Source organism: Vulpes vulpes, chromosome 13 (genome assembly GCF_048418805.1).
Source record: "Vulpes vulpes isolate BD-2025 chromosome 13, VulVul3, whole genome shotgun sequence".
Classification (NCBI taxonomy): Eukaryota; Metazoa; Chordata; class Mammalia; order Carnivora; family Canidae; genus Vulpes; species Vulpes vulpes.
In genome coordinates this window covers 98,360,366-98,504,544 of record NC_132792.1, presented here as the reverse complement: position 1 = coordinate 98,504,544, position 144,179 = coordinate 98,360,366, and the positions used below count along the sequence as shown (strand labels likewise).

The following is a 144,179-nucleotide window of genomic DNA, read 5'->3' as shown; positions in this document are numbered from 1 at the left end:
GACTGAATGAGACCCCCAAAATCCATATGCTCAAATCCTAATCCCCAGTGTGATATTTGGAAGTGGGGCCTTTGGAAGGTAGTTAGATTAGGTCATGAAGGGAGGGTTCTCATGAAGGGTTTAATGCTCTTGTAAAAATGGGAAAAGACATGAGAACTACTTCTCTGCCATGTAAGGATACATCAAGAAGATGGCCACCTATGCACCAGGACGAGAGCCCTCCCCAGACTTACTAGAATCTACTGCCACTTTGATCTTGGATCTTCTCCAGAACTATGAGAAATAAATGCTGTTGTTTAAGCTTTTCACCCTATGATAATTCTGTTACAGTGACCCAAAGTAAGATACCATATTAGAAATTAAAACTGAGAAATTTTTAAAGTATTTATTAATGCACCTAAGATAGTAATAAACCTACCACACAGAACACATATTTTTATGAAAAATCTATCTTCTAACCCTAAAAGAATAAGCAAGAAGAGTGGCATTATTTGTATTTTTCCAAATCTATTTACTGTTTGGCCTAATGGAAGGCAACTGGATTCTTATATACATTATATACACTTCTCCATACAATCTCTTGTGACATATTATTTTGGTTTAAAGTACAGGGAAAAAAAATCCAGCCTCATACAGATATGGAGTTGGAAAAAGAAGAAGTATTTTAATAGTCTTTTTAGGTAGTTATAGGTATTCTTCTCTGATACTATGCCAAAACTTGACAATTAATATTTTCTTAAATGTTACCTGCAATATGGAATCTGAAACCATATAAATGAACATTCATCCATACTGTTACATTAGAGTCCATTTATTTATTTTGAATTCTGAATGTATCTTTTGCCCATGTATTATTTTAAACATCATGTATTGATCTTTTGGTGATTATTAGTTCACGGACTTACATAGATTTTCCAAATGTTGATATATTTTATTATATAATGTCAAAAATTACATCAGTTACCATCATCGCAAATCTTATTCAGAAAAACCTGTAAATATTGGGAAACTGTCAAGCTCACGGTGGTTGATACAAATTTTCCAAACTTCTACTTTTTGGTTAAAAACTCAAATATTATTACTGGCAACAAATACTTTCAATGTAATGAAATAGTAGTCTTACCTCATTTGTTTTTGAGAAAATGTCCACCAAAAATTCAAAGTCTGACTAATCACAGTTGTCTGTTTGTTACACCTTATCACAGTATCATAGTTTACCAGTTGTTCTTTCAAGTAAAAAAAAATGGTGTTCCATGGGAAAAACTGCTAATTCAGTTCACAATCAAATAATTGCATACGTGCTTTTCTTCAAAACAACTGTCATATTTCAGTATAAATCAGAAGTACTTTATTTGTACTTCCTAGTTAGCCACACAAAGTATCGAGTTGAGATTCATTGTTTTTTTGCTTTATCAAAGACTTTCTTATATGAAATTAGCATGTTATTTTTGTTTGAAGTTTTTCTCTTTCTCTTCAAGTGTGTGTGAGAGTGTGTGTGTTTACTGTATAGTGTCACCAATACAATGACTATTAATAGAATTCAGAGCTCCTGTCTTGATCAGTGCTAAGGAGCCAACAGTTTTACCTATATTGCTTTTGCATCTTCAGTGCAAGTGTCAGAATGAAAAGGGGAAATAATTTCTCAATATTCTTATGAAAGTTGTTTTGATCTAATGGACCCCCTGAAAATGTCTCAGGGACTCCAGAGATCTGTGAGTTACATTCTGAGAATTCGTGACATAGAGAAATTATGCCTACCCTTTCTTGCCCAAGGGTAAGACAAGAGGAGATAGAGGTAAAAGAAGCTAGAAGTAAGTCACCTGGACCCGGAAATGTCTGGAGAAGACTGTGATATGGTGACCTGGGCAAACCAAGAGGAGGCCATAGGGCTCCTGGCAATGCCCTCCTTGTAGCAATTTTCCAAGAAGGCATGAGTGACTCTGGGGTCAGGCAACACTGGAAGGTAGGTACTTAGGTGAGTCTGGGGGAGCACATCTGGTTCCCTGCAGCAGTGCCTGGAGGAAATCCAGAGGTTTCCATGAGCCCATTGAGAGGCCACAAAGGTGCTGGGGGTATGCAAGGCCTGCAAGGTTTGAGACGAAGAGACCATTAAGAGATACAGACTTAAGTGGCAAGGACCAGGGGCTTCAGCAGTGTGTACCAGTACATCTCAAGAGACCGCAGGGAGAGGACTCTTGCACACACCAGTTAGGAGCAGATCAGAGTAGTCCTTCTGTTGCAGAGTTCAGGTGCCTTGCTGGAACGGCATGTAACTTGCTTTATATACACTCACTTGTCACCTTGGAGAAAAGGAGGGGAAGGAGCAGAAATCTGGAAGACGGAGCACTGAAATCCAGAGTCTAGTTCAACGGAAAGGAGCTATTTAAACTAGCCTTGATAGGAACTTCAACTCTGCAAAGATTGAATTTTGAAACTGTAAGAGGAGACTTTTTGAAAGCCAGTCAGTCCTTTTAAGATTGAGATATTGTTCATTATTGAGCAAACTTTCCCTGTCAGGCTTTAGGATTGGACCTCCTAAGGAGCCATAGAATCCCCTAGAAAGCAGTCATTGTTTGAGTAAATTTGTATGACAAAAGAGAACCATATTCAGTGTTACCAGTAGTTATTTCTGGGTAGAATTATGGATGGTTTCTATTATCTTTTCAGGCTAATCTGAATACCATTAATTTTTTATAGTAAAGAATCATTAGTTTAATAATCAGAAAATATGTGGTCATATGACTTGAAAGATAATGTTCACATTTCTGAACGTGGAAGAAAATGCCCCTCCTCCTGACCTCCTCTCATCCACCCATCTGCCCCACCACCACCAAGTGGCTCCTTGTACCCCACAGGTCAAGCTTGCTCAGGGTTTTGAAAAATTCGACCAAGATATGTGCACAGTCTTAAATGGAGAAAGCTCAAACATTAGTATTGCCCCAAATATCTCTACATTAAAAAGCTATAATCTCTACATAAAAAAGGTAAAATTGGCCACTTCCAAAAACTCACTAATATTGAAACAAACAAAACCACTGCAGCATAATAAAAAACAAAAAGAAACGTTTAACAACATTTTAGAGCTGTCCTGGTTAATACAGTAGGCACTTAGCCACATGTTGCCAATTGAGTACCTGAAATGGAGCAAGTAAAACTAAGAAATTGAATTTTCAATTTTATTTAATTTTAATTAGTTTAAAATTAAAAACTGTCACTCCATTCAGTTCTCAGATGTTATTACAGTATATTTGTGAATCCACTCTTTCAACCATAAGTTTTATGACCTCTGAAGACCAATCAAGTATTTTTTAATGAAAATTTACCATCCAAATGGAGAGCCTGTAAGTATGGAATACTTACAAAATTCAAATACTTGGTAAGAAAAAATTGTGAAGTGCTTTATTACTAATTTTTATATCAATTTCAAAGTGAAGTGATCATATTTTACGTATATCAGAGTAAATAAAATATAGTATTAAAATTAAGTTCACCTGTTTGCTTTTACTTTTTTAATGTAGCTACTACAAAATTTTAATCATCCATGTGGCTTGCATTATATTTCTATTGAAGTGCTGCCTTCAATCTTGCTGTAGTAGCATTAGACCTAAAATCATTTGGATTGCTACTACACTGTTTTTCTACTTTTGACTGTTACTATAAATCTACTTAAAATCCTTCCAAACTGCAACTGGAAATAGTATTATTCTTTTTCTAGAAGATCGTCTTTCATGAGTACTGTAATCTCCCAGCTACCTAACCGGGTATCTGCAGTGTCTGAGAGATTAAATGCTTATGATGACTATGCACTTATGAGGGGCATCATTATGTTACTGCAATGCTGTTGCTACTACATCTCTTTAAACCTAGAAAGTTCTGTCTTTATTTCAGAGCCAGGCTAGTGAAAAGTGGTTCCAGACTTTGGGCTCCAGACATTGGGTACTTTTGTATGAAAGCGAACAGTACTTTTCTTTTCTATTTGCCATTATGACTCCATCTCCTTTGTCTCAGCATTGTGGCAAAGAATTGAACAATTAAAATTTCCCAGAGGTCCCTTTTCTTAACTCTTAACAAAGCCCTAGCAAGTCTTCTGTCCCTTATTCACAGCAATGGTTTTTGCCTTTAATGAAAAAGTAAAACTGGGAATAGTTTCCAGAGCTTTCAGAACTTTTTCCATTGAAATGCAAACACTTCTCCTCTGGCACCTCTGAGAATCCTGAGAAATTGTTGGGCTTTGGCAATGTTTCCAGAAAACCTGGCATTCTTCTCCTCTTCATGGCTGGTTTAAGTTCTTCTCTTTCCAAGGACATTCAAGTAAAGTCAGCAGTTGACGCTTTCTTACAGGGCAAACCCCCAACTTGAACACTGAACAGAAGAGTAACTTTTTCATCCCAAATTTGGGATTATAACCAATAAACCTCAGAACCCTACCTTGACACACGTCTTCTTCAAATGTGACTTAGCTTCCTAACATACACTCTTCTCCTTAACCCTGTCCATGAACCACCACAGCTTAGTAGGCAGCTCTTGCCATAACTAGGCACACATCCCCACAAAGATCACTTGTATGTTGTAAAGATAATGACATTTTCTTGGATTCTCTAATGCAGCCATTCTAATTGGTCTTAAAAATGTCTATCCACAATTTTTATTATGCCACATAACCTATGGTCTCTCTTTCAGAGTATCAGCATAAAATGAAGTCACTAATCTTTTCAATCTTCATTTCTCAACAGGATTAGTCCAAATGGGTAAACCAAGAAAGCAATCGCCATGTGTTCAATCAACACAAACCAAATTCTGATCTCAGATAGAAGCAACTCAAATATGTCCTTCTTATTTATTATCCATAATAGTTAACCTGGCTTTCATTATGCCATCGTATAATAATAATTTGAAAGATGTATTATTCACTGTCTCACCTGGATTCATCTCATCTCATGAGTAGGAATCATGTCTGGTTTTTCTTTTGTGGTTCACAGACTAAGCTCAGTAGATACTTATTTAATGATCTTGGCTTAAGACAAAAACTTATCTAACAGCTCCAAGGATGTTGGAGGAACAAATAGAGCAAATTCAAGCTCAGGTAGGTGACTAAAGATCCCATCTGAAGTGGAGCTAAAAGTAGCACATGGAAGCAAAGCAGGAAAAAAACAGGAAGAAATAAGCTTTTTGCAATATATAAGGTGCTATGCAATCTTTTGATCTAATAAACCATCCTCAAACTCCATACTGTAAGTATAAGATACTTATATCATAACAAAGCCCAAATTAATTTTTTATGAAAAATTCTTATATAAGACTATAATTAAAAGTACAAGTCTCGGGCAGCCCAGGTGGCTCAGCGGTTTAGCGCGGCCTTCAGTCCGGAGCGTGATCCTCACTGGCTCCAGTCCCACGTCAGGCTCCCTACATGGGGCCTGCTTCTCCCTCTGCCTGTGTCTCTGTGCCTCTCTCTCTCTCTCTCTCTCTCTCTTTCTCCTCTCTCTCTCCCTCTCCCTCTCTCTCTCTGTCTCTCATCAATCAATAAATAAATCTTAAAAAAAAAAAAAGTACAAGTCTCTAACTGATGAGTTCCATTTGATTTCACTCATATATGGAATTTGAAGACAAAATAAATAGGACACGTGGGTAGCTCAGTGACTGAGTGTCTGCCTTTGGCTCAGGGCATGGTCCCGGGGTCCTGAGATCAAGTCCTGCATCAGGCTCCTCACAGGGAGCCTGCTTCTCTCTCTGCCTGTGTCTCTGCCTCTCTCTCTGTCTCTCATGAGTAAATAAATAATTTTTAAAAAAGAAAAGACAAAATAAATGAACAAAGAAAAAGAGAAAAAAAAAAACCAAACTTTTAAATACAAAACAAAACGGTGCTTGCCAGAAACAAGATGGGAGATGGAATGGGGGAAACATATGAAGGAAATTAAGAGGACACTTCTTTTTTTTTTTTTTAAGTAGTCTCCCTACACAGCATGGAGCCCAAGACAGGGCTTGAATTTAGGATCCTGAGATCGATGCTTGAGTTGAGATTGAATCAGATGCTCAACTGACTGAGCCATCTTGAACACTGAGAAATGTATAGAATTGTTGAATCACTATACTGTACACCTATAACTAATATAACACTGAACGTTAATTATACTTGAATTTTAAAATTTAATAAATAAAAACCCAACACTCTATATTTACCAATAAATCTCTCTAGGATTCTGGTTCATCTCCTGAAAGTGAGGAAATAGGAGTAGATGATATTTAAATTCCAGTGATTCTATAAATCTGAGCCCTGATCCCCTAAGTACTACAGTCCTAAATAGAGCTTTTCAAGCCTGGAGCCCAAAATAAAATTACAAAATCAGTACTAATTTTCAACAACAAAATTGGTATATACAGGTGATAGTAATGCTTTTGAAAATGCAAACAGGGATCCCTGGGTGGCGCAGCGGTTTGGCGCCTGCCTTTGGCCCAGGGCGCGATCCTGGAGACCCGGGATCGAATCCCACGTCGGGCTCCCGGTGCATGGAGCCTGCTTCTCCCTCTGCCTGTGTCTCTGGCTCTGGCTCTGGCTCTGCCTGTGTCTTTGGCTCTGTCTCTCCTTCTATCTCTCAAGAATAAATAAATAAAATCTTAAAAAAAAAAAAAGAAAATGCAAACATTTTGGGATCCCTATTTTTTTAAAAAACCAAATGGTAAAAAAATATCAAAACACAAAACAACTGCGCAACTAGGTGGCTCAGTCGGTTAAGTGTCTGCTTTGAGCTCAGGTCCTGATCCCAGAGTCCTGGGATTGAGTCTCACATTAGGCTCCCTGCACAGTGGGGAGTCGGCCTCTCCGCGCCCCCCGCAACCCTTCCCCTGGCTTGTAGCTTGTGCCTTCTCTCACTCACTTTCTCTCTCAAACAAATAAATAAAATCTTTAAAAAATAAAAATAAAAATAAAATACAAAACCACTTTTAGCCATTAGTCTATCACTATAGTTCACCTATGAGGTCTCAGGCACAGTGCCTCGCACATAGAATATGTTCAAGAAATTTGTCTCAAGGGACACTCTCTGAGAACCAGGATAACAGTTTTGGAGAATTGCTGATCAGTCAGCCCATCTCCTGGATATTATAAAAACAAGGAAGAAGAGGCATCATCTACATGAGGCCTGTGGTCAGGGAGGCACTCTTTCTGGACCTCTCCTCTCAACTACCCCTTCCCCACCAACTTTCCACTCTACTCCATGCTGGCCATGAAATACCTTTCTGAGCATTTTCATATTTGTTTGTGGGCTCCAGGAGGTGGTTTCAATAGGGTTCAAATTTGAGGCTATAACTGAAGTTCCAGGATTAACAGCAAAGTTATAAAATACGAACTGCAAATAGTAATGAATTTAGGATTCCAAAGTACTGTAAGACTATCAGTTGCATGGCACAATTTGTTGTTTGAAGACTAGCCACACAGCAAAATGGACTTACTTTTTATTTCAAACACACACACACACTCGTTTCTTATAAGCTAATATCCCAGCCAGGGGAGCTGGGGAGATGAATAGAAGCTATCAGTGATGAATGCTTTGTTCCCAGAAATGCAGTGAACTTACTATTTGTCACCAGGAGGAAAAACATATTTTGCTTACAGTTGAGAGATTAGATACAACGTATTAGTTAGAAAATGATTTAAATGGGAAAATAAGATTTTGAATAGGTGACCTATATATGTAGAAAACGAAAATTCTTTAAAACCCATTTGCTTAATCTTACAATATTCCAAGCAACCCAAATGACAAAGGAATCAGAACAATCAAGTCAGTACCAATATTGGATAAAGACTCTCTGCAGTTAAATTATAGATTCACTCAGTTTTTATCACTCTGCTGCACATCCCCTATTTAGAAAGCCATCTCAAGTTCCTACCATGTGGTGCAGAACAGTACAGAGGATCACGGGATCTAGGGTGGAAGAGGCAGAGAGGGCTAGCCAGAGTAGCAAAGAGCTTTAAATCAGCTGTTCTGTTACAAAGCAAACAGCGATATGTCAGTTTGCAAAGAAATAAAATGAAAAATTGCTTTCAAAAGCCTCAGAATGGTCCCCGCTTTGAGGCATTGGAAAAAATTGATTTCAGTAATTGAAAGTGAGTTTTGCTGTGCATGAACAATCAGCGTCACAGAAGATTCTGCTTACATGGCCCACTGACTTTCATGATATCTGAATGAAGATTGTCCTACACCCACAAACAGGCAACCAGCCAGGTGGGCTAAAATCTGTGTCTCCTTTTCTGGATGCCCCTAACCATAAGTCTAAAAGTTAGTTATTACAAATGCCAATTAAGATCTTCTGGGCATGACTGCAAATTGTTTTCCTCATATAGCTCTCTTACCAAATTTTAACCAAATGAAAGGTGAACCCAATCTGGATTTGAGGGTTTTTTTCACCTAATAAGGGAAACCCTGTCACAGACAGCTACAATTCCCAACCATAGCACAGGCAGCCAAATTACTGTGTCTGAAGCTCTATCTCCTCAATTCAAAATAATGAGATTATTGATCCCAGGATCAAGTCCCACATCGGGCTCCTGTGAGGAGCCTGTTTCTCCCTCTGCCTATGTCTCTGCCTTTCTCACTCTGTGTGTGTGTATGTGTGTGTGTGTGTGTCTCTCATAAATAAATAAATAAGCTTTTTTAAAAAATAAAATAAAATACTCCAAAACAGCCTAAATGATACAACCACTTGTAATGACCTTCAGGAAAAATCACAATACTCTGTCTCAGGTGTTCTTTCTGTAATTGTCAAATCTTTAAAATTAAATTCTTCATACTGAAATTCCATCCACCTCCAGTATAAGCTGAAGCAACTGAACACAAATTTCTGGAGACTTCACCAAGCCCCAGAATGACCCTGCCCATCCATCTTCTCCAACCTGCTAACCCTCTCCTCTGGTGGTCATGTGACTGGTGCCTAGGCCAGAGATCATGTATTTAAAGACTCAAGAACAGAAACTGGCAAACTCAAGAACAGAAACTGGTAAGAACCCTCCTAAAAAAGAAAAAAGTTAGTGATGATCATAATAACAATTGGCCCAGGTGCCATGGCCAAGTCACTTCAATGTTGCTCTCACCAAACACGATTTTTTTAAGTGACCACTGTGCCAAGCTTGATGTAATCCCTTCCATTCATTTTTCCTATTCCTCCTCCTGACTGCAGAGTGTTGCTAAACAAGATTATAGAATTTTGCCGATCTCCCTACGAATTTATGCTAAGTTCAAATGTACTCCTAGCTGATCAAAACCTTATCATGTATCTCATGTGCCCTCCCTAAATACACTTCCTTAATGAATTACTCCCAATCTTCTCTATCTTAATTCTTTTCCACCTCAAATTTCTTCTACCAACTGATCTCGTCAGAAATGGATTTTCATGCAATTTTACATACACCAGTACCTTGCATAATACCTGAAAGACAGAGTTTGTTCAATACATATGTATCTTATCGAAACCAAAACAACAGTACTCAAGGTGGTTTCTTCACAAACCTCCATTTCTTTTTTTCTAATAAATTGAGGAAGATCTTAGCCAAATGCAGGTAAGAAAGTATTTCTGTATTCATCCCATTCAGGCCTCTTTTTGTCATCTTGTTTACACTCCTTTAACCGTTCTTCTGTATCCTGCCCTGTTACAACTGGGTCTGTATCACAGTGGTCACAATGGTGACATCTAGAATCTTGGCTTCAGGGCAGCCCGGAAGCCTCAGCGGTTTAGCGCCACCTTCAGCCCAGAGCCTGATCCTGGAGACGGGGATCGAGTCCCATGTCGGGTTCCCAGCATGGAGCCTGCTTCTCCCCCTGCCTGTGTCTCTGCCTCTCTCTCTCTGTTGTGTGTCTCTCATGAATAAATAAATAAAATAAAATAAAAAAAGAATCTTGGCTTCAGTACTAGTTGCACACTGCAGTCCCTCTCTTGGTCCATAATCGTTCAAGTTTCTTGCTTTAAATAATCTTCTTCATCATACTTGGACAGCTCCAGCTGATTCTATTCCTACTAGGAACTGACAAATAATGTGCAAATGATGGCACTTGCTGCACATGCTCCCTTTGAACTGATGCTTCTGTTTGATGAGAATCACTTCTCCCTTCTGTCCAGTTCTCTGACTCTGGGGTAATCAGGCCCACTCCTGGGATTTGCATGACTGGGCACTCCCCTTCTCTTCCCAATCACAGCTTCATGCTACACCATGCAGAGCCCTGCATGCAAGACTGTGGACACCTCAGTCCAAGCTCTGTACATATGCATCCGCTAACAGCTCTTTGTTGGCCACCTCCAAGTCTGCACATGTCAGCTGGGCAGTCCAGGTGGGGAGAGGGATGCAACAGAAGAGGCTGGCCCAAGCCCGGAGAGCAAATAACTCCAGAGTCTAAGTGTGGGTGTGGTATGTGATCTAGAGGGGTTCTCATGTGCCTGAGGAGGCGGACAGTGCACCCAGAGCTGGGGCAGAGCCTTTCAAAGCAGGGACCCCAGCAGGACCCCAGTGCCTGGGTCTGAGGACAGCACTGCTGCCATTTTCATCGCCCTCTGATCTACATAACATGTACCCATGGACCACAAAACTCTAAACTTGCAGTTGAAAAATGCAAATCCCCTTATTCCAAAGTAATTAATTCTGTAATGATTTCTGTACTGCTCCATCAAATATTCCTTGATCTGTGTAGCCTAAAGGACTAACCATTTTTTTTACCCTTCAAATGAGGCACACACAAATCTTCGTTTTCCTCCCTTTTTTTCATTCCCTCTTGATATAAGGCACATCCTCTTGATATAAGGCATTTCCTCTCTTCCTTTTTTCCTTTCTCAGAAAAAGTGACGTTCCTCATCATGGAACCAGCATATACTCACTGATGGTATGTAAGGTATATACAGAATGGACTTTTCTTTTTTTAAGATTTTATTTATTTATTTATTTGAGAGAGAGAGAGAGAGAGAGAGAGAGAGACGAGCATGAACAATGGGGAAGAGGCAGAGGGAGAGGGAAAAGCAGACTCCCCGCTGAGCAGGGAGCAAGACTCAGGGCTCGATCCCAGAACACTGTGATCATGACCCGAGCCAAAGGCAGACACTTAACCGACTGAGCCTCCCAGCTGCCCCCAGAGTGGACTGCTCTGAAATTATTTACTAAATTTAATATGCATTATAGAAATCTAGCATGTCAAGCCAGTTATATTGTTTCATACATTGATGCTATGTAAAAATCTGAATTAATCTTAAATATATACATAAATATATATAAAAATATGAATACATGTTATGATAATCTGAATTTATCTTAAATATATAAATATGTAGATACATATTTATATATTTATTTATATTTAAGATAGAAGCAAGGAGTTGACTTAGATACAGCAAAAATGATGAAGGTGGAACAGAAATTATAGAAATTTGGGAAACCTATGTATAGGAGAACTCATTAGAAAAATATACACAGTTCTTATTCTGGGTCTTTTACTCCTCAGCTGTACAAATCTGACCCCCACAAAACTGAGCTTCCTCATCTACCCATCTCACAGAGACATTCAGAAGATCAATAAAGAAAAACATGGACAAGTTATAATGTGCTTCTCTCCAAAGCTGACCTTCCCTCTAGAATCTCAGTCCTTACATTTTTCAGATTCTGGCTTCTTGATTGTGCCTTTCATTTAGTAATTTCAGGTTTTTCCTAGCCGTTGTTATTTATTGGTTCATTCCCCACCTCTCACTTGGTTGGATTTCCAGTATCTAGAAATAAAGTTCTCTACCTTATATATTAGTCAGCTAGGGTTGCCATTACAGAATAACCACATACTGGGTGTCTTAAACAGCAGACATTTATTTTCTGGAAGCTAGAAGCCCAAGATTGAAGTGTTGATTGAGTTGGCTTCCACCTTGCACATGCTACCTTCTCATTGTGTTGTCACTTTACCTTTCTTCTGTACCATGTACAGAAAGAGAGAAAGAGAGAGAGAGAGAGATCTCCAGTGTCTCTTCCTCTTCTTATAAGGACACTAGTCTTATTGAATTTGGTCCCCAACCTTATTACCTCATTTAAGTTGAATTACTTCTTTAAAGGTCTTATCTGCAAATACAGTCATTTGGGGGGCTTAGGGCTTCAACATACATACTTTGGGGAGGATACAATTTAGTCCATAATACTTAACTGTTTTCTTCTTCTTCCTGCATGAGCCAGATGAGTAAAGTAATGGATATATATTAACGATCCCCAAGCAGAGGTTGAGTCACCCATAATGCTTTTTAAAATTAGAGAAGTCCCAGCCCTATTCAAGATCTACTGAACCAGTAAAGTTTGAGAATGGTACCCAGAGCTGTCATTTTTACATCTATATACACAATTCTGAAGTCATACCTGTAGAACCACTGATCTACACCTCCTGCCTTCATTCTCAACATTCACTTCTTCACTGTCCACTTCCTCCCCATTCTCTGATTTTTATCCTTATTATTCAATTGAAACAATATTTGTCAACAGCTCCAAAGTGATTTCATAATTGCAAAATTGCACAGCATTTCTTCAGTCTTTATTCTCATTAGTGATTCTGCAACAGTTATATGCTAGGGTAACTCTATTTCATGAAATTCTTTCCTTTTTTGTTTTTCATGGCTTTGGTTTCACATGTATTATATCTCTAAATCATCTACCAGAGTGTCCTCCACTGACTCATCTATCTGTACTCCCCAAAGCACTGTCCTCAGCACTTTTTTCTTCTTTCTCTGATAGTTTCTAATCCTTTCTAAGAACTTCAAGCACTATTCATCCCAAATAATTATAAAATCTGTAGATCACTCTCATGAGCACCTTTCCCCATTAACCACTTCCAGATATACATATCCTCAGGGGTGCCCCATTAGTTTCCCAAACCCAGCATAGGAATTTATTCACCTATACTGATAGACAACCAGGTGCTGGGCCCTGTGCTAGATTCTAGGGATGCAAGATGAGAAGCAGACATAGTCTCACTTTGCCAGAACTGGTAGTTCAGTAGAAGAAATATAAACCATCCACTGCAAAGTACCATAAAAATCACCATGAGTGGGGAAGCTCAGAGCACTGAGAGGCACAGCCAACCCAGATTTGGAAGTCAGGAAGGCTTCCTGGAAGGAGTAGTATAAAAGTTGAGTTCTGAAATACGAGTAGGAGTCAGTGAGAAGAAGAGGGAAAAGAAGAACTGATCGTAGTTACGTCAATCAGTTCAAGGCAGCCCAGAATCCAACTCCTATTCCTATTTTCCCTGGCCTGACTTGAGAGCACCCTTGGGCACAAGCTGAAGGGCATCTTCTTTTGTCTTCCAGACAAAGGGCACAGTTCTCCCATTCTCCAGCATGGCAAAGCTGGGGAGTGAGAGGGCACAGGACTTCAGTGTGCCCAGTTCAGCGAGCTCTTCTGGGACTCTGAATCTTGAGCAAAGCAAGATCATGGGAAAAGCTTTTTTTTCCACACACAAAGAAGACTGAGAGAAAGCTGCCAGAGAGGTAGGAAAACAAACTTGATGTCATGCAAAAGGGAAGAGGTATTTCAAGAAGGAGGTATATGATGATGCTTAAGACCTCTGGCTTTGGGGTCATGAAGGCCCCATTTAGGATTCTGCACTTCTCCTTATATGCTGTCTGACCCTTGGTAGTTCTCCAGAGCTTCTTAATTGTGAGATGCACTAATAATCATAGCTGCATCATCAGCTTGCCAGATAGATTAAATGAGCTATCTTGTGTAAAGCACTTAGCATGATGCCCAGCATATATATTAGATGCACAAGTGGTCAGTGGGGTCAGGTGTTGCAGAGAGTCAAGAAAGGTAAGGATTGGAGCACATACCAAGATAGACCCTGGGAACTTGAAGATGGCAATTTATAGGAAGAGTTAGGGAGAGAAACTAGATTGCAATGAGTGCCAGAGGATGGAACATGAAAAAAGCAGATAATAAATGGTAATAATTCTTTTTTAAAAAAAGATTTTATTTATTTATTCATGAGAGACACACAGAAAGAGAGAGGCAGAGACACAGGCAGAGAGAGAAGCAGGCTCCCCGCAAACAGTCTGTTGTGGGACTTGATCCCAGGACCCAGGATCATGCCCTGAGCCAAAGGCAGACGCTCAACCACTGAACCACTCAGGCATCCCAAATGGTAATGATTCTTTATGGGTATTTGGCTCTAAAGGGGATTTGATGGTCTTTAGTGATAATTTGGGGTTTGGGGAAAATTTATTTTGACGTTTCTTTTTCCAATATGGGTGATTCATAAGCATGCTTAAAACTAATAGAAAAAGGGGCTCCTGGGGGCACCTGGTTGGCATAGTCGATTAAGCAGCTGACCCTTGGTTTTGGCTCAGATAGCAATCTCAGGTTGTCAGATCAAGCCCCCCATCAGGCTCTGCACTGAGCAGGGGGTTTACTTGAGTTTTTCTTTAGCTCTCACTCTGCCTCTTCCTCTTGCTCTCTCTCTCTCTAATAAATAAATCTTTAAAAAAAAATAAAGAATGGGGCACGAGGGTGGCTCAGTCAGTTAAGTGTCCAACTCTTGATTTCATCTCAGGTCATGATCTCAGGGTTGTGAGATCAAGCCCCATATTGGGCTGCATGCTGGACATGGAGCCTGCTTATGATTCTCTCCCTCTCTCTCTCTCTGCCCCTCTTGCCACCCATGTGTTCTCTCTAAAAAAAAGAAAAGAAAAGAAACAAAAACCTAAAAGAAAGAGACAATATTGAAATTGAATAGAGAATTAAAATAAGAAAAGGTAAAGAATTAATTCTGTCTACAGGTCTCAGAATGAGACTTTGTCAGGGAGCCTGGGCGAGCACAATTGTTTTCATAAATAGTATAAGATGTTGCTTGCCTTTCACTGTATGGCTTCCATTTTGTCAGTGCAAAAGCAATGGTTGATAAAAGTGCTGGCTCTTTGGTGTTAATGAAGACATCAAACTGTAATGGTGGTGGTTCTCTTCTTCACCATTACACCCAGTAAAATCAGTACCAGTTCAACTTAAGAATGTCCTTCTTCATAATTACCAGTTTTACTATATCATGATCCTTGAGTGCACATCTTTGTAATAATCCATATGACAAAATGGGAAGCACACAGAAAACACTGTAGACTTTATAGACTCAATGTGATGGTTGTCTTCAGGGTTGACTCTGTTGGTAGTTGAACTAGACTTTTGTCATGGAATACCATTTTTACTTTTAAAAATGGTCTACAAACTATGGCTTTTCAAATGAGTGTTCGGGGGACATTTTCTTGGAAATGAGCAAAATAAGCCTGTCACTTCAAGAAAAACTGACAATATTTGTTGGCAGTAATATTTGAGCTTTCAAAGTGAAAATTATAACTTTGGAAAATTTGTGTCTGCCACTGTGAATTCAACAGCTCTCAATACTTTAATATTTTTCTGATGTGATTAGTGGTGATGTTAATGAAAATGACATCTTTTATATTATAAAATAAAATGTGCTAACATTTAGAAGATCTGCATAACTCAGTGAACCAATAGTTTCCAAATGACTATGCATAATGTTTAAAATCATGCCTTATTAGTAAAAGGTTTGTTCAAAGTGCAAAATAGATTAATGGATTTTTGAAGTAACAGGATATGAAAAAATTAATTAATATGACTTCAGAACCCACATTGCAGCTAATCTTTAGAAAAATATTATTTGTTGAGCTTTGGTATAATATCAAGTAAAAATATCCACAATTATCTGAGGAAGTTGATAAAATAGTCCTCCCTTTTTCAGCTACATATTTCTGTAAGGCAGGATTCTCTTCCTGTACTTCAACCAAATAATCATTTCACAATTGTATGCAAAAGCAGAACCGAGGATCTGTCTTCTGTTAAACCAGACATTAAAGAAATTTGTAAAAATGGAAAATAATATTACTCTGCTCATTATTTTTTTGTGTTTTGGAAAATATATTTGTGATTTAAAATGCAATTTAATTAGCATGTACTGGGCTTATTTTTTAAAGTTAATTTATAATTTTTTAAAATTCTGTTTCAGTTCCTAATATGGTAAGTGTCAATACGTACACATAGGTCACAGAAACAAGAAGTTCATTGGGGTGTTCAATAATTTTCAACTGTAAAGGGCTCCTGTGATCAAAAAGTTTGACCAGAAAGCTGGAAAAAGAATGGCACTAGAGTATGCAAGAGAGGGTGTCATCCAGAGCAAAAGTGGAAGAAGCCATCTGAGACAAAGGGAAAGTGATTTCTCCCATAAGAAACAAAGGAAGAGGGGGAACCCTGGGTGGCTCAGCGGTTTGGCACCTGCCTTTGGCCCAGGGCGTGATCCTGGAGCCCCGGGATCCAGTCCCACATCTGGCTCCCTGCATGGAGCCTGCTTCTCCTTCTGCCTGTGTCTCTGCCTCTCTCTCTCTCTCTCTCTCTCTGTCTCTCATGAATAAATGAAATCTTAAAAAAAAATAAAAGGAGGAAAGGATTCGACAGGTGCCAAGACATTTGGGGTTTGGTGGCAAGAATTTGAAGGATTTCCCATCTGAAGTCTTGTTTTTCACCATATATAGATGTTGAGCTCATCTGTGGAAAGTGAGGGGATAGGGTGAGGGAGGTCAGGAGTTTGAGGGAACCATGAGCAGCTCTGGAGAACAGGAGAACCACCTGGCCAGAGCCGTACAGAGGGATGGCCACGCAGCATAGGGACAGGGGTTGGGGAGAACATTCTTGACCCAGGGACAATATTCTCTGTACCTAACCAAAGCAGCTGGGATGGAGTGTTCCACCAACTGGTTTTAGCATAGTTATTAAATTTCTTACCCATTTAATATTATAACCACACAAAAATAGAAAGAACAGTATCTCGAACAGCTGTCTGTCCACCAGCCCCATTTTAACAATGCTAATGTTTTGCCAGAGGCAATCCAGACTGAATATTTAAACTAATTTATTTCTAGATACTATAAAATGTCTTAAAATACTTTATTAGTAGTTTAGTCCACTCTTTACATTCTGATTTTATAAATATGCAGTTTTTAATTCTACTTCCAATATTGGTTTTGAAATGTAAATCTAGAAGATTGGGCCATTGACAATCTTGTTGTTTTACTTTAGCTTCATAGAGCAAACAATTTTACTGGGGAATACGGCTAAATGGATTTGTTTTCACTTTCTCTTTTAAAAGATATAATATGGCCTGTTGACTCAAGGCATTACATAGTGAAGATCTGATGCCAAAAAAAAAAAAAAAAAAAAAAAAATCAAAGCTCAGCTTCCTAGTCCGAAGTGAACAAATTCCAAGATTAAAGTGAAATCTTCAGAACCCAAACTCTAGATTGGTTCATGACCTTAACTGGGCAATTCTGACCACTTTTAGAAGTTCAGACTGCCTCGCAATGGAAGCACTTGCTCTCCTTTGGTCACAGCTAAAATCTCAGAGGATTACACAATACTCTGAAGTGTTTGAGAAGCAATATCCCCATGTTGGGCTGCGGTCAAGCTGAGGTCATCTCAGCTAAAGTCAGGGTCAACAGCTTTGACAAGTTCTGATACTAACAATCTCTTTCTGCCTCTCTAAACATCCAATGAGCACAGGCCATTCGGTGAAGCAGTCTCTCCACTAAAAATGTGGTGCAGAACGAGAAGAGCAGTATGTCTGCATACTTCTTCTGTGTGATCTGTCATGTAATAGGCTGTCGAAGGGTGTAAGGTTGCTAGCACCAAGACACCGTAGAGTTCTTTCATTTATTCCACACAACAATTTCTCGTTTTGAAAATGGAAATATTAGCAATAATAATAAATAATAATTATATTGCTCTTGATTTTCATATGTCCCTTTGGGCGATTATAAAGACTAGTCCACAGAAAACTATTACAACAAAATTATAAACTGTATACTGAGTACATCTATAAAACTGCTTACATCTTGTTACAATGCTCTGTTGTATAGCCACTGTCAGATGTCAACGGGACTCCTAGTTCATTACTGATTCAGTACATTACTGATTCACTGCACTTTTTTTTTTAAAGTTCTCTCCCAATGGAAATGAAAAGGCTAATTAAAAAAAAAAAAAGATAATCTAACCAGTTAACAAGAATAGGATTGTCTTTGTTAAAAGACTGAATCAAATGACCCCAAATTAGCCAATTTCTCTACAAACTACACTTCTATTTTTCAAAAGAAAATCAAAACATAAACTTCCTCTTCAGTCTCTCAAATAAGTGGGGCAATATATGAAAAGGTACATTTGTACCCTGAAAGTATTAATGTACTTAAAAAGCAGCCAACAGCCCCATAGTAGATAGGAAATGTATTTATATAACATATATAATATATGACAAATCTGGTCTAACTTCTGACCTTCCAGATCACTTAAACTCTCCATTAACTCAGATCTAAACCAGGGAAATAAGACTGTTTATCTCATAAACGTATAAAAAACATGTGAAACCACTTTGGTAAACTCCTCACCCATTCATTTATTCATCCAACCAACCAAAATGTTGACCACCTTCTTTTTTCCAGGGTTGCATAAAAAAATAACACACATTAGAGACTTTTAACTGTAGAGAACAAACTGTGGGTTGCTGGAGGGGAAGCATATCGGAGGATGGCTAGGTAGGGGATGGGCATTAAGGAGGGCACATGTTATAATGAGCCCTGGGTGCTGTATTTAAGTAATGAATCACTAAATTCTACTCCTGAAACCAATATTACACTATACGTGAACTAACTAGAATTTAAATAAAAATTTGAAGCAAATATTAATTAATTAATTAATTAATTAAATTTATATTAATGAAAACAAAATAAACAACAAAAAAAAGATAAAACTGGAACATTCACAAAACTTCCAATATAGTTTTATTTTACATTCGAAACAAAACAAAAAAAACTAACACATAGTCTCTGCCTTAAGAAATTTTTTCTTGAGTTAGAGGCAGAGACATAAAACCATTAATTACCAAGCAATGTATTTATAACTAATGCAACCCTATTTGGAAACCCCATGCATGATTCCTAGCATTTATTGTCAAGTACTGGTTTTAAGGCCTTTGATTTTTGTATCTCCTTACTGAGGCATCCCAAGTCTTTTGCAGAGCGCGGCAGGGTAGGTATGAAGGGAATTTGGGATTTACATGCTTGAAAACTGGAAAGGTACAAAGCTCTTTTATTCTATCTTATTTTTAAAGGCTTTATTTATTTATTCATGAGAGACAGAGAAAGAGGCAGAGACATAGGCAGAGGGAGAAGCAGACCCCCAAGGGAGCCTGATGCAGGACTCGATCCCAGGACCCTGGGATCACGACCTGAGCCAAAGGTAGACACTCAACCACTGAGCCACCCAGGTGCCCAGTACAAAGTTATTTCAGAAGCTGCTATGGAAGAAATGAGAAATGGCACCTAAATAAAATCAGAGGAACACGGAAATTTTTACAGAGAAAATGAAACTTAAATTGTATTTTGAAGACCAAAATACGAGTTATCTAGGCAGGGACTTCTTGCCTTCTGGTGTTTAAGTCACCCAATCTGTGGTGTTTTGTCATGGCAGCCCCTGCTAACTAACACAGCCCCATATGACTAGAAAGAGAGGGCCTCAGGAATGATGGGAGGTGAGGACTGAGTTTGTATAATAGAGTTAGCTGCCATCAATATCACCTTTCACCCACTGAGTGTGGCCTCGGTGGCAGGATAACTCCTGGTGACTCTCCCCAAGCAAGCCATTTTTCCCCCTGATAGAAGATCAAGTGCTCACTCCTGGGACTTTTCATCTCAAAGCCATGATACGAGAAGAGGAATTCTTGATGGCCATCCATCCCAGAAACCAAGATGCAAGTCCTGCCTCTACTTCTGGAGCTGCCTCGGGTGTGGCCACTTGCAAGCTGGTTCCCCAGCCTCCCTTCAATTTTTTGAGTCTCAATATGCTTTCAATAGTCTCCTCTGCTTAGGAAAAGCCAGTCATTTTCTATTTCAGCTAAGGTCCCTGCTTGCCAATAATTTTCATCTCCTTCCTGACTGGAGAATGAGAGAGATTGCTGGGTGATGTTGAGGAGCAAGTGCACTTTAGAAATGATTGATTTGTAAAATTATCAGTCCTCACTGGTGTTATTTTTCCTAGCTGTACTCAGTGGCGTGCATGGAAATGTGAAAGTCATAAATGTCATACACTATCATCCCCAAAGAGTTATTAAGACAATGAGGAGATGATGTATGAGTCAGTTTCTTGTTTTTGAATAAAATTTGCCAAGTCATTTTAGATTAATCCGTAAAGCAAAGTTTTAAAAACATTACTTCTTGGGGCACCTGGGTGGCTCAGTTGGTTAAGCATCTGACCCTTGATTTCGGCTCAGGTCATGATCTCAGGATCATGATCCCAGGCTCGTGAGACTGAGCCCCATTTCAGGATCTGCACTCAGCAGGGAGTGTCTCCTTGTCCCTCCCTCTCCCCTTCCCAGATCTCAATCTCTCTCTCTCAAATAAATAAATAAATCTTTTTTTTTTAAATAAATTTTTTTAAAAAGTACATTATTTCTGCCTTAATCTCTGAAGTGTGGCTTGGAATTATCTATGCCTATTTGTAGTTTATAAAATTTTATTATTAATGTTAATACTTATTAATGTTAATGCTGTTACCTAGCTCTTTATTTCAAAGAACTATACATGAGCTAATGACTTACTATTTCTAAATTCTTACCTGTGCTAGAAAAACTTCCATTCTATAAATGGGAAATGAGATTAAGAATACATGACTTTTTCAAGGATGATTGGCCTGGATAAGTTTCTTGACTTTTTTTTCTCAAAAACAACAGCATCGTCATACTTCTCATTGGCTAATTTGGTTTGTAAAGCACATCTGCTAATATGACCTTACTGGAGCCCCATTCACCTGCTTATGTATCCCACAATGTTTTTTGAAATGTGTCTTGGATTCACGCTAGGTGTTGGGGATACAACAATTAATTACTAAGGTTAACTAGCCATTGAGACAACTAAGAGAGTATTCCCTGCTCTCACTCTGACTCCAGACTAATGATGGAGGTAGACAATAAACAGGTGATTCCAGCACGCTGGGACTAATTCTGTGATGGAATCTGGGGAAGCAAAATACTATAGAGGCACACCATGGTAGAGGTGGTCCAAAACCAATATAGGGTGAGAAAGGCATCTGGATTTACCATACTATTGCCAAAAGACAGGACAGAGAAACGCTCCATTCCTTTTTAGAGATGAACAAGCAGTTCAGGGACATTGAGTGGCCCAGAGCCAAGAACAGTGAAGTGATAAGAGTCCAAACTGCCAACTCTTATTCCTTCCCCTCTTCCTGCACAATCACCAAATCACACCAAAATCGTTGCTGTCACTTCATGATCATCATCATCACCATCATTATCATCACCATCATTACAGTAAGGAATTAAACAGAACATATATATGCCACAACTTCAGTTTAGACCCAAAAAGAAAGAAACAAACAGTAAACTACCACCAAAACACCAGTAAACGAGACAAAGACATTACCTAGTCATGACTGTAGATCATCACAGAGGTTTACAGTGCTCTGGGCTCTGTCAAGTGACTAGAGCTCAGCAAGTCTGCAATAGGCATGTTTCAGGGAGTAGATAAATGTTGAGGAGGGTTTTAAAAAGAATCAGAGGGTTGTGTGGCAAGGGCAGAAATAAAGGGGGTTGGACATGCATGAAGCACCTGAGCTGGCTCCTTAGAGGTAGGAGCTGGCAAACTGTGGCCACAGTGTAGCCTCCCATGGCAGGCACACAGACTGAGCTGTAGCTCGAGAGAACATTGGGGGAAGGTGAAACCATGAGGAGACTTGCCACCTCTAAGAGGCCCTGGGATTTTCTTCAGATGTACATTTCTTCTGGTTGTCGAAGGTTAAAAAAGAGAATTAAGGAGTTCAAAGAGAGAGACCTATGATGATTTAGGAAAGTAGCAAGAGCAAGTTTTTAGTAAAAATCTCATCCAAGGGTAGTTCTAGGAGAGCCAGTCACCTTTTTTGTGGTCACAGATGATGATCATTTCTGCTCCTTTGTTAGAAAATGTTCTGTTTCTAGCATTACTCCAAAGTATTTTTTAAGTGCCTAGTTTTTTGGTCTACTTCCCCCCATTACAGCTCCTTTGTGCACAGAATTTTAAACATCTTGCTCTTTGTTTGAAACTTGGAATATCTTGGTTAATCTATTAAAAACATGAGGATTCTGAGCTTTCCTGTATGATAACAAGTGATAATAATCACCAAAACATTGGTTTACCTCCTCATCTGTTCACGTTTAATTTAAATGTTGGAACAATTATTTGTACAGACTGCACTTCAATGATTGATCATTTAAAACATTTTGCTATGACCCATTAGATCCCAAAGTCCTTTGCTTCCCCGGAGAGCTGATTTTCCACTGTGGATGTCCAAGTGGCCTTTAAAATGCCCAACCAAACTCCAAACTGTCACAATAGCTGGGCAAGAGATAAGGGGTAAGAAAAGTATCCAGTCATCCAACCACATTTCTGCTTTTTTGTGCAAGCTTCAGATGAAATACAGTCACTCAATAAAGTCCTTCTGTTTCTCTTTGCCTCCCTCCCCATTCGTCTAGAGAGGGGAACCCTAAACCCTTTGGAGCCCTGCCAGCAGCACCAAAAGAATCTCTTGACTATTTTCCCAGGGAATTCCTGCCTTAAATGTCAGCAGAGTACAACTCCCCAGCCAAAGCAGAGTCTGCCTGGATCTGAATCAAGGAAAATGTGCCTGCTGTACCAAACGGGAAAACCTGGATCCGTGGGGGCACAAGGGCAGGGCCAGAGATGATCTCTGAAAGTTTCCACTTCCAATGGAAAGACCTCAGTCCTCTCAGATTCACCTAACTGAGAAATGGGAGACAAAGGCGAGCATTTTGGCTCCTTGCTGGTTTTTTTATTATTTTTACTTCACTCTTTTGGTGGTGAACTATATTTCTGGAAACCACTCTGAATTCTAACAGTAAGGCAACATCTCTTTGAAAAGGGAACAAAGCTCTATTAAAGCCCTTTGTTGTGGGGGTTGTGGTTGTGGCTGCCGCTGTTATTCTGTTTATTTGTTTGTTTTTAATGAACATACTGATATATAAGTGCTCTGGGGGATTTCATGATGCTGAGATTCATGAAAAGCAAAGTAAGATTTATGACTTGCGATTGAATCTGCCCCTATCAGCCTGGAGACACTTCCCGTCTGGTACTGAGGCACTGCTGGCATTTTTAGTGCTTTTGTGTTAGTCTTCAATCTCTGAATACGTGAAGAAATATTAAAAGTTCCAAGGGCAAGGGTGAGAGAAAGAGTCCACAAACCCCAAAGATATACATCAGCACCAAAAGAAAACAGTGTGGTGTGCTACATTAAAAATTTGGAAGCAAAGTGTGTCAATCAGCTGAGTTTTGCTGAGTACCCTTGAATTTTTCATTTACTCTTCTCTCATTTTTCTCCTAGAACACTGATCTTAAATCAATGTGCCACGTTACCATAACCCCAAAGATCATAGCACTATACAATATGAAAGTCAAGAAGAGGGGCACCTGGGTGGCTCAGTGGTTGAGCATCTGCCTTCGACTCAGGTTGTGATCCCAGTGATCGAGTCTCACATGGGGCTCCCTGCAGGGAGCCTGCTTCTCCCTCTGCCTATGTCTCTACCTCTCTCTGTATGTCTTTTATGAATAAATAAATAGAATCTTTAAAAGAAAAAGTCAAGAAGATTTAATCAGTAAATTGGTGTTCCATTGTTAAATGAATTAGGCCATTTTCAAGTTACCAATGGGGGGAAAATTTAAGATTCCAAATCTCATTTGGCCCTGGGCCCATGCCGGCTCAAAACTGATCAACTTGGAAGCTGTTACTTATATTCACCATTGCTCCCCACCCCATATTGCCCACACCATCCTCACAAACGCATTGAAGCTGCTTTCTTCCATCTTTATCCTGCATGCATCACCCCAGACAATTCTATCGGAAACTCTGTCCTTAGTCCAAAGAAAAGTCAAGCAAGCAGCTAATTATAGGGCAAGGTTGAAAGTGTTTCAGGAGAATCGATAATACTTCCTCAAATATAAAAAAAAGACAATAATTAATACCTAATAAGAAAAACTACCGCCAGTAGGTGAAGGGTTAATCCTTGGTCAATTGTAAACCACTCTGCCCAGAGTACTAATAAGTGTGCCAATTGGTGCCAATTAGGGTGGCCCTTCCCTTGATGGGAATAGCCATCCCTTAGGAACTGTCAACATATGCTACCAGGGTAGTGATCAGCCAGCCAGAAGAAAGAGAAAGAGTCTGAGAAACCCTGGTAACCAAGTTTTGCTGGCACTTTGTAAAATGGTGACGGGAACTTGCCAGGGCCAGAGAGTGAATGCTAATGAGCCTAGGGCAACCTGCAAAGAGAGGACCTGAAAAATGTCCTCTCAACAACCAGCAGCCCTGAGGGAGCACCACTCATTGTGGGTTCCTGTGGAAAAGATCAGAGGTTTCATTCACAAGGAAGGACCTCAGCACTGCAGGAAGGACTCATCCTTCCTTGGGTTCATAGACCTCACAGTACCTTCTGACTCAACGGTCTTGGGGTCAGAGCAATCAGCACATCTGTCTAGAAAATCAAAGTTTTCAAATTTTTAAAAACTTTTTGTGATTCATTTGTTTAAATCACACTCTAAAATCTGAGTGGTAAACAGCTTTAAGAATCCACACTAAAAGGTTTGAGTGTTCTTTGTAGATTCACCTAAATGCCCTCTTCCCCCATCTCATCAGAATTTATTCCTACCTTCAGGGAGCACATTTTACGAAGGCCAAACCCTCTGATAGACAACCATTAGTGTGCAACCACATTCTTAAAGATGTAAATTTAATCTTCGTTGTTTGAGAATGCTTGAGACAATAATAAAATGCTCCTCTGAAATTCACACTCAAAATTTTAAGTCCTCTTTCTAAGAGCTTTTCAGCCATTCCCAAATCCCACGTCTCTAAACAAGATAAGAAAGCAAAAAATTGGGATCCCTGGGTGGCGCAGCGGTTTGGCGCCTGCCTTTGGCCCAGGGCACGATCCTGGAGACCCGGGATCAGGTCCCACGTCGGGCTCCCGGTGCGTGGAGCCTGCTTCTCCCTCTGCCTGTGTCTCTGCCTCTCTCTCTCTCTCTCTCCCTGTGTGACTATCATAAATATATAAATAAAAATTAAAAAAAAAAGAAAGAAAGCAAAAAATTGTAATTGTGATGCATTCATTCCACACTGGGCCCCACAAATGATGTACTCAATCTTGTCCCTAGGTTTGCAGATATTAAATTTACCTACGATTTCCAAAAATTTTGTCCCCACCCAAACTCCACATTTTTAGATTTGCTACTTCTTACTCAATAATTGTCACTAATGTAACAGTCAGTGGAGCACCCTGGAGTAGTCTTATTTGCTATTTTTCATATTTTCCTATTATTCAAATCAGTGCTGCCCAGGCTACAAATGGACTTACCCATTGTACTTAAAATGCCATTTCTCAGGTCAAAAACTTCAAATAGAACCCACTGAATATTCAGCCTCCCAAAAGCAAATGCACTACAGCCCAGATCTCAATTTATCTCAACTGCTGGATAACACAGATCTGCTTTCTCATGGGTGCCCAATTTCAACCCCAACACATAACCGAACAAGACAGACTCTCAGCAATTCTTTGTGGTGGGAAGAATTCAAATAAAATTTGAGGAAATCCTCATTTTCAAAGATTACCAGCTAAAGAAATACAATGTAAGCAAACAGTTTGTGTTCCTGAAATGCCCTGTGTCTACCACGATCAGGTGGAGAAAAGTTATTTCAAGTTCAAATAGAACTTGACGATTGCCACATGGTGCAGAGTCTTTCCACCCCTTCACTCCAAAAACCCAATCAGACAAGTGGCCGTAATCTGACTCCCAGAGCTTGGGGGCAGGCAATGAGAGCTGCACTCTGGCCGGGGAAGGCATGAGTGGCAGACCCGCAGCAAGGCAGTGGGGGTAAGTCCTTCTTTGCCCTCAGGGGACAAAGAACGGGGCCAAAAGATGAAATTTTGACTCCTTTGTTATAGATAGATGTGCCGTCTCAGAATCTAGAAGGAAACTAGAGGGTAGGTAGGTGATTCTCTTAGATCTGGGTACTGGGCATATTCATAAGAGAAGCATAGAGAAAGTAGCAGGAAAAGAAGGATGCTTTGTTGCCAAATCCTCCAAATACTGGAGACCTGCACCTGCACAGGGAAATTACCCTACGGAGGTGAATCTATCTGCAGTATTTTTCATCAGAAAAATTACTCACCCGGAGGTTCAGCTGCCCAGAAGTGGATCAGGCTGTGTGTTCAGCTAGAAAGTAATGTGGCCGGTTCAGTACAACCCGGGCACATCAACAAACCCCCTTTGTTCTGGGGCGAAAGAAGCAAAACAAATAGTGTTGATCCGTTTTCAGTGAGTGTGAACGCATAAGGGAACACTGCCGATAATAACAGGAGCTATGACAGCCTGTGCCTGCCCAGGTGAGCACTTGTAAGACCAGGGGTATGTATGTGCTGCCTGGGAACTTTGGGGTTCGCAGCTAACTGAGGCTGTTCAGCTCTGCCCTGGACGGAGATTAGATTCTGTAGGCTTTCCAAAAAAGCTAAATGCACTGTTACGGAGCATATTTTTCTATTTGGGGTTTTGGGGGTTGGTTTGGTTGTTTGTTTTTTATGATGATGATGCTGTTTTAATTTCTCTGGCTGATACAAATTTGAAGTTGAAAGAGCAACTGAGTTTCTTAAATTAGGTCTCTGGAGAGGCATGAGCGAATAGGCAGGGAGATAGAACTTGGGGGGACTGGGAAAAGTGAGGGAGACCTGTATGGCCAGGAGGCGGCCTTTTGCCAGGGCCCGCCTCTCCTGGTGATCTGTGCTGCTGAAAAGGAACCTAAGGCTTCCTGCCCACCAGCCTCCTTCCCTTCCTGCTTTGTCCTTTTTCTTTTTCCCACTGTCCCCAGCCACAGACCACCAGCACCTCTGGTAGCCCCTTTGCCCTGCCGTCCGCAGGTGGAGGCGGGGCGCTGCTGGTGAGCACGAAAGCCCCCTTCCTAACTTCTTTTCCAATCTGTTGAGTTCTTTGAGTTTCGCCCCCTTTGGGACATTTTTAGTATCTCTCCCAGGGCATCCTCCCTGCCCCATTCCAAGTGCTGTTTTGTCTCTTTATTTTCTCTTCCTCTGGGGAATATGATGTCATTGTCCGCCCAGCTGGGCTTTCTTGTAATTACATGATTCACTTAGAGGAGTTCAGGAGCAGAGGACACCTAGGTCGGGGCTGGCTGTCCCCCTTCTGGAGCCACCCCAGATTGGGCAGAAAGTGGGTTTCTCCTGCCAACTGTGAAGCAAAGTCCCTTATCAAAGCAGAGGCTGACCTGAGATCCTAAAGGTCAGGGGAGCATTCCCCTAGCCCTTTTTGGCACAGCATTTCCCCACTGCTCATGCAGAACCCAGGCTCCTGAGAACAGCAAGGCGTGGGGGTGGGGGTGGGGGTTCTCTTCCTTATATACCAAGGGGAAAGCTATAAACACTCTAATCTGTTCAAATACCCTTTTCATAGTCCTCTGGTGATCAGGGCCTCTCCACAGCTCTCCGCTCTCACGACTGTAACAGGCAACGGAGAGGGGCAAGTGCCTGGAATAATCGAGTAACTAGAGTAATTGCCCTCCATGTGGGGAATTCTAGCCACTTCTTGCCCAAACGAGCAGCTGGCATTAAATCCCTCAAGCCGCATCCCTTCTCAGCTCCGAAGAGGAGAACAGACTGGAGGAAGGAGGTGCCTCCTCGCAAAGGCTGTCTTGCTGCCCCCACCCTCCTGCGCTTCCCAACACACTCATGCAAGGGCCCCCAGAAGAGGCGCGCCCGCCGTCCTTCTGGGCCCCGCAGGAGGAGGAGGAGGCCGCCAAGAAGACGCTGGAGAACAGCGTGGAGGCCTCTGCTCCCAGGACCACGGTCCCCTGCCCACCGCCCCGCGCCGCGGGTCCCCGCACTGGGCGGGGTGCCTGGGGCGCGACCCCGGCCTCCAGGATCCCTTTGGGGAGGCGTGTCTGAGGGGTAGCTTCGCGGGTGGACGGAGGGTGAGGTACCCGAAGGGGCTGCCCCCAGCCCTGCAAAAGCCTGACGGAGGCCAGGATGCAGCCTTGCCCCGCCCGGCTGTCGCGGAGTCCTGGGACTCGGGGGGCGTGGCCTGGGCGGGGAGGGCGGGGTCTGGGCGGGGCCTGGGCGGGGGCGGGGCGGGGCCTGGGCGGGGGCGGGGCCGGCGCTGCGAGGCTGCTGTTTGCCCACCTGGCACCCGCCCGGGAGGCTGACACGGCCAAGCGCCGCGCGTCCAGGTCCGCCCGAGAGAAGGAGGGAGTGTCCCTGTCCAGGCCCCGCCGGTTGCCACCACCCCTGCCGGTCACCCTGAGCTCCCCTCCCCCGAACGACTTTACCTGCTCCAAAGACGGCCTTCAGGGCTCCTCCTCGCTGGCCTCCCGCCTAAATCCGCAGTCTCTGCTGGGGGAGAGGAGAATCACGCCCCACAAACCCATTTGCAGAATGCCCAGAATGCGAATTTTGGAGCATCGAAGTGCAAAACTGCAAAAGATCTCCCTATTTTTTTTAATTGCTTTACGTTCAAAATATAAATGGCATGTTAAAAGTACATGGAAACTTAAAAACTTAAAAAAAAAAAGAAAGAAAAAGAAAGAAAGAAAGAGAGAAAGAGAGAAAGAAAGAAAGAGAAAAAGAAAGAAAGAAAGAAAGAAAGAAAGAAAGAGAAAGAAAGAAAGAAAGAAGAAAGAAAGAAAGAAAGAAAAAAAAGAAAGAAAGAAAGAAAGAAAGAAAGAAAGAAAGAAAGAAAGAAAGAAAAAAGAAAGAAAAAAAGAAAGAAAACTTAAAAACTTGCTCTGAGGGGATTAACTCTTGCTCTGAGGTCAATATATTTCCCTCTTAATTCTTCAAGAAACTCGACTTAGGGCAGCCTGTGTGGCTCAGCGGTTTGCCGCCTTCTGCCCAGGGCCTGACCCTGGAGACCCGGGATCGAGTCCCATGTCGGGCTCCCTGCGTGGAGCCTGCTTCTCCCTCTGCCTGTGTCTCTGCCTCTCTCTCTCTCTCTCTCTCTCTCTCTCTCTCTCTGAGTCTCTCATTAATAAATAAAATCTTTAGAAAAAAAAGAGAAAGAAATTCTATTTAGACATTTTCCTTTCTAAATCAGTGCAACTGGATGATCTTCGAATATTTAATAAAAGGAGGCTAGCATCACCATTTTACTATTAAGGAGACAATTAATTAAGAAGGTTTTCTGGAAGGATTCTTTCTTGATATGCAAATAACCTTTGAGGGGGCCCTTCCCCACAGTCCGGCTAGGCTACAGTCCTCGAGTCTTCACCCAAATTCTTGAACCCTGCTTTGGTAGACTGATACAATTTGTTTTCATTTCAGCAAGTGTGGACCTTTGTGTAAGAGAGAGAGCATCATGGTGGCCTTCCGAGGGGTCTGGACTCAAGCTTTCTGGAAGGCAGTCACAGCAGAATTTCTGGCTATGCTCATCTTTGTGCTCCTCAGCCTCGGATCCACCATCAACTGGGGTGGAACAGAAAAGCCACTACCTGTCGACATGGTTCTCATCTCTCTTTGCTTTGGACTCAGCATTGCGACCATGGTGCAGTGCTTTGGCCACATCAGTGGCGGCCACATCAACCCTGCTGTGACCGTGGCCATGGTGTGCACCAGGAAGATTAGCATCGCCAAGTCTGTCTTCTACGTCACAGCACAGTGCCTGGGAGCCATCATTGGAGCTGGGATTCTCTACCTCGTCACACCTCCCAGTGTGGTGGGGGGCTTGGGGGTCACCACGGTAGCATCTTTAGCTCTTCTTTTCCTTTTTTTTTTTAAAGATTTTATTTATTTATTCATGAGAGACACAGAGAGAAAGGCAGAGACACCGGCAGAGAGAGGAGAAGCACGCTCCATGCAGGGAGCCCGATGTGGGACTCGATCCCAGGACTCCAGGATCATGCCCTGAGCCAAAGGCAGATGCTCAACCACTGAGCCACCCAGGCGTCCCTAGCTCTTATTTTCAAACTGGGACTCCAGGCTTCTTGCAGACTCTGCTAAGTAATACCCCGGTGGCCTGAGAGACTTTCCTAAAATCGCTAACTTATTCCCAAAGAATTTCTGATGATTCTTGATAGAGGTGAAAACTGATCCCAGCAACATTGAATGTATCCATACATAATCATTGTTTGCTATCAAGTGACTTGAATATTATTAAGTCTTGGTGGCACAAAAATTGTGTTCTTTTTTGCTCTCGCTCTTATCCCAGTGACTATACTAGACTATATATTTAGGTTAAGGCATTTTTATTGCAACTATTTGTTAGCTCACTAGCAGAAGAAACAATTTTGTTTCTTGTCATGTTCATGAGATTTAAAATGATCTATACCTAGGATTACACTTAAAAAAATAAATTGGCATTTGATCCTACTTTTGTTCTTAACTGATTTGGAATATCAGATGTTAGCTCAACACCAGGATTGATTTAAAAACTACACACAGTTTAAATTTTAATTGAAATATATATTAATTAATTTAAACCTAATTAAAGGATTTAATCATTGCCTTATAAAATTACAAGACTCTCCAGAAACTCCTTTGTAAGTTAAATGCAGCATTAGCACATTTTGCTTCCTTTGTAGAAAAGGACATTCAGCACAAATTCCCGCTTGGTCATTGTAGGAGTAATTAATTATCTGTGATGGCCCAAAATGAGTGGAAATTTATTCCTCCTTTTTTGGATGCAGGGGGAGTGTCTCACTTGTGGGGTGGAACAGATGACTCCAATTAGCCATTGTCTTTTCCAGCGATGAAATATGCTTTTCACAATGATATGTTATCACAGAAAATGTACTTGTGCTTCAATTCAGATGGAGCATTTTTCTCTTTTTAGGTTCATGGAAATCTTACCGCTGGTCACGGTCTCCTGGTGGAGTTGATAATCACATTTCAGTTGGTGTTTACTATTTTTGCCAGCTGTGACTCCAAACGGACTGATGTCACCGGTTCAGTAGCTTTAGCAATTGGATTTTCTGTTGCGATTGGACATTTATTTGCAGTAAGTTTGCAAGTCCATTTAAATAACTGATTCATTTCATTTATCCCCACCCTAGAACTGGCCTAAAGATGTTGTGTTTTACAGATGTAGTTCTTTAGTATCCAGCCACATCTGTCCATTTTAGGTGATTATTTTGCTAACTTTATGATGAGCATCTTGATATGGCTGCTAACATCTAGACCGTTCCTCTAACTTGACTTACCATTTGACTTGGCAAATGGTAGCAAATTGCAGTGAATGCTTCCTGCTACTAGTCCTGTTCCAGCAATGTCTGAAGTTGTTTTCTTTTTCCCTACAGATCAATTACACTGGTGCCAGCATGAACCCCGCCAGATCCTTTGGACCTGCAGTTATCATGGGAAATTGGGAAAACCACTGGGTAACCATTGTGTTGACAGTTTCTGTCCTCTTACAGTTGAGGACAATTACCCATGGAGCTCTTTCTTTTTCTTTCCTCGAGAGGTGTCTTACTTCCTCCCAACCTTGACTCCCCACTTTACTACACCTTTCATAAAGACCAAGGAGAGACTAGCACAAATCTACTTTAAAATGTCTCATCTTATATCTGTTTGGGGCCTTTAGTAACAGTCTTTCTTTTTTAATAAGCACTGCTCTGGGCACTATATCTGATAGACTGCTGCAGAATATATTTTACATGGAGGTTGTCTGTGTGGACCAAGTGATAATCAGGGAGGTATGGTGAATATGGTGTTTAAATAATTGAAAGTAAAGCCTTCCTGGCAATAACAAAATATATACAAAAAAAGAAAAAGACAAAGAAGAAAGAAATGCTTACAAGCACTGCCCATAGCAAAAATATTTATCTTTTTTGTTTACAAAAGCATGAACCCAATTAATAGTATGTAAGTTGGAAGCATTTGAACTGCAGATGGAGAAGAATAAATGGTACAGATGTTTATGCTGTTATCACCATAGCTAGAGCTGGAAACATAAGTGACTTTCAGAAGAGGCACACTTTCCAGCCTCATGGCTAACCTCCTTATTAATGTGGTGGCAGTGCTTCCAGAGAGTAGTGATATCCATTTTTAAATATTGCTATCCATTTTATTTCAAGTGTTTCTTACAACAAAGGAATTTAAATCCCTTAAATGAATAATGTGACAGTTTTAAGGCCACTCATATACTAACTTATAATAACCAATGAAAATATGAGACTTATGTAAGCCAGCCTCAAGTAGGGCTACCTCTTATAATCATTTACATGCTGTGAATGCTATTTTACAGCTTTTATTTTTAATTCATGAATATAACAACATGTCACTTATGTTTTAATCTCATTCACACACTGGTTATTGACCCAGTTACATCCACTCAGCCATAGTGTACATTACAAATGAGAACAAATTATAAGAATACTATAGACATTCACTGCTAAGAAAAGAGTAGTGAGTCTTTAAAAGTAATCTCTATCATTAAAAAATGAGACTCAGTGTTCAAAAGCAAGATTTTAGACTGAGCCATGAAAAGAATGTCAATATATAGCATCCACGAGATTGGTCATTTTGCCACTGATATATCCATTTATATCTCAACACATTTGACACATTAACAGGAATGGAAATTTTTAATGGGCAGTACATAGTTGCTTATGGTAAAACTAGAACTGTAAGTTCAACTTTATTAAATTCAAACTACTTTTGTAATCAAAATTTAGAAAACTAACAATTTTTTAATTTTAGTTATGAGGACTTTAAAATGTGTATAAAATATATGTTTTTATTAATTACCTACTAGTTGCAGTAGGCTAGCTAGAATTTAATTAGTAGGAAACTTTTTAGCTTGTTGACTGAATTAAATTCCCCTTTTTGGCTGTTTTATAACAAACTTAATCTTATTGAACACAAATGTCCATTCTGTAGTAATGGTTGTATAGATTTTAAAACTAATTTACAACAGATTTGCAGATGGAGATTGACAGACTAGAATAACATCTAAATATTAATGGTGCATTTTCTAAGTATGACATTATTTTAATTTTCATCTTCATAATCTCTATCTGTATTTTTAGCAATTAAAACTATTTACTTTTACAAATTTTGAGAGTCATTTTAAAGTACATTATGACTTTGTTTTGGTAGAGTAAAAAGATTTGATCTTTTTGGGGAGCGTGTAGCCAGATGTCTTCTTCGTACGTGTTTTAGGAATGCATTATAATTACTTAGCAGTCCCTTGTCTCCCTTTTGGGAGTTTTACCATGGGGAATAGAATCTATCTAATGAACTCTTATCAAAGGAACAGAATGCAAAGACATTTAGAGGAGGGCTCTCGTTTCTCCTTTGAAAGGGCATGGAGAAGGTCATCTCCACACAGTTTCTTTCCATTCAAGATAAGGAGCTTGGTTCTTGCAGCCACTCTACAAGTAGTTTCCATGTTAAGTATATGTGCTCAGCTACAGTTCACATTTTGAATTTTCTTTAGACTTTGCGATGAAGATGCTATGTGAAATTAATTTCCCAAGAGTGTCTTAAGCCAGAAGCATGCCTCGTATTTTTTTCAAATGAGAAAAGTGAAGTATCATGGAAAGCAGTGTAGTAGTTCAAAAGGGAGGTTTGAAATCACACAGACCTGAAATCCCAGTTCAGGCACTTGCTAAGAGTGACGTCTTAAGCAAGCTTCTTACTCTCTCAGGGTGTCAGTTTTCTCACCCTTAAAATAAGAATAAGAATCATATCTACCTCAAAGTTTGCTGTTGGAATTATGTGAGTTAATACAAGTCTAAGTACAGCTGGCTCAATAAGCAAGGTTTCTGTTGCTCCACTGAATCTGTCTAATATTCTGCTGCATATATGTGCTCCAAGCAAGTGTTGAAGTTTCCTGAAACTGAAGATTTAGTTTATTCTAGACACAATAACAATATGATAAGAAGCTTCCATTTGTTGAATTAAAAATCCTATGGAGTTGCTAATCCTCAACTAACCATCATTTCATAAACTCAGTACTGGTTTATTTTCCACCAAGTGACCATGGTTAGAACTGTTAGGATGAAAGTGCTCTGCCAGAAGAGTAATGAACAAACCATGACATTTTCAATTAAATCAAATCGCCAGATTTTAAGGAAGAAAAGCGTGTAACATACAGAAAATGACTGATGGCCAGCCTACTCGCATACAATTTTAAATTGTCTAGGAAACATGGAATGAGCTGACCACTATGAAATTAGAACTAATAAATACTTCTCAAGTATTATTTCAACTTAATTTTTACAACCCATGAGATATGTGTTACTATAATCCCCACTTTGCAGATGAGGAAATTAAGGTTTAAGAAGTTAAGTAACTGGGGCGCCTGGGTGGCTCAGTTGGTTAAGTGTCTGCCTTCAGCTCAGGTCATGATCCCAGGAGTCCTGGAATGGAGTCCCCCATCAGGCTTCCTGCTCAGTGGGGAGTCTGCTTGTCCTTCTGCCCACCGCACCCCCACGCTCGTACGCTCTCTCTCTCAAGTGAATAAATAAAATATTAAAAAAATAATAAAAGAAGTTAAGTAACTGATATAAGAACTCACCAAATTGCTCAGTGGTGGAGCTAAGATTCCATTTTTCGTGCTCTGCTGAATAACTAAGGCTCAACTGAAAAAAATCTGGATGTTGATCACGATTATGTAGAAAACCAACATAAGATGGCAATATTAAGAAAATAAGATAAGTGGTCACCAGAAAATTTTTTTCTATTTTAGTTGAAGAATTCTCAGAGTGCACTTAATGTGCAGTACCATCAACGAGGAGCTCACTTGACTTTAAGGATTATCAGAAAATGGAAAGAAAATAATTAATAGTAGCAAGAAAAGAGAAAATTGTCTTTCCCTGTTTTCTGTTCAAATGTTATTTAGCAATTTATGGATCTCTGACATGCATATGGTATATGTTCTTTTATTCTTTTCAATCCTGCTATCTTCTGCACAACATATTTGCTCTCTTAATGTAAACCAGCTAAGCTCTATATTCATGAATTGGTCAAAGGTATAGTTCTCCTCCACTTTCACTCTATAATTCTCCCATCTTTTCTCCCAGATATATTGGGTTGGACCGATCATAGGAGCTGTCCTCGCTGGTGGCCTTTACGAGTATGTCTTCTGTCCAGATGTTGAACTCAAACGTCGTTTGAAAGAAGCCTTCAGCAAAGCTACCCAGCAAACAAAGCGGAGCTACATGGAAGTGGAGGACAACAGGAGTCAGGTGGAGACTGAGGACTTGATCCTAAAACCTGGAGTGGTGCATGTGATTGACATTGACCGGGGCGAGGAGAAGAAAGGGAAGGACCCATCAGGCGAGGTGTTGTCGTCGGTATGACTAGAAGGTGGCACTGAAAACAGACAGGAGCCCTCAGAACTGTCCTCAGATTTCCTTCCACCCATTAAGGAAACAGATTTGTTATAAATTAGACACTCGCAGGGTTGTTTTTTCATGTCTTATTATTCAGTCTAGACAAGAACTATTTCTTTGTTCTACCAGGGAGGAATGGAAGAAACCTATTTTGAATTCCAAATCTAAAAAAGAAGTCTTCTTAAAGTGTCCCCAAAGCAAATTGGAATCTAGTTCATTGTCACCATTTATGAATAATCGATTTAAAAATGTGTATCAGGATTTGGTTAAGTCTTGCCTGACAGAACTTAATAGACATACCTATCAGCTTATTCCTCCTCGGCCAGGACTCTGGGATTGCCATTTCTCGTTTTATTTATTCCACTGAGTCAAGTTTTTCAATGGCAAGGGACAGTATGTCCCAGAGTCATGCACATTCAAGAGAGAACTATAACCAGCTCTTTTATGGGCAGTCCCTTATTATAAACTACCTCGGCAAGAGAATATTGACAAGGGTCAATATTGTGAACGGTTTCCATTTATATTTCAAATACCCAACTTTCAACCGGAACTCCAATTCATAATATTCCTTCCTCTTCCTCAGTGCCCAAGGTATTGTGGACCTAAAGCCCAGAAATTTGAAGAATGTTCAGAAACCCTGTATATTTATTGGTTCCATCTAATAAAACAGCCAAATCCTAAGAAACACGCATTATGACAAAACAGGACAAACAGTCTCATAAGGTCTTACTGGAATGGAAGAAAAATTACCATTATAACAAATCATAGGGAAAGAGGAAATCTATATTCTGGAATCAAACCATTGATCTGTTTTCAGTGCACATCCTCAAATACACCCCATGAGGTTAACAGTCTAAGCTTTTAACCACTTAACCATTTTGCTTATATTTTTAATTTATTGGCAAAACTGGGGGGGTGTTTGTTTGTGACTCGGTTATCTATATTTAAAACATTAGCTGAGATTTCTTTTTGACAAGAACATGACTAGCCGAATCCTCACTATTTGTTATGAAGCTCCGCTCACTCTGGAAGGTGTGAAGTGGCCCTGTCCAGTCCCCATTTCTGTTGCTCTCTCACTTCTCATGAGATTTGTTGATAATCTTCAGTGTAATGTATGATGATACTTTAGTGAATTAAAATGCATGAGAGACAAGGAAGGCCATGGTTACAGGGTAAAAGGGTGAGGACATCAGAACACTCAGAATTCAATGCTGATTGGATAACCAATCTTTGATTTGCAGAGATAATCTACACAGTAGCCCAACGCAGCTTTTAAGTACTTTCATTACTGACTCATTTATTTGTCAAGATATTTTGTACTTCCTGTACTGCTGTGCCTTAGGTTGGTAGAATGGTCTCTGGAAACCAGTCTCTATCATATTAACCATCTAGGCTAGACTTTATCTTAGACAAGGAGCTGCAAATGTCAATTTGACTGAACAAAAGCTGGTAGTGAAGCAAAAACCCATCACTGCAAAGAATGGCTTGAAAATAAGCTGATAATCAAGGGCTTTCTTCTCCCATGCATGGTTCCAACTGTGTGCCACCTTTTAGTGTTAGTGGTAGGTGTGTGTCTGTGGCAGTGAGATAATGGACCACTGTTAAACCTGATTCTCTTCGGTGCTAGGAAAGTGATGCGCACGGTTCCCAGGGAGTCATCACACCAGGGCAGCGCCTGGGAGTGTCACTGATGGTTTTTATGGCAGATTTCTAAATTCCAGGCCCCTTGCTCAGATGCGTGGTGAGCCACATTCTCCACCAGTGAGACCCATCATTTCCTGTTTGGGGCAGCATCTATAGGAAGTAGGGTGAGATTCTATTGATGGTTTATGCCTGTGTTTTCAAACATTTGCACAATATACCACTAAAGGCTTAACATGGTGGGGGGGGAGGGTCAGCCTAAAAGATAATGTTATCAACCAGCAGCAAACAAGTCAGCTCAAATGCTAGGTTAACGAGGAAAAGTTAAACAGATTTTTCAAATACACTTACAATTTACTGGCTTACAATCTCTTTTATTCAGCCATATGGTTTACTTCTTACATGCTCACTTTCATACTCACTTTGAGTTAAAGTATTTAATATGTTAATGCTTAAAAAAAAGCATGAATTATGTTTTTATAATTTGTTTTCCAGCAACTAGGAGAGTGCCTGACACTTAGTAGGTATGTGTTAGTTACTAAAAATATGAATTTCATTTAGGATTTAAGAATGTAAATAATTTCCTTTTTAATCTTGATTTTGCTCAGTGTTTAATAAAAGCTTGACTTCAAGGACTACTAAGGGAAAGCAATATAAATGTAAAAACCATAAAATATATTTTTGCATTCTACTATTTTAGAAGCATGAAGTGAATGAAAGCTTTAGCACTTTTTTCCCCTGCATATGAGACAACATATTTTGTATTTCACTCAAGGCTCTGCCAGTAAAAAGTAATGAAATTGTACCTTTCTAATGACATCTATGCAGCAGGGGTCTATTGCCTTGTGGATGGCACCAAATTATCCAAGTGTATTAGGAGACGAGGGCTTTTTCCTTTAATCCCTTCTTATTAATGAAGTGCATCGTGCTGCTCCCAGGAGAGTGCTGCTGACAGATATACAGAAAAGAGATCAGAGAGAAAAAACTGGAAGGACATAAATGAATTATACCCAGCAAGGAAGCAATGCCAACCATCTCTTCCCTATGGAAAAATACAAGCGCCCCAAAACTTAAGATGGTCCCTACAATGAAAATGTATATAGTTTGTCAAAAGAAGTGCAAAGAGTAAGAGTCATTTTTAGGTTTGGGGGCTTTCTGAAACTTTGGGGGACCAGAATTTGAATATTTTTTTTTCATTGTTGCAACTGGCATTTTTTTCAGAGTCCTAAACTTTTACACTGGAAGGAAATATTTTCTGGTACCCAAATTGTTGCCTAAATGTAAGATCCCTATACTTTGTTTCTACCATTTAATGCTTTTCATAAATTCTTACCCTTTCTGACTCTTCTAATGCAGTTAATAGGTACTAGCTGTCACTCAGTCTCGAAAATGTCACAAAGAGATTATAAATATTAGAATAACATATATATTGGCATTAAACTATCTGATTATTAGAGGTCTGATTCCAAATAGGACAAAATATTCTTCTTAGGCCAAGAAGCCAGGCAACTTACTTACTGGTTTAAATTCAATAAAGAGCAGAAAAATTCTAAAATCGAATAGCAAATTCAAACACTAAAATTAATCCTGGTGAGGCCCTTTGTTGCAGCATGTTGCTACTATCCCCACGTGTCATGAACGTTTGACAAATTGCCTTCGTGACAGTAGGAGCTCAAAAAAAGAGCCTTATCAGACAATATAAGGCTGATATAACTTCTCATTATAAGCCCTATAGAATGTGCAAATGCAGAATATCTTATACCTGAAAGTAATTCTGTCTTTCTTAATATGTGTATGGCACCAAAATTATTAGGAAGATGTGACTACTATTTGGAAAGTGTAATGAACTAAACTCACTTTCTTTACCACCAATTTTGTGTGTTTGCTTTGGTAGTGTAATACTTTATAGATCACCCCAAAATAACAGTTAACTTTTGAAATTCATAGTTCTCTGAAATACATAGAAGACATTTAATTCAGTGCTCAAAACCTGGGGCCACTCACTTTTGCAAATGACCATATCCTATGAAAGCAGTTATAGTGTTACCCATGCATGGTAAAATCCAAGAGCTAAAAAATACATCTAATTTATATAACCCATGAGAATATATTTTTAGATTCTCTTCAGGATTAATTAAATAAACAGGCAGTTTATGAAAATATAATTGTTTATCACTTTTATGACCCAAATCACAATTGTAATTCATGATAAACTGGTGAGAATAAACTGAACATATGGTCATATTCACAATTATTTATTAACTGAAAATGTTACTTCAAAGTCAGAGCTAATGTTGAGACTTAAACTGTAATGTCTAATATTTGGAATAATCTATTAAGTATCAGCATTGTGGTTGATTTCCATGAATTATGTTGTATCTCATATTACTAAATCTGTGCAAATAAACTTTTACTGTTTAAAAGGTAGGCATTGCATTTGATAATGTTTGAAAATTCATTCACAGCTTTTCCAAGTTAGATCTTAAGAGCATCCTTTAGAATGACCCAAAGACTTAGCTATTTGAGTATAATGAACACCAAATGAAACGGTGGTGGGATCTATATAATGAAAGGCATGTTTCAAAAGGCTGCAGAGTATACACTATAGTGGGCCCTGATGTACACAGTGAAAATTGTGTTTAGTGGGCTTACTTCTAAATGTTCACATCCATGCAGAATAGGCCATTGAAGATCAGCTGTCATTCCAGGGAGTCTAAAAGTGAAGACCTTAACAACTGTGACTCAGGTGAGGCTGGTATTGCTAAATAGATGATCCATCCTCAGGGCATTTGGCAGATTCTAGCAACCCAGATGGATAATGTAGACACCATGAGTACTGGGACACTCCCTTGGGTTCTTAGTTTGAGGGGCTCCTCAATTTTGAGAGGTTATAGGCTCCCTAGGGGAGAATTGAGGGTCATTTTTGTAGTGTGTAGTGTGTACATCGGATGAGTAGTGAATGGTGCCTTCAGAACCCAATGGATATGTACCTCTCTTACAGCATGTGTCAGGATTCGCCAATATAGCAATAGTAGTATTTCACATTGTAGTGAAATAGTTTGCATAGGTATCTGTCTCCCCTACTAGGTTCTAAACTCCTTAAGGGCTAAGATGGTATTTCGTTTATTCCGTATCCGCCCCCCCTCCCCTCTTCCTCAGCATTGAGCACCAAGGCTTGACATCTTGCTCAATATGTGCTCATTGCACGAATGAATAAAGAACTTAAGGAATACTTCACAATCTTTAGGAAATACTACAAAGCACAATACCTCAATCCAGTTGGTTTTTGCTATTGTGTAGATGTGTGCTAAATATGTGAATTCTTATAGTTCCATTTAGGAGACTGAAATTAGCTCAAACCAAACATTAAAGAAAAATCAAAGAAAACATGCACAGAAAGTATAAAACACTAATTGGATTTCTAAAATTTATACCTAATGAGTAGGCAACAAGACATGTTTTCATTGCTATATTTATACAATGGCCAGATGTTAGATGAAATTTAGCTCAATGAGTATTTCAGCAAGAAAAGTATTTTAACAAGCATGGGAAGCTAGAGATATAAATGTCAACCTGATTTTAGATAATTATCCTGCTTGGAAAATGTCCAAAACAATATGTCACCTGAATAACTCTTACTATTTTTTTTTCATTTTTCTACCTCTTCATTCCTCAGGTTTAAGGAGACATTGAGAACTCTAGAAAGCTGAGTTGAGCTTACCCTGTACATAGAAACCTCTGAGAAACCATGGCACTGATTTTTGAAAGCTTTATGCATAGCATAGTTATAGCACATGGCTAGTATTCAGTAAAAGCATTGATGGATGGATGGATGGATGGATGGAGTGAATAGATGAGTAAATGCAAGAAACACTCCAATCTGGAGATACGAAGTTCATCTGTGAACAGATGGCAATCATAGCCTGTATTCCTTCTTCCCTTATGAACCATGGCCATGGGTCAGAAAGGTAGAGGAGAAATGCATGGATTAGAATAATTTTCAACTATGAGTACATATATGGGGCTTTATAATTTCTAAATCTTACTTTCAATCACTTAATCTTTATTAAACGGGGTAACCATTACCATCGTTTTCATTTCCAAAGATGAAAAAAACCAAGTGTCAATGTGATTTAGTAAATTACCCAAGATTATATCCAAGAGTAAAGTAAAAACTAAGGGCACCTAGATGGCTCAGTCTGTTAAACATCCAACTCTTGATTTTTGCCTCAGGTCATGATCTCAGAGTCGTGGGATCGAGCCCTGCATTGGCTCTGTGCTGAGTGTGGAGCCTGCTTGCAATTCTGGCTTTCCTTCTCCCTCTGCCCCTCCCCACTCATGCTCAGTAGAGCAAAAATTGGATCTCACATTCCAGTTAATCCCATTTCCCTAAATTATTTGCCTAAATCACAAAAAATTCTTCCATTTCTCCCATTAATCTCTCAGTTTAATTTCCCATCACCCATGTTTCCTTAAATGGCAAGAAATATATTCTATCCATGCAAGAGGAAATCCTTCTGTACAATGCCAACAAAGGGCAGTATATTAAGTACTTACAGACCTGGAGTATCACAGACCTTAGAAAAGAGTGTTGGGGCATCTGGCTGGCTTAGTCAGTGGAACATGTAACCCTTGATCTCAGGGCTGTGAGTTTGTACCCCACATTGGGTGTAGAGATTACTTAAAATCTTGGGGAAAGAAATAAAAGAAAGAAAAAGAAAATGGGGATACTTTGGATAATTTCAGACTTTTTTTTTCATTGATATCTTTCCTTTAAAAAAAAAGATTTTATTTATTTATTTATTTATTTATTTATTTATTTATTTGACAGCGGGAGAGAGAACACAAGCAGAGGGAGCAGCAGGCAGAGGGAGAGGGAGAAGCAGATTCCCCACTGAGCAGGGAGCCCAATGCAGAGGCTCGATGCCAGGACCCTGGGATCATGACCTGAGCCAAAGGCAGATGCTTAATCCACTGAACCACCCAGGCACCCCTGATATTTTTCCTTTTGAAAATATTATAAAGATCACTATTTGAGGTATTTTTCACTTGATCCAGGAAAGAGAATCAGAGATTAATTGTGAAGTCACTGATAAGGTCTTCTACATTTCAATAATAATAACAATAATAGCTTTTTCAATGATTGAACACTTACTGTGCACCAGACATGCACTTCACACTCGTGTATGTATTCCTCATAGAAACCTTACGAAGAAGGTATTGCCATTATCCCCATTTTACTGGTGAAGAAACAGAGGTCTAAGGAATGCAAGTAGCTTGTTCAAAGCCGAATAGTTACAAAGTGGTAAATGTGGGATTTGAACCCTGGCAGTCTGTCTAGACTATTCTGAGCACTGCCCTGTGTTGTATCTTCCCTGTGGTACTGTAGGCTTCCAATTACTCCAACATTCATATCTGCTTTTTCCAAGCCTTTGACTTTTCATATCCAATAGAGATTGCAGTGTGTTTAAACTTCTCATTTGTTCCCGACCTCACCTCTCATTATCATTTTGACCACCTTTGAAACAATTATGTAAATATTCAAGTACAAATGCTACAAAGATAAATCAGCTAAACTTACAAAATGTTCTTGAAAGGGACTTCGAAGGACCAAGAAAACTCTTTCTTTACTGAGCAGGGCTCATGACAGACATCCCTTACACAATATACCTTCCACTATTTAGCTTCAATTTCCTGGCTATTAAAATAATAAAATAAAATAAATTGTAATAAGGGAATCAATAAAATGGTGTTTGGAAATAGTCTGAGCTTACCCTAGATCAGACTATAAGGTTTATATTTCTGGGTTTTCTGCTGTTTTTGTTTTTTAAGATTTTATTTTTTTATTCACGAGAGACAGAGAGAGAGGCAGAGACACAGGCAGAGGGAAAAGCAGGCTCCCTGCCAGGAGCCCGATGTGGGACTCGATCCCAAGACCCTGAGATCATGCCCTGAGCCGAAGGCAGACGCTCAACCACTGAGCCACCCAGGAGTCCCATGTTTACAGTTTTGGTTCTTCTGTGTGTTTTGTTTTTATTTTAGGCAGGGGGTGGGGGACAGGGGGTGGTATAGGCAGAGATAGAGAAAAACCCTGAGATCATGACCTGAGCAGAAATCAAAAGTCAGACACTTAACCGACTGAGCCACCAGGCACCCTTACAGACTGCATTTTTTTTAAATAAGATAAAATAAAAGTTATTTTGAGCGGGCTAAGTTGTAACATCGTTACAACGGCAACAGCTCTGGGAAGTAATTGAATAGAATAACCGCGGCCAGTACTTTCCCTTTCCTGCAAAGACAGAGGAGAAAGATTTTCGTGCACAAAATAGAACTGAACACACACCGCGTACCTCCGTGTTTGCAGAAGACAGGATTGCAGGTTGGGTCCCTAAATATTTTGACTCAGACTCTCAGAAGACAACAGTCTTTTGAAATATAATGATGTATACCCAGCGACTATGAGAAACCATTTGATTCAATTTCAGGCTCCCATAGGGGAAAGCGGAAAAACAGGGCAGGGGGAGGGAGGGTGGGCAGGAATCCCACGTCACAGCCAAGTAAGGGTGGGGGGGCCTGCTAGTACTCCTGCCCACCCCCGGCCCAGCACAGAAGCTGCTAGCATAGCAGTTGCCCCCTGCACAGAAAGTCCCTGTGCTAAGTCAGCACATTCCTGTCATCCTATATTGAATCAGTGCCCCAAAGAGAACTGGACTATGCTTTGTCCTCCATAGACTTGAGCCCCCATCTCAATTTTAATTGTCAAATGTCAGGCCAAAGGGAAACAGGCTCCTCCCATGGAATAAAAGTGCATCTTGATTTTTAGCAAGGAACGCAGGATGAAAGCAGGATCTCCCCATTTCCCTCAAGAAATCTAGCCTCCAAAATGTATTTCTTTGAAAACAAAAACTTAGAAGCCTAAATCTCAGGACATGGCTTCTAGAAATGATTCACCACATTAACCTACTCCAGGATTTCAATGTCAAAACTTATCACAAAGGATGTAAGCTTTATCTTGTTGTTTTAAAAGCCAATCTCATGGAAGCAGTTGCAGAAACAAGGAAGAATGACAGCAGCTGAGATTTCTCTGGTGACCCGCAGTAAGAAAGAGTGGAGAAAAACTGATACAGATTATTCAGCCCTGTGGTGTTGGTACATTGTGGTTAAATCATTCATATTCTTTGAACTCTAATAAAAAATTCTCATCAAACAATGATGACATTTTCATCTCATCAAAATTTAATCACAAGAGTATTGTAATTCTGATTTTCTTCACCTCGGTTCAAATTGAAAGTAATTGTCAGACGTCATTTTAATTCTAACCATTACATCCCTTCTTACATGTTCCCCCTCACATTATCATGGCCCATTTTGTTCTCTAAGAAGCATGTCATTTTTTTTCTATTATTCAAGCAGTTAAAAAGAACTTTGTCACCTACTTACAAATAGTACACTTAAGGCTCATTTTAAAAAGCATTTGAGATAACAAATTAACATGAATGGAAAATGTTTCCTTGAAACACTGAGAGACACAAGGGGTAATAAATTCTGACTACAGAATTGTTTGATGTTGGAAAAATACTTAATTGCCTGAATTCTTGAGCTTTTCAAAAACTGATTTTTTTTTTTTCCTTAGCAACCCTCCGAACGACGGGCTTAAAATGCACAAAAAGCAGAGAGGTAAATACAAGCTTGCTTAATTTTCTTCCATTGACACTTTGGAAAAATAACTCTGCTTCACCCCAGTTGAGACAGAGAGGCGGCTCCCTCCTGGAAGCAGCAAAGGAGTCCTGCTGGCTACATCCAGGTATATATGGAAATCTAGCAACAAAACCCAAGAGGACTGTAAGATTTGGGATACCAGGTGTGTTGTATTTTCTGTTTCCCATAAGAAACATGTATCACTGTCAGAATCAGGAAGGGAAAAAAATGAATGACATATTTAGAAAGACAAAAGAGGGTCTGACTGGAATGTATGGGTCAGAGGGCCGCACAGAAGATACATAATGTGGAGCTTATGGGAATCATTCTCATAGCTGCATCTATGTCAAAAAGCAGAAAGGTCCAACCAAGGCAAGGATTCTACACTCAAATTCTTATGGGGTAAGCAGGCCAGCGATCGGATGGAATCCAGAAGGCCTTTGGGGAGACTGGGGCCAATTGGGACAAACTCAGCTCAGCAGATTTTTGTCATCTGGCAACTTGGGTCCCATATGTTCTGATCGTCTAATATTTTAGACAAACTTAATATTTTAAATTATGCATATGAAGTCTCAAAATCTGAAATGTTGGCCAATGTGTTGGGGGTTTATTGTTTTGTTTTGTTTTGTTTTTTACTATAGAGACAAAGAACATAAGTATAAGATTGGACCAGGCTCAAGTATCACCAATTTGAGACTCTTACTCTAAGGCCTCTTCCTCACACACCTCAAACTGAATGTGTCCCAAACTGAACTAATTGTCTCTTTTTCTCCTAGTCTGTCTCTCCTCTTATATGTCCGAACCACAGAGTGTCTAGACCAGAACCTGTCAGCCACATGTTCATTCCCCATCATTTGCCAAATTGAAGATCTCATTCCTTCTTGCCTCCATCCTTACTGCTTCTACCTTGGTTCAGCTCAATGCAATAGTCACCTAAATCATTGCACTACCCTCCAAGCCCAGTGGTTCTCGACCAGGGGTAACTTTGTCCCCCAGATGATAATTAACAGTGTCTGTAGACATTTTGGTTGTTAGAGCTGGAGGTAAACTTCTGGCATCCAGAGGGAAGATGCCAGGGATACTTCAAAACATCCTACAATGCATAAGATAGGCCTCTACCCCCACCAAGGAATTATTTGGCTCAGTATGTCATAGTGCTAAAGTTGAGAAACCCTGCAACTGGTCTACCTATCTTCCATCTTGCTTCCCTCCAAGCAAGAGGAATAATTCTCTCTTAAAAAAAAAAAAAAAAAATATATATATATATATATATATATATATATATATATATATTCATAAGAGACACAGAGGAAGAGAGAGGTGCAGAGACACAGGCAGAGAGAGAAGCCCTCGATCCGGGTCCCCAGGATCACACCTGGGGCCAAAGGCGGTGCTAAACCGCTGAGCCACCTAGGCTGCCTGGAATAATTCTCTCTTAAAAATGAAATCACATTTCAGAATTATCTTTTAAAAGTTATCTTTAAATGAAATCATTGTCTTTTAAAGGTTATCTTTTAAAAATGAAATCACATACCTCTAGAAAAATCTAGGAGGTTTATTTTTCTATTCAAATTCCCACCCATATGTTTTTGCAACAAGAATCCTTTTGCTCCAGAGAAGGATGGGTCCTCAGCTCCAGGGAGTCAACTTGTATTATGCTTATCCAACCAGAGTGATTTGATTGCCCTCCCTATGATTGATTTAGGAAAGGGCCTGAGAATAATTTGTGTGACATCATCTGAGAAAATATTCTCTACTCTTCAAAGGAGGCAGTGATAGATTTATTTCCCAGATGGCCAAAATAACTCCTGCCATTCTTGTTTATGTGTACCTTTGCAATATGACTTCACTGTTCTTCAAATCCTTTTCTTATCCCTTGGATTTGAGCTGCTCCTGTAACCCACTTTCACCAATAGAATGTTGCTGGGTGGTTTTGTGGGCTTTTGGAGGCTAGGCTTTAAGGTGCCTTGTAGCAGCTCTCACTTCTTCAGAACACAGCCTCAGGACTGCCGTGTGAAGGAGCCCAGTCTAGTCAACTGGGAGAGACCACTTGGAACGGGGAGGCCAGCTATCCCAGTCATCCCAGCTGAGGCCCCAGACAGGTAAGGGAGCTTATCTTACACAGTCCAGCCCCCATTAAGCCACCAATTGACTGCAGGAGAATGAGTGAGTCTAGGACAGAACAGCAGAAGTTCCCAGCTAAGCCCAACCCAAACTACTGACTCACAGACTCATTAGCACCTAACATGGTGATTGTTACAGGCCATTAATTTTGGATGTGGTTTGTTCTGTCTCAATAAATAACTGATCCAAAGACATGAGGAAGGAACGTGGCCTTTCCCTCCTTCTACCCTTTGGATGCTATTGTGTGAGGAAGCAATATCTGGCTTTTTTAACCATTCTGAGAGACATACCTAGCACATCAAGGAAAGCAGAATAGAAGGAGAAGAGTCTGATGCTGCCAGATATCACTGAGCTGCTGAATTAACCTCCCTACCTCTAGACCTCTTGTTATGGGATAGGACATAATAAATTTCCCTTATTATTTAAGCTATTTTCATTTAATCTTTCTCTTACTTGCAGGGAAAAGTGTCCTTCCTTGGAATTGCATTATCCTGAGGATAAAACTAAAGTCTATTCATTATCTGGTCTCTGCTCATCCTCTAGATTCATCTCTTGATTCTCCCCACCTTGTCCCTCTCTCTGACTGGCACATTCACCTTGAATTTCTTCAGTTCCTCAAAGGAGCTTCACTTTCCCTATCTTGCTTGGGGCCTTCACATATCTTATGTCCTCTGACTGGAGCTCTGTGAGCCCCAGAAACACATACCATCACTCTACCTTTCACTTCAAAATAATTTAGTGGTGTTTTGTAACATCTATATTAATAGTTCTACAAAGTTTGCCTACCTACAACATCGGTCTGGCCCCTCTGTCCAGTTCCCCTCTCCTCCTAAAGGCAATTACTTTAATTTCTTTTAACTAAATATTTTGGCAATTGCTTCTATGTCTCTAAATAATATATTTGTACTGCTACTTGCTTATTTTTTTTTTAGTTTGAGGTTTTAGACATTGGTCTATGGACTTGCCACTATTAAAGCCGATTCATCATCTTCCCTTCTGTTTCTAACACACAAATACATATACAGTCATGCTCTTTACAGTTGAGTCATGAATTGCTATACTTTCTTTGCTTTTCTTCCATTTTTGTTGTTTCGCCTGAGGTTGATAATAATCTTTCAGGGTTCATTTCTTCATTTTGTATGTATTTATCGGTTTAACTCCAAACCCTTCATCAGTTTTCCAAATCTCCTCTTAAGATGTTGAGACATAGCAGGCATTCTCTCAATGGCACCTTTATGAAAAACCCTTTTCTATAGCCTTCTGTGGGATCCAGCCTGGACTGCTGGACCTCCTTAACCTGTAAGTTTCTGCCACCCCAGGACCTCCCTACACCATCACCTTGGGAATTCTCTCTGCCTCTCTCCCGTGTCTCTCCTATTCTCTACCTTCCTCTTTGTCATTGTTGTCATTGCCGTTTATTTATTTATCCTGACAATTGATTATAGTCTGGGAATAGAAATTTTGAAGGCTTCTGGAAGGTGAGAAATATGATGCTATTTGTTATACTGATTCTCTCTCTCTCTCTCTTTCTCCTTCTCTCCCTGCTCCCCTCATCTCCCACGCATCCCTGCCTTTTTCCTCAGTTTATGGGCACATCAATTTTCTCCAGCACATTGATATTTTGTAAGGATATGTCTTGCACCGATTTTAATCCACTTTATTTTGTTTCCAGGCATACAATGAGCTTTTTCCATCTCAAACTCAGATCCTTCAAGTCCAGTATATTTACTTGAATTGTCCCTTACATCCACTTTTCCTTTTCGTCTTTTTGAATCTCCTATGATTCAGATATTGCACTTCCTGTACTACCACATCAGATGCCTAGTTATCCTTGACTATCACTCACATTTAAGTCTGGGGACCAAATCCTCCAAACACAAGTGTGGCTCCTGAGCTGTGAACTTCACTGTAAGGTGACTTGACTTGGCAGCTTAGGTGAGGAACCCTGGATATCCCCATCTTTGGCTCTCTGTGCCAAGGCTGGCCAGATTATCCAAAGTATGTTCTTCAGTCTCCTGCATGGAAGTTGAAGGCCTGGCTGGTCAACGTCTGCAGGCTGAATGCAAAAGGGCTGGGAGATGGTCTCAACATCCGGTATTGTACACATTCATTAATGCTATTTCAGTATGGTAGCTCCATCCTCAACTTACCTCAGTCTCTCTCTCTCTAGAAAAAGTACACCATCCTTCTCTTGCCAGGGCTATTGATTTTTGAGATCTAGGAAGCTGACAACTTCAAAAACCAACTTTCAACCAACCCCCCTCATTTGAGCCTTTCTGATGCTCCCTCTCCTACAAATTCCAGGCAGTACCCATCTCTGAGCTGTGGGTCCCACGTACATTGAGTGGGATTCAATCTCCCACTTCTGCTGAACCATCATTCTCTCATCCATCTGCTTTCCAGGTTACAAAATTTTGTAGTTATTGCTTACTTTTCTCTTCTTCCTTTCCTTTGGGGCTTAAGACTTTTAAAAATCACTTTAGAATTGTTTTATGGGGAACTTGGCAGGGAGTTAAAGCGTTTAATCTTCCATCTTTGCACAGAAATCCTCAAATCCCTTCTGTTCTTTAACAACGTTATTTCCCCTGAACCCCCTTAAGCCCATGTTAGGTGCCTCTGCTGAGTCTCCCCCTTAAAGCCCTGTGCTTCTCCCATCAGGCATGTGGATGTGGGTGTGGATGGGACCAAACCACAAATTTATTTTTGTCTCTCTCTGTCCCCTTAAGCTTTTATTCAGTGGAGATAATCTTCCCCATCCCTGGAAGGAAAGTTGGCAGATCCCCACGATTTCCTACTTGTTCACATGAAAGAGTCAGCTCTGTGATTGCTTTAATTCACAAAACTAGATTGACTAACTAGAATGTTTTCTGCCCAAGATATTAGGCAATCCCTCAACCTTCAAAGTTAAGAATGCTCTCTCTTTCCCTTGCTGAGTTCTACAGTTGGCAGCTGCCAGACTTCCATGAAGGGGGTGTAACCAGCTTCTGCCCTGTGTGTTCCTGATGCCCCTTTTCTCTTTTGACAGCAGCTCATGTGGCTGTGGGTAGAGGGCAAAAGTAAGCAGAATTGCCAGATTTAACAGAGAAAAATACTGGTTAGGTAACTTTGAGCTCTCTGGTCTGGCAAATGATCATTGCTGACTTTTTCCTCATAGGTCATGGTTTTGTCTTGTTTTGATTTTTAATTCTTTGGGATTTCCATCCCCAGGGACTCCTCACCTGCAAATCTCAAGCTGAGCTAAAGGGGATGTGTTCTGTTTGGCAGGCCTGCAGTCAGCTCTCCACTTCTGGTTAGCAGCAGAAACAGATGGTTCCAGCCTGGCTCTTTTTCCCATGGGAAGCATTCCTACATCTTCTATTCTGGCAAACTCCAGGCTGACCCCTGCACCGCATGAAAGCAACTTTCATCACCACTCTGTCACCTCTAGATTCCTATGTCAGAGCTAGACCCCAGTCTAAGGTGGCCCCCATTCTCATAACACACAGCAAACTCTCTGAGTGATCATAGTAAAGGCTTGAGGTGAAGAAAGTAGTATTCTCTTCCCACCCTACCCCTAGGGGCAAAAATTGGGTGCTTGTAACACCAACTCCTCCAAGGAAATCCCTCTTTCTGCTCAACAGACTTGCATCTCTCACAGCCTTTAATCAGACAAGGGATCCAAAATTTAAGGAATGAATTCCAGTGTATTTATTAATAAATTATGTGTCAAGGAGAACCTGTTTCAGGTTGACTTTGCTTTCTTATGCTTATTATATCAATGTCTTAGTCAAAACAGAAGCAGAGAGAGTTCATATTCAAAATTCTTTTTATTTGGTTACTTGTCTATCTCTAACCCCTGGTTCATAGAACTCAGGATAAGGAGTCCTCAGAGCATCCATCCCTAGAACCTAGCACATATGTGGCATACAGATATCAATCTGTAAGTATTTTTGGTTGATGAATGAATGAATGAATGAATGAATTGGTTATTACTGGTTTTCAACAAGGGGCTATAACACAACAAATGGTTATTATTTCTCCCCTCTCTATCCAGCAGAGGTACCAGTTTTTACTTCAATTTGCAGTTGTAAATTAAACAGAAAAATCAGAAATGTTAAGTCTTCAGACAAGTTACCAATGAAAGTCTTTAAAAGTTCTTTTTAAAAGATTTTGACATGAGCTCAATAATCTACTTTCAGTGGTTCAGAGGTTGTCCTTGATAAGGAGTCAAATGAAATACTCAACTGGGGAATATTCCAACACCATTTTTCTGTGAAAATACAATAGCTTTGTCTCATTTTTATGGAGAAATTGAAACTAGATTAACAGAAAATTAACTTGGTCAGGCCTCTTATTTATTTGTTCCAGCCAAGTGAAACATGAAAAGTAAACAAATTATATCCTATTCTAAAATTCTATGATTCTATGATATGAATAGTGGAAAAGAAGCTGGACTTTTCAAATACTTCCAGCAATAATTTTGCAATTTCTAGTTATAAGCATTTGGAACATATTACATTCAAATTTCTGTATTGAATCATTCCCACATTAATACCAAATTTAATTTTTGTTATTCAAAAAGAAGCGTAGAAGTTTACAGAGAATTACAGAGAAAATTTTGGGTCACATAAAATTTACCTGATGTAAATATCACCTAAAATGCGTTTTTTTCCCCTAACCTATTATTATGGAACTTATGAGTATCATACATATGCCCACTTGCTTCCTAAAAGGATTTGAGGTGGAATTCAATAGATATCCAGTTACACAGGGGAAATATAAGAAATAACAAAGGATGTAGACAGAGTGATGCTTGTATATTTTGAGCCCAAGATGAGGTTTTGCTATACTTAAACACGAAATTTACCTCTAAAATTTCTGATATCAAGTCAAAAGAAGAAATGTACTGGCCTTTATTAAATCTGCCATGATGTAAAAGGAAAAATACCAGCTCGTTGAGGGTCACTATTTTAGTTTTTGTACTAAAATCCAGGAAAATTTATCCTATGAGTCTTTATGAAATAATAGCTAACATAGATTGAATGTCTATTATATGCCAAGCATTATCCTAAACTCGTTATATGTATTAATAATTTAATCATCACAACAGCACCGCAAGGTAGATTATTATCCCTGCTTTCCAGGTGAGAAAAGCAAAGTTACAGAGAGATAAGTCACCCATGGTAACAGTTGAGAAAAAGCAGCCCTAACCTGGACCCTCAAAGCTCCTGCCCCTGACTGCCACACTGCAGAAAATCTTCATCGATGGTTCCACAGATGACTCTGAAGGTCTCCATTTCGTAAATCAACACTCAGTAGAAGCCAGGGGCATAATATTGAACTTAATGAAAGCATTTGCACCATTAAAACTTAGCTAATGGAACTATTGGAACTTTGCCGAAGACACACAAATTATTCATTACTCAGTGTACTATAGGAGTAGAGAACAGCAAACCTACAGGAATAAGGATAATGATTATAACTCACATGTACTAAGTGCTTACTACTGAGCAGGCACTGTGCCAAGTGGCTTAACTGTGTTATATAACGTATCCTCGATCAATCTTATAAAAGGAGGTTAACTATTTACCTATTCACTCAAAACTGTTGATCATATACTTTCTATGTGATGGATACCCTAAACAATGAGTCACGATGGTAAACCAAAGAGTATAGAGGAGGCTAACACGAATTAAATCATGAAAAATATACACATAAGCACAAAGAGAAATGTGGTGAAGAAAAGATCACACATTGTGACATCATTTACAAGGAGATTGGTCATAGTCTTGGAGGGCTTCATCATGGAAGTGGCATTTGAAATGATAACTAAAGGTTGTGTTGGAGTTCATTAGGTGAAGGGGAAGGAGGAATAGGCTCTGGAACATGAGGACACATGAGAAAACCCAGATGGAGCAAGAGCAAGAGAGAGAGATTAATTTGAGCAACTGCCCAACGTCAAGAACAATTAAGGGAGAGAGCCGGGATTCAAATCCAGGCATCTGTCCCATTTGAGATCATGCTGTTAGCCCTTGTAGGGGTTATGCTTCTACCCCTGGAAGGTGTTTCTCTTAGGCATTCTTTGAGAGCTAAAACAGCAGTCAGCTCAAAACGGAGTCCTTCAAGGGTATCTAGCATGCAAACTGTAGGTGTCCTAGAAGTATTTGAAGTTGCTTTGTTTTTACATTTAATTTTCACAAATTCAATGATACACATTGGCACTAAAATAAAGAAACAAATGTACATTTAAGCCTATGAACAACTATATCCTGCATTCCCCACTGAGAACATGTCCTGGAAGGCAGGTGGAACGGGTGACAGGAGCCAACTCTCTCTGTCACCTCTACTCTGTGAACCTCTCCAGTGAGTGAGAGCCTCTAATGGTGAGAACCGGGCTCTGGGGTTTCTGCACGCTTTTCCTAAGCATAAGCCACATTTCCTAAACATGTATGGTCCTTCCCATCTCCATGGCCAAGTGCAGACCTTCCTGCCCTCAGTCTGTCCCTCTACTACCCTTCAGCCAAGCAGATTCCTTGGGGCTCTACTCCAAAGCTCACTTCTCAGCACTGTCCACACTGCATCCACCTCAGGCTGCACAGAGTTGCTGGGCTATATATCAGTTCCCCGGCCAGATCTTGAGTTCCTCGAAGGCATCATCAAGGCTTTAGTTTCAGATGTGTATCTTCCTAATGTCCAGCAGATAGTAAGTCTTCAGTACATTTCTGTGAATTGCTGAATGAAAATTTAGTTAAGCTGATAAACTGTTTCTCCAGGGGACTCGTCCTCACACAGACCAGTGAGATAGTATTTGACTGCAGTAGGCACATTGACATTGAGCTTTCTGTTCCCATTCAGAAAAGATTTCAATGTTTAAAGGAATTGTCCATTTATTAACGAGGCTCTGGGTCAGAAGGCTCACCAGCCAAACCCCAGGCTCTGATCAGATCCTGAGAGACCACATGTACCAAAGTATTCCCCACATTGTGGGCTGGGCAGACCCTAGACTCCATCCCCACCCCACCCCAGGTGGCAGTATGTGAGGGGCAAGCATTAGAAATGACAAAGAAATGCCTAGGAGCCAGGGGTGGAGATTTTGGAGTTTGTGACAAGAATGGACACTTTGCGATGAATTGCATCCTTAGGAGATCCCCATCCTAATCCTCCAGAAGCTGAGGTTTAAAGAAACACACCAAAGGTCAAGCTGTCCGGTCTCAAAGACAGAGAGAGAGAGAGCTGGGAAATGACCTTACTGAGCATCTTAATTCCCCTCACACTTTGCCGAGGGGAGGGTGCCATCCTCCCCCAGCTACTAGAAGCTGAGATGGTGAGGGAGTGGATCCTCAAGGTGGAGAAAGTGTGGCAGAAAATCGAGGCTGAGAATCTTGTCTTTTATTTACCCCAAAACCCTGATGCTGCTGAGTTAGAATCCAAGAATTTGACTAGTCCTCAAGCCCCAAAATCCTTTGTAATTTACCCTAATTCAGAGATACTCTCAATCTAGCCTGGCTAGGGTAGGGAATGCATAACAGAAGGGGAGGGAAACCAAAAGGGGGGCTGGCACAGAGAGCTTCCTGTACAAGGTCCAGGAAGGAAGACGCAACCAGAGACCTGCAGACTAGGTCTGTCTCTCCCACATGGTATGTTGACCAATAAAATATTGGCTTGCAAGTTTAAAAAAAAAAAGTTGCCAACACTGGAACTAAAGAAACATTTGTAAGCTTCTCCTTAAAAAATTGAAAATAAAACACCCCTAAATCCCATCCTCACTGGCAGTCAAGGGCTGGAGTTAAGTAGCTTATGCTCCCTCTGGATGAACTATGTCTCTGGACACAGAGGTACGCTTTCTCCACTCCATACCGTCTCCTTCACCAGGTCCCCTTGACTTCCGAATGTCACCTCCCAGATTCCTGGAGGCATATGAGATTGCATTTCCCATGGCTAGGGAGCAGTGAGGCAAGGCTTCGGGCAGTGAGTCAGAGCAAGCTCTAGTGCTACTAAAGAAATACATTAATTAGTGTTGGGTTTTGTCTTTATCCCCTATGTGGGAGAGCACTTGTGGAATTGATTTGCAGGTGCTACACATAAATCTAAGGGCAAAATGAAACCAAGAAAACAGAATTCCTTTCAGGGATTGCTGTCCTAAATGAGACAAGAAGAAATTATTAAATGTGCCAGGGGGAGAGGTAAAAGGAAGAGAGGAAGAAAGCAGGATGAGAGCTGGTAGGTAGGTGGAGGAAGCCCGTTCCCTAGGATATGAGTCCTCTCAGTGACCCAGCACATCTGCCAAGACCCCACCCACTACCAGTAAGGCATGAGTAAAAGAGACAGAGAGGGAGTGAAGAAAGGAGGGAGGAAGAGAGCAGGGGGGCAAGAAGGTGAGCTAGCTAGATATGGGTTTTTTCCTGAAACTGGTGCAGTCACTGTATTCTAAATTAAGGGTTTCACTAAACCCAGCAGGAGCAGCATCAACACTAGAGGGGTCCAGAGATAGAAAGACCCCCAAAAAACTGCTGTGGGGGTTTGCAGAAATTACAGTAAGAGTTCTGGACTCTGAAGACCTGGGAGGTAGTGTTTCAAGCCAAGGTAAGTAGGTTTCAAAGATATGGAGCATCCATCCCAACTGACATACAGGTCACACTAACCAATGTATCACCCCAAAGGAAGACTATCTACTCCCCTCTCAGCCTCAAGGTGGGTCACAAGGTGGGCTGCAGGGATGATAAAATCAGTAGGCAATTATTAAACATTAAAACACAGTCTCTAAACAACTAGTTCCCAACATTTTATGAAAAAAAATTAGTAATATTAGAAACCTTTAAGGTATAATCCCCCCACTGACACACACATGTGCATGCACATACACACATGCATACACACACACATTCCTTCTCTAAAAACAAACAGTGGTACCAACAACCACATGTATCTTGATATTGTGACAAATTTATCCACATATATTCTAGAAGGATTATAATGACTGTGGGGAAATAAAAAAAGGAAAAGAAAAAAGAAAAAGAAATCAGATGTAGGATAATTGCACTACTGGTGATCTTGTGGGATTTACATTCTAATTTTTTCACTTTTCAACTCTTTTGAGAAGACATTCCCCAGAGGCCAGGTGTTAAGGATCAGAATGTGACTAACTGACAGTCAAAATGATGTTGATGACAATAAGCAGCAATAGTAATCAGAAGAAATAACTGTGCTGATAGTAATAATCCTGGAGGTGCCATCAGAGCAAAACGTTGCCATGGCAACAGTAAAAATGAGGGTGGGGGAGACATAGGAAATCTTTTACAATAGAATGCTGGGTTCTTGCAACTTCTAAGAATGAGCTCATATATTGTAGTATCCTAAACAAGATTCAGATAAACAGGAATCTTTTACGATTATACACAACAGAGTTACGGACAAAATGGCTTGCCAAGATCAGAAAGGATGTGCTGGGGTTGATGGGCTGGGATATTTGCCCTCAGGTTCTGCCTCAGAGCTGCACAGCTGCACAACATCTTTTTAGAGAGAATTCAGACCAGCTGCACAATAAGGAATATACACAACAAAATGAAAATGTTCCAAGTGTGGTGTTTCTTTTCCATCTCCACAGCTGTCCGGACAGTTCAAGTTTAAGTGTAACACACACTGCTCTTTAAGGCATAAGAGAGGAACTTCTCCAGTCCTATGATGGAAATGCAAATGCTTATAAAAGTCACTCCAGCTACTTCCAAAAACATAAACAAAATCTTGATGCAGAAAGAAGTGAGAACAACTATCTAGATCGCTTTTGAGCTTGGCCATGCTACCTTCGGGGTATCTGTTGTTTAAAAACATTCATCACAATGTCATACAATTATATATGAAATCATTCTGCATGTTAGGCCACACCCTGGCCAATACTTGCAAAAGACAATTGCTCTCATTTCTTGAGATAGCCAGCCCATCTTAAAGTGAGCTGTGAGCACAGCCAAAGTAATGCTGAAAAAGAAAATTAACCCTGAAGACACCATAATTTCAGGCTTCAAGCTATATTATAAAGCTGTAATCACCAAGACAGTACAGTACTGGCACAAAACTGACATGTAGATCAATGGAACAGAATATGTAACCGAGAAATGGACCCTCAACTCTTTGGTCAATAAAGCAGGAGAGAATATCCAATGAAAGTGAACTTTAGATGCTTTAGAAAGCAAGCCCATGGAGGGAGGTGTGTCAGTCTCTGCCAGCCATGGAGCCCATTGTAAGGACACCTAGGAGAACCCCTCCCGGTATGATGGCCTCACCAAGCATGCTTCACCATTAATGGTTCATTCAGAGCCCGACAACCATAATGGCCAGGGAAATGCAGGTGCTTCCCAGGCAAGAACAGTCTTCCTTACTTGGCTTTGTATTTCACATGATTATAGAACAAATCATGTTCTATATTTGTTCTCCATTCTCTTTCCTACCTGTGACATCATACTACTAATTTCTCTTTTTCCCTCCTTATGCTGAATAAATCTCATATGATAATAGAGATATGCTCTCATATCAGCAGCATGGAAGTTAATCTAAGAATATAATAATTTAAAGTATTCACCTCTTCATTTTGCTCTTCTTTCCAATACTTTAAGGGGTTAGATGGAATATTGTGTGCTCACTTTTCTCTAACTCGAAGTAAATAATACTGAATAAATCTTCACAATGATATACTGAGAGAGCCACAAAATGTCTTCTAGTTGAAGCCACAGTTTTTGAAGCCAGATAGAACTGCATTCAAGTCCCAGTTTCACTGTTTTCCTGGAACCTTTATCTTTCTGAACTTCATTTCCCTCCTTCATAGAGGGAAAATGACGAAATCACCAAAGATAGTGGGAGGATTGAAGAAAATATATGTATGACATGCCTTGTCCATAGTGAGTGCCCATTGTTTTTATCGGAGGTGACCAATGGACATCTGGTAACTTTCACTACTGTAAGTCACTGTAAGACATTTGTTCACTCAAATGGAAAGATTATGGTAAGGCAGCATCATTCTATAGTTTTGTTCTGCAGATTCCTTTTCTAACAAGGAAGAGGCATGTCCACTAGAGCCAGATTGGTTCCACAGGGCTTGCTGATGGAAGAAGTAGGTCTCACACCTTCAGTACCAGCCCAGTGTGGAGGGCCAGGGTCTTTGAGTAGAGTAACCTAGAGTAACCCTGCAAATCTCCCCAAAGTCACTTTAAGGGCTGTCCCAAAAGTTAGTAATGATGAAACCTTGTGAGGACCAGCAGTCACTCTCATGGCTGCAGCCCTGAGGCACCCAACAAAAAAAAGCAAAGCAAAACAAAAAAAAAGAATACCCATTACCCCAATTTGAAAATATTCTTGAATCACAGACCTGGCTCCAGGCTTCTTCTGAAGTCTCACAGAACACCCTCTTCCTCTGAGTGCCTTGCTGGTGCTAATTTAGAGTTCTGCAGACAATCTAGAACACAGGCCTCAGCCCCCTCAATCCCTAATGATTCACTTTTCACATTTGTCCCAAGTTGCAAAAGGAGTCCCTGAAGTAATATAAAATACATATTCAGTCATCAAAGTTTCTGCATCTCAAGTCACTTTGATTTCACTAACAGCGATCATTCAAAGGACATTTTGCAAGCTGGTATCCCAAACAAACAGACTAGCATGAAGCAGGAACGATTTGAATTCTAAGAGATTTTTCCCTTGAAATAAGCTTTGTAGTAAAGGTTGTGATGCTGAGAATAGATGAAAGAAAGCCAAGTTGCACATAGAGTTCCAAAAGACTTAAAATCAAATTTAATCATCAATGTTAGGAGTTTAGTCAGATGAGCACACAGAAACATCTCAGTCCTCCCTTCTTTAAGATTACTATTTTGTATATTCTGAAGGTTGATGTCATGGGGTGAACAAGCACTGGGGGCCCCTGGGGAAGGGTCAGAGGGCTCCCAGTCAGGGTTGGCCCTATCATTAGGCAGAACAGGCGGTTGCCCAGAGCTGTGAAATATTAGGAGCAACAAAAATATGTAGTGACTGGGTCTTCTCTGACTGCAGGCTTGAAGGCACCAACATTTTCGAGTCCACCTGGGGCAACAAAACTCTTTGTCTCTACCTTTCAATTCAACCAGGAATGTACAATATTGATTCCTAACATTAAATTACAGAGGGTTTTTTTAAATGTTTATTGTTGAATATAGATATTCTCCATCATTTATAATGCAAATGTCTTTTAGGGGAAAAAAAAGAAAGAAAAAACTAGAAGGAATTTGAGAACCCCTCCAATCAGAAGTATTCTAATATACAGAATTCATTATTACACATTCCTATTACCTGAATAAAGATTCCCTGACTCCCTAAGACTAGATTTTAAAGTACTATATGTTGCAAATGTCTAAATAGGCATTATCTAACGACTACCATTCTGCATGCTGATACGATAAAATATGGAAGAGCTGCTCATTGATCTACAAAGACCTATGTGCCTGAAAATAATGATCCAAAACCCCTCACTTAAGCAGCCTCCGTCCAACTGGGAAATATTAACTGAGGTTCTCATTGCCCTCTATAAAACATACAGGTTGGTGCCCATGGAATGCCAAATCCACACAACCAGTAGACCACTCATGACTACCCTCATACAATTCCGCCCAGGCCCCTTGAGTTAGATGCTTAGCAAAAGAAGAAGGTTCTTTTTCCTAAATCCAGTGATGCTAGTTATGCTTGTTACTGTAATTATGTTATTTAATTAAGCATTATTAAAAAGAATTAATATGAATATAAGGATCAAAAGATCTATTTCTATAAGAACCACATTAAATGTGTTGGTAAAAGACAATAAAAATAGGCTGCTTTAAAAATGCTTTCGTATTAAGTGTAAAACAACTAGAAAGAACTGAGGGAGAAAATTATAAAAATTTAGATGAATACTCATCCTAGGTTACCTATTAAGTCTCTATAAATTCTCCTTTCACTTAAGAAACTGAAGCTGAACACTGTAAATGATGCTGAATGAGTGTCACCTGTGCATGAGAACCAATGAACAACATGAATCAGCAGGTCCCCACTCAAGGATGAGGTCTTGACCTACATCCCAAGGCTGGTGAATTAGGCTATAATTATGGTTTCAAGTTTAAATAAAGCCCCATAAGATTTATGCTAGTTCTTTTTTTATGATTCCATTCTTTAACTGACTTTTTTGATTGAGCAATCAACTAAGTATTCTATTTTGGTCAAAGAAGAATAATGTTATTATATTGCACACAAAAATGGTATTTTGAGGTTGTATCAAGGTAATTTCTCTTCTATTGTCAGGAATATCCTCACGTTGAAGTATACAGAAATATTGTGTATGTCCTTGGTAGTGATCTTGCCAATATGTTGACATTAGTATTTCCAGCTCACATGGCATACAATTCCCCCTTCTCTACTAAGAGTTACTATCTTTGTGCCTCTCCTAAAGATATAATAAAAATAACATGGAATATAGCCTTTTAATCTTGGAGTCGTAAAGGAAATGTTGAGGGATAGGGGCTCAAACCACTCCCAGATGAGACATCACAAGTTGAGAAGTGATAGGGGCTACGGTTTTCTACGTGAGGCTTCCCTCTTGCAGAGCCATAAAGGTGAATCACAGACTGGACCAAAGACACTGATTATTGCTTTGGTTCAATCTATTTTATCTTTGGTTCTGGGAAACAAATCATGGCAACATGCTTCACTCTCTATCTTGATCCAGAGAAGCCATGACTATTTCTATGTCGAAGATCATAGAGACCTTCGGGATGATGATTCTGAGGCAGTCTGGCCATCACAGTGAAAATGCCCCAGTTGCAAACTGATTGCCAAATAACCAATCCTTACAGGTATCTTTTATTATTAGACAACTGAACCAAATCTTGCTAGTTGATAATTATGGTGACTGGAGTACATGAACCAAAAATGATCTGATCAACTTACTCATCAAAGGAAAAGTTGATTTGTTTGTCCTAACATAAGTTGCCTGTGTCACACTAGTGACACATGTGACACATGGGGGAAAACAACGTTGTTAGATAGTTAATCATTTTGTAACTGTTCCCCATGAATAGAATAAAATCCTGTTATGACACGGTTCAATATATCCAGATTAGGAAATATCCAGGCTAAAATTCTATAATACCTTTCTTTTCCTTGTCTCCATCTCAGGACTCATCTTTTTTTTTTTTTTTTTTTTTTTATACCTACTATACCTCAATGAAACTAGAGGAGTTCAATGGTTTCATTGAACCAGGGACAATTACTGCCACATTTCTTGGCTTTACAGTCTTGGTCAAACTACTCTCCTGATAAATTCTAAGAAAGATCCACCTCAAGAGGTGAGCCACCTTGAAACCACACCATCCAGGTGGTGATTCCCAGGATCCCCATGGCCCCCTGTCACCCCACACAGTCATCTTTGTCTTGATAGAGTGCCAGGAGGCAATCTTGAACAGTGTTTATAGGACAGCTCTCTGCTGAGAGCTGGTAACTCCGTAGGCCTCTACCTATCCTTGTTTTCCAGGAAGGAGAAAGCAGAGAAATCAAATATTGGCCACCTGCTTATTTTTCTTTTAAACTCAGAATTTCCTTGGAAAACATATAGTTCCACTGAAAACATTCCAAAGGGAAACTTGACAGATAAGTTGTGCTCTCAGAATAGAAGAAAGAAGAAATAGGTGGAAGGGAGAGAAGAAATTTTTTTTTTTAAAAGGGGAAGGCATGGAAAGAAAAGAAAAAATGGCATGTTTTCTACAAGGAAATTAACTACTGGGGTACCTGGGTGACTGAGTCATGTGGGTTTCTGACTCTCAGTTTCAGCTCAGGTCATGATCTCATGGGTCATGATGTTGAGCCCCCCATTGGACTCCCGCTCAATAGGAGTCTGCTTGGATATTCTCTCCCTCTGCCCCTTCCCCCTCATACTCTTTCTCACCATCTCTCTTTCTCTCTCTCTCTCTCTCACTATCTCTCTCTCTCTCTCTCTCTCTCTCACACACACACACACACACACAAATAAATAAAATTTGTTAAAGATAAATATGAAGAAAAGGGGTAGGGGGGGCAATGATTAAATAGGTATAACTTTCTTGAGACAATGACTATTATTAACACACTCAGAGACACCTTCAGGAATGCAGAATGTAAAATAGTGCACAGGTACGGACTAGCCCCAGCACCACCACACATCATTGACCGGAGGTATTAATATATATATTCAGCTGGAGCCTAGGGCAGGGACACCTCCAAAGTGCCAGAAGGATGAATCATTCTCCAATCCCCATACAAAACCACAGAGAGTGATCTACAATGTAATACTGACCCTATGCTATTTTCCAGATGCGTAGCACACCCAATTTAAAAGTTCTGAGACAGCAAAGATATCTGCATTTGTAGGTTCATTGCAGCAACAGTTATAACAGCAGAAGAAGGTAATACTACAAGGAAATAAGCATCAATTAAAAAATGGTGAAATCAATTGGAACACATCTATCCAATAGGATACTATGCTGCCATTTGGGGTTTAAAAAAGAAAATAAAATTGGTGTGCGTGTGTGTGTATCTGTATATGTGTGTGTTACAAATGCAGAGGAAACAAGACAAAGATTTCTAGAGCCACAGGAAATGAAACAATATAGAAAAGAATTGGAAGGGATACACACCATGCATAACAAGGATTACCTCTGATAGAGAATTAAATCAGAAGAACTAACAAGGCATATTTTTAATTCATATTTATATAACTCAGAGTTTATTTAATTATGTACATCTCCTATTTTTAGAATGTAGATGTTTGGTTTCAATAGTCCTAGGCTCACTCTGGGAAGGAACCACAAATCCCAGCATCCCAAGAGTTTTTAGGGTGGAATTTGAAGAACCCTAGACACAAGAGGGGTTCCCTGTGTGGAGTCAGCAAGCCCCAGAGAAGGCAATACAAGAATTTGTGGGTTCACCTAAACTCCCAGGGTCTCCAAGAGAAGAAGCTATCTAATACAATTCCTGGAGTTTATGGCCACGACAGGCCAAAATGCTTCACATGTGAACCCCAGAATTGAGAGCTGGAATATGAAAGTTTACATTTCCTTCCCAAGAACATGGAGGAGCTATAGGAGCTGGTTGCAAAATATCTTGAAAAGTCTCATTGCTTATTTAAATTAAAATTTGTTGATTTCATGGGTAAGAAAAATAGTCTCCAAAATAGTAAGAACAACCATACATCCTGCTTTTAATATCTTTACCCTGCTTGCACCCAAATCCATTCATGATTGAAAAGTAGTTCGTCCTACGTAGCAGTCTGTAATGAAGAACAACATCTTTACTCTTCAGTGAAGAACCGATTTGGAAACAAGGGGCCAAGTTGAGAGTACATTTTTAATATAAACTGTTGTTGCTGTTGCTATTTCTGTTTCATTTTTCTGCCCACAAGGTAACTTCTATAAGCCCCTGCAATACAGTCAGTAGAGTATGTGTCATATTTCTCAAACCTTGCCTATGTTGTCCTATAGGAACATCCACCTCTTTTCATAAACTAACTTTGATGTGATTTCTACATGAACAAAAGCCAATGTAGAATTTGTTCTTTTTTTCTCTCCATCCAATGCTTCATTTATTCATTCAACAACCTTTGGAGCATTTACCTCCTATATTCCAGGAACTCTGATGTGTGAAAATTCTTTGTAAAGTGGAAAGTGCTATTCAAATATCAATGTTCTTTACAGTACGAGCAGCCACTTCCCAGCCACCGCTTGCATAGAGCAGTTACTGGCTACTTTCGATGAAAAAAGAATAAGAATTGGATAAGTTTCAGAGAGGTGATAGATAAATCTCAGCCACTTCCATCTTTTTTTTTTTTTTTTTAGATTATCATATTACATTAAACCCATAGCAAAAGCAAAAGGACACAGCAGGGTGGCAAGACTAAGTGGGAAATGTTGGTTAGGCAGCACCACCTAATGGCTGCTGGACAGAACCTGTCTCCTCTACCTTGGGAACCCAGGCTGCTCCATCACTTTCTCCTAGACAGGTTTTAGGTATAAGCATAGACGCTATTATTGGTGCCTGGTGGCAAAAGAGGGCTGCTTCCTGGGCCCCTTGTTGGTGGAAATATGACTAGACACTGTCACACTTGTTCAGATTCAATGGTAACCACTCAGCCTACCCACAGCCCATACATTCAGGGTGCCACATCTAAAAAAACATCTAATAAGACCATGGGTTCTGTTTAAAGGTTCCATTTTGGGGAACCCCTGGGTGGCTCAGTGGTTTAGCACCTGCCTTTGGCCCAGGACGCCATCCTGGAGTCCCGGGATTGAGTCCCACATCAGGCTCCCTGCATGGAGCCTGCTTCTCCCTCTACCTGTGTCTCCGCCCCTCTCTCTCTCTCTCTCTCTCTCTCTCTCTCTCTCTGTACTCTCATGAATAAATAAATAAAATTTTTTAAATAAATAAATAAATAAAGGTTCCATTTTCAATTCCCTCTCTGGCCAATGAAAGGGAAGTAGGAGCCTCATAGAATAAACCCTGGTATCATTTAGCACATGTCTGAAAAAAGAATGTCAGGGGAAATTCCAGCTGATATTCTATTTCCAGAGTGTGCCATCAAAGAACATAATGATTAAGATGAGGGATAATGTCCCCTCCTTGTCATTGTGCAACAGAGATCTAGAAGAAATGCTCCCATCAGCTCTTTCTACTCTAACCCTCAATTGCGATCCATCCACAAACAGCGATATATACCTACCCACCTGAAAGTAGAAAGGGGTGTTGTTTATTGGATGTCTATGAAAGCTGCCAACTTCATTACTTTCACATGTTTCCTATGGGGGAAAAAATTAAGAATGGCAAAATCCAATGAATGCAGTAAGCTTTCCACCCTTCCCATCCTCTCTCGCTGCTGCTGGACCTGGTCTTTTGTCTTCAAGGCTTTTCATACCTTCATCTTTACCTCAATCCCCTACTACCCTTGCTCCATTTTCCCAGACATACTTTCAAGACGCTGGTTTTCTGGAACCCATTCATCCATTCCACACCCTCTTTTGTAACTTTTAGTCTCACATAATTCCAGTCAGCTGTTTTTCTTTTGGTCCCCATTTTGAACCACAGACCATTGTTGCAGGGCAGGGTGGGGAGATGCACATAACTGAATAGATTGGATCTGCAACATGTCGGTGCCATCTAATTCCACTGCACTGAGTCCACTGAACAAAGACTGTCTTTACTGATCCCTACTGACTCTTTACAGCTCTTCCAGTTCTCTTCCACCTTCTCAAGCCCCCACCAAGCCACATACCTTGTTACCAACTTCATCGAGATAACAGATGACCTCAATTTGGTCTCTCTCAAACATCTTTCCTAAGCCTCAAATTTCCCTACTTCTTATAGATTTCCCCTTTTCTCCTCATCCAACCAGAAGTGTCCTCCAATGCTAACATTTGTCCCTGGGGTTTTATCCCACTCCTTCTCCCCTCAGGTACTAAATCTGTGGATCACTGTCTTTCTCACATCTTTTCCTCTAACCTGGCAGTCATAACTACCCAGCTGTCACCTCCAGTCTTACCTAAGCCAATCTCTCTGATCTTACTTGACCTCCACATGTCCTGCCCGGCTTCCCTGGATCAGTCTCTGCTCTGAAGCAAGCCATGCTCTCTTCAGCCTCTGTGCATATGTCCAGGCCATTCTCTCCTCCTCAAATGCCCTTCCCCTAGTCTGTTCCTGCTATGGTTCTATACCTCCCCCTCCAAGGCCAGAGTCAAGACCCTTCATCCCTCAGATGTCTTCCTGGTTGGGGACGTTCCCTCTTTCCTTTGTTTCTCTTAATGAAATCCATTTATACTTTTATTATAACATGTTTCAGAGTCTTTCTCATGTTAGAATCACCACCGTCTGTCTGCCCTGTGGGAGTCAGAGCCTCAGGAGATCTCAGATTCTATCTAACTCATCTCTGTAGTCTCCATAGTATTCAGCCCAGTGATGGCTGATTGGCTTGGGAGTAAAATATTTTGTCTATAATAAAATTAGCATAGCATGGTGCTAATGAGGAATGACTGAGGTTAAAACTGATTTTTAAAGGAGGAAATAAAAAAACCATTAGGTTCTTCCCCTTATCATGAACTGTGTCCCAATCCAGTCCTCCAGCACATATACCATCTTACCGGGAAGTCCCTGTAATTTCTCCCACATGTAAAGCCATATTCACAGGGAAGACTGGTGAGAGAGTTTCACTAACTCAAGCTTAATTCATCATCACTATGATAAATTCAGCTCCCCGTACATTCCCCACTGACAGTAGGTCAATAGCATCAACACTCATATGAGGGATGACTCCAACAAAGGACAAACTAGGCTTGAAAAAAATACAAGAACAAACTTTTCACTTGTCCAATGCTAGTTTCTGAACTATCCCCAAATCCAGCCTCTTGACTGCTGGAAGGCATTGGGACAAGGGTAGGAAGACAGGAACTGCAACTTCTGGGGGATTCAAACAAAAGAGAGGACTCATTACCATCTGCTGGTCCCCAGCCAGTGACTTTCCACGTTCTGCAACCTGATATCTGTTTCCTGGATGCTGCTGAGGCCCCTTCATCCTCCTGACTTGATCTGCAACTTCTCCATCTCAACCTTGGCCACACACTGCTGGTCAGCCTGCTCCTTTCTCACACAACTCCATGCATTACTTTGCTAGGACTAGCAAGACAAAGTTGCCACAGTGGCAAAACAATAGAAATGTATTTTCTCACAGTCTGGAGGCTCTAAGTCCAAGGTCAAGATGTCAGCAGCATTGTTTCTACTGCAGTCTCTCTTCTTGGCTTGTAGATGACCATCTTCTTTCTTTGTCTTTATATCATCTTCCCACTGTACTTGCCTGTACTTCTCTCTTCTTCTTATAAAAACAGCAGGCATATTAGGTTAAGAACTACTCTAATGTCCTCACTTTGATTTATTACCTCTTTAAAGATCCTATCTCCAAATATGATGACATTCTTATGTACTGGGGGTGAGAACCTCAACATATGAATTGGCAGGTGGGCACAACTCAGCCCACAACACTCCATGAGGTATTGGGTCTCTCTCTAATCTCTGACTTTGGCTAGTAAGCACATCTCTGAGGATTAAAAGAATGAATTACCCTGATCCCAAATCTCTGAATTCTTAAGACCTTATCAGACCGGTGGTGAAAAGAAATGAGAAAAGATAAACCTGTAGAAAAGAACACCAAGACAATATGTATTTGCCTTATATGTTCCCTCTGTGTCAGCCTCTCTACATAACTAACCGGAGCTGGCTATTGTCACAGGATACAGGAAAATCTAGTAATGCTGGGCCATCCTTCTACAAAAGAAACAGGATAAGAATGAACCATAACTTCTACTTGTCAGATACATTGGCATCAACATCCAGCCAGCTCATTCCTCAGATTCACAGTCACCAGTACAGCACGGGTCATTCCTAAGACTTTACACAATCAAACTGGACCCCCAGTTGAACCTCATCGCTGAAACTCTTAATGCCAACTAACATCAAGGTCCTTTTATACCAGGTTTCTTTCACACCCATCTCCAGTCTTGCCCCACATTAATCATTTTACTGCACACCGATGCCAGAATGAAGAGGGTTTATTTAAAAATATAACATTTTTCTTAACCAGAATCCAGTTGATCAAGATTTTGACCAAACTTTTTGCACAAACCATTTTTTAAAGAAAAACTCAAAGGACAACAAAAACTGGTAGATACTGGAGATTTTAAAAAATAAACTTTTAGAGAATGTCCCAGGATCAATCCATACTTAGCCCAATTTCCTTCAACTTCTCCATGTAAAATATTATACAATGAGAATTTATACTTTGCCTCATAACCCTGAGGCACTGTAAAATTCTTAATCATCAAAAATGCAATTATGCTCACCATACTGTAATTACTAAGGAAAGAAAGTGCACTCATACATTTTACAAAGATTTTCTAAAGAGAGGAAATGGTGGGTTATGTGTGTTGGAGGGGAGAGTTTCTAATTAATTTTCAATTAATCAGAAATTCAAGTAACCAGAAAACCCCATTTCTTAAACATTCCATGAACACTTGCCATGTGGCAAACATTGAATTACTTCACTTTAGAAAAGTGAAAGAAAGGCCATTTCCTAATTGGTAGATAGAATGCCTTTCTGGAAATACAATTTAACAAAGGACTCCATTCTGGATTTGTGTATCAAGAGAGGTCATGTGTAAATATACAAAGCTCTGAATTTTTAGACATTTGAGGCATCTCAATACAAATGAGATGGCAAAAAACCACTTTCAAGTGTGATCTTATAAAACCATGAGGTGTTTCACTGCCATAGGAATGTTGACTGTGACAGAGAATTTCAGTAGGGACAGATCTTTTATTGTGCAAGTGGCCAAAAACTAGACTCAGATTGATTTAATAAAGGAAATTGGATGAGTTGTAGCTGAACAAGCCAGAGGAAACTGTGGTGAAGTTGAATCCAGAGACTGGAAAGATGTTGCCAATGGCCCAGTTCTCTCTGTGGGGCTGATTTCCTCCTAACATTACCAAATTCCAGACCTCACATCTTCACATCCTCATGCTCACCACTGGGAAGGTCTTTTTCTATAGTATTTGGGAACAAGTGTTGCTTTTCTCTTTCTCAGAAACCCCAGCAAATGTTTCCACAGGTCTCTTTGGTCCTCTTTGATTTAGAGGTCCTTCACAGAACCAATTACAGCAGCCAAAGGAGATGGGGTAGTCTGATGGCATAGTACAATCAGGTGCTACCCTGGAAGCCGGGGTAGGTTTAATCTTACTCAATCCCACACAGCTGAGAATGAAACAAAGTGGTTTCCCAGAGGAAATTCAGGACACTCTTAGGAATGAGAAAGTGAGAATGATGGCTAACACATAAATACATGAATGTCTAACTAGACCCACAAATACAAATCAAACTCTGAGGATTTTGCTTCTACTTCCTAGTCTTGGCACCGAATCAATAGTACTTTTTCTATCAGTAGTCTTTTAACATGTTTATTTCAAGAAGCTTTCATGGGAGGGTAGAAACAGCTACTTAAAGGTGCGCGCAATCCTTTAAAATTCTGGTAGCCTGGGTCAAAACATCAAACATCCTGGGGCGTCTGGGTTGCTCAGTCAGTTAAGTGCTGGACTCTTGATTTTGGCTCAGGGCATGATCTCAGGGTCCTGCGATCGAGCCCCACATTGGGCTCTGCACTTAGCACAGAGTCTACTTGAGAATTCTCTCTCTCCCTCTCCTCATTCAAGCATTCTGTCTCTCAATCTCGAAAATAAATAAATCTTAAAAAAAAAATCAGACAACCTGAAAGTAAGTCTCAACTGGCCATTTGGAAAAAGAGGAACCAGGAGTTGTGCTGGAATATAAAGATGAAAATTTTCTCATCCTAATAGTAGCTAACATTGGGTGTGTGCTTATTGTGAGCCAGGCTTTGTTCTAAGCCCATTGCAGGCTCTGAATCATTCAATCCTCACAACGGCTACAGGAAGGTGATCCTGTGATTATCTACAAGGAGACTGAGACAGAGAGAAGTTAGGCAACTCACCCAAGATGGCATGCCAGGAGGCAGAAAGGCCATGATCTGAAGTCAGACCATACAGCTAGAGGAAGAAGAGGCCATGGCACATGACTCAAAGGGCTAAGGTTTGATTCTAGAATATGGCATGCCTGCTGGTGGCAAGGAATACTTGCAGGTTTAATTATTGGTGCTGCCCCTGAAATCAGCTCCAGTGCAGCTTCAGGGGAATGCATTCCAAGTCCCCAGGGTAAGCACAGTAAAAATCCAGAAAGCCCAGGCTTAGCATTGTGGGAACCATGGGAGCACCTCCTGAGATATGAGCAATAGATGGACAAAGTGACAACGGGAGTGGCACATCACTGCGGGCAGCAGAGACATCCATCTCTTCCCCAAGTGAGAAAGTGGAGTGCCAGGTGAAAAGAAACCATACCGGCCTCCCAGGAGAAGTGTCTGCACCGTGAGAAGCTGCCAGGTGTAGGGCAGGCAATTCCGGGGCTTTGGGGCCTAAGATTCTCCTGGGTGGAGGACCTGGAGCCAAAGGTGATGACGGCCACCTTATTATTGCTGACTGCACTTTGGCATTCGTCCTCGTAGCCAGTGTGACCCGGGAAAGCAAAGGTCACGCGTTATAGGACATGATTAAAGGAAAAGTGTTACATTAGCAGATGCTGAGAGTCCCAGTAATTACCATGATTTCATTTCTCGACTATTCTTTTCTACGTTTGCCCAATGTTGAAAGGCAGGGATAGGATTCTCGAATAGCAATTGCCACAAAACACAGCATCCCATTAGACTCACTCTCTTGACCCACTGCAAATGTAGCAAATACAAAAAAGAGAGAGACTTCAGTCCAAATTGGGTGCAGGTTTTGACATGTAGGGTGTAGCTGCCAATGAAAATCTTGTTGCTGAAAGGAAGAGCTAAAGCAGCAGGGGGCAGGCGGCTCAGAAACCACAGGGGGGCAAGGAAGATCTGAATGAGCAGCCGATGCAGCTAAAGACCAAATGTTAAAACAAAGAGTGTCAGAGGCACAGAAAAACTCCTGCTGCTGGTTTGCCTGAATGCTGTCTTCTGCAATCTTAAATTTGGGGTTAAAAGAAAGGTCGAGGAAAGGGCCCAGGTATTCCTGCCTTAGTGGCACAGCTTGCTTCCACCCAGCCTAAGTGATCGGTGGCTGCAGTGTGCCACCTAATGGTGACACCAGTTGCTTCTGATTTAAGAGGGTGGTTGCACTTTTTAAAAATCTGAAGCTTCCCTTCTCACTCTAAGTGAAATGATAAGAGCATAGTTCTGTGACAGTTACAAACAGTAGCCCTGCTTTACATTTCAGTCTTTATGACTCCAATGAAGATGTTGAGTATGCTTGCTTCTAAGTATTAAGATTCGGATTAAATATCAACTAGATGTGATGACAGCTAAAAAAAAAAAATGTATAAGTACATTGTTAGGCTTAATGAATTCAAAAAACAAAAAGGGCTGGGCTTCCTTACTGCATTTCTGCAAATCCAGGGGTTTTAGGCTACATTTCCCCACATCTTTATTTTCTCCATCAGTTCTACATTTTAACTAAGTGGCAGTCGTACACAAAGTTTTAAAGCCAAACTTGTTAAAGCTAAGAGTCTTTCCCTAAGAAACACATTTTCTGCATCATTATTTTCTCTGGTCATTTCTTTCTTCTTTACATTTTATGCACATGCCTTATCAAGATCCATTCTTTGAGGACTCCTTCTTTGAGCACGCTGTCCCCATTGCGTTCCTCTATCACGGGGTGACTTGTACAGGGATTTACATCATATTTATCACCAGAGTAAAATTAACAGGAAAGAAAAGGGCTATGAACCCAATACTAAATACAGAAAAAGTATAAAAGCCTGAAGCTTGAATCTCAGATAAACGCAGTACGAACAGGATGGAAAATGCAGGACCACCAGTGGTCTGCGAGTCTGCAGCTCCACCCCTTGGCAGGTGTTGAAAGTAAATGATTTCTGAATCAGCCACCCTGATTTTTTTTAATATTCATTAGCCGTGTGTGTGTGTGTGTGTGTGTGTGTGTATGTGTGTGTAAAAATTTAAGTTTTGGGAAATAGAATATGATTAAAGAGATGGTGGCCCTGCTTCCTGGCAAAGGAATCACCATAGCAAAACCACAAAAGGAGACAATTATTTTTCCTTTCCTTTTAGGATTTTCTGTACAATTGCTTTTTTTTTTTTTTTTTTTTAGAATTTATTTATTTATTCATGAGAGACACAGGAAGAGAGGCAGAGACACAGGCAGAGGGAGGAGAAGCAGGCTCCATGCAAGGAGCCTGACGCGGGACTCTATCCCAGGAATCCAGGATCATGCCCTGGGTCAAAGGCAGAAGCTCAACCACTGAGCCACCCAGGCATCCCTGTAAAATTGCTTTAACAGCAACTGCAATGACTTGAAGTTTGGTGCCTCAGTGTGTTGAAGCAATGAGGTCATAAGACACTTAAAAAGCAAGCGACTCAACAATAAGTTGGGTTTCCATCCTTGCAATTTCATCTATGCCTTGTCACACTGGTACATGCTAACTGCTCAAATCACTGCCAGTCATTTTGTAGATTCTGGGTGTCTTGTAAGCTAAGCAAATGATCCAACATGTGCGAGATTTACAATGACATCACACAACAGTCTCATTAAAAAATTTGTATGCAATATCCCTAGAGGCAAGAGAAATGTTTTTTAAGGAAAACAGAGCCTTGGTTGAAAATTATGATGAATCCAGTAAGTAAGGAAACTAAGGCCAGTAGGGGGCGGGGAGGGGCGTGGGGAGAAGGGAAAGGAATGCTGTGTGACTTTCTGCGGCCAGGTGCACAGATTGAATTTGTCATCCAACTTCCAGAAACAGCGCTAGGCTGCAAGGGTCCGTGCTGAACCCCAGAGGCTTTGGCGAGGAGATGCTGCAAATGGCCAGCTGCCGCACCACCGGGTGTTGCTCCAAGTTACAGCTTATTTTCCTGCCCTTCCAGATATGAAAAGCAGACTGTCAGAGCCTAAGATGGTCATCCATAAGCTCAAGAAGCCTTTGTCTGTGGCCCTGGACCTCATGGTGATCAAGCTGCAATCTGGACTTACTTGGGACTTTATCCCATGAAGACATTTTTGAGAATTTTAAGAATTATCAATTGCCTCAAAGGTTGCTCTTGCGATCTAGCTTGGAAATATTTGCCTTTTTAAAAAAGATTTTATTTATTTTATTTGACAGAGAAAGAGCACAAGCAGGGGGAGTAGGAAAGGAAGAAGTAGACTCCCGTTAAGCAGGGAGCCCGATGTGGGGCTTGATCCCAGGACCCAGAGATCATGACCTGAGCTGAAGCCAGATGCCTAACCAAACTGAGCCACCCAGGTGCCCTCATATTTGCCTTTTCAGCCCTTTATTGCTTTTCCTTAGATTTTGGGCCTTTTTGGTCCTTGGTACATTCATTATGATGTGATAATTATCATCAGTAAAAGGCTTTTTTATTGGAAAAGAGCTAATGACAACACAAGGCAGATTGTCTAGCAGAACCTCTGAAACCTAGACAAGGAGGTCAGCAGTTCAGAGGAGCCTCCCCAAAGTCTCATACACATTTTCAACAGAGACACTCACACCTTCTTCCTCATAGTTTGCATTGCCCTTGGATTGCAGATCCTAGCTCTTTAAGTTTTTTAACATATAAATTTTAAAATCCATAGTCCCCAGTAACATGGGGAGTTGTTGTCACTCGTTGGCCTCCCATCCCCTTCTCCTATTGAACCCCCTCTTGCCCACTCCTCTATTCACCCTCGGAAGATGCTCACTGAACTTCAATAAGAGGACTTCAACTTAGTTTCTCAATTAAGTGCCCCTGGAGCTCCTACAAACTATCAATGCTTGCTCTCATCCCAAGAAATTCTGATTTAATTGTCAAAGATGGCATCCAAACATCAATATTTTTCTTAATCTTCCCAGATGTATCTATTGTGTAGTCACGGCTGAGACATCTAATTTTAAATGACTGGGTCATGACTAATTCACATATGCACTTGACGTCTTTTGAGCCCAACCTGAGGTTTCAGTAGCTGTTATTAATGGTGAAGAGAGACCTGTTCTCCCCTCAAGTGAATCTCTGAGTGGCCACAAGTCTCTGCTGAGGCTTACACATGGCATGGCTAGCAGAAGAGGCAGCGTCTCTTAGAACATTAGAGACTTCATTACGTTAACCTGTTTCCATATCATTTTATAACATTTTGCTCTATTTTCCATTAAGGCAAAATTTTAAAAGAAGTTTTGACTGTTTGCTACATCCATGTTCCTCTCATCCTGAAAGCAGAAGAACAGCTAGCTGGTGTCACAATCATTCCCAAAGGGTTTTTAGGGTGCCAACTACAGCTTCTACTGACATAATAAAAACCTTACTGTGTTAAAAATATAAAGTCAAGTCCCTTGAAACTCTTAATAATAGGAAATTGGCCCCACAACTAACATTATCAGCTTTCCATGCTGCTTAAATTTATTTTTGAAGGAATGCCTTGAGAAGTGGGAGCCAATGCAAGAGGGTCTCCAGGCTTTTGCGTGTGTTCTGGAGACAAACAAGCCAGATGAGGCTTCAGATCCTGGGGTTGAACTTTGATGTCACAAGCTGAGTTTCCTTTCCTCGGTTGTAGTATGGGGAAAATAAAATTGGCCTACTGCCCTTACAGGGCGGTTGTGAGAACCGAACTCAGCTAATGATATAAGAGGGTGTTATCAGATGTGAAGCCCCTTACACAGGGAATATTTTACTATAGGGCAATGGATAAGGTCCCCTGGGAACAGATTCTGGTAACTTATCAGAGGCCACACAAGGGATCCTCTGGCTCCCGCACATGTATTACAAACTATTACTCCTACATCATATAAAACAGTTGATAGGACAGGCATTAGAAGTCAAGTTCATTCCCAATACTCAAATAATCCATAATAAGTCATTTTTAGGAATATCAATAATCAAAGATGTGCAGAAAGATTTATGTCTCCTCACTTAGTCATCAATACTCATTGTGTACCTACTATGTGACAGGGTCTCTTTAAATCCCAATGTTGGTTACAAAATTATTTATGATGCCAGAAGTATGGGAACAATCAAGATGTCAAACATTATAGGAATGTTTAGATAAATTTGTAGATGTACTCAATTTATAATTTATCATTATTCTACTATTCTATAATTATTCTATGTATAATTTATAACTATTCTATAATTTATTCAATTATGGAATATTATACAGTAAGTAGAAGTAATGTTTTGAAAAATATTAAAGATATGGAGAAATGTTTATAAGATAATGTAAATTTAAAAATCAACATACTAAATGAAAATACATAAGCAGTCCCAATTTTGTTTAATACACATACAATTTTAAAAGATATATACATATATATGTCTCTTCATTGTCAAGGGTGCAATTAAAAACACGAGTATTTTTCTTAATCTCCCCAGATATATCTGTTGTGTAGCCAAGGCTGAGACATTCAATTTTAAATGGGTCTAATTCTCATATTCTACCTCTTTCAAGCCTATATTTCAAATGTGTATACACACTAAAAATGTTTTTTAAATTACTTTACTCTGGGTGGTAGAGTTATTTTTTTATTGTATTATTTTTTCTTGTATTTTCTGCATTTTCCAATTTTTCTATGCTAAGCGTGCATTGCCATTATAATCCGCAAATGAACAATAACTTGTTTTTTCTAAAATAAAAAAAATGAGTGCTTAACAATGAATATAAATTATTGTTCTTATTAAACATTATGATGAAGCTTCACTAATGCTCTCATTTGGTATTTTCCCACATAACAGTGCTTCCAAATTATATTCACTCAGAAAAAGTTTAAAGAGATTCTCTTGTATTTAAATGACATCTTTATAAAATTAGCCATTTCTTTATGTGTATTTAAGCTCCTAGAAACACCTTTCAGTTGAAGTACAGTCATTCCAACTGAGGTCTTCTGGTTGCTATGACAATTTATTTCTTATCTCTGCTACCCTGTGATCCCATCACTTTAGCATTTGGCAGCATTTTACTTGAATTGTTTGTGTAGTGATGCAGAGAAGCTTTGAACATTCTTGCCTTTATATAATATTCTTTAGTAAAAACTAGTCCTTTGGTATGTGCCATTTGAAGAAAGTTCAGAGGGGAGAAAATAAATAATTCATAAGAAATAACAAGAGAACCATCATGCCTAGGTAGTTCTGAGCATAGACACACACATATGCCACAGCTGACTGGTAAATAGGATTTGAGTAGTGTAGTTGGCATGTATTGCAGTTAAGCAGCAAACCTAGGTTTACCTTTTGAAATACACAGAAAAATAATGCTACCATCATTCATGTATTCATTCTTTCACAAAATATTTAAAGAGCACCTCTTCTGCACAAGTCCTATGTTACGCGAATAATGGGAGATACACAGGACAATGGTCCCTGCCCTGAAGAAGCTGACATTTGGGGTGAGTGGGGGTACAGAGTGTTGTCACTGGGAAGTGGCTGCCCAATCAGAGACTACACTTCCCAGCCACACCTTGGATTCAGGGTGGCCACCTGTGATACTTATCATTGAATGAGAATGGACGCCATCTGTGTCCTTTTCAGATCATGTTTTTATGAAATTGGTGCACCTTCTCCATGCTCTCAGCTTCCATCTGTTAGAAGCTAAAGAATCTAGGCCCTAGTTGATGGCAGAGCCCCCACAACATGGAAAAAGTATGGGTCTCATGCCGTGGTGGTTCTTAAATAGGTCCACAAATTCTTTGATATTCTTCCCTCAGAAGTTGGAGCTTCCTTTCATTATGAGCTAGACTTGGTGACTCACTTCTATCTAACACATAGAATGTAGAAATAATGACAGAGAGTGGCTTCTGAGTATAAGTCATAAAAGACAGTCTCCATCTTGCTCCTTCTTGGATCTCTTGCTCTGGGGAAAGCCAGCTGCTCTGCCACAGGGACACTCAATGGACAGGTGAAGAGGCACTGTGAGTGAGTCATCTTGCAAGTGAGTCTGCCAGCCCCAGCCAAGCCTTCAGGTAACCCTGGCCAACAGCTTAACTGCAACTTCATGAGAAATCCTAAAGTCAGAACCACCTAGCTGAAACTCTCTCAAATCTCTGACCCACATAAATTGTGACATAGTAATTGTTTTTAAGTAAGTAAGTTTTGGGCTAATTTGTTATGCAGCAATATATAACTAATAGATAAAATATATGGGTAAAATTAATAAAGTCCTTGAATCAATATGTGGAGATCAGCCTCTAACCAAACAGGAATCCCATGTTTGACTACCATGTTAAACTACCAAAAGTTGTGGGTTTTCTTTCTTAGCACAGCTAGCATAATCTTACCTAATTTAAGGAGGTTATGTATGTTCATATTCAATCTCCCATGTGCCACAATGTTTAGCACTTTAAGGTACTTAGTATTTGTTGAAGGAATAAATGACTATATGAAAAAGCCACACACGCCCTAAAAGAGATACATACTAAGTACAGGAGACACTCAGAGGATGGAGGGCATTTTCATTGTGAGAACAGAACATTTTTCATAGAACTGATGACATTTGAACAGTGCCTTGAAATCAAAGAATTCTGAGAGACAGACGTAGGGGAAATGTATTCCAGCTAGAAGTAACATCAGAAGAACACATACAGAGATTTTTAAAAAAAGAAAAGAATTTGAGGGCTAATAGATTATCCAGTTTGACTGAAACATTGAGTGATATGGAAGATTAGGAGTCAAAATTACAAGGAATATCTGTGATCAAACCCAGAAGACTGGAGATAAAAAGAATTGGTTTCAATTTCAGGCCCATTGATAAAATGTGAATGAGGAGAGCTATACCTGGCCTCAGTGTGCAAGACTCTTTAAAGGCTGGGAAGACAAAAACACTGAGAATCGTAGGCCACTGATGTAAGCTGTGACAAGTCCCAGGGGCCTTTCCTCCCAAAATGGAGTGAAGAGATGGCTCTGAGAAGCAAGGAAGAGCTTAGGCCCCGCCGTGTCCTCCCAGTGCTGATGATGGCTCATTCTTGGTCAGTCAGTTCTATTCCTCTTCATGAGTAAATTCTGTAAGCATGGAAGAGATTTTCTGTAAGCATGGAAGAGATTTTCTCCCATGTAAAGTTGAACAATGAGATATCAAAAATATTTGCTTCAAAAAAAAACATTTGCTTTGGCCTCATTAGCATCACGTTCTAAGCAACTGAGCCAACTAGGGTTTGAGAAAGATCACACCTGAATCTCGGGCTGGTCTAACAAAAGGGAAGCCAAATATTCCCTAGCCGGGGCTGCTCATTGCCCAGCCTCCAAACATCAGCTATTCTCTAGAAGCAGAGCAATGGGCCCCATGGAGGGCAAACTTGATAGGTAAAATACACCATATTGTGCCAAGAAATTCAAGCTTACATTTGGCCCAGCTAACAGAGGCGATCTGTTCCCAAATAAGCAAGCTGTTAAGCCCTGTAGGACAATGGGAGAGCAGCAGACAAGACAGAGGGGGGAAAAAGTCATCTCAGGGTTCACGAAATTCTCGTAAGTCTTCAAAGACCCTTTCGCAAACATTCCCACATCCATCTCTGGTGTCCCTTCCCTGGTCCTGCTCTCACGGGTGCTGCGTTTGCTTACCCTTTGACTGACATTTGTGACCATTTCCTGTGCTGCAACTCTTAATACCGCTTTGGTCTTCCTAGAAGATGGGCTAATTTCATCCAGCGAAGCTTCCTTCTCTCCTTGTCTCTGTCAGAAAGAATGACTCACTGTGCCTCTTTCATCTCTCTTCTGGGGGCCAGCACCACACTTGGGGATCCTCTGCAGCATGAAGGAGGAGATGAGAAAGTTGCTGGTATATTTCAGCTGGCTTCGTTAAAAACAACTCTAGGCACTACAAAGCGTGTGTTATTAATATGCATATGTGATATCTTTGAGGCAGAGCTGCCTTTAAGGTGTATTTTCAGCAGGACAACATTTTCCCACGTGAGAGGAGAACAACAGTGAATCATATGTGTGGGAGGGAAAAGCCTGTGGGCTATGTACAATACTTACTCCCTTTGTGTCTCGCTTCCCTCTCCCCCTCGTCCCCTCCCTCCCATTTTATTAATGGTTTCTGCAATTACTGGTAACAGTACATTGCCAGCAAAGAAAAATCGTGAGCATCTGACAGATCATTGGAAAGAGGGGCAAGAGAAAGGTCGCATGTGAAAAGAAGGGAGGGGATTCATGGCCAAATGGAGTTTCCAAAGCGGGGGTACTCAAGGATACGGGGAGGTCAATGATCCAACTGGGGATAGGAGTGTCTGCATGATAGCACCTGATATTTTATAAATAAAAAGAGAGAATTAGGAACAGGAGAGGTCACCCTGAGAACACATCCAACATCACTGAAGACGATGCTCCTCAAGGGATTCTAAGTGGAAGGCCTCAAGAAACTTGGTGGAGCCTATTTTCATATATCCATTACAGGTTAAAAGAGACATTTTAAGTGAGATACAGTGGTTAAAATATCCAAGAAATTGATTTGGGTGGTTTTTTTTCCCTCTTTTATTTATTACTCAATGTACAAAAGGATTTTGTATTAAAGCCAGAAATGAAAAATATAGCCGCTGAAAGATATGTCACATTAAATAAGTAAACAAATATATTTTTATATATTTATATAAAAATATATATTTATATATTTTATATATATATATGCATATATATATATATATATATATACAGTCCCTAAGAGGAGTATCAAAAAATGCTGTTACAACTTGGCTTTGGTTACTGGTTTGACAATGGAAATATCAGCCCGGCTAAATACAACTGGGTTCTTATTCATATGGTATAGCAGAATTCCAAAATTGCACACAAGGTTAGAATCATTTTGCCTATCAGAGTGACTATAGAACACCTGAACCCAAAAGCTAATATTGAGATTCAGTAGAAGGAGAATATTACTATTTACTTGTATTTATTAGTTTGCAAACTAATATTTGCACATCAATGTTTGTACACCACATGTTCAGTGGATACTATGGTTTTTATTTTTAAAAAAATGTTATGAATGGGAACTGTGGGGCTGAGAAGGTATGTGTACTTGAAAAGGCAAATCTGCAACATATTTTGTGCTTGCAATGTTATACCTTATCCTTTATTCAATTTAAGCAAAATTACCGGTAATTGATCATCTTAATAGTTGGTATTTTTTTAAACTACAATGCTTAGAGTCTTTAGAATATATGTGAATATAGACACTAAAATTTTATAGGCTCCATTGGTTCCATTACAAAGTTTGGTCAAGTTAAGGAAAACATGTCTGTGTCAACCACCTGAGGCAGGCACACAGGAGTGTTGGAACACATATTCAGTGTCAGGTCCTGAACTAAGCCCAGAGATGAATGAGATAAAACCCCTTTATTGAACTATAAGGAGATATCACCTCACATCAGTCAGAATAGCTAAAATCAACAAGACAAAAGACAACAGGTGTTGGTGAGGACGTGGAGAAAAAGGAACCCTTGTACACTGTTGATAGGAATGCAAACCGGTACAGTTGCTTTGGAAAATAGCATAGCGTTTCCTCAAAAGTTAAAAATAGAACTACCCCACAATCCAGGAATCACACTACTGGATATTTACCCAAAGAATAATATTTACACTCATTCAAAGGGATCCATGCACCCCTATGTTTATAGCAGCATTATTTATAATAGCCAAATTACGGAAGCAGCCCAAGTGTCCATAATAGATGAGTAGATAAAGAAGATGTGGTACATATATACAGCAGAATATTGCTGAGCCATAAAAAAAAAAAAAAAGAATGAAATCTTGTCATTTGCAACAACAGGGTTGGAGCTAGAGCTAAGAGATGTAAGTCAGTCAGAGAAAGACAAATACCATATCATTTCACTCATATGTGGAATTTTAGAAAACAAAATGAGCAAAGGGAAAAGAGAGAGACAAAGCAAGAAACAGACTCTTCTTTTCTTTACAGAATCTCAAGCAGACTGCACACTGAGTGTGGAGCCCGATGTAGGGCTCAATCTCATGACCCTGAGATCGTGACCTGAGCCAAAACAAGAGTCAAACACCCAACCAACTGAGCCACCCAGGTGCCCCAAACAGACCTAACTCAAGAGAAAAAACTGATGTTCACCAAAGGGAAGGGGAGTGGGAGGATAGGTGAAATAGGTGATGGGGATTAAGGAATGCACTTGTCATGATGAGCACCAGGTGATGTATGGAAATGTTGAATCACTGTATTGTCTCACCTGAAACTGATATAACACTGTAACCATACTAGAAGTAAAGTGTTTTTTAATTTTTTAAAAACCTTTATTGAAGGACTCCAAAGATCAGTGTGTTTGAAATAAAAGAGAAGAGAAAATATCACCCACTACATCTAGGAGCCTTCACCCAGAGAATATTGTCAGAGTCATCAGACATGCAAGATGCCCCTCAGAATTCTGACCTATTTTCCTGGTTACCCTGAGCTGGCCTCATCCTCCAGGCCTTCCGCTCCTTACCCCAGCACTTTGAGGTTAAATGTTTGCTGATGACCCGACAGAGTCCGCTTCTTCGTCAGTGCCTAGCTGTGCCCGAGAGCACTGAGGATTCTAAGAAGACATCCACAGAAAAATGCCCTGGTGGGGTTTCACTGCCATCCCCTCCACCAAAAAAGGCAGCTTCCACACATCATGACACGGGGCCAGCTTCTTCCCTCAGGTGGCCTCTAGAGTGGAGCTCCAGCCCTTGAAATGTAAGAGGCTTTCAAAGCCTGCCTGCTTTCTCTCTCACCCTTTCAATTCCAGTCTTTCCAGCTCCACCGCACATTTGGAGAGGACCCTCTGCATTCTTGCAGCAGGAGACACACAGTTGACCAAAGGCAGCCCCACCCTCAGGAAGTGCAGAGTTCAGCAAGGGACATGAGGAACAAATTTTGAGGCAAAAACGAGGCACTGAATGCTCTAGGAGATCCATGGAGAAAGAGAGTCCATCTTTGGGGGAATCAGAGAACACCTTGTGGAAAAATGACATTGGAAATAGGCCTTGAAAGATGGCCTTTGGCTCTCACCAAAACCCATCGGAATTGACATGTGAAGATTCAAGAACATCTGGATCCTACAAGATGTTACATCCCACCAGAGGCAAGAAGTATCCCCCACAAAATCTGACAGAGAGAAAAAACACCTAAATTTATCTAAAAACGTCAGATTGCTTTCCAAACCTATCTCTTTTCCTCTTACACAATGAAAACTTCCAGACATCTTCTGTTTAAACTACTTGCTCACTATTTTTGCAATCTTTCCTTATGTTCACCCCTCCAGATACCCTGGCATCTGGATGACTACTAGGTCTACTGAGCTGTCCTTTCATTAAAATGGTAGGAAAAGTTGTGCCTCAAAAGAATAGTTAAGGAGAACAAGAGAGGTGCTTTGCCATTGGCTTTGTTTCCAAGGATTGGCCTTCCAGTAAAATTAACAGCCCTCCAATTTACAGAGGAAGCACTAAAGTAGCCACTAAATGCCAATCCAACACTTAAAAAATATGTCAAATTTTATTTGTACATAAAACCCTCTACTGTTAATGTACATAAATGCCTACTAAACAGGCCAAGAGGAACAATCATTAAGTAGATTGACAGACTGGTTACAGAGAATGGACAGAGAGGGACTTACCAATGCATTGGGTACCCAGGGACCCAAGTATAATTCATGAATCCACACCAGCCAAGCGGCACTAGCATGAACTGCCTGTCAGGGTGGAAGTAATTGAGCTGGATATGATAAGGGCATTTGATGAAATGAAGCAAACAGTGTTTCCTTTAAATTTGGTGTCATCTCAAGTCACACTATATTCAAACTTATGTAAGAAAAATCAGGAAAAATACCCTGAATAACTATGCCTGGACAAAAATAGTTTAACAGATTTGCATTATTTCTTAGTCATTGGAGACAAAAAATAAATAAATAAGTAACAACATTAATTCCCTGATGAAGGAATGTAACTGAAAACCATCATCACATCAAGGTATCCTAAAGACTCCAAAGCACCCAGATAAAAAAGGTAAGCATTTTGGATATTGGAGATATTGGACTGTAGGGATTTCTGCTTCCCTGTAGAACACTCTAACACAGATTCCTGCTCCAATCTGCCTACTGATTAGCTGATTATACTACCTTTTTTTTCTGTCTTATCAATTAAAAAAAAATTCTTGGCTAACAGAATTCTTGACCTAGTCTTGCAAAGAAGTGCTACAGAATCCACAAACACTTCACAGAAGTAGAACTTATCAAAAGATGCCTGTCATGTTTAATGAGTAGGAATGGGAATGGCACCAATATCCTCACAGGAAAACATTAATGTAGGGGAAAGAGGGGAAGATGAAGCAGATTCCATTCAAGTCAACTCAGCAGGAATTTACGAAATAGTACTAGACTGCTATAGTACTTTGCTATCTTGAAAAAATATTTGGCACAGTCCTATCTCTAAGACAGTAATGAAAAAAAATTTTGAGATTTGGATGTCAATACGTCTCTGTAAATGATAAGTGTTATATTTTCTGATAACTCAGATATTACTCAAGCTCACCACTGGAAAAAAAGTGATGCCTTTGCATCTACGCTATAGACCAGCTCCACTCAACAGGTCCAGCAGACAGCAAAGGAAGACCCTGCATAGAAAGACACAGGATAGAGCATTTGTCAAAGACACAGAATAGAGCATTCGATTCAGGAAAACTACTAAGGGCAGTCTAAACTCTGTTAAGATTAATGAGCAAACAAAATTATCCATGTTGTGGTGATTTTCAAGGACTTTTTAAAGGGATTGAAGGACCTCCAATGGACCTGGATGTCATACCAAAAAATTTTAGCTTGAATACATAAGCTATGATTTTTTTTCAGTTTTTTTCTCTTTTCATTTCACAAAGCACATGAAAATGTTGACCACAGTAAAAGAAAACAAATTCGATAGTCAACAGAGAAAGAGCTTGAAGAGGATGATGGAATCTAAAAGAAATAAGACCTAGGACCAGGTATGATAGATGCTGTAGAAAGGAAAATTCAACGCATGGAAAAACTTGCCAAAGGTCCTAAAATCAGATCACAGAACGGGCTACCTTATTAGGTGATGAGCCTCCATCACTACCAACATGGGAGACAAGGCAACTCTTGTCAGGAATGGGGTGAGCTAATTCCTACATTGGTTTGGGGGTGGTACCCGATGACCTCCATAGCCTGGAAGAGTAGGGGGCTCCATTCTTCTTTCTGAGGGCCAGGAGGGCCTGGGCACTGTGCTCACTTGGGGAAGCACAGCCATGTCAAACCAGGAGGTGTTAAACCTTTATTCCAGAGAGCTTGTTAATTCTGAGTAGCACAGGGACCTGGAGATTAGTGAATAATAAATAAAGCATTTCTTCTTTTGTTGGTAGCGTCTGTCCCTGTTCATTAACTCTCTCTTTCTGGGCAGCCAAGAGGGTTTCTGGAAGGTGTGATGCTTTTGGGTATTCTCACTGCTGAGCAGAGCCACTAAACAGCTTAAAGCATACTGTCTCCACTACCCAAATGGAAAATACAGAGTGTTCTCCTTTGCCACCCACCACCACCACCACCACCCACCCCGCCCACAACACCTCATTCATCCCCTTTCCCCATCTGTAATATCAGAAACCATAGGTATAATCTACATACTGCTTACACCTCACTATCCGTTGGTATTTATTTGTAAATGACTCAGATTAAACAAATGGAAAGATTACTACTTATGGCCTTATTTAAAGCTACTGATTTTATTTTTTCAAGGTCATATTATGGAAGGTCATTTCTTTTCATTAGTCTCACTTGAAATTTTAGAATTGGAAGCTTTTTTTTTCTCCTCTTCAGAAAGCAAACCAGTCTTATTTGCTTTCCACTGCGATTATTTTCTGTGTTGATGGATGAACAGGGACTATAAAGCCAGACCTAGAGAACTGCCCAGCTCAGGGGAAGAGCTCGCCATTCATTTGTGATGCACCGCCACTGCGCCACTACTGCATCAGCAAGAGGAGGCACAGGTTACGGAAGAGCCACACTCCCGGGGTCTCTCCTCAGGCTTCACACTCAGCCCGCCCCGGGGGGAGGGAGCATTCTGCAGGTGGACCCCTCCTCCATGGGACTCTCCTCTGTGTCTGCATCACTGAATTCTTCTGATTCTCCTATTTCCCTAATGCTAATTCTATGCCCCTTTTGTTGGCTTCACATTCCCCTCTTTTCATCTAAATATCACTCTCCCTTTTCCTTCCATATTCCTCCCTGCCCTCAAGCCCTAATTACTTTACTGAAAATTATGCTCAGAATCGCATGTCTTTTCCTGACCTGGCTCCTCAGCCTCAGACCTGCTTGTAAACTGCCTGCTGGACATCCCCACCTGGATGCCCTGCTGACCTGAGAGTGGCAGCAGCCCACTAACTGGGCACATAACCATCATAGGGCAGTTCCTTTAGGCCTCCTCAACTGGAAAACAAAGGAGCTTAACGGAATTATCTCCAAGGGGATGATAATATGGCAATTTCATCAGGTGTTGAACTTACTCTTGTCCTATAATAAGCTCCTGTTCTTGTTTTCTGCTTGACTCCTCCCAATCGAAGTAGACTGAAACCCCAGAGATCTCCAGGCCCAGCTAAACACAGAACCATTCAAATGGAACCAGATCCTGCCTCCAGCTCGGGGTTCTTCATACCTTACCCCACCTCAGCATTTCTCAATCTGCCTCCTACCTTTATCTTCTCCAGGACACTCCATACTCCAGCTCATATGGAGGTGGTCTGCTCATGAATCTTAAATACCCACCCCGCAGCTTCACACCTCTGTGGCTTTTCTCTCTCTCCCTCCTCTCAAGCACCTCCTTTCACTCCCAAATTCTTTTGTCTACTGGAATCACACCCACTTTGCAATGCTACCTCGAATTCAGCCTTTTCTGATCCCAAAGAATCCAAAGTGTCTCTTGGACATTTCTTGGATGTTCTTTGGCAATGGTTCTTCACCTTGACCATGCATTTGAATCACCTGAAAAGCTTTTCTGAAATCCCAGGCCCCAGGCCGCACCCCAGATCAATTAAATCAGAACCTCTGGGGAAGAACCTCTGGTATTTTTATAGCTCCCCAGGTGATTCCAATATGCAGTCAAGGTCGATAACCACAGCGTTGTACCATTTATCACTTTCTTCCTTGTAGTTGTAATTACACCGTATTTGTCTTATTCCCACTACTAAATTTGAAACTCCTTGAGGGCACAGACCATCTTATCACATCTGCTTATCCCCTGCAGTTCTTAGTGAATCGGAGATGCAATAAATATTGTTGGATTGAACTTGGAAACTTGAAATTGACCATAAACTTCAATTTCAGATCTTGCATACAATTTTAGAAAAGGAATCTTATTAGTAGAGGACTAATCTGAATTAAAAAAAAAAAAAAGCAGAGTGTTATTTGCCGTTACCAAAAATATTCTGGTATGACTTTCAAACCAAAATCATTCTCATTAAAGACCGATGACCTGCCAATATGAGTGTGGCCGATGCTGTCCTTTGCTTTTACGCTTTCCTTTCTGAGCTGCTCACCAAAAAAATGAATATTCTGTGATTCTTTGAGAGCCGACTGTCAGCTGTGACTGCGTAGATGTGCTCATTTCTAATTGAAATAAACAAAAGCAGTCGGTAAGTTGCACGATGATCTACCTTTCCTCAGCCCTGAGACAGAAGGTACCACAAGCAAAACTGCTTTGTGAACTTAACACAGAGCATCTGACCTCCTTTCAGGAACTGCAGAAAATGAAATGAAAAATGAGACAAGGAAAACTTGCCAGCCTTTCATATGGTTGCAGTTGCTAAGGTAACTGCTTTCTTAGCCTCAACCTGTCCAGTACAGCCTGTTTCACATATTCTTCTGGGTTTTTTGAAAAGAAGGATATCAAAGAGGGAAAAGATCATAGAGAATAAAAGTCAGGATTGTACTGGTCCAAGCAGAGCCCTGTGCCGTTTTCTCCTTGCAATGCTCCTTCCCAGTCACCTGGAATATTTGCCACCTGGCCAAACCCTCCTGGAACTAAAAATCATAGAATTAGCCGAGAAGGTAAACAAAACAATAGGAAGCCCTATTTGACATGCAGCTGTAGCTGAAGAACTGCTTCCTCGCCCCACCTGGGCTTTCTTTCCTGCTGGGAAAGTAGGAGGCAACTCTTAACGCAGCAGGAGCAGCGCCTCAGCCCTCTCCTGCCCCACATCTCAGGAGGAAGTGCTCCAAGTTTCTCAGCATCACCAAATGTGACCTGGAGCTCCGAGGCGGCACCTGAACTGCACACGTGGGTCGGTGCAGGCGGGGACCTGTAGAGTTTCCAAGCCAGGCTCGGGGAGGTAAGGGGCTGGCCAGGGGAGACAGGGGAAGCCAAGGTAGTAAGGAGGTCCTCACAGAGGCTAGGAAAACAGAAGTAGGTTCACAGGAAGGATGGCGCATTCCATCAACAGCTAATTAAATAAGCAAATATTTCTCCAGCATTTAATGAGAAGACACCAGGCTTGCACAGCAATGGGTAGAGATTGATTTTGAAGAGTAATTTGGCAGCAAGTATTGCTGCACTGCATATTCGAAGGGGATGCCACTTTCTTCCTCCATTTTCCATAAAAATTTTATTTTCTGAATGAATAATCTACTGATTCCTTCAAGTCTACCTACATATAGCATCAATAAAAGTTCTCTATTCAAGAGACTAGTAGCCCCGTTTGAATCAAGGAAGGGGGACTGGGTAGCTGGGAGAGAGCTGGGAGGAAATTCTTTTCACAGCCAATCATTTGCTCTTTTTGAATATTGAACTATGTGAATATCTGAAAACCAGAAAATAATATATTAAAATAAAATTCAGTGATGCTTACCTAGGCTAAAATGCCCAAAACTGTACTACGGATATTTTTTAGAATGTCTTAGGACAAATGTGTATTGATTTTTCTCCAATTTGTAAGAACTTCATAGGACCCAGATAATATATTCAATGTGATTATCTTCTTACTAATTGTATGAAAGGTGTACGTATTTTTATTTTGTTTTATAAAATATGTATGTCATGAACATATACTTTAGAAATATGGGATTCTGGGAGTCTGGGTGGCTCAGTCGGTTAAGCATCTGCCTTCGACTCAAGTCATGATCCCAGCCGGGGTCCTGGGATCGAGCCCCACATTGGGCTCCCTGTTCAGCAGGGAGTCTGCTTCTCCATCTCTCTCTGCCTCTCCCACAGCTCATGCTCTCTCTCGTTCTCTCAAATAATTAAATAAAATCTTTTTTTAAAAAAATGTGAGATTCTTCCTATATTATGCAACATACCTTCATAAATTCTTTTTATTCAGACCCCTGGGATATTACAAATGAGCTGACAATAATGCACTAAGTTCTAAAAACATTTTGGGTTTTCTTAGCCGTTTATGTGAAAACGCATTTCTCCTGAGGCTTCAACAGAAAGCCATGCTATAGGAGGGAAATGCATTCACTGTAGTCCGGAACTGTAACAGGCTGGTCCAATCCTAACTGGACAACTTTGGCCAAGTTACATACATACTTTCACTTTCTCAACTAAAATACAGGAAGCACAATATAATCACCGTAACTTAAAAAGGCTAATTAATGACCACTGGGACACTATCTGATGGAGTGTGAAATCCATCTGAACATTGATTATAGATGGTTTTTTCCCTCATTTTACAGGTGAATGAAAAGATGAGGATGTATTCTCTCAGATGTGTGTCTCCTGCCAGGCGAGTTCCTGCGGATGTTACAGCTGGAGGCTGGTATGGTCTGCTAAACCCAAAGATTACCATGTGGTCACATGGGACGTGGGAACTTTGTAACGCTTCTGGAGAACTGCTCCCCAAAATCAATAGGTCAAAAGGATTTCCTGTATCTAAAAGGCATTGCAGTAAAATATACAAGAAATCGACTTGAAATACAATATTGAGTGTATTACAATCTGGCTTAAACCCAGGCTTCTGCTGTCATCCTCTTCTCTGGGAAGTGCAGGAATGATCCATGAGGCCGGTGAGGAACGGCCTGTAGTGCTTCTCCGCAGATGTCGGGGGTTCTCAGCCCTGCCTCAATGTCAGAGCCATGCTAGGAACCAATAAAGAACACGCAAGCCCCAGATCTGCTCCAGAACCATTAAATCCTAATTAAATCTAAATGTGAGGCCCTGGGTGCTTCCCAGGCTGAGAGTCACTGGTTTCTATGAAGAGTAATTTCAAAATGTGATTAGTTAAGGGTAAAAAATATTCCTGAATGCAAAGACCATCTTAAGAAGTTATTAAAATATTAGGTGGATAGGTGTGTGTGTGCGCTCGCACATGTGTTTTATGCATTAACATGTTTCCTCAGCATTTTTGTTCTTTTGTTTGTCTTGCTTGTGTTTACAGAATTGCCTCCCCTAATAAAATCTGGGGCAGCCTGGACATAGGCATACATCAGAGAAGTGAAAGATGTAGCGTCCCACCAGGCAATGCTTTTGTTGCTTAGGTGCCAACTACTTTGCCTGCCTGAAGAATGCAAACTCCCATATAAAACCTTGGCCAGCCCTGCCTGAGCTGGCTGGAAGATTCTACTCTGGGCCAGGAAGCATTTTCAGTTCCCCACAGCAACCAGTTGGCAAGGACTTTGCTCACACACGCAGATTCTCTCTCTCAGGTCTCGTGGCCAGGAGCTTTTTGGGCACTCTGAACAAAACTTCTCCTTCAAGGCTTCCTTGTCTCCAGAATGCTCGTCGACATGCTCTGCACACACATGTATTTTGCCCGGGGAGAGATTTCCTTTAGGATTTCCTTTGAGGATGCATTGAAAGTGTGGACTTTAGGCAGGGCCAAAATGACCTGTGGACAGAGGCATGTGCAGGCAGCATCTGTGTTCCTTCCACCTTGCCTGAGATTCGATAGAGTATCTTTGAGTCTGGGGAAAAGAAGGGTGGAAAGCTCAAGAATGTCTTCATTTCCTTTCCTGTCAGTAAGCCCCTCCATAGCCTGGGCTTTGTCAGCTCCAAGCAGACTCCCGTCTCCAGCATGAGGCCAGGCTGCTTGGATTTTGCTTCGTTTGGGATCTAACTCAACCTCATTACATGCCAAATACCCTCCAGGGCGTCCTACTTTTCTGGATCTTCTCCTGTGTCAGAGCTCCTATGGCTCCGTTTCTCTATCCTTTGGGAGAACAGCACCCGACCACCCCCCACCCTCACCGGAGAGAGAACTCCAGGCTGGCTGGCCTGCTATTCAAAACACTGTGCAAACGCATTTGGGGATCTTAAGTGAAGATTCTGAAAAGGTGTATCGCTGGGACAAAATTTTACCAGCCAGGTTTGAAAATAAATGGAGCATGCTCTGAATTTGATTGAAAGAAAAAAAGTGATTCAAAAGCAATTTGCAAATTGGGCTAGAGAAAAAAATTCCCCTTTCTCTGCCTCTGCCAAGATTTCTTCTGGTTCCTTTCCTCCCTCCCAATCCAAACCCAACTTATTTCCACTTCAAGTCGAGAAACTAATGGAGGTGGAAGTAGGCTTGTTTTGAGAAACCAAAAATATTTCAGACCATGCAGTCTCCACAAGAAATAACGATATACTGAAATTTCCTAGGTTCTAGGGCTACACAGACTTATAGTTGGGTTCTTCATCTGCCACATGATGACCATGTATGTTGAGCAATTCTCTTGATCTCTTTGGGCCTCAGTTTCCCTGCTAGTAAAAGGAGAATGATATCTCAAAGGATTAAGATGAGGATTCAGTAAAATAACATGACATACTCATGTGCAAAATAGTATCTTTAGAAGATGCAAACTAGTTCATAGTGAATGCTATAGTTCCAGTTTTACCTTTTGAACTTACTGGTTGTATAACCCTGAACAAGCCACTTAATTTCTCTAAGCCCCAGTTTTTTTCAAATATTAAATAGAGGGACACCTGGGTGGCTCAGACAGTTAAGCATCTGCCTTCAGCTCAGGTCATGATCCCAGGATCCTGGGATCCAGAGAGCCCCATGCGTCAGGCTCCCTACTCAGTGGAGAGTCTGCTTCTCCCTCTCCCCCCTGCTCATGTTCTCTCTCTTTCTCTCAAATAAATAAAATTTTAAAAGATATACTAATCAGAAATTTAAAATTTAACTCACAGTGTATGGCACATTCTAAATGCTCAAAAAGTCATAATTTTAGAAAAACATTCTTTTAAGACACTTTAAGATTCATAAAGATAATTATAATAGTTTTCTATTAACATGTATAAAGCTCTGTCTCAAAATATTTGCTTTACTGGCTTATGGGAAATTTGCTAAAGAACACAGTTAATGTGTTTATGTTTAAGTACCAAGTTCTTCATTTGTGTGGAGTGTTTGTTTTGACCACTGGAATAAAAAATGTCATTGTACTGGATACTTCAAGTCATGACGGCAGAAATGTTTCTGTCTCTCAAGTATGAGACTAAGCCATGTCACCCTACACCAGATTATCATTTGCTCCATTATCGAATGGGCCTTTGGTGAGATCTTACGAGTAACAAGTCAACAAGAAAGAAGTCTCCATTGTGGTGATGGACGATGGTGGGGCAGCGGAAAGCTTGTCTGGTTCCGGTAGGAGCCTGGGGATGGGGTGTGGAGGAGAGGGAGAGGTCGGTACTACAGAAGAACTGCATTCCGGTCAGGACACCAAGACCAGACCGCAACAGCAGGTGCAGCCTGCCCGATCAGACAACGCCCTGAGATCCAGTCTGTCCCTGTGACTTTCTGTTGGCGGAGATACAATCATGACAGGATGTGATCTGGTTTTGTCTAGACATCAGCCACCTCCATCCCAAGAGGCAGCATGCTCAGGGGAGAAGAGAATCTGGTGTGAGAACAGAAGCAGGATATTGAAAGGCAGCTGGTGGCAATCCTTCTAGTTTTTTATTGACTTGTCTGCTAATAAGAGTTTACAATTTGGTTGATATACATGTGGACAAATGAGGTAAAAGTGTGCAACATTATGCAATAGCCAGGGCCAAGAATAAACTGCCATGTGGCTTTAAAGAAACTCTGAGGTCTGCAAAGTGTGAATTTTATGTTCTTATTATTTTCAGGGATGAGGTAGGAATTAAAGCACTGAAGCTGTCCCAAATTCATAAGCAGAGAGCACTCAACTCATCCAACCCCCTCTCTCCACCATGGGCCCTCAGCCACCCATTAAAATGTGTATGCACACACACAAACACAAACACACACACACACACGCATACACTCACACACATGCACCCATGCTGCCTTCAGCAGTGCCCACAAAACCCTCCAGGACAGCAATCTCCTGTTCCACCTTTCCCAAGAGACTAACAATCTCTGGTAGCCAGTGCCTCCATTCCCCTCCCATAATCTCCTCTACACATCTCAGCCCCCACCCTCTGCATTGATTAGAGGGAGGCCAAGAGCTTGTCTCCTGTTATTCCAGGCTTCACTGTGCCTGACACACAGTAGGCACTCGTTAAAGCAAGGGACAGAGAGAAGAAAGGATGAGGGAGGGAGAAAGGAGGAAGGAAGGAAGAGCTCTTACAGCTCAATTAACAATAACTTGTCTTGACTTCAGTCATTATCTTGTTTCTTTTCCCATTTTTGCTCTAATTTCAAGCTCCCAGGAGGAAAGAGTGATTCAAAACTAAGATCGAATACTTGACTGCCCAAAGCAAATGTATTTCTGAGACAAAGTCTGTAGGTATAAAAATAGATGCTGTATTTTCCACATGCATATGAACAATAAAAGTCAGAAGTTGGTTGAAACTCACCACAAGGAAACAGTTAAGTAAATATGGTACATCTATATGGTGGAAAACTGTGCCACCTTATAAAACCATGTTTTAGAAGAATATTTAATTGCAGGGGGAAATTCTCACAATATACCTTTAAGCAAAAAGAGAAAGCATGTTGTACAACAAAATGTATGTGTCTGTAAATATGAAAGGATGGAAGAGTATATATTCCAGAATGTTAACAATGGCTCTCTCAGAATGCCTGGGTGGCTCAATGATTGAGCATCTGCCTTCAGCTCAGGGTGTGATCCTGGGGTCCTGGGATCAAGTCCCACCTCAGGCTCCCCACAGGGAGTCTGCTTGTCCCTCTGCCTATGTCTCTGCCTCTCTGTGTCTCTCATGAATAAATAAGTGAAAATCTTTTAAAAAAAACACATAAAAAATAAAAAATAATGGTTCTTTCTGGGTAATGAATTACAAGCAATTTATTTTATCTTTATACCTTTACACATCTTCCCCCAAATTCTTGCAAAATTTACATATATTAAGTTTAGAATGAAAAAAAGGAAATTATTATGAGAAAATAAAATCCATACAGATACTAAATGAAAAAGAAATGATTTAAGAGAGTCTCCACATGCAAATGAAGATTCCCAGAATGCTATGGTTAATACCAGATGTCATAAAGACACGAAGGACTGTTATAATTATTGTTTTCCAGATCAAGATTCCCAGAAACTTCCATTGCTGTGTGAGTGATTTCCGATTACTCTCTACAACAAACCAAGCTCTTAGTTTCACCGCTTATTTTCCAGGCAGGGCTGGCCAGGATCTCTAGGGAAATACATGTGTCTTAATACTTAAATTTTCCTGAAAACTGTGACACTACCACAGTTAGTCTTGTTGTGGTCATTCTGTTGCTGCTGCCACGGCCTGCTTATTTGTGTGTTTGTGAGGGTTGTACAAACACAGACCCACCCACACACACACAGGAAACCGTGGAAAAGCGACCTCAACCATTTGGAACCTCGGGAAGACGTGTCTCTGTGTATACCATGATAACATCTGCTTCTAATTGAGATGATTTATCAAAGTGGCCATCAGCAGGAACCGGTCAGCAAGTGCATAAATCTAGTACAAACACTTTCGGCCCTGAGCCTGGAAACATAAAGTCTGGTCTTGTTCCTGACATTAAGTAGCTAGATGGCTGAGCCCATGTAAATCAATTAATCTCTCCATAACTCAGTCTCTCCATCTGCAAAGTGGAATTAATAATAGATTGCGATTGCCTGTTTGTGTCTCTGGTCACTGGGATGCTTCTCCTTCACTCATTTATTCTTCCAATAACCATGTATTGAGGGGCTCTGCTATGCCAGGTGCGAATTCCCTCTCTGGGCCCCCTCCACCTCACACTGAGCTCGAGCCCCACAGATGGGCTGCCTAAGGACTCCTGGGCCCCCACCAGCCCTGTGTTCACACTGCCTGTCCCTTAGGCCACCCAGGTTGAAATGGAGGAGGGGAGGAGGCTAGGAGAAAAGCATAGTAGGTGTCTGAAGCTTGCTGTGTGTGTTATGATATACCTCACACGTTATAACATGTGACAGGTGACTGTATAAGATATGTCGAACTCAGCTGGTTCCTCACAGCACACCACCCCGCAAGCAGAGAGCCGTGTTACCACTGGCATGCTCATACCTGGAAATGACTAAAGTCTTTCCTTCGTTTTGCTCTGCAACTTGTGTGTTTTCTTTCTTCAGCTTTGTTTTGGCTTTGTCAGTAAGAACTACTGAAGGTCAAAAGCAAATGCACAAAAAAAAAAAAAGATGACTCCACAGGCCCCACCAGAGTCAAAAGATGTATGATTTGGCTTCTTCTCAAAAGGTTAGAAAGATTTCCCAGGTCTCGCCAGCAGGAGGAGAGAAGGCTCACGCTGCTGGGGAGGTGGAGCGACATGAGGAAGTGCAGACATCATTGCTTCTCCAGAGCAGCCACGCATCTGCAGACACTAGTGCCTGGGACTAAATACCTCAAAGGAACCCTGGTTTTCAGATTTTTTTTTAAATTGATTCTGGGATGTCTGAATCCTTTATAACAACACTGGGGTTGCCATATGCACTCTGAGTCATAAAGTCAATGCGCCAGAGCCCTTCTTATCAACAATGTGGAAGTTTCATACCAGTGCACATGGTGCTGTGTAGCCTGGCACAGGGTGGTGGAAGCGATATTAACAGGATGTATCTGACTCAAGTAACACTGGCTTATTTGGAGTTTGTCTCGTTTTTCATATTTTTCTTTTTTGGGCAAATCCAACCCAAGTAGGCAGGTTCCAAGCTTTAAATGGTAGGGATTCTTCTCAAGTAGTTCCCTAAAAGTGACTGGAACAGAGATGGATCACCATCTCTGGTTCCTGCCATGGACACCAGTCCCTGTAAACAGGGACTCATGTAAATAACTCATGTAACAAGAAACAAAAATATATCACTTCAGGATGGTGGCCAGCACTAACTCTTCTGTAAAAAGAACTAACCTGAGAGTTAAGTGAGCAACTACCAGTCTACAATAGTGTAAATACTATATGTCCATGCTCATAGGAGCATTATTCACAATAGCCAAAAGGTGGAAGCAACCTGAGTGCCCATCAACAGATGCATACACAAATGTAGTATATATACACAAGAGAATATTACTGGGTCCTAAAAGAGAAAAAAAATTTCTGACCCATACTATAACATGGATGACCAACGAGGCCATTATGCTATGTGAAATAAACCAATCACAAAAGACCAAATGTTGTATAATTCTGCTTCTATTAGGTATCTAATCAAATTTACAGGGATAGAAAGTAGAATGGTGGTTGCTGGGGGGAGTGGGGGGTGGGGCAGGAGGGTCCAGAATTTCAGTTGGGAAAGATCAAAGAGTTCTGCAGATGGATGGTGGATATGTCTGCACAATACTGTGAATGAGCTTAATGTCACCGAACAGTATGCTTAAAATGGTCAAAATGGCGAATTTTGTTATATATATTTACCATAATAACTTTTTTAAAAGCTTAGTATTCACCGAGTGCTAAAAAGTTAGGGTAATAAAGTCTTTTGACCACAAAGGCTTCTGTAAAGAAAAACAATCATGAGGAATTGTGTAACCTATAGTGATGATGTATTTATAACTGTTTGCACCCTTTAAATATGACTTTGAATTGCCATTTGGCTACACAAAAATATAAAATCCTTGGCAGTTTTACTTGCCAGGTAGGACTATGTTAATCATCTACAGCAAATGATATTTAGATTTGGATGCACAGTCACAGAAAGAAAGAAAGAAAGAAAGAAAGAAAGAAAGAAAGAAAGAAAGAACCTAGGTTGTGATTTTTGTACCATGGAATGACAATTAGCATTCCAGGAATCACCCCTGCACTAATTAATCATGGATGTCACTGATTGCTTTAGGACACATGGATAAGAAACTGCTTTTAATATCCAATTCTATATTAAGGCTAGTCTTTCTCATGATTCCAGGAGAAAAGATGGGTATTAACATCTTTATAATGGCATCAATTTATAATAGCACATGGAGATAGCCTAAGATTTGAAAGTCTGGATGCTGACTTTAAAGTCTGGAGACTGGCCTCTTGCTTTCAAAGGACTCAGTGCAAAGTCTCAGGATTCCTACATCTCGCTCACCAATAATCTTCCACAGCGATCCTTCTTCACCTTACCAAGATACCATCAGCAATGATCACTAGAATATGCAATTTTGGTCATTTTTGTAACAGCGAGCATCCACTTATGCTGATTCATCCACAGATTTTCCAGCCAGATGCCCCATTGGCAAAGCCCTGGAGCCTTCCCTTCATGAGTTCTCCGCTCCAGCCATCCGAGGTAATTCCTTCCTCTCCTCTCTCCTGATCTGCCAGTTGCAAACAGAATGTATCCACAGAATAAACAAACCTTCCGGAATGGATAGACTTGGCTGCTCTGCAGTGTCTGTGGGAAGGGTCTGCAGGGGTCAGAGTCTGATTGTGGAGGGGGGCTGCCTCTCCCTGCCTCTGATGCCTTCCCTTGGGCAGGGTGGAAAGCAAGGTTGAAAAAGATGAGCTGGCCAGTGGAAAGAAGAAATTGAAGGAAATGTTGGCTGCTGTGAACAAAACAATCTGTGTGTTTCAAAATCTGTTATTTCTGTTCAAATTTTTGTGAAGTTAGTTTTTATTGTAACAGGACTCGTAGACAAGTTTTTCAATGAGCTAGTTTCACTGCTAAGTGAGCAAAGAGAAATAATACAATGTGTGTGTGCATGCAGGCATGCCTGTTTTTCTTTTTTTTTTTTTTAAATCAGTAATACCATGTTTTAGCCCCAAAGGTTTCAAAGTTAGTTGGGGATTAAGAGAAGACAGCGATGCCTGGAGGACTGTTAAAAATATGCTATTGCTCTCTCCACAACTTTGCCTCAAGGCCAGAAAGACACAAATGGGGCTGAGCCTGGAGAAGAGAAAGGAAACTGACTTGTATGGAGCACTTGATGGGTGCCCCGATGATTCATTGAAGGTAGCTTATTAAATCTTCCAACACACCTTTCAAGTTGGTATTGTTATCTCTGTTTTCGGGTTATAGAAACTGAATCCCAGAAACGTAAGTTACCAGTGATCCACAGAAAGTGGTAGAGGTGGAATTAAACCAGGTGTTTCCACCTTCACCCAGCAGGGGGAGGAAAGCTGAAACGGGAGAGAGCCAGAAAGGAAATCTGCTCCTTAGTTAATAACCAAGCAAATGAAGCCTACATTTTCTTAATATGCCTTTGACAACCACTGGTAGTCCAGCAAGCACTCTGAGGGGCTCTGGTCATGAAGCCTAGCATGACTATGATAATGTAGGACATATAAACACCCCATAAGATTCAAAACCTTATGACAAAACCAAGGCCAATTAAGGAACTGTTGATTTTTTTTAATTTTTTAGTGTAAGAATTCAAATTTAACCTTACAAAGAGATTATATTTGATATCTTGCTCTATTATTTTTATATATTTAACAAAGGGGTTGTTTTTTAAAGAAAATAATCCAAGGAGAAGCACAATCATCTGTTCATAATCCTCATCAGTCAGACCATAAATCACACCTAAGTCAGTGCCTATAAACCAGTGTCAACACTTCCTACTTGTAGGAAAAAAACTGCCGGCAAAAAAAAACAAAACAAAACAAAGCAAAACAAAAACAGTCTCTAAGGTACTGGGCTTAAAAGACAGAAACCTATGAAATGACAAGTTGTAATTGAAGATGACCACAATTTTTGTAGTCTTCCCACCAAGAGTTGGGCTTATGACCATTCTTGGCCTAGGTTCTCTTGAAATATAGGTGGACGTGACTGCTTGATTGTTGGTATATGGCAAACGTGACTCTGATTCCATTCCCAGACTTAAAGGGCTTAAAAAGGCTGACAATTTCTTGGCACTTAACCACCATGCTGTGAGGAAGCCCAAGCAGCCACATGGACAGGATCAAGGAGAGAGGGAATGAAGCCCCTCAGCCACGACCCCAGCTGAGCTCCCAAATGACAAGCAGTGGCAAATATGTGCCGATCACCTTGGAAGTAGATCTTTCCCCCCTTGTCAAGCCACCTCAGGTGGTGCTGTGTGAAGCAGAGATAAGCTATTCACACTGAGCACTCCCAAATGGCAGATCAGTGAGCAAAACCAATGGCTGTGATTATTTGAAGCTACAACATTTCAGGATGAATTATGCATCAAAAATAACAATAACACATTTCACTGCTTCCTTAGTATTGAGTAAAACTTGAAAATACATGGATATTCGTTTTTATCATTTATTGTCTGTCTCTTTCATGGAGCATAAGCTGTGTAAGGACAGGAACTGTCTGTCCTGTTTCATTACCTCTCTATACCCAGCACCAGGAAGTGTCTTTCCTAGGAGGGATACTCAATAAAAGATTTGTTAACTAGTGGCATGTGGGTGGTTCAGTGGTTGAACATCTGCCTTTGGCTCAGATCATGATCTGATCCCAGGGTCCTGGAATCAAGTCCCACATCAGGTTTCCCATAGGGAGCCTGCTTCTCCCTTTGTCTGTGTCACTATGTCTCTTTGTATGTCTCTCATGAATAAATAAATTTTTAAAAAAGCAAAATTTGTTAACTGAACAGATAAATGAGAGCAGCATCAGGCTTGCATATGTTGATGTTATACTTCTTCCTCCCTAATCGATAGATGAAAACCAAAAACTGGAATGATTTAAAACATTCCTCAAGTACCCTGAGGTTTGTTTTATTTTGTTTTTTAAGATTTCATTCATTCATTCATTCATTCATTCATTCATTTTAGAGAGGGAGAGAGCATGCATGTGAGCAGGGGGAGGCACAAAGGGGGAAGGAGAGAATCTCCAGCAGACTCCACGCTAAGTATGGAGCCCAGGGTGGGGCTCAATCTCATGACCCTGAGATTATGACCTGAGTTGAAATCAAGAGTGGGTTGTTCAACCAACTGAGCCACCCAGGTGCCCCTACACTGAAGTTTTCATGAAACAAGAAAGAATAACAGTAAGTAAAAAAGATCAATATGGCAAATATTAGACCTGACTCCATGTGAAGAGGAGACTTACAGGGTCTCTAGTCAAGGATGATACCTCACTGAGCAGAGCCCATCAAATATTGAAACATGGCCACGGTGTCCATCTCTAAGGTTTGCCTTCTCTGGGTTAAACATTTCCTGTTTCACCAATTATTACTCAAAGACAGAGCATCAAGAATGAGAACAGCACAGGATATGGTCCATGAGCAAGTCAGTTAATCTCTGTATGCTTCACATTCAAGGTCTATAAAGCCACTGTGTTAAAAAGTCCTATTTAATTATTTTTTTTCTAATGTTACAAATGAAATAAGAGTTGTGAAAGCATTTTTAACTATAATTTAATTTAATTACAAATCACCATCATTTTTATGAAGATTGATGAGTTAATATTTGTGAAGCACGTTAGAATATTACCTGGTACATAGTCAGTGCTATATACAAAATTGTTCAAAATAATAAAACAATGGGATCAGCTTGCGTCCCCTAACTACCACCAACCCTTCCTGCCTTTTGACCTTAATTCATACTACTTTCATCCTTGCTCATTGCTTCCCAGACACACTGGTCCTCTTTCTAAGCTCCCAGCTTCTTCCTACTTTCGGGCCTTTGTACTAGGCTGCTCCTTTCATATGTAGAATTATTTTCCTGGATCTTCCTATGCATGCCTCTTACTCATCCTTTAGATTTCAGGTCTCCAGAGAGGCTTTCTCTGATCACTCTATATGAGCAAACTCCTCCTTTCACTTAAGTCACTTCCCAGCATGTCACCCCATTTAATTTTCCATAAGACCTATTCCTATATATAATTATTTATTTATTTCACTCCCTATCTCTCCCCACTACAATGTGAGCTTATTAGGAACCCAGACCTTTTCTGTCGTATTTGTGGCTAAATCCCCAGTGTCTAGAAAAATAGCTGCACTTCGTAAGTGTTCAGTAAATATTTGGCGAAAAAAAGAATGAATGAAAGCTCTCTTCTGGCTACCTTCTGGTGTGTCAATGATCCTTATTAAATATATTATCCAGTACTGGATCAGTACACTAGATGATATCAGCCCAAGAGTCATTGCAAATATTAGTGACATCTATCAATGCAGCCAGAGATCAAATGAGCTCTCTTGGCAACCACACTCTAATCTTAACTCCCATCACGCTTTCAACCCACATCCCTGACCCTTTTTCCTAGTGCTACTCCTAGACAAAGTTTCCCCTTTTTGTATTTATGCTTGTCCACACCTGGCTGGTGCCTTTAACTGTTCCCTCCCCGCCCATGCCTCAGGCTATTGCAACAGATTAAAACAGTAAAGCACAGGAACTGCCCCAGGCTCTGCCTTCAACCTCCTGCCTGCACCCTCTTCAAGACTTCTCTGTCACAGATCTCTATCTAGCTGGCTTGGTAGCCCAGTTGTTCCCTCCTTCCAAGCTAACCTCTTTGGGTTACTCTATTGATCAGTCTGACCAGCTTTTGATTCAACATGTCCCCAAAATTGACACCCTGCCCTCTGCACCTTCATCCCTACCCTCAAATCCAGGTATCGGAAGACAACCCTCCCTATCAAGGAGACAAGAACAGCTAGTTCTTGTCTTGGGTGTGTATGTGTGTGTGCCAGGGTCCAACATGAGCATGTGTGTTATACTGAATTGTATAACTTTACATTTACCCCTGTTGAAGTCTGTCTTGTTAGATTCCACCCACTGTTTCATTATTTCTGGATTTTTATTCTATCTTTGAGTTTATTTGCTAACCTAACCCTGCTTCCCATAATCAGTGTGTCAAGGTGATCGGTGTGTCATGAATGATTTCATGCAAGTCACTGATAACAAATACTGAACAGTACAGATTAAAGACAGACTGTCTTCAAACATCTTCCAGGTTGACAATGATCCTTTCATCAGCAATCCCCAAGAACTGGTGGTTGCATCAATACTGCCTAAACACAGGATCATCCAACCCACATGTTCCCTCAGATTCACAAAAGAATTTGCCAACTGCCTTACTGAAATTCGGGAATTTGTTTGTCCTTGTAGTTTCTGTACCATGCTTACAGGAAACACATAGTTTGGAACTGGAAACGCTCCTGTGAGGATGGGACCACCATTAACTTTACCCCCCATTTTCCTACCAGAAAAGAACTGGCCATAGAACAAGGTTTAGGATAGTGTGTCCTGAGCTTTCTAGACTAAAGAGGGGTCTCTGCCTACACCTGGAAAGAATTACTGCCTGCTCAGAATTGACAGGCTCTCCCATACTTTTCTGAGAGCCACAGAGGATCCAGATGGATTCCCCTGTCTGGATTTCTTGAGGAGGACAGATTGATCACACACCCATATGGCTGTAGTTCAAAGCAGTGAGTTACACAGTAAGGTGCCCGAGGGAGAGGATGTCTTTCTGCCAGAGTGAGAACACAAGCAGCTACAAAGTTGGAAGTCCAAACCCAAAATGCTACTACAATGAAGCAGGAATGGGGAAGCTATTCAGAGAAGTGATGTTATCTTATGAAGGCATCTTGCACTATAAAGGAAAGATAAAGGCAAAGATTACTTCCACTAAAGAACAATGGGAATGCTACCTTTAATCTGCATTTCCAGGGCCTCTGTAACTGAAGTAGATGCACCAAAAGGCTGAGGGATGAGAAAAAAAGCAAATGAGTTATTAATTATAATAAGACTTATTGGTTTGATATTGACATTTTCACAGATTTTTTTTTCCTGTTGATTAGATTATGGTGGTAAATGGTTGATACATGTCTTTCTTAACAAAGATATCAATAGCAAAAAAGAAAAAAAAAAGACTAGAACATTCTTCTACTTGAGGAGCTAAAGATCTAACATCCTACAAATGCATCTTCTTCTTAGGTAACCAGCTAAATGATGGCCATTTGGAATGAGTAGTATGAAAAATGTGGACAGAGACAGACAGAAAATAATCAGGACCCAAAATTTGTAGTCTAAATATATTTTACCCCATTTGCTACAGTACATCCAATTTGGCTCTTCATTAAACCTGCAAAATGTAGCACTGCTCATTCTCCAAATTCCTAGAAAAAATAACTTTAGTGTTTTGTTGAAAAAAATCAATTTTTCTTTATTAACTGAGAAAAAATAAACATGAATCTTTTAACTACACAAACATAGCAGAATCACAGATGCCAAATATTAGAAGGCATGAATCCAAGTTACTTTTTGAAAATATCAACACTGGTACAAAAAGAAAATATCAAGAACAAACATACCTTTGTTCATTCATTTAATAAGCATTTAATGGGCATTTACTCTATGCAAATCCTTCACTAAATACTTGGAGGAGGTTGCCAAGGCATATAAGAAACCATTTCTCTTCTCTAGAATTATGTTTTTGTAGAGGTAAGATGAACCCAAACAACTATAACAACAGAAGAATTGTATATGATATAAACTTGTCAAATTACTAATTTGTACACCTGAAATTAATGTAACATTGTATGTCAACCATACTTAACTTTAGAAAAGTGGGGAGGGGGGGTTGTATATGATAGCATAATGTTTTCAAATATTTATAATAGTTATCTACTACTAGATAACAAATTGCCACAAAGTTAACCACTTAAAACAACACATTATCTCATAGTTTTTGTAGGTCAGAAATCTGGGCACACTATAACCTGGGTTGTCTGACTCAGGATCTCTCAGAAGGCTGCAATCAAAGAGCCAGCTAGAGAGATACCTGGGTGGCTCAGTCGGTTAAGCACCTGCCTTCAGCTCAAGTCATGATCTCAGGATCCTGGGATTGAGCCCCACATTGGGCTTCCTGCTCAGTGGGGAGCCTGCTTCTTCCTCTCCCCACCCTCCCCCTGCTGCTTCTCCTGCTTGTGCTCTCTCACTCTCATTCTCTCTCTCAAATAAATAAATAAAATTGGTTAAAAAAATTTTTTTTTAAAGAGCCAGGTAGGGTTGGGGTCTCATCTGAAAGTTCAGTTGGGGAAGAATCTGCTTCTCAGTTTACTTATATGGTAGCTGGCAGCATTCAATTCCCTTTTGGGTTGTTGGACTGAGGGAATCAGTTTCTAGCTGGCTATTGGCTGGAAGTCACCCTCAGATCCTTGCCCTGTGGACTTCCCAAATGTGTCAAATCGTTGTAGCAAGCCTGCAAGGAAGAGTGTTTGCTACCAAGATAAAAGTCATAATCTCTTGTAATTTAATCACAGAATCAGAATCCCCTTTAGATACTGTATTCAATAGAAGCAAGTTACTCAAGGAGACGAGATTACACAAGGCAGTGAATATCAGGAGACAGATGTCATTGGAGGCCATCCTAGAAGTGACCTACCCACAATGTTTAAACACACAAAAAAGCAAACATAAGTATTTTTAAAATGGCATTCATTCAAGTTTAGTAAGAGCCACCCCTATGACTTGACTACATAAAGCACTTACTAGATGTAAGAGAATGGAAAGACTTCACTGCACTGCTAGAAAAGGAAACATTTGATTTGAAAATGACAGAGTCCAAGACACTTTTCAAAGCCATCAGGGGACTGAAGCCAACTACCTCCTTAAACCAACAGCAGTAGGTTCCACCTAAAAAAGCCTATGTCACATCAACTTTTCATGATTTAAAAGGCCACATATGTACTTGCCATTCTTAAATGTTATCATCAACAACTGAGCCTGGAGAAAATACAAAATTCAGAGGAATACTTATATCTGCATTTTGTCTTGCTATCCCTACTATTTAAGTAAACCATACTCTGTGCCCTATGCACTGCTTCTTTGAAATTTGTATTGTGAAAGTCAGCCTGTCTGTCTCATTTGCTGCCTTCAAGTGTTCTGGTATGAGTGTAATAAATTAGGGGTGGAGATGGATGGATATAAGCCAGACCCACAAGTAGCGACATCTCCTCTCTCTCTCTTAAAGCAAAGTGTAAAGGACAGTGTTTGTTTCTCCTCCTTCTCTCCTACTTCAAGGGAAACTCTCAAGAGTTCTGTGGGACATACTGACAGGGAATACAACATCACTGCAATGACTTCACCAATAAACTACTAATGTCAGATTGCCACTTGAGCATCTTGCCCAGTATGAAAGGAAGAATCCTTCTATTGGTTCCCCTTCCTCAGATTCCCTAGCAGATGAGGATTTTTGTCTGCACAGAGTGGTAAGTCTTGGTTGTCCTCTTACATCATGACAATTATTATCAAATGCAAGTATCAGAGGTACCTGGGTGGCTCAGTGGTTGAGCATCTGCCTTTGGCTCAGGACATGATCCCAGGGTCTTGGGATTGAGTCCCACTTCAGGCTCCCCACAGGGAGCCTGCTTCTCCCTCTACCTATGTCTCTGCCTCTCTCTGTGTGTCTATCATGAATAAATAAATAAAATCTTTAAAAAAATAAAAAAGAACAGCTTTCTTAAGGACAGTTAAATGGCATTTTCAAGTTGGTCATGCATGGAAGTATTTTAGGTAAAGGGAACAGCTTGAAAGAGCCAGGAGGTGTGAAAGTCCATGATGCATAAAACTGCAAAGTGTGGTATAAACATGGAAAGTATGGATATGGGGCCAGAGTGGAAGGCAAAACCCTGGTTGGGAAGCAAATGGCAGGCCATTCCCAACAGCTGAGCTTTATCTATTGGAAAGGGACACCCAAAACAGGCAGGACAGCACTGAGATTGATTCCTGATTTAGAAGAGGTGACTCTAATAACATCACGCCTGACTTTAAAGATCCCCAACAGTAGTTAGGAGGAGAGAAAATCACAAGATCACTAAGCAAATGGCAGCAAAAGAGAGAGGAGAAGGATCATTGGAGAGCATAGGAGATAGGATTGGGTAGCTGATTAAGAGTGCCCTGACTTCTCACTTGCACAGCAAGGTAGTTGAGTAGTGTTGCACTAATGGAAGGAGCGCATATCTGAGGGGTGCTGGTCCCAGGAAAAGATGAAGTCTGTGTACCTCGTGAAAGAACTTCAATACATGACTGAATTTTAGAGACACCTCAGTGTTGAGGACTCAACTGCCACCAGGGAGCTTGGCTGAGTTCCCCCTCATTCCCTTGACTCTCAAACCTCAGAGCCATTTGGGGTGGCTGCTGGAAGTCTTGATTGTGTTCTTGGGGGATCACCTTTTTTTTTTTCAACCAGAACACAGATAAGCCCAAGGAAAATTCATCCTTCAATGCTGCTGGAATGTTGCTTTACCTCTTGTCCCCACCCTCAGAGTTCCAGAACTCAGGCCTTCTGTGATTCTCATCATCCAAAGAGAAGTCTTGGACTCACTGTAATCCCCTGCCCAAGGGACAAGCAGGAGGCCCATTAAGGCTCTGGATCACAGCTGGGTCTACATTATTTGTACAGCAGTACTTGGTGGCTCTGACAGAGGAGAATGGAAAGGCTTAAGGCCCTACACTCAAACCTTTAGATCGTTCTCCAAAGACGGGTTCTCTGGAGACAAGTTGCCTTGAGCCAGATTAGACTACCCCAAGCCAGCCAGTAATCCTACATCATCTGGAGAGTATCACACCATCTTCTTTTCTAGGAAAACACGAGAATGGTGATTTAAAGCACTAGAAAGTGAGTTGACTGTTCCCAAAATCCCATGCTACTTTAACATTCTGGGGTCATGTTTTTGTTTTTGTTTTTATTTTTTATTTTTGATCCTGACAAATGTTTAAAATTTTGTCAAAACAGAGAGAACTGCAATCATGCCTTGTTACGCTGACATTATTCACACTTGCTAATGATTAACTCCCTTTGACACTGTCGGGTTGTAGACGCCAGAGTTGAACAAACAGCTTCAGGGGGCCCAGAAATGAGTTACACTACACTGGGCCAACTCACTTGGAAGAGCTCCAGTGCTATTTCCCTAGTTTAGACTTGTCCTAAGGGGCATTTCCATTGGGGGACCTGAAGTTCTGGAATTCCTTCCTCTTCCTGGTTCAACAAAACTCTAATTTATTGACCTTCAGGGCACAGTGTAAGACATCTGTTAAGTTTGGCATTTCCTTGACCTGTACAGAGAATTCTATTCAGTAAAAAAGGTTTGCCTGTTTTAATTCCAGGTTTTGTGTTTAGAATGTGCATGCACCAGGCTCTGATCTAAAGAAGGTAGCTTTTTACAAACCTAGGAAACAAAAACATGTTGCTCGTTTGTATCAAAGCTGCTCCCTTTGGAGTATCACCTCAACCTAATACTCTCTTTGAGTGTGACAAACCTTTGGCTAAATAACCAAGAATCCTTCCTTTGCTGTACAGGGGAAGAGAAGAAAACGTATTGAACAGCAAATTTTTGTGTTCTAAATGGAGAAAATCAGTCCTGCAAAAATGTGAGAGAATTCATATAGACGAACTGAACAACTGTTTTATGAGCACTGCCTAATAGTTCGTGTTCACCTTAGATGTGAAAGATGCTGAAACATAAACAAGCTTTTGTACCAAGGGAAAGGCACAGAAACACTTATGGAACTCCATCATTTGCACATTCCTCTGCCAGCAACTAGCAGTGGGGGGGGGTGAGGGAGTGCTTGATGGGTCTCAGAGATGGACAGAAGAGCCTAAAGAGAACATGTTCTCCTCACCAGATGAGGGCTCTCGAGGTACCACTTAATACTGCTGCTTCTCTCTCTTCTCATCTCCTACCCCTACCATCATGGGCAATGTCCATGGAATTTAAGCTGAGAGAGGCCTAGGGTTAGATGTCTGTATTTCCCCCATCAACTAAAAGGAGAGATGGAAAACTTGAACAAGGATTGGTAGGCCCCCAATCCCTCCATTGTATGAAAAACAAACCCCCTTAACTTTAAAAAAAAAAAAAAAGCCATATTTTTATCCCAAAATGAGAAATTTCTTTTTTAGTGTATCCAGATCAAAAGGGGAAATAATTCCAATTTGTTTATAGAAAATGTAGACATGCCCCAGGGTTATGATAAATTGAGATCTAGGTTTCCAGGGGGATTTGAGCCTGCACAGCTTACAATAATGCTAGACTGTTTGCACTGTCTTTAATACAGACAACGTCCTCAGACCTTTCAAAGCCAGTATAATTGAAAATCGTAGGCAGGAGAAGATTAAGCTGTTTGATCAAGGATAGAAAGAGATATATTCTCATTGAAGTTTAAGAGGAGCCAAGAAGTTAAAAAAGCTTGCAGAAAGTAGACTAAGGACTATACATGAGAATTTCAGGAGTGAGCACATGACACTCTTCATATAACGTATTCATTCTCTAATCATCTAAAATATGGATGGCATCAGTGTTTGAAGATGGAAGGGTTTTTTTCCGTGTTTAAGTATCAAAAGGAAACAAAATTATATATTCTTAGACAAAATACGTGATATACATTTTTGCATGTTTGCTAAAGTACAAGATAGAGTCCATAGAGAAAGAAGAAAGGGAGCCTATCATGGTTCACATTAAATTACTAACACTAAAAGAAAGTATTAAACTTGGTAGCACCCAAGATACCAACCTATTTGCTTTTAAGTTTCCAGCAAAGGCAATGGAACCGCCTTTATTTGCCCATGGTACTTTTTCCAAGAGCAACTGCAAAAAATGAGTACAATCTACTGATGGAGAGCACAGCTAACTGGCACCTGCCCAGATCCAAACCATCAGATTTTCATAGGTATTTTTAATTACACCAGAATCATCCAGCAAAACTGAGCAGGATATCCCCTCTGTCTCATGTGGTTTTTTGTTGATCAAATGCAAACTAGTGCCAGGTCCTTCTTAAATAGTTTAGCCTAAACCCTGTAGTCATTTGCAGTGGTAAGAAAAGATCTGAAGCCAAAATTCATCTGACTTTGAGTTATTTCAATCTTTTATTTTCAGCTCCAAATTGCAAAGTGCTATGAGGGCACTGACTGGAGAGCCCAGGTGGGATCAAGTTTGGGCTGCAAAAGGAATAAAAGCAAGGAAATATCTGATTGCGATAAGAAAAAATTTACATAAAAATCCACAGTTGTATTGTTTGCTAGGGCTGCCATAACACAGACGGTATGGCTAAACACACAGAAACTGATTTCTTACATTTTTAGTGGCTAGAAGTCTGAGATCCAGGTGTCCACAGCGTTGGTTTCTTCTGAGCCAGCTTTCCTTGGCTTGTAGTTGCCTCTCTTCTCCCTGTGTCTTTGCATGGTCTTCTCTCAGTGCGTGTCTGTGTCGTAGTCTCCTCTTCTTATGAGGTAATCATATTAGATTAGGGCCTGCCCTGTGATCTCATTTTAACTAATTACCCTGTAAAGGCTCCATCTTCAAATGCGGTCACATTCTAAAGTGCTAGGGGTTAGGTCTTCAACCTCAGAATTTGGAAGGGCTGCAATTCAGCCTGTAACAACAGCTAAATATGCAAATATCCCCAACAGGGACTACTGCATGGAAGAAAAAGAATCAAAGACAGGTATAGTTAAAGAACTGCCTGTGAGTTCTTTAAAACAATGCTATCTGCCACACAGAGCTAATAGTTACATGCATTTGAGATGGACAAATTTAAGAGCTCTGCTTCCCCTACTCCTCCACCAAAAAGGCCTAAATCAATCCCTGAAATTATGTTAGAGAGTTTCAGAACTAAACAGAGCCACAAAGAATCATGTTCCATTCTTGCCCAGGAAAAGGAGATAAGAGTTTGTTGATCGATACAGATAGCTTCTTTAAAAAAAAAAAAAAATTAATTATTTTATTTATTTTTTTTAGTAATCTCTATGCCCCAACATGGAGCTCAAATTCACAACCCCAAGAACAGGAGTCACATGCTCTACTGACTAAGCCAGCCAGGTGCCCCCATATAGATAATTCCTTATGGCCCATGAGAAAAAAAGATGGCACCTAACAGTACCTGGCATGTAGTAGCACCTGTCAGTAAAAGTTAATGGTATCATAAGTATCTGGTTTGAAACAAGTATGGGCTTTGTAATCAAAGCCCATAAATATTGCAAATAAACTTTTAAGAACTCAGAAAATCTATGCTTTCTCAGGATCAGATGACTGAAATGCATTTCATTTTCCTTCCCTATTTCCCCTTTTATTGTTAAATTATTAAATAAACACATATCCAGCATCTACCAAATTCCAGGAACCATACATACTGAAGAGAGTGTCTACCCTGGAGGTGGTCACAGCCGAGGAGGTGAGGCAGACATAAAAACACATGGGTAGGACAGCCCAGGTGGCTCAGCAGTTTAGTGCTGCCTTCAGCCCAGGGTGTGATCTTGGAGACCCGGGATCAAGTCCCATGTTGGGCTCCCCGCATGGAGCCTGCTTCTACGCTTCTACCTCTGCCTGTGTCTCTGCCTCTCTCTCATTCTCTCTCCCTCTCTCTGTCTCTCATGAATAAATAAATTAAATTTAAAAAAAAAAAACACATGGGTAACGGGCTCCTGGGTGGCTCAGTGAGTTAGTCCCTGAGATCAAGCCCTGCACTGGGCTCTGCAATGAGTGTGGAGCCTACTTAAGATTTTCTGCCCTCCCTCCTCCCCCCACCCACTGGTGCTCACTCAGGCTCTGACTCTCTCTCTCAAAAACAAACAAACAAACAAAAACCACATGAATAACCAAGTAACAAAAGCTATAAAGTAAATGTGGTGGTTACTTTTATGTGTCAACTAGAACTGGGCCACAGTGCCCAGATATTTATTCAAACATTTTTCTGGATGTGTCTATGAAGGTATTTTTGGGGGGGGATGTAATTAATATTTAAATCAATTGACTTTGAGTAAAGCAAATTACTCTCCATAATGTGTGCTCCATAATGGGTGAGCCTCACCCAGTCAGGTGAAGTCCTTAATAGAAAAAAGACTGACTTCCCCCAAGCAAGTAGGAAGTCTGCAAACTGATGGTGCTTGGATTCAAACTGCAAGTCCTTTGAGTCTTCAGCCTGTCAGCCTACCCCACAGATTTTGTAGCTATCAGCCATCCAAAATTGTGAACCAATTGCTTACAATAAATCAATCTCTCTCTCTCTCTCTCTCTCTCTCTCTCTCTCCCTCCCTCTTTCTCCCCCTTCCTCTGAAGAACTCTGACTAATACAACAGGCTTAATTTTTTTATCCCCCTCAAAATCATAAAAGGTGTCACAGAAGAACTAGTATTAAGTTGGATCTACAGATTAGAATACTTTCTAAAACCAGTTAGTTATAAATCTGCCTAGAGACTAAACCAAGGGGGAATATTTCTACAATCAGTTTCTGGGATGCCTGGGTGGCTCAGCAGTTGACTGTCTGCCTTTAGCTCAGGATGTGATCCTGGGATCCAGGATCGAGTCCCACGTCAGGCTCCTTGCATGGAGCCTGCTTCTCCCTCTACCTAGGTCTCTGCCTCTCTCTCTCTCTCTCTCTCTCTCTCTCTCTTGCTCTCGTTTCTGTGTCTTTCATGAATAAATAAATAAATAATCTTAAAAAAATTTTTTTAATTAAAAAAAAAAAACAGTTTCTATCGACCACACAAATATTCTGGATTCCATAGATCACTACAAGAATCATTTTCAATTTTATGTTTCCATTTTGATAATCTTTATAAATATTTCAAAAATATACTTAGTATCACTTGGATAATTACACAATAATAGACTACTTTCTGCAATTTTAGCATCACCAGTTATATTTACGTCTATGAAAAGTTTGCAAAAATGATTAAAACAGGATCTACAAATGATATGATGAGAGAACCTAGACACTACATGGCATACCCTATACTAGATTGGCCATAGTTAGATTAAGGAAATCAGAGGTACATGCAAATAAACACACACACACAAATTCATTCACATGGATTTTTTTATTATTTTTTTTTCACATGGATTTTTTTAAAAAAGATTTTGATATTTCATTAAGTCTAGAAAATAGTAGTAAATAAACTAGTATAGAAATATTTTACCTACAGACACTTAGAAATACTATGTAAAAATTGAATAGTTGAGCTTTGAAAGAAGAAAAAAGAAAGGAAAGAAGGGAGGAAGATAGGAAGGAAGGAGAGATTTTAGAGAATATGATAAAGATATTGATTACTTATAGATTTGGTCTGGTCAAATGGTCATTTTAAAAACTAAGAATAACCACAAAATAAATAAAAAGAAAAACCAAATGTTTAACAGAGGATAAAAGGAGAAAGAAAAAAGTAAAGTAGGGACACCTGGGTGGCTCAGCAGTTGAGCATCTGCCTTTGGCTCAGGGCATGATCCCAGATTCCTAGGGTTCAAGTCCCACATTGGGCTTCTTGCATGGACCTGCTTTTCCCTCTGCCTGTGTCTCTGCTTCTCTCTCTGTGTGTCTCTCATGAATAAATAAATAAAATCTTTTTTAAAAAGTAAAAGAGCTGGTAAAAAGAAATAAAAGTAAACAGAAAGTATAAAAGGAGATGGTAGAAATAAATTTTAAATATTAGTATTAACATAAGTAAATCAAATTCACCAGTTAAAAGACAGAAACTCTCAAACTGAACAATTTCTTTTTCTCTTTCTTTCTTTCTTTCTTTCTTTCTTTCTTTCTTTCTTTCTTTCTTTGATTTTATTTATTTATTCATGAGAGACACAGAGAGAGAGAGGCAGAGACACAGGCAGAGGGAGAAGCAGGCTCCATGCAGGGAGCCCGACATGCGACTCAATCCCAGGTTTCCAGGATCACGCCCTGGACTGAAGGCGGTGCTAAACTGCTGAGCCACCCAGGCTGCCCAGACTGAACAATTTCTATGCAAAGGAAACCCAGGGGATTGTAGAACAAGAGATAAATGATGTCATAAGGAAAACACAGACTTCAAAATGCAAAAGTGGGTGGCTCAGTCGGTTAAGCATCTTTGGCTCAGGTCATGATCTCAGGTGAAGCTTGCTTAAGATTCTTTCTCCTTCTCCCTTTGCCCCTCATCCCCTTCCCCTGCCCCATGCGTGTATGTACTCTCTCTCTCTGAAAAAAGAAAAGGCAAAATATAGAGCATTCTATAGGAACTAATTTGTTTCTGAAATATGCCAATAGCATGAAAGAAAGGGGAACTATTGTATACTGAGACCAAAGACCCCTAACAACCAAATTAGACATGCTGATCTTGTTTAGATCTTGGTTCAAATTACCAACTGTAAGAAAGCAAGAGAAACTGAGGGAATTAAATTATATATTGAGTATTATATGGTACCAAAGGATTATTATTACTTTTGTTGGTTGTAGTAATGGTATTTTGCTATACAAAACAGGAAATGTTCCTATTATGCACAGATACATATGAAATACATAGGGTAAAATGACAGGATATCTGGGAAGTGCTTTAAAATATTTCTGCAGAGAAAACAAAACAAGAAAGAAACTTTCTAAAGGGTTAGGAAAAGCAAATGTGGTAAAATCTTGAAAATGGTGATTTTGGTTAATGGATGTTTGGGGTTTCATTGCACTATACTCTCTACTTTTGAGTAACTTTTTAGAGGATTTTAGTACAACTATAAGCTGTTTTCTAAAAACACCTCTAAAAGATATATAACCCAAAAATGTAACATACAATAATAGAAAATGATGTAACATATAAACACCCACCAAAGAAAGCTTGAAACTTATATTCACATCAGACAACTAGATCCTAAAGCAAACAAACAAAAACTTGGGGGAACACAAAGAAGTTAATTCCATAATGAATAAAAGAAACAATCGGGGGTGGGATGTACCTAATAACATCACCTCCAAAATACAAAAAATAAATATTGGCAGAAGTATGAAGACTTGAAAATTGACAGGTATAGTGGGAAATTTTAATATACTACAGAGGGTTGAATGGTGACTTCCAAAAGATAAATGCCCTTCCTGACCCTCAAAACTTGTAAATGTAAATTTATTTAGAAAAAAAAGGTCTTTGTAGATGTAATTAATTTAAGGATCTCTAGATGAGACCCTCCCGGGTTATTTGGATGGGCCCAAATTCCAATGACAAGTGTTCTTATAAAAGACAAAAGAGAAGACACAGACACAGAGAGGGCCATGTGAAGACAGAGGCAGCAATTAGTGACACAGCCACAAGCCAAGTAAAATCTGGAGTCACCAGAAGCTGAAAGAGGAAGGGAGGATTCTCCGCTAGAGCCTTTGGAGAGCTCGCAGCCCTGCTATCACCTTGATTTCAGACTTCTGGCCTCCAGAACAGTAGGAGGATCGGTGTCTGTTGCTTTAAGCTACCAAATTTTTGAGAATTTGTTACGGTAGCCCTGAAACCTATATATACACCTCTCAATAGTTGGCAGATCAAGCAGACAAGAAAATAATAAAAATATATAAAATAATTGAACAATATAATTGGCAATGTTTAGCTAATGGGCACATGTGCAATCCCGCACTCAAAAAAATTTTAAAAATACACTTTCTTTTTAATTGTATAAATTTGAGTAATACTGTAACACAAAATAATTTAAGTCAATATTGTAGAGCTGAAATCATTTTTTGCCCTCTAAATGAGCAGGTGCATTGCCCAAGTGTGAGAAAAAATTGGCTTAGAACTTTCTGACCCTTTAATCTGCTAGAGACAGCTTGTCTCCTTTGTGCTTAGGAGAGAATATAGTTCACTAATTAGCCACAAGTAAACAACTACGCCCAGGATCTTGGTTTATCTATTTTGGACGACTCTAACAGGAATTAAAAATTTCAAGGACACATAGATTCCACTGTCATTTCAAAGTAAGCACTCATGCTGGAGTCATTGTCATAATATCTTTAATACACTTTTTCTTTCTCCCCCCCTTTAATATTAAACACTATTTAAACAGCTTATCTCTTCTTGCCTTGTCTGTATCTATGAGATACACTACTGAATACAAGTAAGATTTACACTGCTCCTTCCTAAATAAAAATTAAAATTAGTACCTAGGAAACAAACAAATAAAAAAATCAAAGCATAAAACTTTAGTAAGATGAAAGCTTTTCTTGTTGAGTATTCAACAATATCTGGGGCAGTTAAATTACATTTTATTGGCATAAAGTTACATTGCAATCTCCCGACATCACATAATGATAATCCAACTCAGTTTCTTAAATAAGTACCACAAACAATACTCATGTTCAGATGTTCCTACACAATTTTAAATATATGAAAGAATTTATGTTTACATTCTGATTTGATACACTGGTCAATAAAATCTTTGGAGAAGTATGTAGCTTCCAGGTTGTCACTAGATATAGATAGGAAAAAAGCACTTTAACTCTTTTTACAAGCAGGATAATTACTCTTAAAGTAACAGTCCCTAGAAGCGAGAAGGTTTTGTTGGGTTTTTTTTTCCTAGTGCTTCTGATCAACCCTGAGGCTTCATAGGTAAATACACACAAAGTTAACATGCTTAAATAAATTTTGCATGAATGAGATCATACATTTTATATGGCTCTCACAAAAGGAAGTTCACAAGTATAACACACTGGACACCTAGGCAAAAAAAAAAGTAAAAATAATTTTCAGAAAATCAGAATACGTACCTTTCTTAACTAGTATATCAACAGAAAACGAGAATCAAGACAGAGTAACATGATGGAAGGACACCCACCACCTTTTCTTAAATGGCATCATTTATTCCCTCAACTCTTGGGGGCAAGGACTAGGTTATTATTTGGGGCACAGTCCTATTTAACCCTGCGATACATGTGCATTTCCAGCTTGGAGAAATAGTAGACAATTATATTAAACGAAAAAAGAAAAAAAAAAAGCCTGTTCACTCCTTCTGGAACCTATTGTGTCTCCTGGCCCCCAGTCGGGGAAGAAATCTTTAGAACTGAATCCATTTGGAAGGAGGCATGTTTGCCCAGTGAAGCGTAGAGTGTGTCCTAGGATATCTGGGAGAAAGGTCACTGTGCCAGGGTTTCCATTTCACCAACTGTACACTGTCACGGCATTTCCTGCAGGGATTATGTAATGTATTTGGACAAAGGCCTCTCTGGTTGCCCACTCAGAGTGAAAAGTGAGTTTTGGAAGGAACAGTTAAGGCATAAAAAGACAATTCCTTAGGGCAGCTTTGTAGATAGAGCCACAGAGTCTCATGACCCATAAAATACTTTAAGTTCTAACCAGCTCTTGCCACCGAGCAGTGTCAGAATCCCATTGAACAGCCTGAGCTGTGGCTGCCAGCAGAGGTCACGTGACGAGTTCCAAATTTCTGGTTAATTCTCACTCTTCCTCATATTGTGGTTTCTTTTCGAACTAGACTGATTGCTTTTGAATTCTGAGCCTGGAGACCTATGCTGATTTGCATGGCTGCCTTAAAGGGGTGGAATGATACTTTCTGAGAACCCATCTCGAATGTTAGGGAAAATCAAATTGCTTGTGCCAAATTTGCAGAGCAAAACTGCAAGTACCCTCGTTGCCTTTTCTGAAAACAATTATTTAAAAAAATTTTTTTTTCTTTTTTAAGGGATTGTCCAGGGCAATAGCTAAACAGCTGATTATAAACCAATGTGTAAATGTTATTCCTTGATTTTCAGGAACAGAGCAGTTAGAACCAAAACCTTGAATTAATTACAGCATGTAAATGTTTCATGGATACACAGAAGCACATTCCTTTTGGCGGGGCAGATGTTATAAGCCAGGTGATGTTAATGGGTGGGAGAAGTGCTTAGAGCTTGTGCTGGAAGGGACAAGGTCTTTTGGGACAGGGTTGGGCCCCCACCCCACCTTCCTGCACCCCCACCCCTGCAGAGGCTGTGCCCACTGTTCACCCCTTACCTGGACCCTTACAACTTTCTTCTCCCCTAGATTTGCCATGTCACTGCCAAAGGCTCTCTTGGCCACTGTTTGCAACTCCCCACACATTCATTTCCCATTGCCCTAGACATCAAGACCTGCTCTCTCCTTCAAGAAATTGGGCCTTAAATTTATTTTTTTAAGACTTTATTTATTTATTCATGAGAGACACAGAGAGAGAGAGGCAGAGACACAGGCAGAAGGAGAAGTAGGCTCCATGCAGGGAGCCGGATGTGGGACTCGATCCCAGGATCATGCCCTGGGCTGAAGGCGGCGCTAAACCGCTGAGCCACCCGGCTGCCCTTAAATTTCTATAAAGATTCTACAACCATAATACTCCACATATCAAAGCCCCTCCAGAGACACCCCCTCAATGGCTTTCCTTCCCTTGTCTCCTCACTTCCTTTGCTTATCCTCTGCTCCTGCTACCCCTCCCACCCAGCCTCCCAAAAAAAGGACAAAAAAGAAAGGTATGCAGGGCCCCAGCAGTCACACTTAAGCCACACTAACCTCACACCAGCAATGTTTATGCCTGCCTAGCCCTCTCCAAAGGCAAGTAGTTCCTGAATCCTTTCTGTCTTCTTCACTTCCCTCCTCGATTCCCCAAGAGCTTTTGCAACCCAGTCACATGCGTCCTTGTGCCCCGTGATGGTCCCATCTCACCTCCACCCACTGGATTTCCCTATTCCTTGGCTTTTTTAAAAAGGGGGTGCCTATTAGAATGCCAGGAGGTAAGTCCGTTCAGAAGATAAAACACAACATGTCTCCTAGCAGTGCCAATTTTTCTCAAAATGAAGATGGATGGAATAAGGGGGGAAGAATTAAAGGTTTTATCTAAGTAATTCGAAACATTTTTGTATTTAAACAAACACGGATGCGCTGTGGAGTAGAATGCAAAATCCACATTAATTTTTTAAATGAAAATGAGACTTCAAAGAAGTTCAGCATCTGTCGAGGGTGGCTTCTGGCAGCACCAGATCTCTCCACTTGTACATGCCCACTTTCCTCTACCTGAAGGGTGAGCGGAGACACAGGAAAACACCTGCCAAAATCCCAGTCTGCTCTTAATTTAAAATCAATTTCTCCAAATTCCAGTTTCACCAAATTGAATACCTACTATGTGCCAGTTCCTGTGAATGTAAATAAGATTTAAACACAGGTCCAACCTTCAGAAAGCAGCTCATAATTTAGAGAGATTAACATAAATAAGTAGCTATGATGGAAGGTAATCACTTTGATAGTAAAATATGTAGAAAGTGCTATGATATCACACAGAAGTAGCAATTAACCATTTCAGACAGAACCAAAGGAAACTTGGAGGTTTGGTTATCCGGCCGTATTCTTTCAATTGTATATGTGTTTCTAACATATTTTTCTACCATCAGCAAAGACTACCTTAGGTATTACATCTCTGCATCTAATTAATTTATTCTGCTGAGTACCAAATGGATATGTAATCATTGTATTGTTTTAATGCTGGGAAATGGTTAAACACATAGTTATGAGCTGAATTGCATTCCCCTAAAGAAGGATATGGTAAAAAAAAAAAAAAGAAAGAAAGAAAGAAAAGAAAAGAAAAGAAGGATATGGTGAAGTCCTAACTCCCAGTATCTCAGAATGCAATCTTATTTGGAAATAGGGTCTTTCAGAATGAATCAGGTCAAAATGACATGGTTTGAGGGGCTCTAACCCAATATGACCAGTGTCCCTCTAGAAATGCAAAGTTTGGACATAGACACGCACCAGGAAAGGTGCTGTGAAGAGACACAGAGAAAAGAAAGCCACGTGACTGGAGGGATGGGTCTACAAACTAAGTGACGCCAAGGAGTGTCCACAAACACCGGAAATAGAAGAGGCAAGGAAGGATTGTCTTCTAGAGCCATTAAAAAAAAAAAAAAAATATATATATATATATATGGCTCCTCTGACACCTTGATCACAGACTTCTAGTCACTAGAACTGTGAGATAATGTTTCTGTTCTTTTAAGCCATCCCGTTTTGGATACCTGTTACCGCAGTCCTGGAAAACTAATGTGCACGTGTTCTCCACTTCAGTGTAAGATTTTTTTCTCTTTTTTGGGATGTCTGAGTGGCTTAGTGGTTAAATGCATCTGCCTTTGGCTCAGGGCGTGATCCTGGAGACCCGGGATCGAGTCCCACATTGGGCTCCCTGCAGGGAGCCTGCTTCTCCCTCTGCCCCTGTCTCTGCCTCTCTCCTTGTGTCTTTCATGAAAAAATAGATAAAATCTTAAAAAAAAAAAAAAAAGATTATTACCTATTTTCTAAAAGCCAACCTCTGCTTCGTCTTCCTCAGCAATACTCTGTGCTGGAGGCCAGCCTCCAAGTAAATTTCCCTACTGCAGGGATTCTTAAAGTACCATCTCTGGACCAGCAGCATAAGCATCAGCAGGGAACTTGTTAGCAATGCAAATACTCCCACTCAGATCAGCTAAAGTTAGAAACTGTTTGAGCAAGTGTTCTAGGAGATTCTGGCTGGAGAACCATTGCTCTACTGCATATGTCATCCCATCTCACTTTGCCCCTGAATCCTATTTTATTCTGAGTATTAAGGATTATTAGATATTAGCTCTCATCATCTGAAATATCACAACAATAAAAAGAAACTAAAGCTTTCCTATGATTGTCTCCTAACTAAATCTGTAATGAACCAACACAGCTTCTTTGGAAGGGCCTTTAGGGACACCTGGGTGGCTCTGTGTTTGAGCATCTGCCTTTGGCTCACGGCATGATCCTGGGATCCTGGGATCGAGTCCGAATCAGGCTCCCCTCAGGGAGCCTCCTTCTCCCTCTGCCTATGTCTCTGCCACTCTCTCTGTGTCTTTCATGAATAAATAAATAAAATCTTAAATAAAAAAAAGGAAGGGCCTTTAAATCTAAGGTAAACAAAACTACCAAGTGAATAAAGGGATTTTTGTCCTTTTCTCCCACACTTGGCACTGGTCCCCTGCCTCCCAGGTTCCCTGGTACCCAACACCCTCTTCTATAGTACACCCACTCAAATTCACCAGATGGCCCCACTCAGGCCTATCTTTTCCCATGATGCCTCATGATTCAAAATCTGCCCCCCACCACTCCCTCCAATAAAATGTCCATTCACTCAGAGGATTGGTCTCAACTAAGTAATTGGAGATAACTATGAACTAATTTGTAATTAAAATACTAATGACTGGGTATTATGCAATTTGCTGGCAAATTGAATTTAAATATATAAATAAATTCTTTTAATTAAAAAAATACTAATGACTAACAGCTTTCTTCTTTAATTAGCCCTGGTTGTATGATTTTATTTTAAAGGTGATTTTTCACCCCAAAGAACTCCATTTAGACAGGTTTCAAACACAATGTGAAAATAAAATATACATGTTTATTTGTTTGTATTTTTGATGGTGAGTTTGAGGAGTGGATGGCCAGTTTCGTTTAAATTACAAGTTCATGGAACAAACACTTGGCTCACATGAGGCCAGTCCTGTTTGGCAACTTCCTCCCATTCCTGGTCACCAGCCTGCCAGCTTGTTGACCTTGAAGAAATGGCACCAGGCCCATCCTACTTTTGCTGCGTTCCATATTGGATAGGTTTGTGGATATTTCAATTTCTTAACAGGAAATTTTAGCTGCTGGTTTGAATCTAATTGAAGTATTCCATATGCACGCCCTGAGACCCTCAGGCTAGGGTGTATTTTTAATAAATAAAACAAATAAATTCCAAGCTTTATACTAACCAAAATGTTTTCATGCCTTTAATGGTGGCCTCCTAAATGAAAATACTAAGAAATGCAAGAATGGTATCTTTCTAGTGACAAATGTAATAAAGGGTGGGGACATGGTGAGGGGGGCAACTTTGACAGTAAAATGAGATTTAGGGCATAAACTATCCTGGAAATTGGCCCCAGTTCTCAAATTGCAGCAATTACTCCAAACCTAAGGCTATGGATAGGAGGAAAAAGGAAATTAATATTTAATGGACCTTGTGTCAGGTACTTTACTTCTATCATGAGACAGTTGGGGTAAGAGACTTTAACCAATAAGATATAGACCTTGAAGAACAACCTCAGTTCTTTGTCAAACGGCATAACTGCTTTAGGTTTGCCTATATAATGGGTCAGCCAAATTTGCAGAAGAGGTTTCATATGAACCTAATGGTAAACATATATCAGAAACCTTATGAAAAGAATAAAGAGAAAGAAATCCAAGTTTTTCACTAAAGAAAATCAGAAAAACATGAAAGAGAGAAAGACAATAAAGGATCAGAGAAGATCTCCAAAAACAATGACAAAACAAGTAATAAAATGGCAATAAATACGTATCTATCAATAATTACTTTGAATATCAATGGATTAAGTGTCAAAAGACATAGGGTGATATAATGGATTATATGCTGTCTACAAGAGACTCATTTTAGACCTAAAAAAGCCTGCAAATTAAAAGTGAGGGGATGGAGAAATGTTTATCATGCAAATGGGTGTCAAAAGAAAGCCAGAGTAGCAATATTTATATCAGACAAACTAGACTTTAAAACAAAGACTGCAACAAGAAACAAAGAAGGGCACTATATAATAATAAAGGAGATAATCTACAAGAAGATACAATTGTAAATATTTATGCACTCAAATATATAAAATAATAACAAACATAAAGGAATTTATTGATAATAATACAATAATAGTAGGAGACTTTATTTATTTTTAAAGATTTTATTAATCTATTCATGAGACACACACAGAGAGAGCACAGACACAGGCAGAGGGAGAAGCAGGTTCCATGCAGGGAGCCCGACATGGGACTCATCCCGGGTCTCCAGGATCATGCCCTGGGCTAAAGGTGGTGCCACATCCTGAGCTGAAGGCAGTGCTAAACCGTTGAGCCACCCCGGCGGCCCAGTAGGAGACTTTAATACCCCATGTATATTAATGGACAGATCATCTCAACAGAAAATCAACAAGGAAACAATGGCTTTGAATGACACACTGGGGCAGATGGACTTAATGATACATTCGGAACTTTTTATCCTAAAATGATAGAATATATATCCTTTTGAAGTACATACAGAACATTCTCCAGAACAGATCACATATTAGATCACAAAACAGGCCTCAATAAATATTAAAAATAAATTGAAGTCATAGCACGTAACTTTTCAGACCACAACACTATAAAACTAGAAGTCAACCACAAGAAAAAATCTGGAGAGACTACAAATACATGGAGGGTCATTGCGTGCTACTAAACAATGAATGGATTAACCAGAAAATTAAAGATGCAATAAAAAAATACATGGGAACAAATGAAAATGAAAACACTAACAGACCAAAGCCTTTAGGATGCAGCAAAAGTGGTCCTAAGAGGGAAGTATATAACACTACAGGCCTACCTCAAGAAGCAAGACAAACCTCAAATAAGCAACCTAACCTGACATCTAAAAGGGGCCAGAAAAGGAATAGCAAATAAACCCGAAACCCAGCAGAAGAAAGGAAATAATGAAGATAAGAGCAGAAATGAATGATATAGAAACTAAAAAAACAACAGAACAGATCGATGAAACCAGGGGCTGCCTCTCTAAAAAATTATTAAAAGTGATAAACCTCTAACCAGAGGAGAAAGAAACCAAATAAAGAAAATCATAAATGAGAGAGAAGTAACAATACCACAGAAATACAATCATAAGAGAATATTATGAAAAACTATATGCCAGCAAATTGAACAACCTAGAAGAAATGGATAAATTCCTAAAAACATATAAATTACCAAAACTGAAGCTGAAAGAAATCATAAACTTGAACAGACCAATCACCACAAAGAAATGGAATCAGTAATCAAAAACCTCTCACAAACAAAAGTCTAGGACCAGAAAGTTTCACAAATTCCACCAAACATTTAAAAAAGAGTTAATACTTATTCCTCTCAAATTACAAAGTAATAGAAATAGAAAAGGAAGGAAAAACTCCCAAATTCATTTTATGAAGACAGCATTACCGTGATAGCACAACCAGATAAAGACCCAACTAAAAAAGAGAATAAGAGTCCAATATTCCTAATGAACATAGAGGCAAAAATTCTCAATAAAATAATAGCAAACCAAATCCAGCAGTACATTTTAAAAAATCATTCACCATCATCATGCAGGATTTATTCCTCTGATGCAAAGATGGTTCAATATTTGCAAATCAATCAAAATGATACATCACATTAATAAAAGAAAGGATAAGAACTTTTCTTATCATTTCAATAGAGGTAGAAAAAGCATGTGACAAAGTACATTATCCATTCATGATAAAAACCCTCAACAAAGTAGGTTTAGAGGGACCATATCTCAACATAATAAAGGCCATATATGAAAAATTCACGGCTATCATTTTCCTAAATGGGGAAAAACTGAGAGCTTTTCCTCTACGGTCAGGAATAAGACAGGGATGTCCACTCTTACCATTGTTGTTCAACATAGTCCTAGAAGTCCTAGCCTCAGCAATCAGAGAACAAAAAGAAATAAAAGGCATCCAAATCAGCAAGGAAGAAGTAAAACTTCCACTATTTGCAGATGACATGATATTCTATGCAGAACACCCAAAAGACTCCACCAAAAATGGGCAGGCTGAGTGTCTCAGTTAGTTAAGTGGCTGACTGGCTCAGGTCATGATCTCAGGGTCCTGGGATTGAGCACCAATGTCAGGCTCTGTGTTCAGCAGGGAATCAGCTTCTCCTTCTGCCCCTCCCCTCCCCCACCCCATACTCTCTCTCCCTCAAAAAAAAAAAAATGACTCCACACACACACAAAAAAATGCTAGAACTAATACACAAATTCAGTAAAGTCTCAGGATACAAAATCAGTGTATAGGAATTTGTTGCACTCCTGTACAACAATAATAATACAGCAGAAAGAGAAATTAAGGAATCAGTCTCATTTATAATTACACCAAAAATAATAAAATACTGAGGAATAAATCTGACCAAAGAGGTGAAAGACCTAACCTTTGAAAACTACAAAACACTGATGAAAGAAATTGAAGATGACACAAACAAATGGGAAGACATTCCATGCTCATGGATTGGAAGAATGAATATTGTAAAATGTCTATGCTAACCAAAGCAATCTACACATTTAATACAATCCCTATCAAAATATGAATAGCATTTTTCACAGAGCTAGAACAAACAATCCTAACATTTGTATGGAACCACAAAAGATCTTGAATATCTGAAGCAACCATAAAAAAGAAAGGCAAAGCTAGAGGCATCACAATTCCAGACTTCAAGCTATATTACAAGGTAATAGTCATCAAAACCATACGGTACTGGCACAAAAATAGACATGTAGATCAAAAGAACAGAAGAGAAAACCCAGAAACGAACCCACAATTATATGGTCAATTTACTCTTCAACAAAGCAGGAAAGAATATCCAATAGGAAAAAGACTGTCTTTTCAACAAAAAGGGCTGGAAAAATTGGACAGCAATATGCTTAAGTATGAAACTGGACCACTTTCTTGCACCATACACAAAAATAAATCCAAAATGGATGAAAGACCTAAATATGATACCCGAAACCATAAAAATCCTAAAGAGAACACAGGCAGTAACTTCTTTGATGTTGGCCATAGCAACCTCTATCTAGATGTGTCTTCTGAGGCAAGAGAAATAAAAGCAAAAATAAATTATCAGAAATATATCAAAATAAAAACCTTCTGCATAGCAAAGTAAGTAATCAACAAAACTAAAAGGCAACCTATGGAATAGGAGAAGATATTTGTAAATTACATATAAGATAAAGGGTTAATCTCCAAAATATATAAAGAACTCACAAAACTCAACATCTAAAAAAAAATCAAATTAAAAAATGGGCAGAAGACATGAATAGACACTTTTCCAAAGAAGACATATAAATGGCCAACAGACATATGAAGGCACTCAACACCACTCATCATCAGGGAAATGCAAATCAAAACTATGAGATATCATCTCACACCTGTCAGAAAGGCTAAAATCAACAACACAAGAAAGAGTAGGTATTGGTGAGGATGTGGAGAAAGGGGACCCACCTGCACTGTTGGTAGAAATACAAACTGATGCAACCACTCTGGAAAACAGTATGGAAGTTCCTCAAAAAGTTAAAAATAGAACTACCCTACAATCTAGCAATCGCACTACTAGGCATTTACCCAAAGAATACAAAAATACTAATTCAAAGGGATATATGCACCCTAATATATTTATAGCAATAGCCAAATTAAGGAAACAGCCAAATGTCCATCGACTGATGTATGGGTAAAGAAGATGTGAGATATATATACATATACATATATGTATGTCTCATATATGTGTATATATACATATCTCATATATATTCATATACACACAGTGGAATATTACATAGCCATAAAAAAAGAATGAAATCTTGCCATTTGCAATGACATGGATCGAGCTAGAGAGTATTATGCTAAGGGAAATAAGTCAATCAGCAAAAGTCATATGATTTCACTCGTATACATAAGTGGCTCCGTGATTGGGCATCTGCCTTTTGCTCAGGTCATGATGCTGATTCGGCCACTGAGTCCCGAATCAGGCTCCCTGCAGGAAGCCTGCTCTGTCTCTGCCTCTCTCTGTGTGTCTCTCATGAATAAATAAATAAAATATTTTTTAAAAAACAACAATAAATCTGCAAAGGAGAAAAAAAGAGAGAGAGAGGGATAAACCATGAAACAGACTCTTAACTGTAGAGAACAAAGCAATGGTTATAAGAGGGGAAATGGGTTGGGGGATGAGTTAACTAGGTGATAGGAATTAAGGAGTGTACTTATTGTGATGAATAGATGGTGATGTATGGAAGTTTTGAATCACTATATTGTACACCTGAAACTAATATTACACTGTATGTTAACTAACTGGAATTTAAATTTAAAAATTTAAAAATTTAAAAATTTGATCAGCCAAGGTTAAATCATGACAAGATTCATTCTCAAACTAATGACTTACCCTCAAACTTGAATGGAAAGCAAATCAGCTGTAGAAGAATGGAATCTAGGCCACTTTATCAGGACATTGTTTTAAATAATCATGGAATTTGTTGGCTCTTATATTTGGAATGTAAGTGGAAAGATAGATATGGGAGTTTGTTTCATTAAGCAAGTCAAAAATATTAAGCAAGAATCCAGTCCTTCCCATGCCTCCACTCAGCCTCCACAGGACAGACAACTTCAACTCAAAACTTTCTTATGAAAAAAAAAAAAAACAAAACAACTTTCTTATGGTGGCAAAACGGCAGCAATTCCAGGCTTCACGATGATATGAGACAGTAACCAGAAGAAAGACCCAGTCTTTTCTGATACCTGTCTCAGAAGAATGAGATTTTTCCCCCAGAATGGCCAAGGAAATATCTCTTTTTCTTTCATTGATTTATTCATCTAACAAATTTTGAGGATCTACTATATGGCAGGTACTTGGGATTCACCAGAAAAGAAAACAAAACTTTCTGCCCTCTTAAAGCATAGGTTCTAGCAGAAGCTTATATTTTAACGTCTCTTATCATTTGGGCTGTCCTGTGAGCTCTTAGGTTCTTGGTAACCTCACCTGTTCCCTTTTATGCTCCAGCCTTGGACATAGTGGCTTCTTTCAGCAATTCCTGATCTCACATTTTAGCTGAATGTCCCCTTCTTGCTCTTTCAAACTATGAACATGAATATAACCAATCTCTGATATTAAATCGCCCTCTGTTTGAAATAACAAGTATATATCACCTTTCTTGATGCGACCCTGACTGATTTAGCAGGAAAACCTAAACAAAGATCTAGCTGCTTCTAGACAAACTTGTGAAGTGGAGAGTGAATCCTATGGAGGCACCCAATCACTGTCTATAATCACTATTATTTTTCACCTACTGGGAGACTTCTGTTCAGAAAGTTTTGGGATCCCTGGGTGGCGCAGCGGTTTGGTGCCTGCCTTTGGCCCAGGGCGCGATCCTGGAGACCCGGGATCGAATCCCACGTCGGGCTCCAGGTACACGGAGCCTGCTTCTCCCTCTGCCTATGTCTCTGCCTCTCTCTCTCTCTCTCTGTGACTATCATAAATAAAATTTAAAAAAAAATTGAAAAAAAAAAAAAGAAAGTTTTGAGTCAACAATACTAATAGGAATTTCTGATTCCAGTAAAGGCGGTACTTGTCTGGACATAACTGGCAAATTTATCTCCAGGCAACTATCTGCACAAATTGACTTGAGCTAAACAGAGGGAAACTTTCTACAAGATGTTTTCTGAATGGGCACCTAGAAGAAGAGAAGTTACCAAAGAAGAGAAGGAAAAGGGAAGGAATTATAGAAAGATGGCATGAGGATACTTCATCTGTCCAGCCACACGGCCTAAACCTATGCCCCGTGGAGAGACACGGTGCAAGCCATGACAGGGCTACATGAAGACAAGATGACAATTGGCTGGAGTAGTCTCTGACTCTGCACAGAACTCTGCAAGCTCTGGCTCTTTCTTTCTTGGGTTACATTCTAATCAGGCTAACATCCCCATCGTTCCACCAAAACTACTCTTGTGAAGGTCACAAATGACTTCTGTGTTGCCAAATCCATTGCTCAAATGTCAGTCCTCTTCTTACTTCAATATCAGCATTGCTAATCTTTTGTGTTCTTTTCCAAAAGCTTGTATTTTAGAGACATTCAGCTGCTCTGAGTGAATGCCAAATAGCTAAAGGAAACAAATCCATCTAATAATTCAACTAATAAGAATGATGACAACAATAATAGCTACATTCTTGAACTACAATTTGCCATGTGCCAGCCACTTTTCTAAGCACTTTATGTGGATAAATCCTCACTGCAATCCTGGGAGACAAAAACTATTATCATCTTCACTTTACAGATGAGGACTAGCAGGTATAGAAAGGTTGAATAATTTGCCAAAAGTCATACTGCCAGTGTACAGAGTAATTGGTAGAGCCAGCCAGTGGTAGAGCGAAGTAGAGCCTCCATATTTCCATTATTTGACCTCAAGTAGATCAAACTCTATATCAGAATTTTATTTATTTATTTATTTTTATATCAGAATTTTAAAACCATTAAGCAGATATGTTTTGGTAATATCTATATCAGAAAGCTAGAGAACTGAGTTCAAAGATGTCAGGTTCTTGGCAAGATCCCCAAATATTTTGCCTCCTCCACGTTGTTGGCATAGCTCAAGCCATGGCTGGCCATACTGTGCTTGCCTGCAGCTGGAGGAGTCAGAGCACTGTCACAAGAACCAAGAGGGGCATACAGTGGCAGGAGGTCCGTGGATGCCTGTTAACATTCAAGAAGCCCAGAGTTCCCAGAGCAGGGCAAAAGGCCTCAGAAGTAGAAAATGCTCTGATCAGAGGCCAGTGGAGAAATCTTGGGAGGGTCCCCGGAGAGGGAGGGTCCCAGGAACTCAGATACTGGGTTGGGATTCAAGAGTAAAACCCTTATCCCTGAAAAAGGAACTGGAAAAACGAAGCAAGACAGTAGCCCTAAAGACAAAGATTTTTCAGGGGATTATAGAACTTGAGAATCAGGAGCAGAATGGCAGGAACACTCTGTTCTACATCATCAGATCCCCTATACAACCTGGCACACACCCCAGACTATTCAATGAGTTCTAGTTATCTAATTTCAAGCCAAAGCCTGGCACTAATAGTATATTCAAGTTCATAGTTAGTGGACTTTGAGTACAAACATGGCAAAAGGTGCTATGCCAGGTTCTCTTCAACTGGATCTAAGAGTGCTGGGCTGCAATTTCTTGACCACCTCCAGGCTAAGCACACATGAGCACTCCCGAGCACTAACTCCTATGAGTATGAGTTCTGTATGACTACTAAAGACCAGGTTGAGGCCAGGTCTGCAGTTTGGAGTCTTAACAGCCAAGAGAGAGGGAATGTGAAGAATAGAAACCAGGTAGATATGCAATGTCCTTTAATCTCTTCATATTTCTAAATTTCTGTGTAATTGTCCATTCGAGTCACGGTACCAACAGAGGCTAAATGAACCACCGTGCATTCCTGAAGTCTGATTAAAACTGATGGGATAGTCTGATAATTTTTGAATAACCTTAGCAATGGAGTCAATTAAGATCAGAAGCAGATTATTTCCAAAAATCTATTTTTTCCCTTTGTAAATACCCTTTATGTATTGATTTCAACCTTGCTAAAAAATTACTTAGAAATTTTTTGACCTTTGTTGGAATTCTCCATACAAATGACTAAATACTAAAACTAAATAACATCAATACTCAAAACCACATTAACAGATAGAAAAAGGGTTGATTGACATGACTACAGAGGTACTTTTTGTCTTTATTGATACATTGATTTCCCATTCTCCAAAGATGTGGAATTGTGTAAAACTACAAATTAGCTACAATACAACTTTCCAGTGCTCTTAGAATACATTTTGTTTCCTTGTGTCAATGGTATATTTCCCTTTCACATAATTTTATTCCATGAACCATGAAATCTCGGTCTCAGTCATCAAGACTTTAATTCCATGAATCCCTGGCATCATCAAAAAGTTCACATCACCCAAAAGATGGCATTTAGAGTAAACTATTCTTATTCATATTCCATTTTAACACTTCTATTGTACAAAAAAAAGAAAACAACCACAACTTCTATCATAAAGAATAATAGCAGAAGGAAATAGATCAAAGAGGTTAAGTAAAAACTCTTGTGGGTCTAAATCTAAATTGGATGTAGTCATATTAACTCAGTATACTCAAAAGGACTACAAAAAAGACACTACAAGACAGAAATATAAACACTGACTGGCTATTTAGTAGTATTAATTAATCGAGGCTAAATTTCTTAAGTATGATAAGAATATTACAACTGTGTTTTTTATACTTCCTTTTTTTAATTTTTTTATTTATTTAATCATGAGAGACAGAGAGAGAGAGACAGAGAGAGAGAGAGAGAAAGAGAGGCAGAGACACAGGCAGAGGGAGAAGCAGCCTCCATGCAGGGAGTCCAATGCACAACTGGATCCTGGGACTCCAGGACCACGCCCTGGGCTGAAGGCAGGCACTGAACCACTGAGCCACCTGGGCTGCCCAATATAACTGTGCTTTTTAAAGCAGTCTTTATCTTTCAGAAAAGCATACACAAAGAAAAGCATACAAAAAATATTTTCAAATAAAATTCTATAATGCCTGACATTTTGTTAAATATACTGAAGGAGGGATCCCTGGGTGGCACAGCGGTTTGGCGCCTGCCTTTGGCCCAGGGCGCGATCCTGGAGTCACGGGATCGAATCCCACGTTGGGCTCCCGGTGCATGGAGCCTGCTTCTCCCTCTGCCTGTGTCTCTGCCTCTCTCTCTCTCTCTCTCTCTCTCTCTCTGTGACTATCATAAATAAATAAAAATTTAAAAAAAATTAAAAAAAATATACTGAAGGAGTAGAGGAAGCAGGTGTGGAATTTGGATGATGGGCATATGGGGTCTGAATGGTACAAATAAGGTCTACATTTATATTATGATTGAAGTTCTTCATTATAAAATACTGGAGAGTATTCCTAACTTGCCTTGTAGCACAAGAATGTTTTTCTGGAGAGAACAGCTCTTCACATTTCTTTTGCAAACTAAGGTACTTAATCCTCTTGCTTTTTCTTTTTTTAAGTAGGCTCCTAGCTCAGTGTGGAGCCAACAAGAGGCAGAGGCGTAAACTCAGACATTTAACTGACTGAGCCACCCAGACACCCCTTAATTCTCTTGCTTTTAAGTGAACTACCTTAGGATCTCCTTCCACAGCTTTACATCTTTCTCTTCCACTTATGGGGAGAAGAATCAGATGGCATGCAAATAAAGAGAACCAAAGTAGGTAGCAATCCAAAAGGAAGTCATTTAAACATGTCGTTTTGGGGGTGGAGCTTGTAGTCAAACACTGGATTATTTTTTACTTTCTAAGACACTTACTGTTTACTACTGCTCTTTAACACTGGAAAAACCCCTTGCCCACCATTTAGCCTAAGATCTCCCTAAGTCCTCTGTATAGCTGGTAAAACATTAGTTCTGCAATTTCTAGTGTGTAAAAGGCTAGGGAACATTACTGGGTTTTTTTGCAGTGCACTTTCAGAACCATCCTCCCCCCCCCCCCCCCCCCCCCCCCCCCCCCCCCCCCCCCCCGTTACCCTTGAGATACCAACAGCTAGCATTCATTTAGAAAAGTAGTAAATGCCGGTGTCAAGTTTCTAAGTACTAATATCAGTCACTCTGGATGTAAATAATACAAGAAATTATTTCCAGTTTATATGTAAGGAAACGAATGTTGAAGAATATTAAGGAATTTTCAAAAAAATCCATTAGCTATTGAGAAACAGTAAGGATTCAAACCCAGTTCTCACTCAGGCTACTCCAGGCCTGCTCCCCACTGCTGAATGTCACCAGGAGGCATATGTTCTTGTTTCCTCGTGAATTTACATGACCACAGATCTCAGTGGGTGCTCAACTTTGCTAAGAAATCCTGCTACCTTATTTAGTTCACTCTCCCACTATCCCAGAAGGTGACTTCATTCCTTTTTCATTCTACTTGAATGTCCAGCAACCCCATCTCATCTATTCTGTCACAACTGTTGACTTTGCCTCATGTTACCAAAGGAGTCTCCTGTTCTTCCTAGTATATTGTGCACAAACTCTCCTTCTCCCCCCCTCCTTCTGGAGGAGTTTGTCCTAAACAACCACTTCTCCATTGCATCTCAAAGACTCCACCACGGCAGCCCATCAAGGACAGAAACATGTTGTGTTATCTACCATCTATAATAAATGAAATAACTTGTCCTTTACCACATCCCCCCTCCAGCTTCTTCCCCATTTCTCCATTTTCCTTCAGAGCAAAACACCTCGGAAGAGTTGCCTCCAATGACATCCTTCTCTTCCTTGCCTCCTTTTCTCCTCTCCACCAGCTATGATGAAGCTTCCACTACCACCAGAGAAAACTGTTGTCAGAGGCTCTAACCATTTTCCCAGGTTAGTGTGTGGCTGATTAAACAACGTACTCAAATTCTAATAATTCTCAACCATGTTGGTTGTGTCCTCCTGGAAACACTCTTCTCTTAACATCCATGATTCCCAACCCTCTTGAACCGAAGCAGAGATGGGAAAGGCATATTCAAGGAGTGGAAAGGAAATCAGTGTACCTGGTATGTACTGAGTGATGTAAAAGTAGGATGACACGAGGTTGGAACTCAAGGGGACATGGCATCATGTAAGACCTGTTAGGTGAGGGGAAGGATTGGGGAGACTTTGAGGTTTAAAGCAAGTGATCAACATGCTTTTACCTGATATCTTTACAGGTCACTCGGGCTATCGGTGAAAAGTGGACCACACAGATCTGAGAGCAGGACCATGGGCAACAGTTAGAAGGCCCCTAATAAATTCTCAGTAAGTGTTTCTTGGCTTGAGTTAAATTGGGAAGATGAAAGGAAGGCACCAGTAAGCAGAAATGTCCGTAGGACAGAAATAGAACCAAAGAGTGACACTCCAGGGGGTAGATAAAAAGCTCTTGGAATTAGCGAGAGGACAATTTCACCCATGGGATTTGGCCCAGTTCCCAGTAAACCCAAGAAATTGTCAAATAAGCCTCCCTGTCTGGATGTGCCCATGGAGCACATTTGCTCCTCCAAAGGGTGATCACTCAGCCTTCTTCAGCGCCTGTGATTCCTATCTGGCAATGTTCCGCAGCAGGGAGAATTTGACTCATTATCTTCCAGTGTGTCTGTCATGTCACGTTACTCTTCAGGTCCTGACAACACTCTAGAGGCGTGATGCTTTATTACTTGACACCAGTTACCCAGTGCTGCGCCTCATTAGAGGGAGCAGGAAAGGCATGGGCGAGGGGTAACCCGCTTTGTAGTATCCCAACTCTCTCCATGACTCCATTAGTCTCTTGATCTTTTTGTGGTTGTCATTAGGGGCTCAGAGTTTTATGTCCTGGTCAATTTCCAAGTGACAGCTCTTAGTGTCAAAGTGATCAAGGAGAGCTGCTTTCCCCTCCCCGCAGTGACAGCAGCAGACAATCACAGGAAATTGATCATGTTGGATAAACTCACCTGATCCTAAAAATGATATTGGCTCCATGCTCCAGGGCAGGGCAAAAACAACTGAAAAATAATTGCCAGTACACCCCAAAGGGAAATTCTTTCCTTTCCCCAAATTTGACAATCAATCTAACGCAGCGCACGTGACTAAAAATCACTGCTGTGAAGCACGTAATTCCACTTACACACCAAAACACCATGGCAGTTTGGTTCGAATGGGGGGTCAGTCTGTCTAGGTTTTTATTCTTTCCTTGTGAAAGACCTTATTTACAAGAGCAGCAAGGACTTCACAATACAAAAACAATAACCACCTCTAGAACAAATAAGTATGTCCCGCCGTCTGTTGCCATCCATCTTGGTTAGACTAACCAGTCCTCAGCTGTGTTTTGATTATTCCCCCTCAATTTTTAAGACATTAAAAAAATATACAGGGCACACTGAATGGTCTTCCTCCACCCAGTCTTGGAGTTAAACGTGCTATCTTCAAAAACCACACAGCAGTTTGAATTATTTTAGTCTTTCACATGTGGAAAGTCTCTAGGATGGGTTCATTCATCTCTCTAGGAGTGAGCAGTCCAACCTGACCACTGTGATTCAAAATGACGCTTTCTGTAACCAGGAAAAACAGTTTGCATTTTTTTATATTTAATTTCCAAATGTAGCCAGGGCTTTTAATCTTTGCATCCTTTGAATTTGGGGGGAAGTACTGGGGAAGGCACTTTGGATGAAGTTGCTCTCTGAATTAGTAAGAGAGCCTGCAGGGTTAGGTCGTAGATGTATATAGCTTGTGCTGTTCTTTGAAGATCTTGAACTAATTAAGGCATGTCTGCTCACCACTTACAGTACCTGACCTTCCGTCGCCAAGTGACCTGGTGCTCATTTGTATGTTATTTTCGATGTGTTTGATTTGTAGTGTTCTCTCTGAAGCCTCTGCCCCCTTCCCAAGCCCATCAAAGACTGGAGGTTCTCAGTCACCGTGCTCTCCCCTACAAAGCCACACACCATGCCAGTTTGCCTTGACACATCATACTCGGGCATTTCCAGCTAGGAAAATGACCCTGATCAGTGTGCAAGAAACCAAGCAAGCCATCTGGAAAAGAAAGCCAGGTTCAGAGACCTAACAAACGAACCACGGTCAAACTCCATGGCTCTGTTTCCTAGACTCTTTATTGTTTTAATGGCTGGAAAGAGGTTCCATAGTCAATAAACAGACAAAAAAAAAAAAAAAACTCTAAAAGTGTTCAATGAAAAGATTAATTGACCAAGAGCTAGGGAGACTTTGGAAGATAAATGACAAGCTTGTCTAGTTGTTGTCATCCAAGGACAACACCTAGGCTATAGGCGGTTGTGTGCACAATATTTCCCATCTACAAAATATAGTCTATTTATCGCAAATCTATGCACCTATTTACAAGATGGGTAGGTATCTCTATTTTTCTTCACCCTTTATCCTGGATGTACAACAAAGGCCATAGAAATTAGAAAATAATGACTGCTGTTGGAAGTTGTGTAGTGCACAAGATTTCTCGATCTATGCTAGAAGGCTTTGTGGTCAAGGTGTCTTGACAAATGTTAAGCTTAAATCTCTCCAGTATAGGGTGATCTAAGATCTCAGGATGAATGAAGCTCAGTCAACCAGTTAGGCAATGTGGAATAGGGTGCAATTCCAGCTCCACTGTTGACTCATCGCTGTGTTTCTTTGTGCAAGTTTCCTAATCCCATGTGCCTCGGTTTCATTAACTTTCAATGGGCCAAGAGTAAGGTCCACAGTGTTGCTTCGAGGATTTAATGAATGATGTATATGGAAAGCACCTAGCACAGTTCCTGGTACATTTTAGGTGGTCAGTGATAGAGGTTCTTTCCCCTTTTACCTCTAGTGAGATTTCTAGAGATAAACATCAATTCCTGTTTATAAAGTTCTGAGAAGTCCATACTTACATTATGATCTGTAATAGACTTGAGCATAACTGTGAAATATTTTACCTCTATCCTAGACTCCAGTTTATCTCTTCCCCTTGCCTACTTGACTAAAGCCAAGAAGTCCATGCCATCCTATAGAGTAACTGCATGTGGTTATTGAACACTTGGAAAGTGACTTGCACTACTTGAAGTGTGCTGTGAGTAGAAATTATATATTAGATTTCAAAGACTTAGTACCCCCAAAAAGCAAAATATCTCATTAATAATTTTGTATTGATTACATTTTTAAAATGACAATATTTGTATATGTTGAGTTATATAAAATATATCATTAAAATTAACTTGTTTCTTTTTCCCTTTTTAATGTGGTTATAGGAAAATTTTTAATTATATATGTGATTCACTTATATTCCTGTTAGACAATGTTCATCTAGAGGATAAAGACACAGAGATAACCCAAAGATCACCAAAGTTGAGGTGTTTGCCAAGTTCACCAACACCCTGACGGCCAAACTCAAAAACTTCAGGGTGTACCTATACTTATTTACCTCAGTCCCCTCTTGTACCCACACACCACAAAAAGTGCTTTGCATCTGGTGCAGCTGACCTCTTCCTTTCCATTCTTGCTTTTTCTGTTGATGACAAGTAAATACAGAACAAAGTCTAAAGTAATCCTGTCTCTCAATGTGGATGAGCCACATTGAAGTGCTGTGGAGCCACTGGCTGTTAATGGTTTCTGGACTGGACAAGTCAGCTGCAAAGTACAAACTCCCTGTATTTTCTTGAATGTAATAATTGAGATGAATTGTCAAACCAACAGCAATAGAACCTCCCCCAAACAAATGAGTTCAAACCATTCCCCTAATCCTAATCAAGCTCTACACTTTTGTAGGCTACAATAATAACCTTTATTTAAACATTGGCCTCTATTTAAAAGTTTCTGATTGGCCTGACAATGAGAAGTGTTTGTCCCATAGTAGGCTTACAAAACAGAAAGATGTACAGTCTGAGAGGAAGCAATTTAATCTCCCATTTGCTACTAGTTGCCAGATGTTGAGTGTAGACCATTGAAGTCTTCAAAGGCACACACCTCAACTAATTGCCAGCTGAGTATGGCATGGAAAAGATTAGCCATGTGAGGAGTCTTGAATCAAAGGGTCTTTTCTGGGATTTAGCTACTGTTTCCTGCCTTTTGCTAAATGACAAAATACTTTTAAAAAATCATAAAACACCACAAAGGGTGCTTCTTGGGTTTCCAAGGCCCCATTAGGAAAATGCTTCTGTGTATGAAATGGCATGTCTACACAACCACAGTAGTTTATTTTGCACTGGAGATTGTATATGTAATTTTCAAAGTGACACCTTCAAACTGCTAACAAAATAAAGGTTAACTCTTTTCATTCCTAATTCCAGTAATAAATGCTTACAAAAACTAATTATTTATTGCCCTGGGATAAATGCACTTTGAGATTTTTTTTCCCCCAAAGAGAGAAAATTCCAGTAAGAGGTATTGGCCATGGAGAATGAGGAAGCTACTGTAAACAACTATTGTGTTGTGCTCGAGGACTAATGCCCCATTCCTTGATTTGACTAAATATCTTAATTTATCCACTCCATGAAATGTATTCACTTCAGAAAGGCAAATCTATATTGTTTTAAAAAGCAGATGTCACTTAGTTGAGTCTTTGGACCACACAGGAAGCATAACGGTAAGGAAAGCAGGATTAGGAGAGCAGCCTTCTTCTTCATCTCTCAACTCCACCCAAGTAACCGTGGACAGATCACTTAACCCCACAGGGCCTCTGTTTCCCATTAGTAAATTCAGCGTAATAACTCTAGCCTTTCTCTTCAGCACAAAGACATTTGGGTGGCTAGCAGAAATAAGAGTTTAGTTCATTCCACTGCTATAGCCACACAGGAAACAGACTTGACTACTCATTCTATCTCCTACTCCTATTCCTCCTCCTATCACCCATCCAACTTAAAAAAGAGGCAGAGAGGTAGAAGGGAGGTCTGTACAGTAGGACTCAATGAGAAAATAGTGAACTGAAATCTACTCATCCTTAATGGTTTCATGAAAAACTCAGAACTCTTAGCTAACTTGATCTAACTTTATAAGCCATTAAGTTCTCAGTGTCTTTTCTGTCTCTAGAATGATACTAGCCTCTGAAGGCAAGGCAAGAGACCTCCAGACATAATCATCACACATTGTTTATTATCTTTCCATAGAAAAGACATCATTCATGAAGCCAGCAGAGTAGGTGTGGGCAACCTTTGAAAAATGGGATAACAAATTGTCTATTCCTGTCGCACTGTAGTTCTAAAGATAGAAGGGGGAGAGAACAAAGACAATGCCTAATCTGACATGTGGTTGACAAAAAGTGGAGAAAGTATCGTGGGGTACTGCACAGGCCAGCTCTTGAAGTTTGTTGTATGATGGTAGAGAAGCAGGGTATTGCGTTGCATCCACAACACTGAATATGAAGAATACACTACCTCAAAGTGTGAAACATATGGAATTAAATACATGGATTTTGAATATAAAATATCAGATTTCGGGCCACCTGGGTGGCTCAGTGGTTGAGCGTCTGACTTTGGCTCAGGTCCAAGGTCCCAGGGTCCTGGGATCGAGGTCCTGGAATCCTGGGATCGAGTCCCACATCAGGGTCCCTACAGGGATCCTGCTTCTCTCTCTGCCTCTGTCTCTGCCTCTCTCTCTATGTCTCTCATGAATAAATAAATAAAACCTTTAAAAAAAATAAAATAAAATATCATATTTCAACAAAATGTTTGTTGTTTGCTGCTTGGATTTATCCTGCTCGAGGGAACATACTCACTTCCCTTTGCCCTTAAGGGTTCTTTGGTGTAAGTTCTTGAGAACTTAATTTCCTGGATCCTTCTGATACTACCAGTGGTACTTGTAACTCAAGTGTTTCAAAAGACAGATCCTCAGAGAGGATCCTTATGAAGTCACAGGGAGAACAGGCTAACTTTCATTCTTCTAAAAAACAAATGCAGATAGGTCAAACCAAAGATGATAACTAATTCTGTGAGGTCCTCAGAAGTATCAGGCTGTGTTATGGGTGTTTCTGGAGATAAATAGCACATACCCTAAATACTCAGTGTGCAATAAATATACTTATCCTATCTTTTTTTATTTTCAGTCTACTTGTCAATAAAACTGAATTCAAAAGGTGCTGGAGTTCTGTGAGGCCAGTGGGTTATACTGGAGATCCTGTTTGGAAGCCAAGAGATAGAAGATAAGAGTTTTTCCCTTGAGTTTCCTCCAAACTTGGTATTTTCTGACTTTAAAATGCCTCTTTTTTTAAGATTTATTTATTTATTTATTTATTTATTTATTTATTTATTTATTTATGATAGACATAGAGAGAGAGAGAGGCAAAGACACAGGAGGAGGGGGAAGCAGGCTCCATGCTGGGAGCCTGACATGGGACTTGATCCCAGTACTCCAGGATCACGCCCTGGGCCAAAGGCAGGTGCTAAACCACTGAGCCACCCAGGGATCCCCTAAAATGCTTTTGACAAGAGGAAACAACACATAAGACAAGACTTCTGCTTATAGATGGCATAACAGAAACCGAATTTATCCTCCTGCCTTAAACAACAATAACAATAACAAAACAGGACAAAAATTATGACCAGTTTTCAGACATTTAACAGTAGGCAGTATGGAACTGTGATCCCTGAAAGAATGGTGACTGACTACAGTTGATGAAAGCAGTGTTCAGGCCACAGGGCAGGGAAGGAGAACCTGAACAGAGGCTAGCAGTCCTCCTAAGTTGAGGAGGGAGAGATCAGAGTCCAGAGAAGCCAAGGTAGCTGAAATTGGAAAAAGATAGAGAATCGGGGGTAGGGGAACTATATAATGAGAGTGCTCTATTTGTCTGTAGAAAGGTCCCCTCAAGTCCTTGGTTGAATACTGACCTTCAAATGCAAGAGAAGAAATCATCAGAGTTGAGAAAAAGAATCATCAGATATAAATACATACAATAATGTCCAAAGCTCACACAGGGCTGGGGGTAATCTGGGCCTCCCACCCCAGACAAGGTGGAAAGACATTGTTATAGGGGAGCATCATGTAGAATCCACGAAAGGGTATTACCTTAGTAAGAGATAAAATTAGACCTAGACTAAAAACTGCTCTGGATCTGCCCTAAAAAAGCTTATCAGCAAATCAAAAAGACAAGCTGATTCCAAGTCACTTAACTGTGTACCAGAACAAAATTCAACAATATTTTTAAAAACACAACAAAGTTTAAAAAAACCAGCAAATAACAATTCATAATATGTAGTGCCCAATAAAAAAAAAATAATGATATGAAAAGAAGCAAGGAAGCATGTTCTATAACAAGAGAAGAGTCAATAAATGGAAACAAACCAAGAAATAACAGAGATGATGGGACTAAACCAATAAGGATGTTAAAAACCAACTTAAAAATTAAATAAAATGGAAAAAATATAGCTAAAAAGTAAAGATGAAACTATAAAAAAAATTAATCTAAAAGTAGGCAGAGGGCAGCCCAGGTGGCTCAGTGGTTTAGCGCCGCCTTCAGCCCAGGGTGTGATCCTGGAGACCCGGAATCAAGTCCCACGCCAGGCTCCCTGCATGAAGTCTGCTTCTCCCTCTGCCTGTGTCTCTGCTCCTCTCTCTCTCTCTGTGTGTCTCTCATGGATAAATAAATAAAATCTTAAAAAAAGATAAAATAAATAAAAGTAGGCAGAGAGGATGGGTTTGCCTGGGTGGTTCAGTGGTTGAGCATCTGCCTTCAGCTCAAGGTGTGATCCCAAGGTCCCAGGATCCAGTCCCACATGGGCTCCCTACATGGAGTCTGCTTCTCCCTCTGCCTATGTCTCTGCGTCTCTCTCTCTTGCTCTCTCTGAGTCTGTCATGAATAAATAAATAAAATCTTAAAAAAAAAATGTAGGCAGAGGATGAAGATAAAAGGAACAAAGAAGAAATGGAAGAAATAGAAAGCAAATAAGATAGAAGTTTTAAAGTCAATCAAACAGTAAATCACATTAAGTGTAAATTGTCCAAACACCAAAATTAAAATACAGAGATTCTGGGATGCCTGGGTGACTCAGTGGTTGAGCATCTGCCTTTGGCTCAGGGTGTGATCCTGGGGTCCCAGGATCAAGTTCCACATCAGGCTCTTTGAAGGGAGCCTGCTTCTCCCTCTGCATGTGTCTCTGCCTCTCTCTCTCTGTGTCTCTCATGAATAAATTAAATATTTTAAAAATAATAATAAAAATAAAATACAGAGATTCTCAGATTGGATTAAAAAGCAAAATCCAACTGTATGTTATCAAAAAACCTACTTGAAATATAAAGACATGGATAAGTTAAAAATAAAAGAATGAAAAATTATATACATAAAAAATACTAATAAAAGAAAAGTTGGAGTGGCTATATTAAACAAGGTAGATTTTAGAACATAGAATATTACCTGAGATAGAGATAAAGAGAGAGATTTTATCGTAAAGGAGTCAATTCATCAAGAGGATGTAACAATCTTAAGCTATGTAACATAACAGAGTTTCAAAACATATGAAGCATAATTGATAAAATTCATAAGAAAAATAGACAAATTCACAATTACAATTGGAAAGTTCAATCAATACTCTTCTCTCAGTAACTGATAGAACAAATAGAAAATTGGCACAGATACAGATAATTTAAACAAACTCATCAATGAAATTGGCCTAATGGACATTTATAGAACACTCCACTCAATAGCACCTAGAACAGTCACCAAGATAGATATACTGTGGCCATATTGTGTGTGTCTGTGTGTGTGTGTGTGTGTATAAATTAATAAAACCAAAAACAGAAAATTATGAAAATAAGAGTTTGGACTTTGAAAAGATGAAAAAAATCGATAACCCCCTAGCCTGACTGGTGAAAAATAAAGGAGAAAAGACATAAATCACCAACAGCAAGAATGAAAGATAGGATATCATTATAGATCTTACAGTTGTTTTAAAAAATAATAAGATAATATTTTGAATTTGATGCCAATAAATTTGGTAACTTAGATGAAATGATAAAATAATTTGAAAGACACAATCAAAGCTCTTTCTAGAAGAAACAGATAACCTGGGATCCCTGGGTGGCGCAGCGGTTTGGCGCCTGCCTTTGGCCCAGGGCGCGATCCTGGAGACCCGGGATCGAATCCCACGTCAGGCTCCCGGTGCATGGAGCCTGCTTCTCCCTCTGCCTGTGTCTCTGCCTCTCTCTCTCTCTCTGTGACTATCATAAATAAATAAAAATTAAAAAAAAAAAGTTGTTAAAAAAAAAAGAAAGAAACAGATAACCTAAGTAGCCTTATTTATAATTTTTTAAAAAAATTTTAACCCAGAGTTTAAAACCTTCACATGGAAAAAATTCCATAAAATTTGAATTCTTCCAAATATATAAAGAATAAACAATACAAATCCTAGGCCAAATTTTTTTCATAAAAGAGGAGTGAACACTTCTTATCTCATAAAGTAACCTTACCTTGAGACCAGAACCAAACAAGATATTACAACAAAAAAATAATTATGAACCAATTTCCCTCATAAACATAAACATTAAAATCTTAACAAAGTTTTAGAAAATCAAATCCAGTCATACATAAAAAGGATAATACCTTATGACCAAGTGGAATTCATCCCAGGAATGCAAGATTGGTTTAATATTTAAGACCAATTGATGTGATTCACCATCTTAACAAACTCAAAGAGAAATTACAAGTTCATCTCAATAGATTTGGAAACAGCACTTGATAAGATTTAACATCCACTCACAATAAAAGCTCTTAACAAACTAGGAATAGAAAGAAACTACTTCAACTGATAAAGAGCAGCTACAAAACCCTAGAGCAAACATTATACTTACTGGTGAAATGTTTCCACCCTAAAATCAGCAATAAGGTAGACTTCTTTCTCTCACAGACTGGGAGAAAATATTGCAAAACATATATTGGATAAAGGACATGTATCTTGAAACTTCAACAGTAAGAAAAAGAAACCAGTTAAAAGACAAGACAAAGAATTAAGTTAAACACTTTACTCAAAAAAGATATACAAATGGCAAACATAGAAGAAAATGCTTAATATCACTAGTCTTTAAGGAAGCAAATACACGTTAAAACCACAATGAGATACCATTGCACACCCCTAGGATGGCTAAAATTTTAAAAACTATGCTGACCAGGATGCTGACAAGGATATAGCAGAACCAGAACTTTCTTCACTGCTGGTGGGACACAAAATGGTAAAGCTCTACTGGAAAACATTTTGGTGGTTTTGTTTTGTTTTGTTTTGTTTTGTTTTGTTTTTTAAGCAGGCTCCATGCCCGGTGGGGGCGCTCGAACCCACAACCTGAGACCAAGACCTGTGCTGAATTCAAGAGTCAGAAGCCCAACCAGCTGAGCCACCCAGGTGCCCCTGGCAGTTTTTTATAAAGTTAATAATACTCATACCGTATGACTCTCAACTCCTCTAAGGTATGTATTAAAAAGAAATTAAAAGTATACATTTATAAAATCTTGTACTCAAATGTTCATAGCAGTTTTATTCATAATAACTAAAAACTAGAATCATATAAGTGTCCATCAATTGTTTAATGGATAAACAAATTTCAATATATTCATTCAATGGAATGCTATTCAGCAATAAAAAGGAATAAACTAATGATACATAATAAATAATATGGATGAATCTCAAAAACTTATGGTAAACAAGAGAAACTAATCACAGAAGACTGCATACTTTGTGTTTATGTGAAACTCTAGAAGAGACCAAACTAGAAAAAACAAAAGGCAAATCAGTGCTTGTCATGTTTGACAAGAGGGGGGAAGAGGAAAATGCCTACAAGGACACAAGGGAACTTTTGGGGTGATTAAATTTGCTGCTATAGACAACTGTATTGAAATTTTTGCATGAATATATGCTTTCATTTCTTTTGGGTATATCCCCAGGAGTAGAATTGCTGGGTTGTATAATAACTAACTCTATGCTTACTTTGAGTAACTATATCTATATCATGATTGCAAGATGGCTATACACTGTATATATTTATCAGAACCTAAAAAGTTATACACTTAAAATTAGTTTTATTGCATTTAAATTATACTGCAATAAAGTTAACTTCCAAGGAAATAAAACAAAAAAGTTGAGATCAAGTAGGGAAAACAATCATGAATAACCCTGAATTGTGCACTTTACTGATGCACAGTGCTCAAATTAACAAGATGCCCCCAAATCTCTATTCACTTTGTGCTGTGTAGACCTGGCCAAGTCCAAAATCTTATGTGCCTACTCAAGAATGGATAGGAACATAGGCATTAGAGAGAAAAGACTTGGGTTTCACTCCCGGAGCCATCACCTACCTACCAGCAGACGGGTCTGCGGTATGCTCACTCAGTTGTCCCTAAGTGTCCCCCGCCTCAAGTATCTGCCAATTCCCTTGGCACCTCTCCCATCCTCTGCAAAAAGTATTCTCTGTAAGTATTTCAGATAGGGATTTCCTTCTTCAATCTTTCCAGGGTTCTTCATAGTTTCTGTGAAGATCTTTCCACTGGGAAAATGCCTCCACTTGTCTGTGTGTGAGTGTGTTTGTGTGTGTGTATGTTCTGTTATTTTCAAGGTCTTGGAACAGAACACTGTGTCCTTAGTCCACATTCTTGTTTCTCTCAGAGCTCAGTTTCCTCACCTAAAAATTACAGTCTTCTCCTCTCAAGGTTGTTGGAAGAACCACGTAGCATCATGATGTAAAAGAACTGTCTAAAAGGGAAACCGACGAGCGCTGGGTGACTCAGTCAGTTAAGCATCTGCCTCTGGCTCAGATCATGATCCCGGGTTCCTTGGGATCCAGCCCAGCATCGGGCTCCCTGCTAAGGAGGGAGTCTGCTTCCTCCCTCTCCCTCTCCCTCTGCCCCTCTCCCTGCTCAAGCTTGCTCTCTGTCTCTCTCTGTCTCTCTCTCTCTCTCTCAAATAAATAAATAATATTTTAAAAAATAAAATAAGAGGGAAACCAGATAAAAGGCCTATAATTAAAGCCAATGTGTTCTCTAGAATGAGTTAAAAGCCAAATATGAGATTTCTCATTAAGAACTTAACTCATTCACTAATAAATTTTTCTCATCTATATATGTCCTAGTTGAGGCCTCCCACTCTTCCAGGAAATTCCAAACGTTCATTTATCCACAAAGACAAATTAAATTAGTGCTGGATTTTTAGAATGAGAAATAGATGAGAGATGATTATGACGATAGATGATAGATGATAGATAACAGATAGACATACAGGTGATAGAAAGGAAAAAGTTGTTTTGTGTTTCTAATGTTTTTTAAAGGAATATTACATATACTTATAGATATCTTTATTTAGAAGTGATGAAGCTGAAGTCCAGTATATAAGCGAATCCTCCCCTGGAGCGGTCGTCTAAAATTCTGCCTTCAAACACAAAAGAAAGTGCATGTGTTGTCTTTTCTCTGTCATATAACACATACTTGAAATTTTCAGAAGCCTCTTTAGCTTCTCTCAGCAAATGGAAGAGGTTCTCTGCCCCTAATTACACGAATTGCAGCACAAACACTCACCTGATACTGTGCTCAGCCGGGCCTGAAGCTGCCCCACCAGGGGTTTTCTCAGGACAACAGAAGTGCCAGAGGAGAAAGAACAGGCCAACGGCGGAGCCCGTGGACACCGAGACATGGCTTGGGTGGGCAGACCCGCGTGGCACTTGCCCCGAGCTCAAGTCTGGGTTCCAAAGGGCCGCTAACCATTTAACACCTTCCTGGGTAAACCGTGTCCTGCTCAGAAGCCTACAGATATCAGGCCTAAATGCCAACTATATTTAGCTAACAAAGGAAACACTGAGCTTGGCCAGAGTCACCAAACACAAAAAGCAACTGGCAATCGTGTCCACCTGCCAGCGGAGCGTGGACAGCACCCGCAGCCGGGAGCCCGGGCACGGTCAGTCCCTCCCGCCGGTGCCCCACCGCCCGGGTGCAGCAGGTCAGGCTGAAGCGAGAGGGCGGTTGTCCCCGAGACGCTTGCTCACAGGGCTTCGGGTGCGATGGAGACGCATGTGAATAGCGAGTAATAGAGAGTGACATTCCTTCTGTCGTGTCAGTTTCAAAATCCAGCGGGATGGAGATATAGATGTCAGCTCCTAGGACAGGCTGGCTTCACTGCCCGTGGACATCACATCGCCAGCACCTGTCCGCTCAGCAGGTTGTGTGCCTTCAAGTGGAGGAGTAGGCATGATTCCTCCCCAGCCTCTCCTCCCCAGGCTGCAGTGGCTGTAAAGGGGGTGCCTCCCCTCGGTCTGTGCCAGCACATGGAGAGCAGTCAGGGGAGACCACTTATAATTATTTGACGCAGATGGCCATTTCATTAGCATATACACCAGGCAGCCTGTTACAGGGCGCTGAGCTGCCTATCAACCCCTCCCCCTGCGCAAGCCTTTGGGCTAGCAGGCAGTGTGTTTTAAGCAAAGAAGAACCTTCTCAGGCCACCCCGGATGCCCGTTTTGGGAGACAGGCAGAAGTGTTTTAGGAAGCCCTAAAAGAATGACAAGTTTCTGGATTTGTGCCACTTAGGAGTGAGACACAGACACAGAAGCTCGCCTGTCCCTAAATGAGGTCATCAGAGCGTGTGGGATCTATCGTTCTTGCCTGTACGTTTCTCAGGCCTCGTTCCATGGGTTTAGACCATGTGAATCCGTAGCGGGTTGTGAATCGTAGAATTGGACCCTCACAATAACACTGAGCTAAGACTCATCTTGGCTGTTCCCTGGTCCCAGCACAGAGAAAGGAAC

The 144,179-nt window shown here is 40.2% G+C and overlaps 1 protein-coding gene and 2 long non-coding RNA genes across 5 annotated transcripts in view; 1 reads left to right on the top strand and 2 right to left on the bottom strand.

Moving 5' to 3' along the window:
• Window positions 1-26,329, bottom strand: part of LOC112925708 (uncharacterized) — a 44,984-nt gene extending 18,655 nt beyond the window's left edge. Inside the window, exon 1 of the long non-coding RNA XR_011996212.1 lies at window positions 26,273-26,329. This is a non-coding gene — a long non-coding RNA (uncharacterized lncRNA). The remainder of the gene's footprint in view (window positions 1-26,272) is intronic.
• On the top strand, window positions 25,782-39,502 carry AQP4 (aquaporin 4). Of its 2 annotated transcripts, none has more exons than XM_026006503.2 (5): window positions 25,782-25,974; window positions 29,424-29,838; window positions 30,931-31,095; window positions 31,394-31,474; window positions 35,123-39,502. In XM_026006503.2, exons 1-5 carry the CDS (start codon window positions 25,943-25,945, stop codon window positions 35,399-35,401), a joined length of 972 nt encoding a protein of 323 aa, XP_025862288.1. In that variant the 5' UTR covers window positions 25,782-25,942; the 3' UTR covers window positions 35,402-39,502. The 2 variants fall into 2 exon arrangements, with proteins under 2 accessions (XP_025862288.1, XP_072588208.1); XM_072732107.1 differs by having other exon boundaries at window positions 25,884-26,486.
• Window positions 39,503-74,746: 35,244 nt separating this feature from the next.
• Window positions 74,747-143,699, bottom strand: LOC140594944 (uncharacterized). Of its 2 annotated transcripts, XR_011996211.1 has the most exons (4): window positions 142,957-143,684; window positions 101,305-101,356; window positions 78,043-78,225; window positions 74,747-77,484 (listed from the first exon to the last, which is right to left on the bottom strand). It is a non-coding gene; the product is annotated as an uncharacterized lncRNA (long non-coding RNA). The 2 variants fall into 2 exon arrangements; XR_011996210.1 differs by lacking the exon at window positions 101,305-101,356 and having other exon boundaries at window positions 142,957-143,699.
• Between the last annotated feature and the right edge of the window lie 480 nt (window positions 143,700-144,179).

Bases quoted from the DNA above. Each gene is read 5' to 3' on its own strand.
- AQP4 (XM_026006503.2), top strand. From the start codon at position 25,943: ATGAGTGGCAGACCCGCAGCAAGGCAGTGGGG. The intron at 25,975-29,423 runs GTAAGTCCTTCT...TTTTCATTTCAG, and splicing joins CCCGCAGCAAGGCAGTGGGG to CAAGTGTGGACCTTTGTGTA. The intron at 31,096-31,393 runs GTAAGTTTGCAA...TTTTCCCTACAG, and splicing joins CGATTGGACATTTATTTGCA to ATCAATTACACTGGTGCCAG.